Source organism: Tachyglossus aculeatus, chromosome 10 (assembly GCF_015852505.1).
Source record: "Tachyglossus aculeatus isolate mTacAcu1 chromosome 10, mTacAcu1.pri, whole genome shotgun sequence".
Taxonomy (NCBI): Eukaryota; Metazoa; Chordata; class Mammalia; order Monotremata; family Tachyglossidae; genus Tachyglossus; species Tachyglossus aculeatus.
Genome location: NC_052075.1, coordinates 43789374 through 43933552, shown reverse-complemented (window position 1 = coordinate 43933552; position 144179 = coordinate 43789374). Strand labels below are relative to the sequence as shown.

Genomic DNA, 144179 nt, shown 5'->3' with positions numbered 1-144179 from the left:
TGAGGGCAGTGATCTTATCTACTAATTCTATTGTACTCTCCCAAGTCATAGTACAGTGTTCTGCACACAGCAGGTGCTCCGTAAATATTCTTGATTGATTGATTTACTGATTGGGCAGAAAGGTGAAACCCCCAACCTGTAGGGAATCTGAAAGAAGAGAGCAAAAACCCGAGAGGAATTAAGGAGTAAGAGAGGGAGCATGGAGGATAGTAGAGTCTTCCCACCACTTCTTTACCCCTAATAATAATAATAAATATAATAATAGCATTTATTCAGTGTTTACTAGGTGCCAGGCACTGTGCTAAGCCCCGAGGTAGATACAAATGAATGAAGTCAGACGCAGGCCCTGTCCCATATGGGGAATCACAGCCCTGTGATTCCCTGGGGAGGCCAAAGAGAAACTCCAGAGAAGCTTTGAACATCTGGAGCCATCTGTGTGGGGTCCTTCTTCCCTGCCAGACACTCAAGAATACTCTTGAAGAGATTGACTGTAAGGAGGGCGACAACCACACTGTTTCTTGAAGGGTCCTTTGATGCCCTTGTTGGAGACAGAACACCGGGCTGGGCAGAGCACTACTTTTATTCATGGCCTCAGAAGCAGTGAGGTTGGCAGGGTGGACTATTAGAGAGCGGGGAAGGGAAAAATGGGAGATGGAGATAATAATGATGGCATTTATTAAGCGCTTACTATGTGCAAAGCACTGTTCTAAGCGCTGGGGAGGTTACAAAGTGATCAGGTTGCCCCTCGGGGGGGCTCACAGTCTTAATCCCCATTTTACAGATGAGGTAACTGAGGCACAGAGAAGTTAAGTGACTTGCCCAAAGTCACACAACTGACAATTGGCAGAGCTGGGATTTGAACCCAAAGGGAAAGAAAGTCAGACATAGGGATCTGGGGGTGGGGAAAGAGTAAATCAATCAGTGGCATTTGTTGAGCACTTTTATAAATCAATCAGTTGTATTTATTGAGCACTTACTACGTGCAGCACACTGTACTAAGCGCTTGGGAGAGTACAATATAAGAGAGTTAGCAGACACATTCCCTGCCTACAGTGAGCTTACAGTTTAGAGGGGGAGACAGACATTAATATGAGTAATTTGTAACATATGATTTAAACTTACAACTTACTGGGCGCAGAGCATTGTACTAAGCACTTGAGAGAGTACAGTACAATAGAGTTGGTTGACCCGATCCCTGCCCACTGAGACTTCACAAACTATGTGGGGAGGCAGGCAATAAAATAAGAGGCGGAGAAGGGAGGTATATTTAAGTTCTCTGGGGGTAGGGGTAGTTGAGAAACAAAGTAGTTAGAGGGTACTGTTGCAAGTGCAAGTAAATTTAGGGGTAAAAGTGAAAAGAAATGTAACATCTGTCTAAAGTTCAGAAGACTTGGCTCCTCTACTAAGGCAACAGGTGAGCTTCAGTCAATCGATGGTATTTACTGAGCGCTTACTGTGTGTGCTATTTGAACTGTGTGAACTAAGCACTTGGGAGAGTATAATAATAATAAAAATTGTGGTATTTGTCAAGTGCTTACTATGTACCGAGCACTGTACTAAGCACTTGGTTGGATACAAGCAAATCACGTTGGACACAGTCCTGTTCCCGCTCACAGTCTCAATCCCCATTTTACAGATGAGGCAACTGAGGACCAGAGAAGTGAAGTGACTTGCCCAAGGTCACACGGCAGACAAGTGGCAGAGGCAGGATTAGAACCCATGACCTGCTAACTCCCAGGCCCGGGCTCTATCCATTACACCATTTTACTCTATTTATTTATTTAATTTATTTGTACATATCTATTCTATTTTATTTTGTTAGTATGTTTGGTTTTGTTCTCTGTCTCCCCCTTTTAGACTGTGAGCCCACTGTTGGGTAGGGACTGTCTCTATATGTTGCCAATTTGTACTTCCCAAGCGCTTAGTACAGTGCTCTGCACATAGTAAGCGCTCAATAAATATGATTGATGATGATGATGATGATGCTACTTCTCGGTACTGAGCACTTGAGCGTAATCCAACAAGAGTTGCTAGACCTGTTCTCTACCCACAGTGAGTTTACAATCTGGAGGGGGAGACAGACATTAAAATAAATGACAGATATGTAAATATATGCTGTGAGGCTGAGGGGTTTTTTATGATATTTGTTAAGCGCTTACTCTGTCCGGGAACTGTACTAAGCATTGAGGTAGACACAAGTTAATCAGGTTGGATGCAGACCCTATCTCACATAGGGCTCACAATCTTAATCGCCATTTTCCGGATGAGATGACTGAGGCACAGAGAAGTTGGCCAAGGCCACGCAGCAGATTGTCTTGGTGAAAATCCCTGTCGGATGTCATTTGATTTGCCCACCCTGCTGCCAGGCCCTGTGGTTGAGCATTTTGGGATAACTGAGTTTCCCCGTGGTGGGGTTGTGATTAGAAAGCTGAATTGCCTGCCCTGTAGCCTGGGTCCCGATACCTTTTAAACTGTGAGCCCACCTTTTAGACTGTGAGCCCACTGTTGGGTAGGGACTGTTTCGGTGTGTTGCCAATTTGTACTTCCCAAGCGCTTAGTACAGTGCTCTGCACATAGTAAGCGCTCAATAAATACGATTGATTGATACCTGGCCCTGAGGCAGAGCAATACCCCTGGTGCCCCAAAACCTGCTGCCAAGTGAGGGCAAGGGGGAGGGACTCTCCAAGGCTTGGCAAGGACTCGCTGCCTCACCTTACAACCTGCCCTTTGGCCCTTTGACCCCGTGCCCGCCTCCCCGCTCCAACGTTTCCCCTTCCCGTGGATGTGGATGTTCCTGGGGCCAGGCCGTCCCGCCCAACCACGCCTTCGCCCAAAGCCGACATTTTAACAGCACGAAGGGAGCGGGAGTTGCACTTTCCCAGAGATGGCGTGAGCAGAGCTCCTGGGCTTCCTTGCCGTCCTGGGCCTATAGGAGCCTGACCACGGGATGGAGAGGACCCAAATCTCTCTCAGCTTTTGGTGAAGTGGAACATCATCCTACTGGACTGCCCAATCAGGACCACTGCAGTGACCTCTGTCAGCTGTTTGGGGGAGGGAGGGGAAGAGGGGGTGCAAGGGAAGTGAAAAGACGTCATCGTCAACAGGCGTAGAGCAAGATAGGATGCCTCAGCTTCACATCCAAGCAGGAGTGGGAGTGGAGAGAAGGGAAGAAAACATGAAAAGGTTGGGACACCTCCCTCCATCCTCTCTTTTCTCTTCTCCCAGGAAGCGAGGACTCGGCCTCCATTTAATTAATCTTCAGAGAAGATTTTTCAAACACGCCCAGTGATGGCAGACAGCCCAGGAGAACAGACAACAGAGCAATTCATGCTGGAAAAAGGGGTGCTGAAAGTGTCGCCCTCACAGGGACTCTTACCTTTGTGCTTGTCAAGGGAACATGGGATGAAGTAGCTGTTGTGGCCGCTGATGGTCCCTGGTTTGTGTGGTATAGACTGAGACCTTAATGTAGGGTGACCATTCACCCAGCTTTATACTCAACAGTTCATTTTTCAGCTGGCCTGGGCCCCAGTACAGATATGGCACTCATTGCCTTTATGTCCAGCCTCTCTCTGTCTTGGCTCCTGTCCCCAAGTCCTTCACAGGGAATAAATCCCCCCTACGTCCCTCCGTTCTGTCCCTTTCCTCTCTGGCTGGCTCTATGCTAGGAGCCCATAGCATTAGGTTTGAGCACAATCAACCAGGATTGAAAGCCCTATTTTCTCTTCACCTGCCACTTACACAGCATCATGTTGGTAGACCTCGCTCCTCACCCTATCTGGTGGGATTTCCTTCTTAAGAAGCAATGGCAATCTCAAGGCTCAAGGACACTTTTGTGGGGGATTTTCTGTCTTTTCGGGGCTTCTCATCATGAGGTGTCCCCTAAGAGAGGCGCAGCAAGATCGAAGACTCTCCAAATAATTTTTCCCCAAGAACCCACCCACTTTGTTCAGTGTAACCAGCTGCACTTTCAGCTGCTGAGAAGCAGCTGGCTTAGTTGAAATAGTAATAATATTTATTAAGTGCTTATTGTGTGCGGAGCATTGTATTAAGCACTGGGAAAGTGCAAAGGTGGGAGAGAACACTGGCTTGGGAGTTAGAGAGCTTGGGTTCTAATCATCATCATCAATCGTATTTATTGAGCGCTTACTGTGTGCAGAGCACTGTACTAAGCGCTTGGGAAGTACAAATTGGCAACATATAGAGACAGTCCCTACCCAACAGTGGGCTCACAGTCTAAAAGGGGGAGTTTAAAACGGGGGGGGGGGGGCGAGTAATCCTGACTCGGTCACCTGCCTGCCGTGTGACCTTGGCCAAGTCACTTAACTTCTCTTTGCCTCAGTTTCCTCATCAGTAAAATGGGGATTCTACACCCGCACTCCCTCCTAGTTGGACTCTGAGCCCCATGTGAGACAGCAACTGTCTGGCCTGACATCTTGCATCTACCCCAGCGCTTGGTCCATAAAAAGAGCTTAACAAATACCACAATTATTAACTGGTTAGATGGACAACGACAGAGGAGTTATTTATTTCCAGGCAAGAGGCATAGCAGATCCCTGACACAGGGTCTACGGCTTCTGAAGCTTCTCTAGCAGTGACCTAGCCAGGACTGGGGAAAATTTTCTTAGAGGGAGCCAGTCAGCTGCAGGAGTTTAGCAGGGCTTCTCCTCCCTGTTTAAGTGGAAGTCTGCCAAAAACACCACCTGTCAGCCAGCCCCCAACCTTCTTCAGGCTCTTAAAAGGGCAACACCTAGTTGAGAAAAACATATTTGCAGGCATGAGCTGACTCACTCTTTCTCACTCTCTTCCTCAAAGATTTGAATCGATTTAATGTGATCCGGTGATACGAATCTGTGTTGTTCACAGTTGGCGATAAAAAAAATAGTAATAATCGGGGTGTTGTTTAAAGCAGAAGCAGCGTGGCTCAGTGGAAAGAGCATGGGCTTTGGAGTCAGAGGTCATGGGTTCAAATCCCAGCTCCGCCAGTTGTCAGCTGTGTGACTTTGGGCAAGTCACTTCACTTCTCTGGGCCTCAGTTAACTCATCTGTAAAATGGGGATTAAGATTGTGAGCCCCACGTGGGACAACCTGATAACCTTGTATCCCCCTAGAGCTTAGAACAGTGCTTTGCCCATAGTAAGCGCTTAACAAATACCATCATTGTTATTATTATTATTCTCTGGGCCTCAGTTACCTCATCTGTAAAATGGGGATTAAGACTGTGAGCCCCCCATGGGACAACCTGATCACCTTGTAACCTCCCCAGTGCTTAGAACAGTGCTTTGCACATAGTAAGCGCTTAATAAATGCCATCATCATCACTCATTATGTGCCAAGTACTGTACTAGCTGCTGGGATAGATACAACAAGATAATCAGGTGGCACTATCCCACATGGGACTCAGAGTCTAAGTAGGAGAGGACCAGATATTTAATCCCCATTCTACAGATAAGGAAACTGAGGCCCAGAGAAGTTGTGAATTTTTTTTAATGGTATTTGTGCTTACTATATGTCAAGCACTGTTCTAAGCCCTAGGGTAGATATAAATTAATCAGATCGGACACAGTCCCTGTCCCTCTTGATGCTCACATTCTAAGTAGGAGGGAGAAAAGGAATTGAATCCCTATTCTGCAGTGGAGGCACGGAAAAGTTAACTGACTTGTCCAAGGTCCCTCAGCAGGCAAGTGATGGAGCCGGGATTCGAACCCAGGTCCTCTGATTCCTAGGCCCGTGCTTTATCTGCTAGGCCGCACTGCTTCCCTGTCTAAGCTTACCCAGCAGGTAAATGGTGGGGCTGGGATTAGAACCTAGGTTCTAAAAATCCGACTTTGGCTACATGCATAAGTAGCATACTGAAGGAAGTCATTTCAGGAGCTCAGAAGCAAGTTAGATGCCTGTTGTAGCCCTGGCTGTGGGCTAGACTCTGGTATCATCATCATCATCATTCGTATTTATTGAGCACTTACTATGTGCAGAGCACTGTGCTAAGCGCTTGGGAAGTACAAATTGTCAACATCTAGAGACAGTCCCTACCCAACAGTGGGCTCACAGTCTAAAAGGGGGAGACAGAGAACAAAACCAAACATACTAACAAAATAAAATAAATAGAATAGATATGTACAAGTAAAATAGAGTAATAAATATGTACAAACATATATACATATATACAGGTGCTGTGGGGAAGGGAAGGAGGTAAGATGGGGGGATGGAGAGGGGGACGAGGGGGAGAGGAAGGAAGGGGCTCAGTCTGGGAAGGCCTCCTGGAGGAGGTGAGCTCTCAGCAGGGCCTTGAAGGGAGGAAGAGAGCTAGCTTGGCGGATGGGCAGAGGGAGGGCATTCCAGGCCCGGTATCCATTCCAGTGGTATCCCACTGACTAATCACTGGCTCTGGCTCTCAACTCCCGTGATAAATCCAGGTCAAGGCCCCCCTCCCCACCTGCCGTCTCTTTTCATTTTCTCTCCCTGCTGCCATGGGAGAGGCTGCTCCATTGGTCAGAATGGCCTCTGCCCTGCCAGAGATAAACAGGCCCAGGAGTCCATATCCAGATTGCAACACTGGCGTGTCACACAAGGTCAGACAGCTGTTCACTCACTGGCACCACTTGCTTGCTCCTGATAAGGGGGAACATCACCAGCCACCAGGTCCAATCTGCCACGCTCAGTCACGCACTTGGGTACGTACACACACACAATCCCTCTCCCTCTCAATTCCCAACCCCGATGTTGTCTTAAGGTAAATTATTGACCTCTTGAACTACTGAAACAGGGGGAAACTGAAGTTAAAATAAACTCTGTGCTCCTATAATGAAATTGAATCCCGCTGTGCCAGCTTCTTTGGGCAGGGACAGGCGAAATGTGCCCAGTGTTGTCAGCAGGAATCTCACGGCCAAAGGCAATCGTTTTCCAGAGCCTATGGACCTTCTGCAGATGGGAAGGGGGAATGTTCACTGCCTCAGAGTCCAAAGTTGAATGAGTTATTAGATGGCCCAAGAAAATCCTTTCTCACAGGACGGAGAGATTTGTCCACCATGACCAGGCGGTCTCTAGTGCTTAGTACAGTGGCTGGCACATAGTAAGCATTTAACGAATACTTTCTTTTATTCATTCATTCAATCGTATTTATTGAGCACTTACTGTGTGCAGAGCACTGTACTAAGCGCTTGGGAAGTACAAGTTGGCAACATATAGAGACGGTCCCTACCCAACAGCAGGCTCACAGTCTAGAAGGGGGAGACAGAGAACAAAACAAAACATATTAACAAAATAAATAGAATAAATATGTATAAATAAAATAAATAGGGTAATAAATACGTACAAACATGTTTACATATATACAGAGAGCAAGAGAGAGGAGATTACGGTGGAGGGGTGGGCAGGTAAAGGGAAGAGGAGGGAGGGTACGGGAGGAGCCATGAATTGCAGCCTCGGCAATTTGCATGGTTTCCCTGAGTCTTTCTGCCCTCCACCATGGGGTCATCCATTCTTTTCCTTTGCTGAGCTGCGATTAAATGTGGAACTTAGGCGTTACTGCTCTCTTGGGTTGCGAGACTGTGTTCTCTTGTTCAGTTAGAAGATTCCACTGTCCATCCAACACCAGTGGTATTTATTAAGTGCTTACTTTGTGTAGAACACTGTATTAAGTGTTTAGGAGAGGACTTGAAGGAGCTTACCGTCTAGTCGGGGAGAGAGCTGTTAAAATGCATTACAATTAGGAGAAGCAGCAGCGGAGTGTAAGGATATGGACGTAAGTGCTTAGAGGTGGGGTATGAAGGGCTTATGGGGTACAGATTCCAAGTGCACTTCTTGCTCATACAGAGGCCTGAAATTGCTGATGAGAGCAATGACTTGAACCTCACCTTGGGAAAGCCTCTCCTTCCTTCCAACCACAGCCCCAACTCCTCATTGCCCGGTACCAGTGGAGAGGAAAGGGGAAAATTGACAATGCCCTTGCCAGTCTAATCTGTTTTCTCTGCATGCCAATGCCTTTTCAGCAGCAGCAGGATTGGAGCCTTTGGATTGCACCCCTGGAGAGGAATGCTCTAGACTGTAAACTCGTTGTGGGCAGGGAATGTGTCTGCTTGTTGTTAGTTTGCACTCTCCCAAATGCTTAGTACAGTGCTCTGCACAGTAAGCGCTCAATAAAGATGATTGAAATGTGATTGAATGAATACTCAAATGCCAGGCTTCCCACACCCTCAGCCCTGCTGTGTCCTTTTGGACCCAAACTCTGGGAGGGGGGCAACTGCCAGGGCATCCTCCATCTGGGGTCCCCCCAAATCCTTTTGCCGGGCAGTCAGACCTCAGAAGTTAAAGCGGTTCTGAAAGGAGGGACAGGACCACATCCACCAGGAAGATACCAAGATGCATTTCCCCTGGTTTCTTCCAAGGATTCCGTCCAATTCCAGCTGATCTTCCGGTCCATTCCTTCTGCAGCATCCTGGGGCCCAAGCATCAATTAATCAATCAATCGATCAGTGGTATTTACTCTATGCAAATCACTGTATTAAGCACTCTGGAGAGTACAGTACAACAGATACATTCCCTGCCCTTGAAAATTTTACAGTCCAGAGGGGGAGACAGACATTAATATAAATAATTCAAAATCTATAAAGATACTTACATAAGTGCTATGGGGTTGAGGGTTTAGTACAAGCATTTAGTACAGTGTTCTGCACACAGTAAATGTTCAATAAGTACAATTGAATGAATGAAAGAGGAATTTTAGCAGGGCTTTGAAGGTGGGGAGGACTAAGATCCGGTGGCTATGGGAGCAAGGGAGTTCTGATTCTGGGGACAACGTGAACAAGTGGCCAGGGACTAGCAAGAGGAAAGCAAGTAAAACTAGGAGGTGAACTTGAAAGGAGTGAAGAGTGAGGGTAGGGGATGAGGAGGGTGAGGAAAGCCAATAAATAAGGTGGAGATCATTGGTCAATCAATCAATCGTATTTATTGAGCGCTTACTGTGTGCAGAGCACTGTACAAAGCGCTTGGGAAGTACAAGTTATTGGTCGAGAGCCTTGAAGCCACTGGTTAGGAATCTTGATTTGTCATGGAGGTCAGCGAGTGACCAATGGAGGGTTTTGAGGGGAGGGGAGATGGGTGCTACGTAATGTTTCGGTCAGATGATCCGGACAGAAGTACGGAGAATGGACTGAAGGAGGAGAGGCTGGGGAAGGGAGACCAGTGAAGAGGCTGACCATAGGGGCTTAAATATTGTGGTGGACTGATTGCAATCTTCCCATCTGAAAGGAAATGGGGCAGAACCCTTGGGGTTGAGGAGCCCAGGGATGAACTGCAGGCACTTTGTGAAACTGGTGGAGAGTTTTAGCGGAACTTCAATACTCCCCCCCATCCCTTATGTAAATATCCTTATATGCTACTATTTCCCCTATTGATACCTCTAGACCGCTCGATCCTCCTGTAGATCAATCAATCAGTCAGGAAGAACTGCGTTCTAATCCTGGCTCTGCCACCTGTCTGCTGTGTGCCCTTGGGCATGTCGCTTCACTTCTCTGGGCCTCAGTTACCTCTTCTGAAAAATGAGGGTTAAGACTGCGAGATCCATGTGGGACAGGGACTATGTCCAACCTGATTAGCTCGTGGCTACCTCAGGGCTTAGAACAGTGTCTGGCACACAGTAAGCACTTAAAACATACCATTAAAAAAAAACAATCGTATTTATTGAGCACTTACTGTGTGCAGAACACTGTACTAAGTACTTGGGAGAGTACATCATTATTAATTGGTAGACATGTTCCTTGCACACAGTGAGCTGACAATCTAGAGGGGGAGATGGATACTAATATAAATAAGTAAATTACAGATATGTACATAAGTGCTGTGATGACTGCAAACTCCTTGTGGGCAGGGAAGCAACATGGCTCAGTGGAAAGAGCCCAGGCTTTGGAGTCAGAGGTCATGGGTTCAAATCCCGGCTCCGCCAATTGTCAGCTGTGTGACTTTGGGCAAGTCACTTCACTTCTCTGGGCCTCAGTTACCTCATCTGTCAAATGGGGATGAAGACTGTGAGCCCCCCATGGGACAACCTGATCACCCTGTAACCTCCCCAGCGCTTAGAACAGTGCATTGTACATAGTAAGTGCTTAATAAATGCCATCATTATTATTATTATTATTACCAACTCAGTTGTATTGAAGCAGTGTGGCTCAGTGGAAAGAGCACGGGCTTTGGAGTCAGAGGTCACGGGTTCAAATCCCTTCTCCGGCAATTGTCAGCTGTGTGGCTTTGGACAAGTCACTTAACTTCTCTGTGCCTCAGTTACCTCATCTGTAAAATGGGGATTAAGGCTGTGAGCCCCCCGAGGGACAACCTGATCACCTTGTAACCTCCCCAGCACTTAGAACAGTGCTTTGCACATAGTAAGTGCTTAATAAATGCCATTATTATTATTATTGTTACTCTCCCAAGTGCTTAGTACAGTGCCCTGCACCCTGGAGGCACTCAATAAGGCACTCATTGATTGACTATCCATAATTTATTTTAATATCATCAATTGTGTTTATTGAGCGCTTACTGTGTGCAGAGCACTGTACTAAGCGCTTGGGAAGTACAAATTTGGTAACATATAGAGACAGTCCCTACCCAACAGTGGGCTCACAGTCTAAAAGGCTCACAGTCTAAAAGACTATTTAATATAAAAGACTATTTAATATCTATAATACCTTGTGGACGGCAAGCTTCTTAAGGGCATGGATCGTGTCTTCCAATTCTGCTGAACTGTACTGTCCCAAGCATTTAATTCAGTGTTCCGCACACCAACAGTCAGTGCTCAATAAATACCCTCGATTGATTCAGGAGCTCTCCAGAGGGTAGAGATGGACGTTTTCAAGGACCGCTTTAAGGGAGAGAGTCAGTGCCACAACCCACGTTTCGTGATGACACTCAAAGTTGGCCCCTGGCCCCGGCAGGGGATGTTATTTTCCAAGTAGAAGGTAAAGGACTCAATCAATCAATCAATGGGAAAGCACAATCATCACAGGCCAGGATGGGTTTCTATGAAACCTGCCTATATTCTACATGCCCTTGGAGAGGGGACTAGATCATAGAATGATATTATCCCTGGATCTCCTCCTTCCCCACTCCATTTTCTTTTATTATGAGTGTTTCGAAAGCTTTCAAATTTCCCGTATTTAACACACCTGCCACCCAAGGAGGGCAGAGTCTTTTGTACAGATGACTTCACTCACCCGCTCCACCTCTGAAGGAGACCAGGAAGGGGTGGGGCTAGCCTCCCAATTTTTTAAAAATGAGGAAACTGAGTCACAGGGACAGAAAAGAAGACATGCGATGGTGGAGGCAGTGGTTATTTTTTTTACCTTTCCATGCAGGGGCCTAGCTGGTACATAATAATTATGGTATTTATTGAGCACTTACACTGGCCCAAGCACTGTAGTAAGCACTGGCGGAGATACAAGTAATCAGGTTGGGCACAGTCCCTGACCTATCTGAAGTTCATAGTCTTAAGGAGGAGGGAATACATCATGCCAGGGTTATGACTAAAGATTTTGTAACTCCGGTCTAACTCTGTTTCCCCATTCCCTGTCCTGCACTAAATTCAGTAAGTGGATTCTCAGCTGTGCAGTGGCAAATAATAATTACTATTAGTTGTGGTATTTCTTAAGGGTTTACTATGTGCCAAGCGCTGTTCTAAGCGCTGGGGTAGACACAAGGTAATCAGGTTGTCCCACGTGGGGCTCAGAGTTTCCTTTACTCCCTCTCCCATCTGTGTCACTTACGCATTTGCATCTTTATCCTTTAAGCACTTGATAGTCACCCCACTCTCAGCCCCACAGAACTTATGTACAGATCCATAATGTATATCTATTTATTTATATTAATGTTTGTCTCCCTTTCTAGACTGTATGCTCTGTTTGGGCCGGGAAAGTGTCTGCTAATTCTGTTGCATTATACTCTCTCGAACATTTAGTGCAGTGGTCTCCGCTCAGTAAATATGATTGATTGATTGATTGGGAACTTCCAATTAGGGTTTGGATTGGCAGCCACTCGGGACCTTCCACTTAGGGTGGGCTCCCGCTCCTCTCTAAGACGGCTGCTGCTTGACTTCTCTCACAGGTGGTTGTATCTCTACCCTTCCTAAGTACAGTGCTCTGCACACAGTAAGCGCTCAATAAATACGATTGATTGATTGATTGATGGCCGTGGGACAAAGGTGATTCTTTAGCTAGGAGTAAGTAGGGGTCTCAGAGGCGAGCTGGTTGGCATGTTCTATCTAGGGGAGGCCATAAAGCACAAATCTGCAAAATGTTGCCTTTGACATTATTAGCCTGTGCTGTGTCCACGCACAGCACACTTATCAAATACCATAATTATTATTATTATCATTATGCTGCTTCTCACAGCATGACGGGATAACTTGAAAGGGACCCTGGCTCTTTAGGCCCTGCCTCAGGGCAGCAAAATGTCTGAAACGGGCCCTGTACTAAGATTTTGAGTTTAGGGGGACCAACACTCCCTACGGTCATGAGTGCATTTCCAACATCTCAAAGGTGTACTCTGGAACAAGAATGGGTAGGATACACTTCCTTCCTTGTGTGCATTTCTTTATTCCCTGCCATTTCCCCTATCCGTACTTTAATAATAATAATAATAATAATGGCATTTATTAAGCGCGTACTATGTGCAAAGCACTGTTCTAAGCGCTGGGGAGTTAATGAGGTGATCAGGTTGTCCCACGTGGGGCTCACAGTCTTAATCCCCATTTTACAGAGGAGGTAACTGAGGCCCAGAGAAGTGAAGTGACTTGCCCATGAGTGCATTTCCAGCCACTCAAAGGTGTACTCTGGAACAAGAATGGGTAGGATACACTTCCTTCCTCGTGTGCATTTCTTTATTCCCTGCCATTTCCCCTATCCGTACTTTAATAATAATAATAATAATAATGGCATATATTAAGCGCGTACTATGTGCAAAGCACTGTTCTAAGCGCTGGGGAGTTAACGAGGTGATCAGGTTGTCCCACGTGGGGCTCACAGTCTTAATCCCCATTTTACAGAGGAGGTAACTGAGGCCCAGAGAAGTGAAGTGACTTGCCCAAAGTCACCCAGCTGACAAGTGGCGGAGCCGGGATTCGAACCCACGACCCCTGACTCCAAAGCCCAGGCTCTTTCCACTGAGCCACGCTGCTTCTCTTTAGTTTAATGTCTGTCTCCTCTTGTTCACTGGAAGAAAGCTCCGCATCGGCAGGGATCATGTCTATAAACTCTATTACATTATACTTCCCCAGATGTTTGGTACAGTGTTCTGCACACGGTAAGAGCTCAATAAATACTATTGACTGACTGATTGATTAATGGCATGGCAAGGTAAATTGCTGTTTCAGCCCTGGATTAAATCTTTCCACTCCAACCTAACATCCCTCTTGTCCAGCACATTGAGTAGCAGGGACTGAAACAATCATGTTTGAACCTGCTCAGGAGCTCTGGGCTGCTTTTGGGTCATGGAGAGAATCTCCAAGTCCATAGATTTTAGGGAGAAGAGTTGTTGTAGTAGTAGTAGTAGTAGTAGTAGTAGTAGTAGTAGTAGTAGTATATATGGTTGTACATATTTATTACTCTAAATATTTATTTACTTACTTGTACATATTTATTACTCTATTTATTTATTTATTTATTTATTTTACTTGTACATATCTATCCTATTTATTTTATTTGTTGGTATGTTTGGTTTTGTTCTCTGTCTCCCCCTTTTAGACTGTGAGCCCACTGTTGGGTAGGGACTGTCTCTCTGTGTTGCCAATTTGTACTTCCCAAGCGCTTAGTACAGTGCTCTGCACATAGTAAGCGCTCAATAAATACGATTGATGATGATGATGATGATAGTAGTAGTAGTAGTAGTAGTAGTAGTGGTACTCCCAAGCCTGTGCTCTATCCACTGTGCCACGCTGCTTATGAAAGTACTCCGTTTTTGTTGCGAATCTAGTTGATTTAGAGGACAGGAAGTTGAAAGCATTTTGGCTTAGGGAATAGAGAACAGGTCTCGGAGTCTGAAGGATCTGGGTTCTAATCCCGGCTGGGTGACCTTGGGCAAGACACTTAACTGCTCTGGGCCTCAGTTACCCCATCTGTAAAACGGGGGCTTGAGAGTCTGAGCCCCAAGTGGGACAGGGACTGTCTCCAACCTGATTAACTTGTATCTACCCCAGTGCTTAGAACAATGCTTGGCACATAGTAAGTACCTAACAAGTCCATTATTATTATTATTAATAAACCCTCTGTGGGCACTCCCCATTTCAGGTTGGCTATAGTTTTTGGAGATTTGTGTTTCTGGAGTTAGCTTTAAAAAAAAATGGCTTGGGCCCGGGAGTCAGAAGGTCATGGGTTCTAATCCTGTCTCTGCCACTTGTCTGTTGCGTGAGTTTGAGCAAGTCACTTCACTTCTCTGTGCCTCAGTTATGTCATCTGTAAAGTGGGGATTGAGACTGGGAGACCCACAAGGGACATCTTACCTCCTTCCCTTCCCCACAGCACCTGTATATATGTATATATGTTTGCACATATTTATTACTCTATTTATTTATTTCTTTATTTTACTTGTCCATATCTATTCTATTGATTTTATTTTGTTAGTATGTTTGGTTTTGTTCTCTGTCTCCCCCTTTTAGACTGTGAGCCCCCTGTTGGGTAGGGACTGTCTCTATATGTTGCCAATTTGTACTTCCCAAGCGCTTAGTCCAGTGCTCTGCACATAGTAAGCGCTCAATAAATACGATTGATGATGATGATGATAGACGGTGTCCAACCTGATGACCTTGTATCTTCCCCAGCACTTAGTACATCATCATCATCATCATCATCAATCGTATTTATTGAGCGCTTACTACGTGCAGAGCACTGGACTAAGCGCTTGGGAAGTACAAATTGGCAATATATAGAGACAGTCCCTACCCAACAGTGGGCTCAGTGCCTGGCACATAGTAAAAACTTATCAAATACCATAATTATCGTTATTATCATTATACTGCTTCTCAGGGCTACTCCCTCCACCTGTCTCTCTCTTCTCCACTCCAAACTTCGCTTTGCTGCCTGGATCATTTTTCCAAAATGCTGCTCTGCTCAAGTAGCCCCACTTCTCAGAAACTCCAGTACTTTGGCTGCGGGAACTCAAGCAGCTCCCTTCCTCCCACTAATCCACTCTCTTCTCCCCCACATGTCTGCTGTGCGACCTTGGGCAAGTCACTTCACTTCTCTGTGCCTGAGTTCCCTCATCTGTAAAATGGGGATTAATACTGTGAGCCCCACACGGGACAATCTCATCTCCTTGTGTTCCCCCCCCCCCCAGCGCTTAGAACAGTGCTTTGCACATAGTAAGCGCTTAACAAATACCAACATTGTTATTATTATTATTATTATTATTATTATTCTCCCACTACATCCCAGCTTGTATTATTTTGATCCTTTCAAACGAACCCATCCACTGTACCTCCTTCTCTCCTCTCCAGCTGCCAACCGCTTGTTCAAATCTTCTCCGCTGCCTTGAATTCCTTCCCCTTTTGTATCCAACAGTTCACCGGTCTCCTTATCTTCAGAGTCCTTTTGAAATCACATCTCTTCCAGGAAGTTTCCCCCGATTAATTTATAATCCCCCAGTCCCTTTGGCACTTTCACCTTACCTGAGCACTTAAAAAGTACTTTCAACCTCTCTTAGCACTATCTTAACCCATTACATAAGCATTAACGCATGCACCCCCATCCGCCCCCAAATTTTATTTCTCCTTAACTATAAATTATTTTGGTACTTACGTCCCTTGGTAGACTGTGAACTCCCTGAGGGCAGGGATCCTGAGCACTAATTCTATTGTTCTCTCCCCATCACTTGACACAGTGCTTTGGACGCAGTAAGTGCACAATATTGAGAAGCAGCGTGGCTTAGTGGCAAGAGACCGGGCTTGGGAGTCCGAGGTCATCATCATCATCATCATCATCATCAATCGTATTTATTGAGCGCTTACTGTGTGCAGAGCACTGTACTAAGCGCTTGGGAAGTACAAACTGGCAACATATAGAGACAGTCCCTACCCAACAGTGGGCTCACAGTCTAAAAGGGGGAGACAGAGAACAAGACCAAACATACTAACAAAATAAAATAAATAGAATAGATATGTACAGGTAAAATAAATAAATAGAGTAATAAATATGTACAAACATATATACATATATACAGGTGCTGTGGGGAAGGGAAGGAGGTAAGATGGGGGGGATGAAAGGGGAGGTCGTGAGTTCCAATCCTGACTCCGCCTCTTATCAGCTGTGTGACTTTGGGCCAGTCACTTCACTTCTCTGTGCCTCAGTTACCTCATCTATAAAGTGGGGATGAAGACCGTGAGCCCCACGTGGGACCACCTGATTAACTTGCATCTACCCCAGTGCTTGGCACATAGTAAGCGCTTAACAAATGCCATCATTATTATTATATAGATGATTGACTGGTGAAGAACAAATGAGAGCAGTAAGTGTGAAGTGCTCTGAGGATCCTAAATCACAGGCGTCTATTAGAGAAGCAGCCTGGCTCAGTGGAAAGAGCCCGGGCTTGGGAGTCAGAGGTCATGAGTTCCAATTCTGACTCCGCCACTTATTAGACTGTGAGCCCACTGTTGGGTAGGGACTGTCTCTATATGTTGCCAACTTGTACTTCCCAAGCGCTTAGTACAGTGCTCTGCACACAGTAAGTGCTCAATAAATACGATCGATGATGATGATGAGTTCTAATCCCAGCTCCACCACTTGTCAGCTGTGTGACCTTGAGCAAGTCACTTCACTTCCCTGTGCCTCAGTTACCTCATCTGTAAAATGGGCATTAAGACTGTGAGCCCCACGTAGACAATCCAATTACCTTGTATCCCCCCAGCACTTAGAACAGTGCTTTGCACGTAATAATAATAATAACAATAGCAATAATAATAATGGTATTTGTTAAGCACTTACTATGTGCCAAGCACTGTTCTAAGTGCTGGGAAAGATAGAAGGTTATCAGGTTGTCCTATGTGGGGCTTACAGTCTGCATCCCTATTATCCAATCAATCAATCAATCAATCAATCGTATTTATTGAACGCTTACTTTGTGCAGAGCACTGTACTAAGCGCTTGGGAAGTACAAGTTGGCAACATCCAGATGAGGTAACTGAGGTACAGAGAAGTGGAGCGACTTGCCCAAAGTCACACAGCTGACAGCCCGTTGTTGGGTAGGGACTGTCTCTATATGTTGCCAACTTGTACTTCCCAAGCGCTTAGTACAGTGCTCTGCACACAGTACGTGCTCAATAAATACAATTGAATGAATGAATGAATGACAAGTGGCAGAACTGGGATTTGAACTCATGACCTCGGACTTCCAAGCCCGTGCTCTTTCCACTAATCCCCCAGTACTTAGAGCAATGCTTTGCACATAATAATAATCATGATAACAGTAATAATAATGGTATTTGTTAAGCTCTCACAGTCTTAACCCCATTATCCAGATGAGGTAACTGAGGTCTAGAGAAGTGAAGTGACTTGCCCAAAGTCACACAGCTGACAAGTGGCAGAACTGGGATTGGAATCCATGACCTCTGACTCCCAATCCCCTGCTCTTTCCACTAATCCCCCAGCACTTAGAACAGTGCTTTGCACATAATAATAATAATAATAATAATAATAGTATTTGTTAAGCACTTACTGTGTGCAAAGCACTGTTCTAAGTGCTGGGGGGAATACAAGGTGATGAGGTTTTCCCACATGAGGCTCATAATCTTCATCCCCATTTTCCAGATGAGGGAACTGAGGCCCAGAGAAGTGAAGTATTTATTACTCTATTTATTTATTTATTTATTTATTTTATGTGTACACATTTATTCTATTTATTTTATTTTTTTAATATGTTTTGTTTTGTTGTCTGTCTCCCCCTTCTAGACTGGGAGCCCGCTGTTGGGTAGGGACCGTCCCTAGATGTTGCCAACTTGTACTTCCCAAGCGCTTAGTATGGTGCTCCGCACACAGTAAGCGCTCAATAAATACGATTGAATGAATGAATGAATCCCCATTTTCCAGATGAGGGAACTGAGGCCCGGAGAAGTGAAGTGACTTGCCCAAAGTCACCCAGCTGACAATTGGCGGAGCCGGGATTTGAACCCGTGACCTCTGACTCCAAAGCCCGGGCTCTTTCCACTGTCAGTTCATTTTTTATTTATTTATTTATTTTACTTGTATATACCTATTCTATTTATTTTATTTTGTTAGTATGTTTGGTTTTGTTCTCTGTCTCCCCCTTCTAGACTGTGAGCCCACTGTTGGGTAGGGACTGTCTCTATATGTTGCCAACTTGTACTTCCCAAGCGCTTAGTACAGTGCTCTGCACACAGTAAGCACTGAATAAATACAATTGATTGATCGATTGATTGATTCTCTGGGCCTCAGTTCCCTCATCTGTAAAATGGGCATGAAGACTGTGAGCCCCACGCGGGACAACCTCATCACCTTGTATCCCCCCAGCGCTTAGAACAGTGCTTTGCACATAATAATAATAATAATAATAATAATGGTATTTGTTAAGCGCTTACTATGTGCAAAGCACTGTTCTAAGCGCTGGGGGGGATGCAAGATGATCAGGTTGTCCCGCATGGGGCTCACAGTCTTCATCCCCACTTTACAGATGAGGGAACTGAGGCCCAGAGAAGTGAAGTGACTTGCCCAAAGTGGTGAAGCCGGGATTCGAATCCATGACCTCTGACCCCAAAGCCCGTGCTCTTTCCACTGAGCCATGCTAGTAAGCGCTCAATAAACACGATTGAATGAATGAATGAATGAATGAATGAATGAGGCGACTGTAGAGGTTGGGGGTGGGGGGGAGAACTACAACTCCCAGAAGGCTCTTCGGCCACCTTATGTCCCCGCCCCCGCGGTGACGTCACTGAGGGGTGACGTCACGGCGGCCAGAGCGAGGCTGAGGGAGAGAGGCGGACGGCAGAGCCGTCGGTTGAGCGGACTGTGAGCCCACTGTTGGGTGGGGACCGTCTCTATGTGTTGCCAACTTGTATTTCCCAAGCGCTTAGTACAGTGCTCTGCACACAGTAATAATAATAATAGCTTTATTAAGCGCTTACTATGTTTAAAGCACTGTTCTAAGCGCTGGGGGGATACAAGTTGATCAGGTTGTCCCACGGGGGGCTCACAGTCTTCATCCCCATTTTACAGATGAGGGAACTGAGGCCCAGAGAAGTGAATCCCACTGTTGGGTAGGGACCGTCTCTATATGTTGCCATCTTGTACTTCCCAAGCGCTTAGTACAGCGCTCTGCACACAGTAATCGCTCAATAAATACGATTGACTGAATGAATGAATGAATGAAGTGAGTTGCCCAAAGTCACACAGCCGCCAAGTGGTGGAGTCGGGATTCGAACCCATGACCTCTGACCCCAAAGCCCGTGCTCTTTCTACTGAGCCATGCTAGTAAGAGCTCAATAAATGCGATTGAATGAATGAGGCGACTGTGGGGGGGGGGGGGGAGAGAACTACAACTCCCAGAAGGCTCTTTGGCCGGCCTTCCGTCCCCGCCCCTGCGGTGACGTCACTGAGGGGTGTGTGACGTCACGGCGACCAGAGCGAGGCTGAGGGGATTGGGCGCCCACTGCTGCGTAGGGACCGTCTCTATATGTTGCCAACTTGTACTTCCTAAGCGCTTCGTACAGTGCTCTGCACACAGTAATAGCAATAATAAAAATAATCACAATAACAATGGCATTTATTAAGCATTTACTATGTGCAAAACACTGTTCTAAGCACAGGGGGGATACAAGATGATCAGCTTGTCCCACGGGGGGGACTCATAGTCTTCATCCCCATTTTATAGATGAGGGAACTGAGGCCCAGAGAAGTGACTTGCCCAAAGTGGCGGAGCCGGAATTCGAACCCCTGACCTCTGCCCCCAAAGCCCGTGCTCTTTCCACTGAGCCACGCTAGCAACCGCTCAATAAAGACGATTGAATGAATGAATGAATGAATGAATGAATGAATGAATGAATGAGGCGACCGTAGAGGTTGGGGGGTGTGTGTGTGTGTGTGTGTGGGGGGGGAACTACAACTCCCAGAAGGCTCCTCGGCCGGCCTTACGTCCCCGCCCCCGCGGTGACGTCACTGAGGGGTGATGTCACGGCGGCCAGAGCGAGGCTGAGGAAGAGAGGGGACTGTGAGCCCACTGCTGCGCAGGGACCGTCTCTATACGTTGCCAACTTGGACTTCCCAAGCGCTTAGTACAGTGCTCTGCACACAGTAATAATAATAATGGCATTTATTAAGCGCTTACTATGTGTAAAACACTGTTCTAAGCACGGGGGGTGGGGGGGTTACAAGGTGATCAGGTTGTCCCACGGGGGCCTCACGGTCTTCATCCCCATTTTACAGATGAGGGAACTGGGGCCCAGAGAAGTGAAGTGACTTGCCCAAAGTGGCGGAGGCGGGATTCAAACCCATGACCTCTAAGCCCGTGCTCTTTCCACCGAGCCACGCTAGCCAGCGCTCAAGAAATACGGTTGAATGGATGAATGAATAATGAATAAGCGCTTAGTACAGTGCTCTGCACATAGTAAGCGCTCAATAAATACGATTGATGATGATGACGATGAATGAATGAATGAATGAATGAGGCGACGGTAGAGGTTCTGTTCTCTGTCTCCCCCTTTTAGACTGTGAGCCCGCTGTTGGGTAGGGACTGTCTCTATATGTTGCCAATTTGTACTTCCCAAGCGCTTAGTACAGTGCTCTGCACACAGTAAGCGCTCAATAAATACGACTGATGATGATGATTGAATGAATGAATGAATGAATGAATGAATGAATGAATGAGGCGACGGTAGAGGTTGAGTGTGTGTGTGTGGGGGGGACTACACCTCCCAGAAGGCTCTTCGGCCGGCCTTACGTCCCCGCCCCCGCGGTGACGTCACTGAGGGGGGTGACGTCACGGCGGCCAGAGCGAGGCTGAGGAAGAGAGGGGACTGTGAGCCCACTGCTGCGTAGGGACCATCTCTATATGTTGCCAACTTGTACTTCCCAAGCGCTTAGTACAGTGCTCTGCACGCAGTAATAGTAATAATAAAAATTACATAATTACATCATAATTACAATGGCAATTATTAAGCGCTTACTATGTGCAAAATACTGTTCCAAGCACTGGGGGTATGCAAGGTGATCAGGTTGTCCCACGAGGGGGCTCACAGTCTTCATCCCCATTTTACAGATGAGGGAACTGAGGCCCAGAGAAGTGACTTGCCCAAAGTGGCAGAGCAGGGATTCGAACCCATGACCTCCAAGCCCGTGCTCTTTCCACCGAGCCACGCTAGCCAGCGCTCAAGAAATACGGTTGAATGGATGAATGAATAATGAATAAGCGCTTAGTCCAGTGCTCTGCACATAGTAAGCGCTCAATAAATACGATTGATGATGATGACGATGAATGAATGAGGCGACGGTAGAGGTTGGGGGTGTGTGTGGGGGGAACTACACCTCCCAGAAGGCTCTTCGGCCGGCCTTACGTCCCTGCCCCCGCGGTGACGTCACTGAGGGGTGACGTCACGGCGGCCAGAGCGAGGCTGAGGGGACTGTGAGCCCACTGTTGGGTGGGGACCGTCTCTATGTGTTGCCAGCTTGTATTTCCTAAGCGCTTAGTACAGTGCTCTGCACACAGTAATAGTAATAACAATAACAATAATAATAATAACAATAACAATGGCATTTATTAAGCGCTTACTATGTGCAAAACACTGTTCTGAGCACTGGCGGGGATACAAGGTGAGCAGGTTGTCCTGTGTGGGGCTCATGGTCTTCATCCCCATTTTACAGATGAGGGAACTGAGGCCCAGCGAAGTGAAGTGACTTGCCCAAAGTGGCGGAGGCAGGATTCGAACCCATGCCCTCTAAGCCCGTGCTCTTTCCACCGAGCCACGCTAGCCAGTGCTCAATAAAAACGATTGATGATGATGATGATGATTGAATGAATGAATGAATGAATAATGAATAAGCGCTTAGTACAGTGCTCTGCACACAGTAAGCGCTCAATAAATACGACTGATGATGATGATTGAATGAATGAATGAATGAATGAATGAATGAATGAGGCGACGGTAGAGGTTGGGGGTGCGTGTGGGGGGGAACTACACCTCCCAGAAGGCTCTTCGGCCGGCCTTACGTCCCCGCCCTCGCGGTGACGTCACTGAGGGGGGTGACGTCACGGCGGCCAGAGCGAGGCTGAGGAAGAGAGGGGACTGTGAGCCCACTGCTGCGTAGGGACCGTCTCTATATGTTGCCAACTTGGACTTCCCAAGCGCTCAGTACAGTGCTCTGCACGCAGTAATAGTAATAATAAAAATAATCATAGTAACAATGGCATTTATTAAGCACTTTTATTATTGTGCAAAACACTATTCTAAGCAAGGGGGGTGGGGGGGTTACAAGGTGATCAGGTTGTCCCGTGTGGGGCTCACAGTCTTCATCCCCATTTTACAGATGAGGGAACTGAGGCCCAGAGAAGTGAAGTGACTTGCCCAAAGTGGCGGAGCCGGAATTCGAACCCCTGACCTCTGCCCCCAAAGCCCGGGCTCTTTCCACCGAGCCACGCTAGCAACCGCTGAATAAAGACGATTGAATGAATGAATGAATGAATGATTGTTGCCAACTTGTACTTCCCAAGCGCTTAGTACAGTGCTCTGCACATAGCAAGCGCTCAATAAATACGATTGATGATGATGATGATGATTGAATGAATGAATGAATGAATGATTGTTGCCAATTTGTACTTCCCAAGCGCTTAGTACAGTGCTCTGCACATAGCAAGCGCTCAATAAATACGACTGATGATGATGATGATGATTGAATGAATGAATGAATGAATGATTGTTGCCAATTTGTACTTCCCAAGCGCTTAGTACAGTGCTCTGCACATAGTAAGCGCTCAATAAATACGACTGATGATGATGATGATGATTGAATGAATGAATGAATGAATGATTGTTGCCAATTTGTACTTCCCAAGCGCTTAGTACAGTGCTCTGCACATAGCAAGCGCTCAATAAATACGACTGATGATGATGATGATGATTGAATGAATGAATGAATGAATGATTGTTGCCAACTTGTACTTCCCAAGCGCTTAGTACAGTGCTCTGCACATAGCAAGCGCTCAATAAATACGATTGATAATGATGATGATTGAATGAATGAATGAATGATTGTTGCCAATTTGTACTTCCCAAGCGCTTAGTACAGTGCTCTGCACATAGCAAGCGCTCAATAAATACGACTGATGATGATGATGATGATTGAATGAATGAATGAATGAATGATTGTTGCCAACTTGTACTTCCCAAGCGCTTAGTACAGTGCTCTGCACATAGCAAGCGCTCAATAAATACGACTGATGATGATGATGATGATTGAATGAATGAATGAATGAATGATTGTTGCCAACTTGTACTTCCCAAGCGCTTAGTACAGTGCTCTGCACATAGCAAGCGCTCAATAAATACGATTGATGATGATGATGATGATTGAATGAATGAATGAATGAATGATTGTTGCCAATTTGTACTTCCCAAGCGCTTAGTACAGTGCTCTGCACATAGCAAGCGCTCAATAAATACGACTGATGATGATGATGATGATTGAATGAATGAATGAATGAATGATTGTTGCCAACTTGTACTTCCCAAGCGCTTAGTACAGTGCTCTGCACATAGCAAGCGCTCAATAAATACGACTGATGATGATGATGATGATTGAATGAATGAATGAATGAATGATTGTTGCCAACTTGTACTTCCCAAGCGCTTAGTACAGTGCTCTGCACATAGCAAGCGCTCAATAAATACGACTGATGATGATGATGATGATGATGATTGAATGAATGAATGAATGAATGAGGCGACCGTAGAGGTTGGGGTTGGGGGAGAACTACACCTCCCAGAAGGCTCTTCGGCCGCCCTTACGTCCCCGCCCCCGCGGTGACGTCACTGAGGGGTGACGTCACAGCGGCCAGAGCGAGGCTGAGGAAGAGAGGGGACTGTGAGCCCACTGCTGCGCAGGGACCGTCTCTATATGTTGCCAATTGGACTTCCCAAGCGCTTAGTACAGTGCTCTGCACACAGTAATAGTAATAATAATAATAATAACAATGGCATTTATTAAGCGCTTACTATGTGCAAAACACTATTCTAAGCACGGGGGGAGTGGGTTACAAGGTGATCAGGTTGTCCCGTGTCGGGCTCACAGTCTTCATCCCCATTTTACAGATGAGGGAACTGAGGCCCAGCGAAGTGAAGTGACTTGCCCAAAGTGGCGGAGCCGGGATTCGAACCCATGCCCTCTAAGCCCGTGCTCTTTCCACCGAGCCACGCTAGCCAGCGCTCAAGAAATACGATTGAATGAATAATGAATAAGCGCTTAGTCCAGTGCTCTGCACATAGTAAGCGCTCAATAAATACGATTGACGATGATGACGATGAATGAATGAATGAATGAATGAGGCGACGGTAGAGGTTGGGGGTGCGTGTGGGGGGGGAACTACACCTCCCAGAAGGCTCTTCGGCCGGCCTCACGTCCCCGCCCCCGCGGTGACGTCACTGAGGGGGGTGACGTCACGGCGGCCAGAGCGAGGCTGAGGGAGAGAGAGAGGCGGACGGGCGGTCGTCTGAGGGGGAGGGCGAGCGGAGGAGGAGAGGGGCCCGGGACCGAGCGGAGCGTCGGGCATCGCCGCCCCCCCCCCCCGTACCCCCTCCCCGCCGGACGGGGCCCGGGGCGGCCCCCGAAACCCCCGGGACCCCGGAGGACAAGGACAAGGAGAAGGAGGAGGAGAGAAGAGGAGGAGGAGGAGGCGGCGACGGGCCCCCGGGCTGCCGTCCCCCCTGAGGAGACGCCGGGGCCCGGGGCCCGTGACAGGCGGCGACGAGCAGCAGCAGCAGGCGACGGAGACACAGAGGCGGCGGCGACGACAGCAGCAGCACCATGTCATCCCCCAGCCCGGGCAAGAGGCGGATGGACACGGACGTGGTCAAGCTGTATCCTTCGCCGAGGGGACCCCCCCCGTCCGCCCCCGCCCCCCCCAGCGTCCGTTAATCCAGCCCCTCAGTTGCCAGCTTGGACTTCCCGGGCGCTTAGCGCGGTGCTCTGCGCGCAGGGAGCGCTCGGCGAACGCGATTGAATGAATGAATGGATTGCATTTGCCGAGCGCTTACTACGCGCGGAGCACTGCGCTGAGCGCTTGGGACGTACCAGTCGGCAACAGACCCCGCGTTCGAAGCCCTGCTGAGAACTCACCTCCTCCAGGAGGCCTTCCCAGACTGAGCTTCCTCCTCCCCCCCCCCCGGCCTCACCTCCTTCCCCTCCCCACAGCACCTGTGTGTGTGTGTATATATATATATGTGTGTGTGTGTGTATATATATATATGTGTATATATACTATATATATACATATATATATAGTACAGTGCTCTGCACACAGTAAGTGCCCAATAAATACGATTGAATGAATGAATGAGTTGTACTCCCTAAGATTCGGCCCTTTCCACAGATTACCCCCTTTTTGCTCCTGCCTTTTGTATGTGTGTGTGTTTGTACATATTTATTACTCTGTTTAGCGCTTGGGAAGTGCCAGTCGGCAACATACCCCACGTTCAAAACCCTACTGAGAGCTCACCTCCTCCAGGAGGCCTTCCCAGACTGAGCCCCCTCCTTCCTCCTTCCCCCCCGCCTTACCTCCTTCCCCTCCCCACAGTACCTGTGTGTATGTGTATATATATGTATATATATATATATATATGTATATGCTTGTACATATTTATTACTCTGTTTAGCGCTTGGGAAGTGCCAGTCGGCAACATACCCCACGTTCAAAACCCTACTGAGAGCCCACCTCCTCCAGGAGGCCTTCCCACACTGAGCCCCCTCCTTCCTCCTTCCCCCCCGCCTTACCTCCTTCCCCTCCCCACAGCACCTGTGTGTGTATATATATATATATATATATATATGCTTGTACATATTTATTACTCTAGCGCTTGGGAAGTACCAGTCGGCAACATACCCCACGTTCAAAGCCTTACTGAGAGCTCACCTCCTCCAGGAGGCCTTCCCACACTGAGCCCCCTCCTTCCCCTCCCCATCCCCCCCCCGCCTTACCTCCTTCCCCTCCCCACAGCACCTGTATGTATATATATGCAAATATGTTTGTACATATTTATTACTCTATTTTAGTTGTACATATTCTATTTATTTTATTGATATGTTTTGTTTTGTTGTCTGTCTCCCCCTTCTAGACTGTGAGCCCGCTGTTGGGTAGGGACCGTCACTATATGTTGCCAACTTGTACTTCCCAAGCGTCTAGTACAGTGCTGTGCACACAGTAAGCGCTCAATAAATACGATTGAATGAGTGAATGAATGAATGAATGAGTTGCACTGCCCAAGATTCGGCCCTTTCCACAGATTACCCCCTTTTTGCTCCTCCCTTTTATTCCCTCAGCCTCTCTCCAGGCTCCCCCTTTCTTTCTCTCCCAACTGTATTATCCTAGACTGTGAGCCCGTTGCTGGGTAGGGACCGTCTCTAGATGTTGCCGACCTGTACTTCCCAAGCGCTAAGCACAGTGCTGTGCACACAGTAAGCGCTCAATAACTACGATCGAATGAATGAATGTTATCCAGGCTTTTTTTCCCCCCTCTGGATACCTCTTCCCTCTCCATGAATTCAATCGTATTTATTGAGCGCTTACTGCGCGCGGAGCACTGTACTGAGCGCTTGGGAAGTACAACTGGGCAACAGATAGAGACGGTCCCTGCCCAACAACAGGCTAGGAAGCTGCTCCCCGTTTCCACCTGAATGTTTTTACACAGGGGTAACCATCCTTACCTCCCCTTTCTCGGGTCTTTCCTCTGCTGCCCTCCCACTCCTGCTCACCTACACAAAATCCCTTTCTGTTCTCCAGGCGAGCTTCCCTTCCCCCAGCCCTAAACTTCCCTCTCTCCCTGGAAATACCCCCCTAACATATCCCTCCCTTGTCCTGTCCACCAAACCACCCTCCTCTCCAGAAGGTGACAGCCAGAGGGGAGAGAGGGGTTAAAAAAAAAGGGGGAGCCCCAGGCCAAAACAGGCCTGCACCCCACCAGGTGAAAGACAGGAGTAATAATTGCCCCTGTCCTTCCAAGTGACACCCCTTCCCCTCCCTAAAATCCCCCACCTGATGGGAATCTTCACTCATTCCTTTCCCTAGGGATGTACACTTGGGCCCTTGGGATGGAGGGGACATTGGGGAAATAATAGGATTTAACAAGGGCCGTGCAGACACGGGCTTTTCTAGTAGTTATTATTTACTGAAGGGCTTCAGCCAGAGAAATTCGCGAAGGTTCCCATGGCAAAGCCAGGGAATTTTTTTGAGGGGTTATTTACCGGGAGATGGGGAAGGAAGATGAGCCAGATTCCCTCAATACCAAGTCTCGGGGCTAAAATGGGGGGGTGAACTGTAGTTGAAAAGCGCACTTTACCCCCATTTTCCTCCAACCTCCTGTTTCTCCCTAACATCCCCCCCCACTACCTTCCTTGTTGCAGAGTTTTGTTTATGTAACTCAACTGTTCAGCTGGATTTCTCCTGAAGGATTCAGTCTCATTATTTTTTTATTTTTACTATTTTTGACTGGGTACTTTTGTGGATTATGGAAAATACTTTTGCAAATTCAGTTATGGAACCAGTGCCCAAGTTTTCAGCAGTTTTGTATTTTGAGATTTGGAAGTGGGGGGATGGGGAAGGTGGTTGACAACCAGATTATGCTTCATGTTTTTTTAAGGCTCTCCGAGGTGTTTTTCATCTCACCTAGAATTTTTTTTAAGGATTAGGAGCTGGACTAAGTTGGGGGTTTGGGGGCATATGGAAGATCTCTTTTTTTAGGGGGTGGAGGTGATCAGGGAGGTGGGAATCCATGAACAACTCTGATTTTATTTCTAGAGAAAAAGGTAAACCAAGCCAATTTTTACGTGTTGCGGGAGGGAGGAGAAGGGGGAAAGAAATGTGTATGTGATGATAACCAGTAACGTTGGTGACATTTCATGAGGTCGTAGCAAAACTTGTAACTGAATGTGTATGTATGTTAAACAAAGCAGCTTCTGATTTTTAGTCGTGTTTAGAAAATAGGAAATGACACTGATCGTGGCAGAACCTGAGCTATTTTTATCTTGGACTTAGAGTTACAGCCAGACTCAATGCAAATTTTCAGCCAGTGTTTTAATAGGAGGTGGGGGTTGGGGGGCCCAACCCTGGCTGTTTTACTTGGTCAAAATTCTCAAAATGTAAACATATATAATATTAAAAGCCAGGAATAAGGACTGAGGCCCAGTTTGACCTGATGCCTTCCCTTATCATATGCCTTTTGTTCATTTAGTAGTTGTGACATCTAGAATGGTTACAGCATTTGGGTGTGTGTGTGGGGGGGGGGGTTATGTCTGGAAAAGGGGGATGGGGTGCAGACAAAGAAAAGCAGGGTATTTTTCTTCTTTTCCCTAAAGTGGATTCATTTGGTGGTTTATTTTCAGTAGTAAAGGCAAGCAAAGATGCCTTTCCGTACCGCCCCCCCCTTCACTCTTTCTGACAAAAGAAAGCAGAAGGGCTTTTAAACCATAGCCCTCTTATAGTGTGGTCATTATAACGTTGTGATGCCTTAAAAGCCAAGGATTGTTTTTGCTTTCCATTTGTGGGGTCTTTTTTTAAAATTTAGGACAGCGCATTTGGGAAGTTGTATTTATCAGGAGCCTGGTTCTCTTCCTCCTCGTCTTTTTGTGTGTGTCTGTGGGATTTGTCAGTGGCCTGCCCCTCTCTCGGATGAATTTAAATGAGTAGGCCCAAGCTGAGCCACTAATTTTTGAGTGTAAATGATCTGCTCTGTTTAGCTTCGGATGAAAACCGGCTCCTAAAATAAATGTAATTGTGGAAGATGGTGGTGAGGGGATCGAAGGGGCAGGTCTGATGGAATGTATTTGCTTCTTGCCCCTGGCTCTCCCTTGCTGGTTTCTGTGGTGGCTTCGCAAGGATTTTCGTTCAAATATTCCTTTCCAGGCCATTTTGGGATGCCTCCCTGTGCCTATTTCTTCCCGCTTGATTTACAGCCCGGCAGGAACCTATACAATGCTGGAGTGGCGGTAAGGGAGAGAAGAGAAACCAGAAACTACCGTGGCCGCTGCTTTCCCCCGCCCCGACAGGTTCACGGAGACAGTGCTACTGGCTGACTGGCTTGAGTTGGGGCTATTTTTCTTTTGTGCCCGGAGAGATACGGGTGGAGGGGGATGGAGGAGGGGAGCCGACTCCCAAGTTACGCGGGGAGCCAGTGTTTTGCACCGATGCACCGAATAATCGGCTCGGCGATTATGGCCTGAAACTCTGACTCATTCATTGTTTCCCTCCCCGAGTGTTGTGCAAACCTCCCCAAGTGCCTGCAAACGGCTTCGCCTCGCCTTCTGGCCTTGTCGGAATGCCCTCCGCACCAGCTGGCATTTCGAGGGGCACCGGCGTCCCCGTCCCGGGTCGGCTGGCAGTTTGTTGGCCAAGGCAGGTGGGTTTATGTTGGGTGGCTCCGGGCCTCCGGCCCCCACCCAGCTTGACTTCCTCCAAAACTGCCCGGGACACTTGTGACCTTAAAGGAAGATCTGCCCTCCAGGACCCGATTCCAGCGGGTTTCTTATGTTAGTATTTGTTAAGCGCTTACTATGTGCAAAGCACTGTTCTTGACAGGTGGAGGGGAGAAGGGGGGGGGCAGCCCCCACCCAGCTTGACTTCCTCCAAAACTGCCCGGGACACTTCAATCAATCAATCAATTGTATTTATTGAGCGCTTACTATGTGCAGAGCACTGTACTAAGCGCTTGGGAAGTACAAATTGGCATCACATAGGGACAGTCCCTACCCAACAGTGGGCTCACAGTCTAAAAGACTGTTCTTGACAGGTGGAGGGGAGAAGGGGGGGGGGGGTGTCTCCGGCTCTCACCCTGTTGCACAGCCCCAGATGATGATTTTTTTTTTAAATCTGTGAACCGGCGGCCCCTGCTTCAACGCTGGGGCTGCTTGTTTTGGAAAAGCGTTTGCAGGCAAAAGGCCGCAGGCTGCTGAGCTCCCTCCGTCCCTCCCTCCATCTCTCCCATCCATTGGCTGCTCTGTTACTACCCGGAAACGGGGAGGAGGCGGGGCCTCCCCCCCGAACAGCTGATAGACTATGTGACAACGCTCTGTTTATATACAGAGGACACGGGGGCTGGGGAGAGGCCCAGCCCCGCTCTGGAAAAACAAACACCGGTAGGGCCAAGGCCCGAGAAGGACGGCCTTTAAGGGCCATCCCCCCGGGTGGCCGGACGGAGGGCATGCCCAGAAGAGGGGCTCAGGAAAAGAGAGAACCCCTAGAATCACAATAATACCAATAATAATTACGGCATTTAGGCGCTTACTACAATAACGATGGCATTTGTCTCTATATGTTGCCAGTTTGTACTTCCCAAGCGCTTAGTACAGCGCTCTGCACCTAGTAAGCGCTCAATAAATGCGATTGATTTATTAAGCGCTTACTATGTGCAATCAATCAAGCAATCGTATTTATTGAGCGCTTACTGTGTGCAGAGCGCTGTACTAAGCGCTTGGGAAGGACAAGGCGGCAACACATAGAGACAGTCCCTACCCAACAGTGGGCTCACAGTCTAGAAGGGGGAGACAGGCAACAACACATATTAACAAAATAAAATACATAGAATAAATATGTACAAGTAAAATTAATAAGTAGCGTAATAAATACGTACATACATATATACAGGTATGTGCACTGTTCTAAGCGCTGGGGAGGTTACGAGGTGATCAGGTTGTCCCACGGGGGGCTCACAGCCTTAATCCCCATTTTACAGATGAGGTCACTGAGGCCCAGAGAAGTGAAGTTATTACTCTATTTATTTTACTTGTACATACCTGTTCTATTTATTTTATTTTGTTAATATGTTTTGTTCTCTGTCTCCCCCTTCTAGACTGTGAGCCCACTGTTGGGCAGGGACTGTCTCTATATGTTGCCAACTTGTACTTCCCAAGCGCTTAGTACAGTGCTCTGCACACAGTAAGCACTCAGTAAATACGATTGATTGATTGATTGCAGTGACTTGCCCAAAGTCACACAGCTGGCAATTGGCGGAGCCGGGGTTTGAACCCCTGACCTCTGTCTCCAAAGCCTGGGCTCTTTCCACCGAGCCACGCTGCTTTACTGTGTGCCAAGCTGTGTTCCAAGCGCAGGGGGAGATACAAGGTCATCAGGGTGTCCCACGTGGGGCTCACAGTCTCCATCCCCATTTGACAGATGAGGGAGCTGAGGCCCAGAGAAAGCGGATTTATTACTCTATTTAACTTGTACATATTTACTATTCTATTTATTTTGTTAATGATGTGCATATAGCTAGCATTCTGTTTATTCTGACAATTTTGACACCTGTCTACGTGTTTCGTTTTGTTGTCTGTCTCCCCCCTTCTAGACCGTGAGCCCGTGGTTGGGTAGGGACCGTCTCTAAATGTTGCCGACTTGTACTTCCCAAGCGCTTAGTACAATGCTGTGCACACAGTAAGCACTAGATAAATACGATTGAGTGAATGAAGTGACTTGCCCAAGGTCACACAGCAGACAAGGGGGGGAGCCGGGGTTAGAACCCAGGACTTCCGCAAAGCCACGCTGCTTCTTGTGGAAACCTAGAAACCCGGAGGGTGTCCGTGGCAGCACCGAGACAGGCAAATAAATAGGCGCACGGTGTTTTCAGGGGTCTCTGAATTGCTCGACTGTAATAATCTCCAAGGCCCATTCGTCAGTCGTGTTTATTGAGCGGTTATTGGGTGCAGAGGCCTTCCGTTTATTTATTTTGATGCTATTGATGCCTGTCTACTTGTTTTGTTGCCCGTCTCCCCTCTTCTACCCGTTGTTGGGTAGGGATTGTCTCTCTCTTGCCAAATTGTACTGTCCAAGTGCTTAGTACAGTGTTCTGCACACAGTAAGTGCTCAATACGATTGAGTGAATGAATGAAGACTAAGTGCTTTTATGGTATTTAAGTTCTCACTCTCTGACAGGCACTGTGGGGTGGATACAGGCCAATCGGGTTGGGCACAATCCCTTGGCCACAAAGGGCTCACAGTCTTTAATCCCCATTTTACGGGTGACGTAACTGAGGCCCAGAGAAGTGACGTGCTTGCCCAAGGTCACACAGCAGGCGTGTGGCAGAGCTGGGATTAGAACCCAGGACTTTCTGACTCTCAAGCCCCCGTGGCCTATCTACTAGGCCATGCTGCTTTAAGCGCTTGGGAGAGCACAGTATAATCGAGTTAGTTAGACACGTTCCCTTCCACAGTGAGCCTTGATTCTGGAGAGGGAGTCCTAGCATATTCTGCATGGATCAGAGGTGATTTTTTTTTTCTTTTTAAGATTCCAGCAGTTTTAGAGAGATGCCTACTCCTTTGTTCCAGAGGGAGTGCGGCGACTTGAGCAGAATTTTTCATAGGAAACATACTCTGTGTGAAGACACAAAAATCTCAACTTCCCTTGCCCGTCTAAGCTTCAGTGCTGGTGGCAGCAAGAGGCAGTGTTGCCTCATTACACCAAATGATTTAACAACCGCCACATTAGACTTTATCTTTCCCTTTGGCTTTAAAGTTTCCAAAATCTGCTATAGCAACACAGATTTTAAAATAGCCGAAACACTGTCTTTGCTGGGAAAACAGACATTACATTGTTCTGTTTTTGTAAGACCAGCACTTTTATTACCTTCCTCTTAAATCACTTTTATTACACTTTAATTTTACCCAGAGTGCCCTAAAGAAAATGTTTGAATGTTATAGTAACTATGGGCATCTGTATAAACATTTATTTTTGTTTTAACAATAGCTTGTGAAAGACAAAAAAGGGAGTTAAGAAACTTTCTTTAGAACTGGAGATATTTTTTGTTACTAATCAGTTGTGGTTTTTCTCCTGTCAAAATTTAACCTTGGAAGAGTGTCTCAGAGCTAACAAAAGATTGGACAGTTCTAAAATCTTCTAACCAGCCCGGGTCCTAGGCTTCTGCTTTTTATGGACTCTGTTCTAATTAGGTGATGGGATGGAAATTGAACATTTTGAAAGTGGAAGAATTTAGCTCTTCTAGCCAAAATAAACAATTTGGCAACTCAGTGTACTGAATTTGTCTTCCCAGCTTAGATTTTGGTGACAGAAATAACATGCATGTGGTTATCTTGGTTAAGCAGGCTTGCCTGTGCACAAGGTTTCACAACTCTAGAACGTCTTATTCCTACCGTCTAGTAAGACAGACTCGTGGGCAAAACTTAGTCGGTGAAAGCTATTTTTTTTTTCCTAAAAGCTACTGTGAATCAGAGAGAACCTCATAATATGGGGGTATGTTTTAACAGACTGGCGGTTTTGATATATTTTCTGTCTAGTGATTGTGTTTTGCCTAGAACATTGAAAACATTCTTTTTAATTATCCCAACGGCGAACTGAAAACGAGCAAGGTTTTTATTTGCTAGAAACTTTGAGCTTCGTTTTGCAAAGCATACCTGCAATACTGTTGCATTTAATTCAATAGCTTTTGAGCTGCAGTTTGCAGTTTAAGAGTGTGTGTGTTTGGGGTGGCGGGGGTGGGAGTGGTATCTTAGTTGATGGTATCTCAATATTGAGATGGAACCAGGCTGGTCATTCAGGGGATCAGAGTTGTAATTTTCCATCTGCTGCTAATTTGCGGGATGAAATCGGGGGAAGTCACTTTAATTCAGTCTTGGGCTGTAAGCCCTTGGTACATGGACACCGGCTATTTGTTTAATTTGTACAGAACACAGTGACGTGCATATTATGCTTAAAATATTTGCTTATCGATGAGTAGTATTTATTGAGCTACTCTGCGCAGAACACTGAACTAAATTCTTGGGAGCGCTAAGAAGACGTGACCCCCATCTTCAAGGAGTTGACAGTCTCGAGGGGAAACCGACACTTAAGAAAATGACAAATAGGGACAATGATAAAGTATGTAAGATACTTACATAAATACTAAGGGAGGTTGGGATTCTGTAAGTGCTTAGGTGTCACTGAAGGGCTGAAGTAGCAGTTGGAGAATACCAAGTAGGGAGGTTAGGGATTACTCTGGGAAGACCTCCTGGAGGATGGGTTTAGAAGATGGAGGAGAATTGTGGCTTCTCTGATAGGGAGTCCCAGACAGTGAGGAGGATGTGAGCAAGAGGTTGGGGCTCCGGGAGAATCAGTCAGTCATATTTATCGAGTGCTTACTGTGAGCAGACCACTGTACCAAGCGCTCAGGAGGTACAATATAACAGAGTTGGTGGACACATTCCCTGCCCACGACGAGACTGAGGCACGGTGAGCTGGTCAGTAGAATGCGAACTGCGGTACAGTGGAAGAAGAGAGTAAATGTGAATTTTCTGTAAATTGGAGACTTGAAATTGTGGTCACAATCATTAAACTCCTACAGTGTGCAGAGGCATTTGTCAAAGGCCCCACAATTCTTCCATAATGTATGTTTTTATTGTGTGTTGGGGTTAGAACCCTTTTGGGGAATTAGCTGTTCTGACAGCGCAGGTCTGTCTGTGTAGACTGAGGCGGCGTTGGAAGAAACCATCACGCACATGCCTGTAGCATCAGTCGGGGGGATGCAGGCCATAAGGCCTGCTTTCCTCTGCGCCAGGTTCCTCAAGAACATCTCCACCGGCTTATAAGAGCTGCATGGCCTAGGGGATAGAGCACGGTCTTGGGAGTCAGGAGGACCTGGGTTCTAATCCCAGCTCTGCCACTTGTCTGCTGTGTGATCTTGGGCAAGGCACTTCACTTTTCTGTGCCAGTTACCTCATCTGTAAAATGGAGATTGTCTGTGAGCCCCAGGTGGGACATTGGACTATGTCCAACCTGATTAGCTTGTATCTACCTCAGTGCTTAGTGCTCTGACATAGAGTAAGCACTTAACAAATACCATTATTACGTATTATTATTATGAGAGCCAAGTATACTGCTGGGTGGTTTAGATCACTCATTCTAAGGCTTAACAAATGTGCCCAAAGTTAAAGAAATGTCAGATTAATTTCAGCAGCTTGGATTCCATTCACACAAATGTAAGGATTTGGTATTGTACATTAATCAGTCAGTGTTATTTATCGAGAACTGTGTGCAGGCCTCTTGGGAGAGTACAGAGCAGTAGAGTTGGACTCAATCCCAGCCCACAAGGAGCCTACAGTCTAGTACACATATAGTCTGTATATTAACGATATACAAAAGTGAAGTTGGGCACACTGTGTACTCCTTTATAAACTGATCGAATCCTAGCAGACTAGTATCACTAAGATCAGCTTACTTAAAAACCCTGAAAATCTAGATTTTTATAGAGCTTCCCTTGACTTGCTTTTGTGAAATATGGATCTTTTCTGTGTTGGTATATCTTTGGGAGTAATTTGGTAGTTCTTCTAAGTGATTTCCTCATATGTGTATACTGTGTGTATATCTGTACCTCATTTATCCCTTGAGACACATCTAGTTTTTTGACTCTTACTATGGGAAAAATTTCAGAATGTGTGTCCTGTGGGATCAATGAGTTTGATCTGGCCAAAGGGTGGCCCCTCTTAATTCATCAACAGAGCCTCGTTTCCATACAGTCTTGAACTCCAGGTGATCCCATCTCAGGGTCAGAAATAATCCCCGATTGTGAAATGTACCCTGGTTTGTGTGTGTGTGTGTGTGCTGGGGGTAGGTGGAAACTGTGCTTCGTATTTAAATACCGTGTCTGCGAGTATATATGTGTGTGTGAATAATGACAGAGCTTAACAAAATCTAACCGTTTGTTGCTGTTGGCAACTTACTTGGCTAACAAGAGGGAAGTTATGTCAGGCCCTCGTTCATGAACACCTGGACCTGGTTTATGTTCCTTTCCGATTGGGAACCCAGTGCCGTTTGCTCCGCGTGGGTGAGCCGTGATCTCGGCTCCTGGATCGTGGCAGTGGCAAAACCGAGGGTGGCACATTTTTCTAAGACGTGAGCGGATTCCGTCAGAATCTATATCAGGAACATTATTTGCAGTGAGAAACTCCTGCATGTTTGGTAGGAATGTTTAACCAATGACTGTCAACCTTACTGCTTTTCTTAGGAGCAGTCAAAGAAAGCTGCTCCTGAGGAGTCCAGAGGCCAGGCATCCCTTGGTGGTGGTAGCAGTAGCAATAGTAGAAGTAATAATAGTGTTTAGTAAGCACTTAATATGTGAGAACACTGTATTAGTCCCTGGGGGGGGAAATGAGAAGCATCATGCCTAGTGGATAGAGCACGAGGAATCAGAAGGACCTGCGTTCTAATCTCGACTCTAATGTCTCCCCCTTTTAGACTGTGAGCCCAATGTTGGGTAGGGACTGTCTTTATATGTTGCCAATTTGTACTTCCCAAGCGCTTAGTACAGTGCTCTGCACATAGTAAGCGCTCAATAAATATGATTGATTGATTGATTGACTCTGCCACTTGTCTGATCTGTGATCATGAGCGAGTCACTTGACCGTTCTGTGCCCCAGTTACCTCATCTGTAAAATGGGATTAAGATTGTGAGCCCCATGTGGGATATGGACTGTGTCCAACCCGATTCCCTTGTATCCACCCTACTGCTTAGAACAGTGCCCGGCACATAGTAAGTACTAAACAAGCACCATAAAAAAATACGTGGGTGGGAATTAGGCATGATTCTTAGCTCTCAAAGGGCTCACAGTCTTAAGAGGGGTTTCTCTCCTCCCCTCAGCACCCACAGGTTGGCACTTTCCAAACTGGCTTTCTCCCACTGCTCTTGCTCCTTTCCTTCCATTTTTCCTTTTGTCCCCTCCCCCCCGCCCCAACAACAACACAAAAATCATTCCATAGACTCTCAGGCATGTATTTCTGTAGTCAAGGTAATGAGGTATATTGGCTGAGACGAACCCAGGCACCTAAATTGTAGGGGCCCAGGGAGCCGTGAAGGACGTTAGCATCTCTTCTAGGACGAGGTGGGAGAGTGCAGACCTCACTTCATTTCCCCCAGTCGTGATTGTCACAGCAGAGCCTGGAGTAAAACGGGTCGAGGGGCCCACTGCACACCACTCTTGCCCACCAGTTGGTGCCAAGAGAGAGGGCCATCTCAGGGACTTTATTCACCAGCGGCGCGGATGGGTTAGAAGTAAGCAAGCCCTCAAGTGGACCTTCCTCACAAGTCTTTTGGGAACCCAAACACTCGTAGCAATCAGGTGAACTTACCTCCGGTCCACCGTGGCACCTTTCATTAGTAAATGAATTTGGCGGGAGTGCTGTTAGCACATGATTGACAGCTGCCACGTGGTTAAGGAGAATGATTGAGTGGTGCTGTAAACCGTGCTGGATAATAAGTACGGTATTGCCCAACCCAACACTTTAATCTGTAAATAAATTGGGTGTCTTTGCTTGACAACAAATTATGAAGCTTGTAAAGTCAGATGCATTAGGGCCTTTTTTTGGGGGGTAGTAACAAATGGTCATCTGCAACCAGCTTTTTCTTACTTACTCTTCCTATCATTGGAAAGATCCCCGGCCTGCCTGTTTATACCCATGACCCTGGCAAGAAAATAACTGGCAAGGATTGGGGTAGTGTGAAGAATGGCAGCGTGCAAACCACTTCCACTATATTCCAGTCCTTCATTCAAGAAACTCCATCATGATCATCCTCCTTCTCCTCCTTTGGGTACGAACGTATAACAAGAAGCAGCAGCATGGCGAAGTGGAAGGAGCACAGGCCTGGGAGTAAGAGGACTTGGGTTCCAATCCCTGCTCTGCCACTTGCTTTCTGTGTGACCTTGGGCTCTGTGCCTCAGTTTACTCATCTGTAAAATGGGGATTCAAAACCTGTATTCCCTCCTACTTAGACTGTGAGCCCCATGTGAGACAGAGATGTGATTATCTTGAATGCATCCCAGGATGCTTGCTACACGGAAAGCACTTTAACAAATAGCACACCATCATCATTATTATTATTAAGAATAAAGGACGATCTAGTTAAATCAACTTCTGATTTCCTTCAGTAAGGTTAAAATATTATCAATCAATTGTATTTATTGAGCACTCGTTTCTTCTAAAATGTAAGGGTTGCATGCTCAACAAACCCTGCTTCAAGGAAAATTTGTGCCATCGCAGAGTGTTCATTGTAACGCGCATGTGCCTTTTGGCAGAAGTGGATACACTGCTTTAAAGGTTAGGGAGAGGGAGAATTCAGTTACAGTTGCCTTTTGAGAGCTATCACAGTGAGATGCTAGCATTTCTCTTCCTCTTATCACTGACTCTTTATAATGTTTGAAAACATCAAAATAAGAGCATATGTATTTGATTTTAGGTATTTAGATGGTTCACCTTTTCCTTTTGTTGAGGGAAAGGCATTCATTTCAGTATTACTATCCTAATCACTGGGACCCTATCGGCCTAAACTTTTAACAGAATACCTGTTGTTCATAACCCACAGCATACAGGTCAGAAGTGCAACGGGAGATCGGTTGTGTTGGAAATTCAACTGGTGCTAGCTAAAACTTGACTAGCGATTTTATCCAAATCACTCCAATGACCAGATCGTCCATTTTTTAAAATTAATGCCCATACCCGAAAGGAATGGAATTGGCCTCCCTTACCTGTGCTCTTGGAAACTAATCAATCAGTCATATTTATTGAGAGCAGCTTACTGTGTGCAGGGCACTGTACTACGCTTGGGAGAGAACACTATAACAATAAAATAGACATATTCGCTGCCCACAAGGAGCTTTCAGTGTAGACTCTGGCCTCATACAAGGTAAAGACCTCTCTTTAGAGTAGGAGGAAGGAGCAAAACTAGACCTTTCTTCAGTGTGTTCTTTAGCTGAATTGTCTGGATTAATGCCCCATTTCCTGGCACTGAAGAAAGGCAGCTGTTGAATGCCATATCTTTGAATATCAAATGAAGACATCCATTTGGGTATCTGTGTGTTTAGTGATTCATTGTTTACCCCATTTTCTTGTGAACACTCTGTTTTGTTTTCTTCTTTATTTTATCTTTGGTGCCCTTTCCAGATGCTTTTGGGATAGAAAGCAGTACGAGGGCAACTTTTCTTTCCTATATGATATAGAAATCAGAATGGTCATTCTCCCTGCTCATGGTTATTTATAAAATGTGAACCACTGTAAGGCTAATTGGTTCACATTTCAAGAAACATTTATACTGTGTTATTGCATCTGTCTTTGACCACCTAATGTTTTCCCCCACAAAATGCATTTGTTGGCGATTAGTTGGAGTTGGGTGTAGAACTCAGGTCCTCTGACACCCAGGCTCTGTTTGAATCAAAACAAGAAGTGCAGAACAGAGAACTGCCACTGGAAGAAGAGTGGTATTAAGCTGATAGAAATTGCCGGGGAGATTAGGATCTCCAGGCCGGTTTGAGTCAATAATATTTATCTTAGATACTTTATTAAATATTGCAGTGGTTTTTCACAATTAGAATAATTCAAAGGAGCATCAAACAAATTTTTTTTTCTAGAAACAGTTTAAAAATCAAAACCCACTCTGTTTTCTGACTGCAGTTTTTTTCCCCACTTTATTCTGGGGTTGCAGTCTGAGAAAAGGCAGTAGGAAGACTGTAAGCTCCTTGTGTGCAGGCAGTGTGTCTACTAGCTCTGGTTTATTGTACCCAAGTGGTTAGTTCAGGGCTCTGCATCATCATCATCAATCGTATTTATTGAGCGCTTACTATGTGCAGAGCACTGTACTAAGCGCTTGGGAAGTACAAGTTGGCAATATAACTTACTGCACACAGTAAGTGCTCAATAAATGATTGATTGATTGACCTTGACATTATCCTTGATTGGTCACTCTCGTTCGATACAACCAATTTGTTGCTAAATCTGATTGGTTTTTCCTTCAAAACATTTCCTGGGATCTCCCCTGCCGTCCCCCCCCCCCCCCCCCCCCCCCAAATGGCTTCCTCGCTGGCCATATATCTCATATCGCAGCTTCCCTACTGTTCAGCTCCTCACCGCTGTCTCTGCCTCCAGTTTCTCCTTCACTCTGCTGCTCGGGTCACGATTCCGCCTGCGTCTCTACTGCTCCAAAGTCTCCAACCTTTGCATCAGTCAGAAGCTTGTGACCACTGCGCCTCAGGCACCCCACCAAAACGTGCCCACTTTCCAATCCAGTTTTTTCCTCCTACATCCCACCTTGCACTCTCCATTCCTCCTAAACTCACATCCCTGTCCTCCTTTCTTGACTCTCCCACCTTGGCTTCGTGGTTCATGCTCTCTGGAGTGTAAGTTCATTCTGGGCAGGGAATGTGTCTGTTTATTGTTATACTCTCCCAAGGGCTTAATGCTGTGCTTTGCATACAGTAAAAGCTCAATAAATATGATTGAATGATTGCATCAATTCATTCTTCCTGCCTGGAGCCCCCCCACCTTCAAATATGCCAGATCATTGCTCTCCCCATCTTCAAAACCCTTCTGGAATCCCAGCTCCTTGAGGAAGCTTTCCCGGATTGATATTTCTTCTCTTCAGGTCACATCTTCCCCTGATTCTTAGCAACTCTTCCACCCCCTGTTGCACTTATGAACTTGTGTCTGTCCCTCCCTCTTCATATTCATTGGAAGATCCCTCTGCCCACCTTCAGTCTTATTAAAAGCGCATCTTCTCCAAGAGGCCGTCCCAACTAAGCCCTCATTTCCTCTTCTCCCACTCCCTTCTGTGTCACCCTTTACTCATCCTTCCCTCAGCCCCACAGCACTTCTGTACAAATCCATCATTTATTTATTAATGTCTGTCTTCTCCTTTTGACAGCTCCCAGTGTAAGCAGGGAACGTGTCTACCAACTTGGTTTTATGGTACTCTTCCAAGTGCTCGGTACAGTGTTCTGCCCACAGGCTCTCAGCAATACAATTGATTGATTATCTTCAGCATGTGTGTATGCATATAGTTTGTGTATATATATATATATGCATATATTTTAGATTTAACGTTTCTATATCTGTCTCCCCAGTTGGAGTGTGAGCTCTTTTAGGGCAGGGAATCTGTCTTGTGTTTTTTGCAGTACCTCCCTAGTGCTTGTTACAGTATACTGCATTCAGTAGGTGTTCAGCTACAATTACTACTAAAATAATCTCAGGGCTTTTTATCATCTTAGTACTTCTGCCCTACCAGCTTTTTACCATGCTTTTGGACATGTTGATTTACATATGCTACTATATGCCTCCCCTGTTAGCGTAAGCTTCACTGGGACAGGATAACATCTCCTACCTCTACTTATTCATTCATTCAATCATATTTATTGAGTGCTTAGTGTGTGCAAAGCACTGTACTGTTTGGGAGAGTACAATGTACCAAGAAATAGACACATTGCTGTCCACAATGAGCTCACAGTCTAGAGGGGGAGACAGACATTAATGTAAATAAATAGATAAATACTGTACTCCTGTATTCCGCCATCTGCACAGCGTGGCTCAGCGGAAAAGATAACGGGCTTTGGACTCAGAGGTCATGGATTCAAATCCCGGCTCCGCCAATTGTCAGCCGTGTGACTTCGGGCAGGTCACTTAACTTCCCTGGGCCTCAGTTACCTCTTCTGTAAAATGGGGATTAAGACTGTGACCCCCCGTGGGACAACCTGATCACTTTGTAACCTCCCCAGTCAATCAATCAATCATATTTATTGAGCGCTTACTATGTGCAGAGCACTGTACTAAGCGCTTGGGAAGTACAAATTGGCAACATATAGAGACAGTCCCTACCCAACATTGGGCTCACAGTCTAAAAGGGGGAGACAGAGAACAAAACCAAGCATACTAACAAAATAAAATAAATAGAATAGACATGTACAAGTAAAATAAATAAATAAATAAATACAGTAATAAATATGTACAAACGTATATACATATATACAGGTCATGTATATACACATATATACAAACATATATACATGTACAAACATGTATAAACATATATACATACATATGTATGTATACATATATATGTATACATATATGTATGCATATATACATATATACATATATGTTTGTACATGTACAAACATATATACATATATGCAGGTCATATATACAGGTCCCCAGCACTTAGAACAGTGCTTTGCACATAGTAAGCGCTTAATACATGCCATCATCATCATTACAGAGCTCGACACCAAATGGCACCTATTTGGTGCTCAATAAATACTAATTTTTTTAATGCTATCCGTGAAGTGCTTACTATGCACTAGGCACCATTCTAAGCACTGGAGTAGATACAAACTAATCAGTTTGGTCACGGTCCATACCCGCATAGGGTTCACAGTCTTAATACCCATTTTACAGAGAAGGTAACTGAGGCACAGAGAAGTGAACTGACTTGCCCAAGGTCACATAGCGGACAAGTGGTGGAGCCAGGATTAGAACGCAGATCCTTCTGACTCTTGGGTCCTCTTTTGGTCATTCGATTCTGTGTAAAGCGGAGTTCTTTGAACTGCCCTTCCCCTGGTGTGGGGCTCAGGAGCAGAGAGAGGGGAATCTATATAGTGTGATTTGAAGGCTGGGTCCAACTGCAAATCCTGGCAGCAGGGTCAGACATTCAATCAATCATGTTTATTGAGCGCTTACTAAGCACTTGGGAGAGTACAATATAAAAGACACATTCCCTGCCCGCAGTGTGCTTACAGTCTAGAAGGGGAGACAGACATTAATATAAATGCATTCAGGAGCTTTCAGTGTGGGGCAGCCTGGAAATCAGATTAGGGAAACAAAGAAGGTGGGGAGAGAAAGAGCTTCTTTTATCCAAGCAGGTAACAATAAAACATGCATCAGAGCAACATCATCATCATCAATCGTATTTATTGAGCGCTTACTGTGTGCAGAGCACTGTACTAAGCGCTTGGGAAGTACAAGTTGGCAACATCGATGTGGAACCAAAGTCCAGAATATTACCTGTATCACTGGCAGTGGATTTTGTTTTTAAAGAAGTCCTAGAACTGACACGGAGTCTGGACAGTTTTTCATTTAAAAAACCAGACAAACCTGTCTTAACCCAAACTGGGCAGAAATTAGCACGAATAATGGTTCTAAAATTTATGAAGAGATTTCTAAAGTATTTTGTTGGATATGATACATAAAAAATGAGACTGGCAATGTGGAAGCTTGGCCTGAGATTTACGCAGATGTCATGGCCTAGTGGCAAGAGCACGGGCTTGGGAGTCAGGGGACGTGAGTTCTAATTCTGGCTCCGCAACCTGTTTGCTGTGTGACCTGGGGCAAGTCACTTACCATCTCTGGGGTCGCAGTTACCTCATCCGTAAAATGGGGATTAAGATGGTGAACCCCATATGGGACAGGGACTGTGTCCAATCTGATTAGCTTGTAAAAGTAATAATGATAATGATGGCATTTGTTAAGCGCTTACTATGTGCAAAGCACTGTATCTACCTCGGTGTTTAGAACAGGGTTTGGCGTGTAGTTAGCGCTTAACAAATCCCATAATAATTATTATTATGTCTGAGACACTCTACTCTGGTGGTCATTTGTCTGTTTTTAAGCTGCTTCATTCTCCACCTCCTCCCCCACATCCCACACCTTTTATTGACATGGCACTGGATGCGTGGATTTTTAAATGGCCCCCCCTCCCTCAGCCTTAGCCCCTGTGATTGACTCTACAGGAACCTGGGAGAGAGCGCAGAGACCCTGGGTCAATGGAGTGGGGCCAACCAGCAATCTACTCAACAACTCTCTAGGGCCTGTGAACTTGTGCAAAGGTCCTTGAGGAGCAGCATGGCCTAGTGGAAAGAGCACCGGCTTGAGAGTCAAGAGAACCTGGGTGCCTGCTGTGTGACCTTGGGAAAGTCACTTGAACTCTCTGGGCCTCATCTGTCAAATGGGGATTAAGAGTGGGAGCTCCACATGGGACAGAGATGGCGTTCAACGTGATTAGCTTGTACCTTCCCCAGTGTTTGGCACGTAGTTACCTCAACTGTAAAATGGGGATTCAGTCCCCGTTCTCCCTCCTACTGAGATTGTGAGCCTTGTGTGGGACAGAGACTGTCCGACTTGATTATCTTGTGGGCTCCCCCATACTTAGAGCAGTGCCTGACACATAGTAAGCGCTTATCAAATACGTATATACAGGGAAAGCAGCATGACCTAGTGGAGAGAGCATGAGCCTGGGAATCTGCTGTGTGACCCTGGGCAAGTCACTTCTCTGGGCCTTATCTGGAAAATGGGGGTTAAGGCTGTGAGCACCATGTGGGACAGGGTGTCCAAACAGATTAGCTTGTATCTACCGCTTAGAACAGTGCTTGACACATAGTAAGCCCTTAACAAAGACCATCATCATCATTACACCTGTCTGTATGTCCATATGCCACCCTCACTAACGTAACTCTGTGTTCTGCTTGTACAAAGATGAGAGTCTGGAATCCCTTACTGCCAACACTGAGCTGCTGAATTTGGGGCTTTTTTATCCTTGCCAAAAATCTAAGCATGCATTATTGATTGACCCTGGGTCTTCTCAGGTCTGAAGTAGCTGGAGCTTTTGAATTCATTGTCTCTGTTCTGTTTAGAAGCACTCAGTACAGAGCTCTGCACACAGTAAGCGCTCAGTAAATATGATTGAATGAAGGAATATTTAGGGTTGCTGGGAAGGGGTTCTGGACTCTTGGCTGTGCTTTTTTTAAATTATCCCAGTAACAGTACCTTCATACTGAAACTTCTTTCTAGCCCTTGTTATTCATCACCATCAAAAAGAAGTTTTTCAAGTGTTCCTTTTGCACTTGGTGTTGTCTGAAATGCTCTACAAAGCAAGTTAAGCAGGACAAACTCTTGGTTTCAGAGGCTTACTCTCTTGAGTTGTCAAGTTCTCGGCCTTGTTGCCTTGATTGCAAAATGACTTATGGCCTATACAGAAACTACACTTTGTTATGTAGTGTGCTGTGTCACTCATTTCTGATGGTTTTTTTCAGTGGTATTTGTTAAGCTTACTATGTTCCAGGCACTGTAGTAAGCACTGGGTTAGATACAAGCTAATCAGGTTGGACACAGCCCATGCCTCACATGGGGCTCATGGTCTTAATCCTCATTTTACAGATGAGGTAGCTGAGGCCCAGAGAAGTTAAATGACGTGCCCAAGATCACAAAGCAGGTATGTGGCCGGGATGTGATTGGAACTCAGGTGGTCCTGATTCCCAGGCCTGTGTTCTATCTACTAGGCTACTCTCCTTTCCCTCTGGATGTGTTCCCTTTCAGAGCGTTTGAATTGGAATATCTGTATTGGCAGTGTGGGTCTGTTGAAAGATACCCATGATATACTAATGTCTTTCTAAAGACAAAATCTGAAGTTGAAGAGATACTTTCTAAGAGTTCTCATTAATATAAGGGGAGTTTTGAACTAGTAGTCAGTAATGCCTGATCATACTCTTCATATTAAAGCGCTTAGTACAGTGCTATGCACGCAGCAAGCACTCAATAAATACAATTGAGTGAATATTAAAGCGTATTTCTTATTTGAACTAATTACATTATTTAGTCTCTGAAGCCAGAACTGAATTGACGGTTTCATTTAGAAAAATGTCTTCCTTGCCTTTTTAAGTGGAGAAGCAGCGTGGCTCAGTGGAAAGAGCCCAGGCTTTGGAGTCAGAGGTCATGGGTTCAAATCCTGGCTCCACCACTTATCAGCTGTGTGACTTTGGGCAAGTCACTTAACTTCTCTGGGCCTCAGTTACCTCATCTGTAAAATGGGGATGAAGACTGTGAGCCCCCCGTGGGACAACCTGATCACCTTGTTAACCTCCCCAGTGCTTAGAACAGTGCTTTGCATATAGTAAGTGCTTAATAAATGCCATCATTAATTAAGTGACATTACTTTGGAAGTGTTTTGTCCACTCCAGGGAAGTTTTAAAGCAAGAAACTGACCTTTTGCTACAATTTAGCAATCTTCTTGAATATCAGCTGGTGCTATCTGTTTGCCTGGCCTTTAACACTCCATTTATACAGTGTGGAAAAACCTGGAATGCAAATAACATGCACAAAGCAGGAGTGGATTCCTGAATTGGAGGGGGGTCTGTCTAAGCAAAAGCTGATATAGTTTTTTTCCCCCTGACTAAATTAAATGACCGTTTGTAATTGCTAAAATGGGTTAATTCTTGGCTGTGGAGTTTCAGAACGGAAGATCGAACCCCCTAACGTTAGTGTTTCCACGTGAGTCTGTTTTTTTGACAGAAAAAATAAACATGCCTTTGGAAAATTTGTGGAGTTAAAGTGATTTTTCAGTCCAGCATGACCTTGATTAGCTTCATGTGCTAAAGACGTGTAAAGGCAAAATCGGAATAATTTGTCAGCTATTAATGTAGATGTCCTCGCATCTCTTGTCTCATCTAGCCAGAGGTTGTCAGGGCAGTATACACACCCCACAAAAAAATAGGTTGTTCCAGAAATCGCCAAGTGTGTGCATTGGCCTACTGACCCCCGTTGCATTGGTGATGAATCGAGAAAATGTGTTTGTTTTCAAAATGCCTTATATTCTTTTAATCTTTATCACCCTATCCATGTAGGTTGGCCTTGCTTTACAAATACTCAGGAGACTCTGGTAAAAAAAAAAGCCCCAGAAGTAATAATAATGGCATTTGTTAAGTGCGTACTGTTGTGCCAGACACTATACTAAGCAGTGAGCCTTGTCAGATCTTGAAATAGGACTTGGCTCTTGTGCATTTTTCATTCAGTTGTATTAATTGAGTGCTTACTATGTGCAGAACACTCTACTAAGCGCTTGGAGTACAACATTTGCAATTAGCCGGCAAGATCTGTCCATTTTTGAACAAGATTTCAAGTGATTTTTTGGGAAAAAAGTCCGCTATCATTGCCGGAGTATTGGTTCTAATTTTAAAAATGTGGATGGCTGTAGTGGATAAGCTTGAAATGTTTAATTTTAGTGATTAATCTGAAATTTTCTGCATTTTTATGACTCTGATACATTATTCTTTAATAACAATCCGTTTCTAGAACTAGAAGAGTGCTCTGAGGAGAATCTTTTGGGGTGAGCTGGCTCTTTGGTATTTATTTTTAGAAGTGGTGTTGGAGAAACCTAAACTCCCCACTTTGTATTGATTACATGTAACAGTAATGTGCTAAAATCTTAGTCACCAGCCAGCTTCCGTGCTGAAGTAACATCCCACTTGAATGGTGTACAGGCTGGAGGTGTCTAGGAATATTCCACTTCAGAAGATTGTTTCTATAGTTAGCAAGTTGTGTGAAAAAATGTATTTGCCACATATGCCTGGACTAGAATCTAGATGTACTGTGTCTCGGGGGAGGGAAGAGTTCTTCATTCTGTACCGTGGTCTTTAGCAAAAAATCACCTGGGGATGGTGAACAGCATAAGGAATGACCAAAGAAGTAAGAATTACTGTGGTGTTCAAGCGCTGACTGTGTGCCAAGCACTGTACTAAGCAGTGGGGTAAATACAAGATAACTAAGTTGGACACGGTCCCTGTCTCAAATGGACCACCCACTCTAAGAGGGAGGGAGAACCGGTATTGAATCCCCATTTTACAGAGGAGGAAACTGTGGCATAGAGAAGTTAAGTGACTTGCCCAAGATCACACAGCGGTCAGGTGGTGGAGCTGGGATTAGAATCTGGGTTTTTTGATTCCCAGGCCCGTGCTCTTTACAAGTAATTAATGGTAATCAATAATCTTTACTGAGGACAAAAAAATACCCTAGGTAGTGGTGCTTTCTGTGTAGCTCTTTGGAGATTTTTGGTTTCCTAGACAAAGGAAACACATGTCTTCCCACCAAGTGCATTGGGTAGCTTTGAATTCTTTATTCTGGCTTCAAAGTATTGCAGTGTTTCCCAGAATTATGCATTTGTATTTCTCATCAGCCATTTAGTGTATCCTATCTTTATATTAAAAAAAACCCTGCTCTGAAAATGACTGTTCTTCCATGGCAGCTCCATTTATGTAAGTTGATTTGCTGCTATTTTGAAATTCCATCAAGGAACACTCCAGAATTGCTTCAGGTTTTTTTTTTTTTTTTTGTCTGAAAATGTGAATCACTTTGGATTTTAAAGGTAGGTTTCATTGACTAGTGGGGAAGAAAGCTTGGAAAGAGGAGATATTGTTATGTGTTAGCAGAACCATTTCGTGAACAGATAGGTGAGAGAATAATACAACAGAATTAGACACATTTCTTTAACTGAAGATTGTAGGCCTTTAAGATTTTAACACTCTGGGTTTCAAGATATAGCACCAGTCTTTGTGGTGGGTGAATTTGCATTGTGATAAATATAAGGAAGTAATGTAGAGGCCTGAGAAGTGCTTTAGGCCTTTTGAGGACCCTAGGAGCTACACATGTATTCTAATAATAATAAAAATTATAGTTGTGGTATTTAAGTGCTTCCTATGTACCACACATTGTATTAAGTCCTGGTGTAGATAAAAGGTAAGCAGGTCCCACATGGGGCTCACAATCTGAGTAGGAGGGAGAACAGGTATTGAATCCCCATTTTGCAGAAGTTAAATGACTTACCTGAGGTCACCCAGCAGGTAAGTGGCAAAGCCAGGCCCATACTCTATCTACTAGGGCACACTGCTCTTTTGGGAATGGAAGAGGAGCTGTGGTTTAGTCGGCCAGCCACAAGACATTCATTGATTCATTCAATCGTATTTATTGAGCACTTGCTGTGTGCAGAGCACTGTACTAAGCGCTTGGGAAGTACAAGTTGGCAACATATAGAGACGGTCCCTACCCAACAGCGGTCTCATAGTCTAGAAGGTGGAAGACAGACAACAAAACAGAACATATTAACAAAGTAAAATAAATAGAATAGTAAATATGTACAAGTAAAATAAATAGAGTAATAAATCTGTACAAACATATATACAAGTGCTGTGGGGAGGGGAAGGAGGTAGGGCGGGGGGATGGAGAGGGGGAGAGGAAGGAGGGGGCTCAGTCTGGGAAGGCCTCCTGGAGGAAGTGAGCTGTCAGTAGGGCTTTGAAGGGAGGAAGAGAGCTAGCTTGGCGGATGGGCAGAGGGAGGGCATTGCAGGCCCGGGGGAGGACGTGGGCCGGGGGTCGATGGCGGGACAGGCGAGAACGAGGCACGGTGAGGAGAGTAGCGGCAGAGTGGAGGGTGCGGGCTGGGCTGTAGAAGGAGAGAAGGGAGGTGAGGTAGGAGGGGGCGAGGTGATGGACAGCCTTGAAGCCCAGAGTGAGGAGTTTTTGCCTGATGCGTAGGTTGATTGGTAGCCACTGGAGATTTTTGAGGAGGGGAGTAACATGCCCAGAGCGTTTCTGCACAAAGATGATCCGGGCAGCAGCGTGAAGTATGGATTGAAGTGGGGAGAGACAGGAGGATGGGAGATCAGTGAGGAGGCTGATGAAACTCAGGAGACATGAAACTCAGGTGCTCTGCTCTTAACTCACTGAAGGATTTCAGGTAGTTGCTTAACTATTCTAGACCTCCATTTTCCCTCCAACAAACAGGAAGAATAATGGTATTCCAACTCTCGGGATTTATCTTGAAGTTTGTTTACCACTAGCTCCTGTATAAGCTGCATTTAGGCCCAGCTAGCCTTGGGACAAGGTCGAATATAGCCTTTTCCCACTGTTAAAGCCCTTCCTAGGGTTGGCTCCAGAAGGCAGTTCTGCCATTTATTTATTTTAACGTGATTCCAACTGGTGAGTAAAAGGACAATTCCTTTAGCCAGAAGCCGTGGGTAAGGATGCTTTGTTTAATAAATACTAATAGATGGCATTTCTACTTGTAATCATATATGGCTTTCTCTCCCTTATTTAGACTAAGGGGCAAGTCTTGGCATCAGTTAATCAGAGTCCCAGATAATCACCAGGCTATCCAAAGTAGGCACGAAATCATTAAATTCATTAAAATTGTAATTTGGCTGGTAAATTGTAGACATTTGGAATTGTGGAAATGTTTTAATTTTAAAAGAACTAAAGCACAATAGGGACCGTTGCAGTTTATGTGCGTTGGAAACTTGATTAGCCCACCAAAGGGGATTCTGCCCAACCAATCCAGAGAAGTATCAGAAACGTTTCGGGGTGGATTTGCATTTCTCCTCTTCTCCTTTTCCCGGCCTGCCATCTAAGAGTGGGGCATAATGGGTTGTGAAATTGGCCTAGGTCAGACAAGTGGGCAAAGGGAAATGTAAAGGACTTGGATCATTCATTAACTGGGTAATCCCTCCGTAAAGATTCTTGCCTTTCATAGTCCCTTTCAGAAAAAAACCCCCAAAATCACACTTGCATCTGCTTAACTCTTCTTTTCCTGCTGTGGCTCACCACTGCCTGACTTTCTACCACAGGTTAACACTGCTTTTCTACCATTTGCCAGTTAATCTGGGCTCCATTAGACTGTGAGGAGGTCCAACTCCCAGCCCAGCTGTTCTGGTCCAGGTGTGTAATCAGGACTATCCACACTTTATTATCCGTTCCTCCTTTCTTCTTGAATTTCCAGCCGCCCTCCAATTACCCAGAGTAAGTGATCTCCTTTTAGAGTTGTCCTTTGTCTTCAGGTCCGGCCTCCCTAGAGAACTCTGTGTGACTTTGGGCAAGTCGCTTCTCTGTGCCTCGGTTACCTGATCTGTAAAATGGAGATTAAGACTGGGAGCCCTATGTGGGGCAGGGACAGTGTCTAACTATTATTTTGTATCTTCCCCAGCACTTAGTACAGTGCCTAGAACATAGTAAGTGCTTAGCAAATACCAACCCCCCCACAAAAACCTTGCTGTAACCATGAACTAATCACTGTTCTCAACTCTTTCACCAATACTATCTATATATTTGCCTATCCCAGCTTTTCCCCCATGTCGATTCCTGTGCCCTGTTGATAGGCCATGGCTGTTCGCTAAAGAGATTTATTCCAGCTCTTTCCTAAATTAAGAGAAAAATCCTTTCCCTGTTTCCCCATAGGGAAGCAGTGTGACCTAGTGAATAGAGCACAGGCCTGGATGTCAGAAGGACCTGGGTTCTAATCCTGACTCCCCCACTTGCCTGCTGTGTGACTTTGGGCAAGTCACTTCTCTGTGCCTCAGTTACCGCCTCTTTAAAATGGGGATTAAGACTGTGAGCCCTCTGCGGGACTGGGATTGTGTCCAACCTGATTAGCTTGTATATTCCCTATTGCTTAGTACAGTGCCTGCCACATAGTAAGCACTTAACAAATACCACAATTATGATTATTTTCATTGTCATTTTTGCTCTCCAGTAGTGTTATACCCTGATGATAATAATAATAATAATGGCATTTGTTAAGCACTTACTATGTGCGAAGCACTGTTCTAAGCGCTGGGGAGGATACAAGGTGATCAGGTTGTCCCACGTGGGACTCACAGTCTTCATCCCCATTTTACAGATGAGGGAACTGAGGCACAGAGAAGTGAAGTGACTTGCCCAAAGTCACCCAGCTGATTAGTGGCAGAGTCGGGATGATGATGGGGGAGCTTCCTGAGCCATCACACAGGGAGCAGTGAATTAAAATAATATTAGAGTTTGTGGACTCTAGAGTATTTATTTATTTATTTATTTTACTTGTACATTTCTATCCTACTTATTTTATTTTGTTGGTATGTTTGGTTCTGTTCCCTGTCTCCCCCTTTTAGACTGTGAGCCCACTGTTGGGTAGGGACTGTCTCTATGTGATGCCAATTTGTACTTCCCAAGCGCTTAGTACAGTGCTCTGCACATAGTAAGCGCTCAATAAATACGATTGATTGATTGATTGATTGGACAAATGATTTGCGGTGGGTATACCTGCAAACTTAGGATAGGGTTTTTGGAATCGTGCTTAGTAGTTCAGACGTGAAGGTGGGTATACCTGCAAACTTAGGATAGGGTTTTTGGAATTGTGCTTAGTAGTTCAGACGTGAAGTTGCCAGGAAAGATTTCTTTGAGCACAAAATGAGAGAGTTAATAAAAAATGGTTTAACACATTTTTTTTAAGGAAATGAACTGATTATCATTGGCTTTGTGGTCCACTTTTTTGGCTGGGGCTAGGGAGAGGGAACAGCTGGCTAGCAGTTTGTTCTCTCTTGCTACAATATATGCTGCTTTAAAAGTTCTTATCGGGCACAGGCCTTGACTTGGCCTGTTGACAATAATTCCATTGTTGGAATATTCCATTCATAAATGAGCTGTCGCCACTTATCTGGACTCCTAAATCGTTGAATACAGCTTTCTGAATGGGAACTCAGAAGTTGATATTTTGTTTTTTCATATCTGCAATGTGTGGTTTTTCTAACTAGCTTACGAATGGATTCATTGTAAGCGCTTAACAAATGCCATCATTATTATTCATAAATTTAAATGTGAGTTATGCCGCTTTACCATGAACATAGACCCAGGTGGAAAACTATTCGTGAACAGTAACTTAAGAAGTTGACCAAATTGTGTAGCTTTTCAGAATTATTTAATGTATTTTTAAATCCCAGAAACATTTCCGATTTAATTTTGACTTCAGTTAATTGGGGACAGTAAGAGATTAATGTGGGTAAGTATTTTAGGGTAAAAGTGATGGAGTAGAAGCAGCATGGCCCACTGGATAGAGCAGTGGGTTGGAAATCAGAAGGACTTGGGTTCTAATCCCAGCTCTGCCTCTTAGCTGCATTGTGATTTTTGGGCAGGTCACTTAACTTCTCTGTGCCTCAGTTACCTCACCTGTAAAATAGGGATTGAGACTACGAGCCCCATGTGGGACAAGAGATTGTGTCCAACCTGATTAGCTTGTATCTGCCCCAATCCTTAGAACAGTGCTTGACACATAGTAAGCGCTTAAAAAATAACATCATTGCTATTATTGTGGTCAGCTGTGCCTGATCTGATGTGAATCCTCAGAAGAATGTAAAGAGGGATAGGATGGCGTTGAACATGTGCAAATGGTGGAATTTTATTCCTGGTAGACTTGGGAGCAGAAAGGGTAGGAGAGATAGATGTTTATGTGACTTCACTACTTAGTCTGTTACTGTTCCAGTTGCTTGGTTTAGGCCTCTGGCTGAGGTTGACTCCTTTCACTTAAGCTATCAGACAAGTGGCAGATAGAATTGACCTGAATTTAATCGAGAGTTAGAGATTCTGGACTTCGGATGCTATATCTTTGAGTCACTAGTTAATCCGCACATCTATTCTCATGCAGAGTGTCGGGATGTTTCAATCTCATTAGTTGGTAGTTTGGGTACTGGCATGTCCCCAAACTCTTGGTGTGTTCAATAATTAAAATGGCTTTTTCTACAAAATGCAGCAAGAAGCATGTCAGGTGTGAAAGAATAGAAGGCAACTATACAAACAGTGTTACCACAATATGTTTCAGTAAGAACAGAAGGCAACCTTAACACTACCACAATAAGTTTATCAGCTGTAGGGTTTTTGGGTTTGTTTGTTTTTTAACCATCCTACTTTTCCTGAGAGAGAGGAAAAGTGAGAGAGGAGAGCATAAATCCTAACTCAAAGACAAATGGCTATTGTCTGAGCCAACAGTGGCTAAGACAACTCAGCCTCTGAGTTGCTGACTTGAATCTTACGTATCCTTACTGAGAGAATTGCTAGCAATCCATATGAAATTAATTTGTCTAGTTTATTGGACAGGGTTCTTGCCTGGCCCAATTGCTGATGGATCGTTGATTACACTTTTGTTTTCAGAAGGGTTTGCTCAGGTTTGAATTGAAGTGTGATAATCACAGTGATGGATATATATTTTTAATTTAACTCGTTTGAGAGCTCCAAACCTTCAGACAAATGATCTCAGTCATCACTTTGGTAGAGTGGTGGTGATGTGAGGGGGTGAAAGCTACTTTTATTGCCACTTTACAGGGTATGAAACTGGGGAGGGGAGTCTTTGAGTGATCACTGAACTAATGAGATGTAGAGACTAGATTATAATCTAGTTTGTGACTTCCGGGATAGTGCATTTATTCAGTTTATGATCATAGTGTGAAGGCTTTTTGGTTTTTTACCCATGCTGAGAAGCAGTTTGGCCTAGTGACAAGAACATAGGGCTGAGAATCAGGAGACCTGGGTTCTAAACCCATCGCCGCCATTTGCCTGCTTTATAATAATAATTATGGTACTTGTTCAGCCCTTAGAACAATGCTTGGCACATAGCAAGTGCTTAAGTCATGACCTTGAACAAGTTACTTAACTTCTTAATGCCACAAATGCCTCATTTGTATCATCTGATTAAATAGGTGGTTCTCCCTTTTATCCCCCCTTTGTCCTGTGGGCCCCAGGGGAATGGGGACTGTGTCTAATCTGATTGAATTGTATCCACCCCAGGCTTAATACAGTGTTTGGCACACAGTATGCACTTGATAATAATTATTAATAATAATTGTGGTACTTGTTAAGTGCTTACTGTGTGCTAAGCACTGTTCCAGGTGCTAGAATAGATACAAGTTAAACAGGTTGGACAGAATCCCTGTCCCCCATGGGGCCACACTCTTATCCCCATTTTGCAGATGAGGTATCTAAGGCACGGAGAGTGAAGTGACTTGCCCAAGGTCACACAGCAGACATGTGGCAGAGCCGGAATTAGAATCCAGGTCCTTCTGACTCCTACACCCGTGCTCTAGCCACTGATCCATATTGCCATTATTTTCATCATTGTTATTATTCCCCAGGGTCTTGTTTTGGGATTTTATTTTCCTGTAGAGGCATCAGAGGGAAGTCACCCTCTAGAGTGTGAGCCCATTGTGGGCAGGGGTTGTCTCTTTTTATTGCTGTATTGTATTTTCCAAGCACTTAGCGAAGTGCTCTGCACATAGTGGTCAATAAATACGATTGAATGAATGCAAGTCCAGAGTTTAGAGTTGGCAGCTTTGGGTTCCCAGGCCTGGGCAAACCCCAGAGTGTGGGCCAGAGCTTGTTAGGTAGCCACCCGGGCAGAAGCTGCAGCCCCGGCCTTGTGGGAAATGGCCCATACTGGTCGGTGTGTTTTTGCACTGGGGCTGCTGGGCAGAAGTGGCGTGAGGAGCAGGTGGCTACTTCTCCTTGACCTACAGTCTCTTGCCCCCCCCTTCCCTCCATCCCTCTTTCCTTTTCCCCCTCTTCATTCCTTTTGGTCCACCACCTCATTTTCCTCTAGCCCTTAAACCTCCCTTCCCTTGTGCATTTTCTCCTACCCTGTTCTCCCCCTTTGGTCACTTGAAGCTGACGACACATCACCTCTCTCACAGGAATGTCGCGAAGATGAGATGGTTTCCTCAGGAAGCATTTTGAAAGTACCGTATTTAAAACCAGGGTAATGGGGAAAAAAATCTCCAATATTCCTGAGCTTTTAAAAAATGTTTTTGGTTCCCACTTTTCCTTTTCCTTTCATCATCATCAATCGTATTTATTGAGCGCTTACTATGTGCAGAGCACTGTACTAAGTGCTTGGGAAGTACAAATTGGCAACATATAGAGACAGTCCCTACCCAACAGTGGGCTCACAGTCTAAAAGGGGGAATGATTTCTAGATGTCTATGATTTCTAGATAAGTTTGGTGAAGCAAAGAGGTAGAATTATTCCTTAACATCTGTTTCCTAAATGTTTTGGATATTTGAAAACTCAGCTTCTTAGATACTTCCTGCATGACGCTAAGGGTATTGTTGTAATGGACTCCTCTGTTTAAATTTAACTTAATGTAAATTTTTTATAGTTAAAGATCATCCATAGGCTAGTGATGTTTTGGCTTAGGTTATTACAAGTTTTGACATCAACTACTAACTGTAATAGCTGTAATGTACTACCGAAGCTGTGGGAAATTATTCTTACTGTAGTTTGCACAGTTTATAATTTCTTTTGGCTTAAATTCAGAAAATAATCTTTTATTTTCCAGCATTGTAGATTTTGGACATTTAGCTTTGTGCCTTTTGGAAAGTAAACACACATACGAACATTTAAACGAGATCGTCTGTATTGAAAGATGGAAGACGAGGCAAAGAGTAAAAGTCACTTTGAGGAAGAGAATTCTGTTTTTGGAGGTTCAGCTGATTATTGCAGAGAAAAGTATGAAGCAGCATAGTTTAGTGGTAAAAGCATGGGCCTGGTAACCAGAGGACCTTTGTTTTAATCCCGGCTCTGACACTTGCCTGCTTTTGACCTTGGGCAAGTCACTTGTCCAAAAATCACAGATTGAAGTTATTTGATATTCGCCCCAACCCCACAGCAGTTATGTACATATCATTAAATTATGTATTATCAATTATTTAGTTACATTCTGCCTCTAGACTGCTCGTTATAGCAGGAAACGTGTCTGCTTATTCTTTTATTTTACTCTCTCAAGTGCTTAGTACAGTGTTCTGCACATAATAAGCGCTCAGTAAATACGATTGATTATCTTCTCTGTGCCTCAATTTTCTCAACTGGAAAATGGAGATTCAGTATCTGTCCTCCCTCCTATTTAGATTGGGATCTTCATGTAGGACAGGGACTGCATCTGGCCTGGTTAACTTATATCTAAGCGCTTAGTACAGTGCTCTGCACACAGTAAGCACTCAATAAATAAGATTGATGATGATCTACCACAGTGCTTGACGTAGAGTAAGCACTCAACAAATACCATATTTTAAAAAAAATAATGGACCCTCCAGATGGTAAAATCGTTTTACACTGAAGTTGGAATTGGTATATTTCTTCGAAGGGCAAATGTTACTGTTAATAAGCTTCCTTTCTTGGTCATACTTAATGCCTGGCCATTTCGCACCTCCATTTTTGTTTGGGCGCATTTGAAATACAGCCTCGAACATTGACTTGTGGCAGGTTTTCAGACACAGGTGGCAATATTTGAGTTTATTTGCAATTTTAGAACTTGCCCAGATCTTTGCCTATTTAGTGTTTACTTCAAGTAGCAGAAATAAGTGTCCAGTTTTTACTTTGTATGGACTTAGCAGTGGACTTCAGTTGCTCTTAGAAACTCTTGTTTCTATACTTCCTTCCTGTCTTTGTGAGATAGGCCAAAACAAATAGCTCCGTTTCAGCTGATAGGGAAACTGAGACCCTGGGGTTTAACTTGTCATCTAAACAAGCAGCCCCAAAATAATGATGGTATTTATTAAGATCTGACCATGTGTTAAGCACTGGGGTTGATTCCTAGTAACCTGATCTGATATGGTCTCAGATTGGGGCTCACCATCCGAGGGAGGGAGAAGAGGCATTCTATCCCCATTTTACAGATGAGGTCCAGAGACTTTCCAAAGTCCCTTGCCTAAGGTCACTCAGGAGGCAATGGTAGAGTTTAAATTAGGACTCCAGTCGCCTGGCTTTCAGCCCCTTGTTGCACTTTCTGCTAGTTTCTCCTGCCTCCCAGGAGAAAGATCGCCCAGCTCCATTGTTTTGGAAAGAATAGCAGATTTTAAAGAAGTGGGTTATGCAATCTCTTTAATTATAACCTTTCTTCAGAGGTTATTTCTTTTCCCATTCTTATAGGAGCAGGCCCAATGTGTATGAGTAGTCTGGTATTCCATGAATTTGTCTCTTGCTGCCACCTGTCTCTTTGGGGAAGGTTTCTCTCGCTTTCACAGTGGCCCTCTATTTGTCCCCCACCATTCTAGAGAATAAGATCCGAGTGTGAAGGACTCCTTTTGGAAACATTCAATATGTCTCGTTAATCAGTCGGAGAGGTCGATTTTGAATGATGTAAGTTGATCTCCTCCGGGTTCATCGCCGCTTCTAGCTTTCCCAAGCCGCCGGTGTTTTTTTAATGGGAGCTTTTGTCTTGGTCTGAGGCTCTGAAGTCGAGGGCTGACTGCCCCTAATTTGTAGAAGCCCTTTTTAGAGAACAGCATTGTCAAGAGCATTTGCGAGAACATTATTTTTTCAATTGTGGAGGCATATGTTTGGTATTGGCGCTTGGTGATCTGCCTCTTAAATCAGCCTGTTTTAGAGTAATAAGGTATCCATAATTCATAATCCATAAGGATTCCATAATTCCACTATGCGTTCATGGCAGAACTCAACCTCTGTATAGGACAATGCTGTGAACCCTGAGACTTGAATTGATGTTATTATTGACTTAACAAAAATCCCGTTAGATAAACTTGTGTAAACCACATAGTTCAAAGTGTTGTTTAGCTGGCTTCTCTAGCAACTTGATCATTTTACACATACTTCTCCCCTTCGCTCCCTTCCCTCTTCCCATACTCTCCCGATCATCTCCCTAAAATAAAGGCCTTTTATTAGGCCAGGAACTTAATCCAGGCATGTTCGTCTTGAGATAACCACACTTTGGGGTTAAAAGAATTAGAAGGAAGCTTGTGTTGCTTAACATCTCTGCCAATGACCTTTCCTGTCTGAAGTCTTGATAAAATCACTCCCCCCCACCCCGCTTTTTCACCAAAAATGCCAACATTTGGGGATGGCGAAGACAGGAATGGGTGAGGAGGTCAGAGGTCGGGAGACAAAGATTGTACTTTTTGACAAATGTAATGCTTATTAAAGCCTTCTGGCAGGAGTCAGGCCACACCAGTCAGAGGCAAGGGTTCTGCTTTCAAATAAATAGAATCAAACACAAACATCATCTTAACACTGTAGGAACCAGTCAAAGCTAAGCAAATGGAAGGTTTCTTTACAGAAAGCTTGGGGGAACATGCTGGGTAATAATAATAATAATAATCATGATAGCATTTGTTAAAGTGCTTGCTATGCGCAAAGCACTGTTGTAAGCGCTGGGGAGGTTACAAGGTGATCAGGTTGTCCCACGTGGGTCTCACAGTCTTAATCCCCATTTTACAGATGAGGTAACTGAGGCCCAGAGAAGTTAAGTGACTTGCCCAAAGTCACACAGCTGACAAGTGGCGGAGCCGGGATTCGAACCCATGACCTCTGACTCCCAAGCCCGGGCTCTTTCCACTGAGCCACGCTGCTTCTCTGGTATGTGTTTAGGCCAGTGGACAGGATTCCTGTCCCTGTGTATTCTGAGGATCCTCGAAACCTTGCATCTATTTCTGTTTAGCCCTAGGTGAAATTTTAAAAGAGGGAAGCCCACTGCCCTTCCCCTCAGCTTTCATAACAATGGTCAAGCTGATAAATCTGAACTACCAGAATCTTGTTGTAGGCAGGGAACATGACTACCAACTCTGTTATATTGTCCTCTCCCAAGCGCTTAGTACAGTGCTCTGAACACAGTTCGCACTCAATTAATACAATTGATTGATTGTTGCAAGAGCCTCTGTGAGATTGTCTTGAGCTGGTTTTGTATGTTGATGTGGAGAGAAGCAGCATGGCTCAGGGGAAAGAGCACGGGCTTTGGAGTCAGAGGTCATGGGTTCAAATCCAGGCTCTGCCAACTGTCAGCTGTGTGACTTTGGGCAAGTCACTTCACTTCTCTGTGCCTCAGTTACCTCATCTGTAAAATGGGGATTAAGACTGTGAGCCCCCCGTGGGACAAACTTGTACCCCCCCAGTGCTTAGAACAGTGCTTTGCACATAATAAGCACTTAACAAATACAATCATCATCATTATTATTATTATTGGTTTTTAAATTGAATTTTGAGGATGGGATGGGAAGGAAGGGGCAGTAGAGGAGGGGAAAACAAGATAAGGAACAACATCTCTAAACATCTATTGAAAATGGTTGAGGCTTGAGAAAGGAAGTCTCAGATATTGTGTGGACTGTGTGTGTGAGTGATTGTGTGTGAGAGAGAGAGAGTGCAAATTATCCTTGGTTTTAGGATATAGATGGTAAACTCACTGGGTTCAGGGAATCATCATCAATCGTATTTATTGAGCGCTTACTGTGTGCAGAGCACTGTACTAAGCGCTTGGGAAGTACAAGTTGGCAACATATAGAGACAGTCCCTACCCAACAGTGGGCTCACAGTCTAAAAGGGGGAGACAGAGAACAAAACCAAACATACTAACAAAATAAAATAAATAGAATAGATATGTGCCTACCAACTCTGTAATTGGTAATTGTACTCTTTCAAGCACTTACTACAGTGCTCTGCACACAGTGAGCGCTCAATAAATATGATTCATTATTGCTGACTTACATTCTTTCAGTTTTCTCAGGCTTGTGATGAATAGACCATGAGCAGGAAATTTAGTTAGTACACTGGGCTTATTATGTAAGCAAGTTGCCAATTTCCTATTTGCCATTTGTATCTTTCTGGAGGTGTGTGGTTTCAGTTCTTATTGACCTAAAGCCATGAACCAGCTGTGTTAATGTACATATTACTGGCGAGAGCTCAAGTAATAAAACATTGAAAGACTTTACACTGAAATGGCATGAGAAAAATTGAACATAGCAGGTGCTTGCAGGGAATATGATCTGTTTGGATGAACATATGTATTGCTTTCAGCAGATTTTATGCATTTCTTCAGATTTTCGTTAACAAGTGCGCCCAGGGTGAAAAGAGAATTTTAACTCAGGAGCAGTGGACTACTGAAGACCAAGTTTTGAGTTGTGGTTTTTTTTTTTTTTGGTTTGTTCGTTACGGTCATATATTTAAACTTTATCATTTAATTGGCCTGCTTCTGCAGCCTAAAATCATGCTAAAAAAATTTGTGGGGCCCATATACATTTTTATGGCTCTGAGATTTTAGGGGCCTAATGGGTCTTGGTTATTAAGAGAGTATTTTGTGGCAGCAAGCAAGCAGGGAGATCTCACATCTTGAGCCCTCTTAGTTTAGCCATTTTGCTGCTTTGTTTCTGGGTTTGCCACAGGTGCAGACTGGCTGTTTTATATGCTCCCGAACAGATGTCGTTCTGTTTCAAGATTTCCTCCTGGTGCCCTGCAAATGAAATCTGGGAAAATAGCAATGTCCTGCTTAAAAATTCAGGGCGTTGCCTGCCACAGAGCATCTGTAAGTAGAGTTTAGTCTTTATTTTCAAGTTTGTCAGTCCAGCAGAGCTGAGGAGAACTTCCTCCTATTAAGCATCAGTCTCTGTTGCCGGCAGTATTTCTGAAATAAATGTCTGGTGTTTTTCTAAATGAACAAAAGTTGATTGAGAGGCATGCTTTCAGAAATCTTTGACCAAACGTTTGAAATCTCAAGACATCCGTTCTGGGACAAAGACAAATTTGGCTAAAATGTCTTCATAGCTTGTTTAGTCCAAAGTATCCTTTAGTGCTTAGACAATATTTGTGCAGTGTATTATAAATGAAAAGCAGCAGTATATTCCATTAATTGAAGCAGAATGGCCCAGTGGAAAGAGCATGGGCCAGAAATTCAGAGGACCTGTGTTCTCACCTCGACTCTGCCACTTCCCTGCTGTCTGGCCTTGGACAGGTCACTGAGCCTTTCTCGGCCTCAGTTTTCTCATCTATAAAATGGGGATTCAATACATGTTCTTGCTCCATCTTAGACTGTGAGCCACATGTTGGGACAGGGACTGTGTCTGACCTGATTATCTTATATCTACTCCAGTGCTTAGTACAGCGTTGGAATTACTCTGACCATTGCTTCTTCCTGGCAGGAGCCAACCTGGGCTCAGGAATGGATGGAGGTTGAAGAGGGGAGGGTAGGTGTGTTGGTTCTTGTCTATCACAGCTGAAAACCCGGTAGGGGTCACAACAGCCTAAAAGAGCCTCATCTCCCTCTGCCTGGCTGTGATTTATGACCCAAAAAGTCTCATAAAACTTTGCAGCCCTCATGAGCCTCTGTCCCAGGCCTTTATCTGTTCCCTTGTCCTGCCCCTCCTCACGTTTCTTATTAGGTTTTTGATATTTTAAAATTTCAGTATTATTTTATAAAGCTCAAATAATTTGTGTTCTCCTGATGCCACTTAAAGCCAGTATACAGTGTTTATAAACCTGGAATTATAAAAATTTTCCTAAAATTGTTCAGATCATGCAAGGCGGCCTTTAAACTTTGCAGTGCAGGAACTATTGGTATAGAATAACTACAGTATCTAAAATAAGAACAGCCACATGACATTGTGAATGGCTAGTACTATAGTCTGCAATATTTTTAGATCCCCATGCTCTTTGACATATATATCATATATATCAGTGGTATTTATTGGGCACTTACTACGGGCAGAGTGCTGTCTATCTCAGTATGGGTAACAAGCAGCAACTATAGTGTGGTGCATCTTCTCACTTAATTCCATGGCTTTTGTGGGCATTATCCAGCATCCAAGGATGATAAATTGGGGAAACCAGATCTGAGTGAAAGGATTAAGATCTTTGATTTCCGAACTACTTGGAAATGTCGAAAGATCTCTTCCGGTGTGGGATTGTAAGCATGCCATTTGTGAGCTGAATGGTGTGGTTGGGTTTTCCTAGATTTTGCTCTCATGCCTATAACTTGGCCTTCCCCTTGAAAACAGACTCATTCAAATGGGGTTGTTCTCACAAAGAGGTGTTAAGGTTGGATATCATGTCAGAGAGCATGGGCTTTAAGCGGAACTCATGTGTGCTTTGGTTGAGCAGTTTATTTAGCTTTTGGACACTGATAACTATCTGTCCACCTCGGGTAACAGTATATGACTTGGGCCCCACCCCACGTTGTTGCTTCTTTTTTAAATCTCAACACTGCCTCGACTAAATTCATTCCACTAGGTGATGCAGATATACCTCTTATCTCAGTCTCTCAGATTGCCTTGGGGAATTTTGCTTGTTTTCCCCCAAACTTAGTGACAGGTAGTAAAGGGAAATTCAGCTCATGAAAATGATTAAGGATACCCTTTTGTATCTGTGGTATTTTCCCCAGGGTGCTGTTAGATGTTTGCCTGATAAGCAGAGCCAGGAAAAGGGTCCTGCCAGCAAGGGCATTGTTTTCCATGGATGCCACGTTCATCAAGGCTTGGGGTACTGCCCATATTCCCTGCCCTCCAGGCTGTTCTTCCAGGTTGACCCTGAGGAGAACTCTGATGGGACCTGTATATATGTATATATGTTTGTACATATTTATTACTCTATTTATTTTATTTGTACATATCTATTCTATTTATTTTATTTTGTTAGTATGTTTGGTTTTGTTCTCTGTCTCCCCCTTTTAGACTGTGAGCCCACTGTTGGGTAGGGACTGTCTCTATATGTTGCCAATTTGTACTTCCCAAGCGCTTAGTACAGTGCTCTGCACATAGTAAGCGCTCAATAAATACGATTGATGATGATGATGATGATGATGGGAGTGGTCGCTGGAATTTCTCCTGGCAGCATCCTTCCTGGGCTGGGGGAGTGAAAGGAGCCCAGCTGGATGGAGAGTAGGTGTATTAGGTCTTGCCCATCACAGCCAGGAAACCAGTAAGGGTCGGTGGGATTTACGACCCAAAAAGTCTCATAAAACTTTTCAGCGTTGTACCCCTTTATCTGTCTCCCTGGCATGCCCCTCTTCCCATTCCTTAGGCTTTTGATATTTCTGAATTTCAGTATCCCATGCACGTGACTGAGGGGTTCGCATTATCTGCCTCCATCGCCAGAATGATCTGCTGCTGTTCTGGGCAACCAAAATAGCCCGTCCCAGCCCTGATGACATATATGACACATATTCTAGTCTGTGTAGCTGAAAAACAAACTTGCTTTGGCCTCATTTTAAACCAGGACCTTGTGAAACAAGGTAGAAAATTACAAAGTTCAGGAGCTCTTGGAACATTTATGTTTCCTAGTATTTTTAATTTAATTCATCGTTATGTATTAGTATTTAATATTTACCTAATGAAGTTCCAGTTCACTCCCATTTAAACAATCACACAATTGAATGTTTCATTTTTAAGAAGATTCTACAAACATATTGTATGGGTTCCTAAACTAAACTGAGCCAGTTTGAGCTCAGTTTTTAGGGATTTTCAGATTAACAAATGCAAATCTAAAGTCTTCTGAGGTTCCTTAAATGAGTTTACTGTACTACATCTAGTGCATGCAGAGTGAGTGGGTTAATGTTGCTGTAATAATGATAACTTATCTTCCATCTTGAAGCTCTAATTTTGGTTATTTTGCATTTACATTTCCTTTGTTCCTTTCATATTCAGATAAAGAAACTGAGGCAGGGAAAGAGGGAGGACTTTGGGGAAGGAAAAAAGCAAGTCATTGGCCAAGATAAAAGAAAAACTGTATTTAATGGGCCATGACTTCTTTTAAGGAGGACAAATAGCCACCAGAGTCTTCTCCTGGCAGCAAAATCAGGTTTCCAAACCCTTTGTGGGCAGCCTTAGAAATTGGGGCCTGGTTTGGAGTTTGAGGCTAGGCATATAGGGGCTGCTTTTAAATCTGTTAACACGTTACTCTGGAGGTGATGGCTCGATGGTCTGCATGATGACTGAACAGTTTTGCTCCAAAGCACTAAAATAGGAGTCACAAATAGACATGTGTGGAACTCCATACCAAAGTTAAGCCGAGTTCATCTTTTCACAGTAGAGTTTCTACAGAAAACCACTTGGACCTATAGAAATTCAGTGCTTAGTTGCTAGCCTGTTGTAGGGAAGCGGGTTCCAATTGCAGACACTTGGAAATAGTCCTTCACTACAATGGAGTGACTGCTGAAACTCTTCTTGAGCTTTATCATTATGAATGGGTGTTAATCCAAGGCTAACAGGTTAAAAGCTGAAAAACCGATTGAGGGAGGAAAATTAGTAGGCCGTTACTGTCCTCTCTCGTAGGTGCACCCAGGGCAGAAGATGATAGAATTTCACAGAATCGTGGGTTTTATATCTTTTGATAGGTGCTGGGAAATGTGTCTTCTGCTAGGGTGGGCGGTGGGGAGGGATTCGTATTTTTAGATGGTCGTCTTATCCAGGCTTTCCTTCCTGGGTTCTCCTCTGGTTTTCAGATACTTGGGAACCTATTGTGAACAGGGTTTTCCTGTCACTACTGCTATTTGATCTTAAGAGAAGCAGCGTGGCTCAGTGGAAAGAGCACGGGCTTTGGAGTCAGAGGTCATGGGTTCAAATGCCGGCCCTGCCAATTGTCAGCTGTGTGACTTTGGGCAAGTCACTTAACTCTCCGTGCCTCAGTTACCTCATCTGTAAAATGGGGATTAAGATTGTGAGCCCCACGTGGGACAACCTGGTCGCCTTGTATCCCCCCAGCGCTTAGAAAATTGCTTTGCACATAGTAAGTGCTTAACAAATACCATCACTACTATTATTATTATTAAGGGAAAACAAGTTTGAATCTCTTCCGGACTTTAAGATAGTCTTCTGTTCCATTCTGTCCTTCTGATACCATTTTTCCAATCAGTTTTATGCTGTAGATCCCCACCTTGTACAAAATCTGCCCAGAGTAGAGAAGGAGCATGGCCTAGTGGATAGAGTACGGGCCCAGGAGTCAGAAGGGCCTTGGTCCTAGTACTGATTCCGTCACTTGTCTGCTGTGTAACTTGAGGCAAGTTATTTAACTTCTCTGTGCCTGGTACCTTACCTCTTAAATGGGGATTAATTCTGTGAGCCCCATGTGGGACGTGGACTGTGTCTGATTAGCTTGCATCTACCCCACTATTTTGTACAGTGCCTGGCAAAATGGTAAGCGTATAACAAGTACCGTAAAAAACAGTAAGCGCTCAATAAATAAAATTAAAAGATGAAAAAGTGGGTGGATATGTGTGGGGGCTTTTGGGGAGGGTGAAAATGTAGGGGCAAAGGGGGGATTCACTTTAATGTTCCCTCTAATCTTGGCAAGATTGATCATCGCTTCACCTCTTAAAGCATTTTCCATTAGAAGATATATATCTCCATCTTTCCCATGCTGCAGAGATAACACTGAACCTATCCCAGGTGCTTAGTACAATGCTCTGCACATAGTAAGCACTCAATAAATAGTATTGATTGCTACCTCTGTAGATTTCAGTTGGAGTTTGGAAATAGTGCTTTGCTCCTGGCCTTGGATTAAGACCAAATTGTGAAATTATCTCTGACTTCTCCAGACTGTCCTGAGCAAATACAGTGCTCTGCCCCCAGTTCATGCTCAATAAATACCACTGATTGATTGCGACCTCTCCAGATTTTAATCGGAGTTCGAAAATAATGCTTTGGCTCTGGCCCTCAATTGGGTTAGGACTGAATTGCAGATTTACCTTTGAAATCTCTAGACTTTCCTGGTTTAAAGTCTGCCATCCTTAAAGTGTGTGTCTTGACCAACAGGAGTCTGCCCAGGCTATCTGGAATGTCTCATGTCTTACATGTTCTTCATATCTTCTCACCCCCTGTTCTCAGATGAGGAAGTGCTGAAGAGAGTCCTTGTCTTGTTCTCTGGACTTGCAACACTAGAAAGGATATAGTTTGGATGGATAAATAATTATGGCATTTATTAAGTGCTTACTCTTTACCAGGCACAGTAAGCTCTGGCACTGAATGGGAGCCCTCCTCAGGTCTTTTTTTAATGGTATTTAAGCACTTACTGTATGGTGGGCTCTGTACTAAGTGCTGGGGTAGAGACAAGCTAATCAGATTGGACACAGTCCCTATCCCACGTGGAATCCCCATTTTACAGTTGAGGTAACTGAGACCCAGAGAAGTGAAGTGACTTGCCCAAGAACACACAGGAGACAAGTGACGGAGCCAGGATTAGAACCAAGGTCCTCTGAGTCCCAGGCCCAGACTCTAACCACAAGGTCATGCTGCTTCTCTCTTTCTATGTGATTTGTAAGGCATAGCTAAGGTACATTCCTTAGGGAAAATAAAATATATATATATTATATATATATATAAATATATATGTATATATGTATATACACTTTTTTCCCCCCCAAAGGAGAGTAGTAGCAGCAGCATGGCCTGATGGAAAGAGTCCAGATCTAGGAGTCAGAGGGCCTCGGTTCTAATCCCATCTCTGCCTATTACTTGCTGTGCGACTTTGGGCAAGTCACTTAACTTCTCTGTGCCTCGGTTTCCTTAATTGCAAAATGGGGACTCAAAATCTGTTCTTCTAATTAGACTGTGAGCCCCATGCAGGACAGAGACTGTGTCCAATTTGATTAATTGTATCTACCCCAGCACTTAGAAAATGCATGACATACAGTAACTATTTAACAGATACCTTAAAGAAAGTACATCCCTGATAATCCCTTTGGTATCTCCTCCTGGGTGCCCTCAGGGCCCACCTCTTTAAAGGTCATGGGGCAGCCTGCTTTTGAAAGTGCTTTTAAAAACGTCTTTACCCCTGAGGACTGAACCGGTGATCACATTTGGAGCCCAAAGAAATTCCTCTCCCCTTCTTCTAGTCAAGGTTTTTTTTTTGTGTTTTGTTTTGCTTTGTTTTTTTTTTTCATTTTTAACGATTGATCAATACCTCACTGCTGATTTCCAGCCTAGGGAGCTGCATTTAGGGTCTCAGAGACCCCTGCCTTCTATTCGTGTTTTGAAATTATTTCAGTATGATTGCTCTAGGTGTTTATTTTCCTCTCAGACTTTGCAGATTTACTGGGAGAGAGCTAGTTTTCAGTGAAACACTTAACAAAATACCTACATGCAGCTGAATCTTGTGCTCTTTGACATGACAAATATCAACTTTTTAATATTTATTGGGCAGATTCTAAATGGAACAAATATGGCATTTATGCAGCCTGTTTATTCAACATGTGTGCCACGTGTCCTTGTGTGCTTTGGGAAGTCTCCTAACACCCTCGATTCTGTTGGGGAGCCTTGAATTTTTGTGTTTAAGAATTCTTGAAATAATTTCTGCACGAAGTAGGGGAAGCAGGAAACTCTAGAATCACTGCACAGCTTTCTGGACGTTAGCTTGCCATGCTCTCTAAACTTCCTTGCAAATTTCCTTATGTCTGGATTCCAGAATCAGAGAGCTGCTATTGTCACACCGTTGTGCAGTCCCTCCCTCACTTATTTGATTACTGTTCATTAATTCTCTGTGCACTGGGCTCAGACGAAGACTTGGTAGTGATTAATCATATATTGAAAGTGACCCCTATGCAACCAATACAGTTCACTCCAAGTTACTTTTAATGGCATCTTGGCCCCAACTGTTATCTGCTGCTTCTTGTAGTTGCTGGTCTGCTCCCCTCCTTGCTGCAAATACAATATTCTCATAATGTTATATTCAGTCAGTTGTATTTATTGAGCGATTTACTGAGTGCAGAGCACTGTGCTAAGCGCTGGGGAGAGTACAATGCAACAATAAACAGACACATTCCCTGTCCACAACGAGCTTTCAATCTAGAGTACTATATCATAATATATTTTACTATCCCAAGTGCTTAGTGCAGGGCTCTGCACACAGGAAGCACTCAATAAGTACAATTGTGGCTCCCTCCAGAATGGTGCTTATTAGGTGACCCTAAATGTATGAACCTTCCGTAATGGCAGGAAAACCTTTGAAAACTGAGGAAAAGGCAGGCAGAAACCAGAGCCCAGGTTTCTCTAGCATTCAATACTTTAATTCAGCTATTTTGAGGAGTGTAATTTAGTTGTAAGTGTTTAGTAATTCCGTAGACAGTACCAGTAAATGGCCTGTAAGGTGTCTTGTAAAACTGAAGCTGCCTCATTAATTTGATTCTCTCTCTCTCCAGAGTTATATAAAATTTCTTCCAAGAAGTAGAATCCCACTGCCCAGTGTGAGATTGGATTTGAGGACTGGTGAAGGGAGAATTCTGAGTTTGCTAGAGTAAATTTCTACATCTGCATTTGCTTTAGTACCCCTGTGATAGTCACCTCTCCTCCCAGAGCACTTAGGAATATATCCTTTTACTCTGTTGTTTCCCCTATCAATCAATCAGTGGTATTTACTGAGAGCTTACTGTTTGCAGAGCACAGTACTAAATACTTGAGAGGGTACAGTATGATACAGCTGGTAGGAACATCCCACCAGGAACTTGCAGTCTGTCTCTAATTTATTTTTTTGACTCCTCCACTAGAGCATAAACTCTTGGCCAGGGATCCTGTCTACCAATGGTATTGTACTTTCCCAAACGCTTAGAACAGTGCTTTGCACACAGGAAGTGCACACATATCATGAGTTGACTGGTAGTTTAGTAGGAGCTTGGTTTTACTATAGAATCAAAGAGCTATATGCCGTTTAAACCTCACATCACTCTTTAAAGAGAGCAACAGAGTTGGAATCCCCGCATTGCAAATGAGAAATTGAGGTACAAAAGCTAATTGATTTATTAAATCAGAGGGTGCTGGTGTTGCAACTGAGGTTAGGCCCTGCTATTTCAAGGAAACAGGAACTTTCCCTTCTTGGCAAAGAATCCAGTAATTCAGAAAAGGGGCAGTGTGGGGAAGCATAAAAACCAACTTACTTTGTGGAGCTGAATTCAAGCTTGGGAGTTTTTTGCTCTGCCCTTCCATTTATTTGAGACAAGTCATTTAAACCTTCTCAGCATTGGAGTTTCATTGTCACTCACATCATTCAAGGCCAAGCTATTGCTCATGAAGGCCCCAAGGAAGGATTAGAACTTGGAAAAGAAAAATTGGGGCGCGGCAGTCAACTTTTTACTTGTCTTGAGACTAAAAATATTAAAAACTGCCAAATTAAGCACTTATTTTGTGTCACACACTGCGATAAGCACTAGGGCAAATAAAGGATAATCACATGGGACACAGTCCCTGTCCCATTTGGGGCTCAAATTTAATCTCCATATTACAGGTGAGGAAACTGAGACACAGATATTCAGTCAATGGTATATTTTCAGCACTTACTGTATGCAGAGCACTGTTCTAAGTGGTTGGGAGAGTACAATAGAGTTGGTTAATAATAATTGTAGTAAACACAATAATAAGCACTGGAGGTAGATACAAGAAAATCAGTCTGGATAATAATTATGGTATTCGTTAAGCCAGACACTAAGCGCTGGGATGGATACAAACAAATTGAGTTGGACCCAGTCCCTGTCCCACATGAAACTCACAGTTTTAATTCCCGTTTTACAGATGAGGTAACTGAGACACAGTGAAGTGAAGTGACTTTCCGAAGGTCACACAGCAAATAAGTGCCAGAGATGGGATTAGAACTCAGGTCCTTCTGACTCTCAGGCCCTCGCTCAATCCACTAGGCCTCGCTGCTTCTGTACTCGACGACAACCGAATGACAGTCGTCATTTCTTAGCTATTTGGTATTGAATTAGAAGAGGTTCAGCTAAGTTAGCAAATCAGCAGGCTTTGTACCCCAACCATTTTGGGGGGTTGTTAAGTGGGAAAGCGCAGATGCCACAAGTACATAAGAGTAAGGGAGAAATTACACATCCTTTGATTAAACCGCCATCTAGCTTCTGTTGTCCGGCTCTAATGTTGTAGATAGAAATGACACCGAGAGCTTTCACATCAGTTAAATTAGAGCCATTAAATGAATGACAGTCTTGATTAAAGTTTAGAATAGCAATGAAAAACTGAGTGATGAAGATGTTCTCATCAGAACCTCTAATTAGAAAGACCACATTACTTTATATTTCAGGAACTTGAAAAAAAGTCATCATTAACAACCTAATAGGAAGCTTTCAACTCAATGACACGAGGCAGAATTAAGCTGAAAGTAGCTTCTGGGCCACGTTTCTGGGAGCGTGTCTACCAACTCTGTTGTATAGTTGTCTCCCAAGTGCTTAGCACAGCTCTCTGCACACAAAGCGCTCAATAAATATCACTGATGGTGATATTGTGGCACCCTTGCTAGTTGACTTTATGACTGTGAGCCCACTGTTGGGTAGGGACTGTCTCTGTATGTTGCCAACTTGTACTTCCCAAGCGCTTAGTACAGTGCTCTGCACACAGTAAGTGCTCAATAAATACGATTGATTGATTGGAGGATGGGCTAGGAAGTTAATGGCATTGCATCATTAATTCAATGAAATTTGGGGGCACATTTCCCCATTTTATGGAGCTGAATTCTCCATCCTGACACAGTATGCGTGAGCACAGTGCCAGATGCCTGTAGGTTTCTCCCATATTGTAGAAATTTGGTTCATGATTTTGGAGTATGACATCAACCCCCACTCCCTTTTTGGATACCCCAGGCAAGTGGGTTTTGAGGAGAGAATTTCTCAGTAAATTTTCTTTTTTAAAAGACCAGCACAGTTCTCCATGAATCAGTTTAAAGTCTTAACGCTGGCAGTAGCTGCAGCAAACATTAATGGAGCCCACCCTAAGAATCCCGATATCACCTTTGTCAGCCCAAATCACAGGCCCTTCTGGCTCTCCTCACCTCCATCCCTTCTCTCTGCTCCCGGCTTATGGTTGGGCTCATGGTTGGCATGGCTTTGGGGCAGGTTCCAGACACCCAGTGGGGGGTAGGAGCTGGGGCAGATCCATGCCCCTGAGCCTCAGCTGTTACCATATGCCTAAGAAAGCATCCCACTGCACAGCTGCTTTATCTCTATTAGCCTAACTTGCAACAGAATTACCAAGGTCCCTTTCATTTGGTTGCAAATGAGACCCGTACTATTTGCACCATTAACATTGCTTCTTTCCCCCCCTCCTTGCCCCAAATTACTGTAGTCTGCTTTGTGTCAACACATCCTCTGTCAGTATGACTCCCTCTAGATTGTGAGCCCATTGTTGGATAGGGACTGTCTCTATATGTTGCTGATTGTACTTCCCAAGCACTTAGTACAGTATTCTGCTCAATAAATGCGAATGAATGAATGAGTAATGAAGGTTGCCCTGATACAAAGAGCCCCCCGAACGATTATTTGTTGTTAAATCTTGAAAGAAAAGCCATCGACATAGCTACCCCAGAAACGCTTGTGGGATGAAAATGTGAAAATTAAAGATTCCTGTTCATTGTATTAAGCAGTCAGGGTTGGTCTATTCAGGGTTTAATTTAATTGAATTGGGTAACTGAGTTGGATAGTTCATACGTCTTTTCAGATTAAGTAAAATACAGTGCTGGCTTTTCAGCCAGGATATTTAATACTATTGCCACCGCTGACTTTTATTAATATTTGGAATGCTGCATTTTTCTTTGCAAATGAGGCAGTTCCTTTGGCATGGATCCATGGTACACTGGCTTGGGTGTTCATTGCTGTAACGTAGTCATAGTTCCTAAAGCATTCTTCGTTTCCTTGTTTTGGAATTAAATTTGATGGCTGTCAGGCAGAAGACCTTCAAAGATTGGAGAGGAAAGGCGACATTAATAATAATGCCCATGACTGAAGGCGTGGTATGGGCAGGGAAGTGTCTCCTAATTCAGTTGTATTGTACTCTCCCAAGCACTTAATGTAGTGCTGATGCTCATAGTAAGTGATCAATAAATACCATTGATTGATTGATCCAAGTTCTAATGAGTGCACGTTGGTTTGGGGCTCCAGGATGTTGCATGTTTTTACTGGAGAGGCAGGAAAGTGGCTATATATAAATTTGATCCTTCCACTTCATTTAATAAGTACTTTTTTGCATTTTTTTTTGAACTTCACTTAAGAACTTTTGCTGGGAATAGTCTTTTCATGCTCCAGTGATCATTGCTTCACAAAGGAACTAAAGCTCTCCAATTGGAGAAGAGATGCAACCCCACTACCGCTTCCTCCCGGATGTTGTGGTATAATTGTCTAATCGAGAGGTGGAAGGAACTGAGCAGGTCAAGTTCCCTTCCGACTGTTCTTCACCTCATCTTGAGAAGGTGTGTTTTCATACATCCCACTGATGGAATTTCTGTCGCTTCTCGCTCTGTATCAAAGAGTAATTCCAACCTTTTCTGGTCCTGAACCAGAGATTTTTTTAAATTTGCCGTCTTTAATTTGCCTCATTACTTGCACCAGGCTAATTAATTCCTCTCCTTTATTTGTGCCGACACTGTTCACGTTTTTATAGACTTCTGTCTCTACTTCCCCCTGAATTAGGGTTTGGCCTAAATGAGCACATGTATAATTGTACCTGAAAACACATTCCTTTTCATTTCTTAATCATTGTCATCGCTCCTTTCTGGGCTCCCGCCAGGTTGTCTCTACCTTTCTGGTTGAGACCTGCCCCTCATGACTTTGTGGAAAGAGACTTTTTTCCTCCCCATCTGTAATATTTTTATTTGTGTGGAAGCAGCAGGCATTCTTTTGGACATATGCCATTGCCCACTTAGATTTGGAGGCCGCTGGAGAAAGCAAGGCCTGATGGAAAGAGCACGGGACTGAAAGTCAGGTGACCTGGTTCTAGCTGCAGCTCTGCCACTGGCCTGCTGTGTGACCTTGGGCAAGTCACTTCATATCTCTGGGCCTCAGTTTCAAGATCATCTGTAAAATGGCTATACAATTCCTTCTTGCTCTTCCTTTGTCAGCCCTCTGTGGGGCAGGGGCTTTGTCTGATCCGATGATTGTCCTTCTGCCCCCATGCTTTGCCGAGTGCTTGTGTTATAATAAGCTCTCAATACCCTAACTAATATTTAAATATATACTCGTGTGTGGCTGTATACCTAGTTATCATCCTGTTGGGTTTTGAAGGTGACACTGCTGATGGGGAGATTTTATCCATATGTGCCTGGTAAAATTGGTAAAACTGATGCGTGACCAATTCTGCCTTCCAAAAAATGTGAATGTAGAGAATGACCCTTGCTATGCTGTAATTTTTTTGCTGCACGCAGTAACTGAGAAGCAGCGTGGAATAGTGGATAGAGCGCACAGGCCTAGAAGTCAGAAGAACCTGGGTTCTAATCCTGGCTCTGCCACTTGTCTGCTGGGTGACCTTGGGTAAGTCACTTAACTTCTCTGTCTGTTACCTCATCTGTAAAAGGAGGGTTAAGACTCCAAGCCCCATGTGAGACATAATTCACTTGTATCTACCCCTGCAGTTAGTGCAGAGCCTAGCATGTAGTAAGCGCTTAGCAGATTCTATAAAAAAAATCTATAAATATAAATTCTATAAAAAAACTAACATTATTTCTGTTTCTGCCTCTTGGTGTCACAGTCTTTTCAAAGACTCTGCTGTCCATTCTCATGTCAGCGCTCTCTCTCTCTCTCTCTCTCTCTCTCTCTCTCTGTCTCTCTCTCTCTCTCTCTGTCTCTCTCTCTCCATTGCTGCTTTCCCTGGTTGGTGAACAAAATTTGGGATTATTTTCCCCCCAAAAGTCATGTTATCATGTGTCGGGGGGAACCCCTATGGTTTTTTGTTTTTTTTTTTTTTAATTAAACCCATTTTATTTTGTTTGCCCTCATTGATTTTGGCAGTCTCTTGCCTGTTAACTCCCCACTATGGTTTTCATCATTGCTTCCGCTTCCTCCCAGCATTCATGAGGATTGTTTTTTAATGGTATTTGTTAAGCGCTTCTCATGTGCTACGCACTGTACTAAATGCTGGGATAGGTACAACTAAGCAGGTTAGACACAGTCCCTGTCCCGCATAGGGCTCACGGTCTTAATCCCCATTTTACAGATGAGGTAACTGAGGTACAGAGTTGTTAAGTGACTCACCCAAGGTCACACAGCAGACAAGTGGCAGAGCCAAACTAGAACCTATGACCTCAGATTCCCAGGCCCAAGCTTTTTCCACTAGGCTGTGCTGCTTCTGAATTTTTTAATTGATTTTTATGGAAACAGAGTACAGTGGCTTCTGTGGCACCCAACCAGACTGGATAGTTTTGCTTCTTATTGCCTTTTATCTGTGGCCTTTAAGATGGGCTCCAGTCAAGATGATGGTGATTACTATCTGAATCGATTTAAATAAATTTTGCAAGTTGAGTTCTTTAGTGTTACAAGCCAAACTCTCCTTGTTACCATGGCTACCAGGGATTGGGAAAGACGAATGGTGGGTAGCAGGAAGACCCCGTTGGCCAGAAGCCAGAAAACTGGAAAATTGCGTAGATGCTAAAACCAGGCCATTGCTTAAGAGCTCAAGACCCACCCAGAGAATTCAGATGAACCTGGTCTCCTCCAAACCCTGATGTTGGACCTGTCTTTGGTGGGGAAAAGGGGAAGGCCTAAACCCAGCTGCTTTACCTCAGAGTGCCCAGGAACCTGTAGTTTCTCCCTTCTGTGGGCTGTTTGGAATCTGCAATTTATTCAGTTGTCAGACTGACACATTTGGTGCTTTTGTTAACTAACCTCAGAGACTGCTACCAGTATATGCAAGTTTGACATCTTGGACTTGCCAGTACTTCCTGCTTCAGATTAATGTCTGCTCAACTAGAGCCCTTTTTCCCCTTCCCTCTTGCCTTGTCTGGCCAAACTCCATCCAAACCTTTCCAGTCTTTCTTTCCTTTTGAGCTCAGATAGCTGGGTAGAGGTGCCGTCTTTCCCTTGAAATTTCACTATCATTTTCCAGGCCCCAGCAGTAGCTCCACTAATATCAGAGAATTATGTTCCTTAAGCTCTTTTGCAACTCTTTGATTATTCTTTGGCTTTAATATTGCTTTCTGCTGTTCCCGATGGCTTTTCCTTGCATTGACGGCACAAATTGTAATTTTATTTGGAGTTTCTACGGCCTCCGCAGTTAGCCAAAACTCTTGCCTTTCTGACTCTGAGACTGGGCATAGCCCTTGCAATTTTCCCCTTGGAGATGGGAGAGGGACAAAGGGATGGGGAGAAGCCTCCAACTTTTGATCTGCTTTCATTCAACCAGCGGGATTTATTGAGTGCTTAATATGTACAGAGCACTGTACTCAGTGCTTGGGAGAGTAGAATACAACAGAACTTGCAGACACGTTCTCTGCCCATAACACGCTTACATTCTAGATCGGCTTTGTCCCATATCTCTGCTTTTTTGGTGCCTAACTGAAAATAGACTCTCAAGTTGGTGGTCCCATCACAATTCTAATCAAGCCACAGATGAACTATTATTAGGGTCCTCTAATACATGACACCTATTACAGGAAATGAACCTGGAGAGAACATTGTCTTCCCCAGTAACTGGAATAGCAAGTTTTATTTATCCATTTCCCACTGGAAAAAGTTTCCTGGCAGCTAGAATAAAGAAGCATAGCTTAGTATACTGAGCTCAGTGTGTAGAGAGTAAAAAAACCCTCTGGATTCAACTTCTGCTTCATTGGTTGAATTGCTGGGTAGCCATGCGGTGATTACTCAAGCCTCTGGTCCTCTCCTCTGTAAAATGGGTACAGTGCCTACTTAAGAATGACCCATATTAATTAACTCATTAAACTCTGCAGTATAATGTACTCTGTCAGCGTTAAGCATATAAAACCAGAATATTTCCTCTTTAAAAGTCTCTTCTTATTGTGCATGATTCACATCTACTCAACAAGGATATCTGTGTGTAGGGGTTTATTAAATGCTTAGGGAATGTGATTGTTTCTTCTTTGAATGGAAACTCAGGGGTCAAGTGCTGGGGTGAAAATTGTGTTTTATTGTTCTTAAAAAGTTTAAAGGGTACATTTGGATACATGGGGGGAAAACTGATCCTGAAATGAGGAAAGCATATAAAGAATGTGAACACCAAATAGAACTTCGGATTCCAAAAGTATTTCCACATAGGGGGAAAAGTGATCTTGAAATGAGGAAAGCATATAAAGAAAGTGAACAACAAATAGAACTTCAAATTCCAAAAACATTTTCACTTGTTTCTCTCACATGAGACTATTTGGTCTCTGTCCTTTGACTGCCTGAGCTACGATTTTCCTCTCCAGATAGATTGTGAGTGCTCCCACCCCACTTTCCCCCTCAGGTATGGGAACCATGTCTAATTCCCACTTAGGTATATTTTTCCCGGAACTTGGTACAGTGCTCTACAGTAAGCATTTAATGAATGCTATTACTCTTACTGTAGGAACGTTCTGAAAGATCTTTCATCTCAAAAATATTCCCCATCTGGGTCAGATGTTTAAATATCATAATGACAAGGATAAAATTGGGAAGGAAAGCCCGAAAAGGAATAAGTGTAAGAAATTTGAGGAATGCCAGATGTTGGATTAAGAGCTATCTAGGGCTGGAAGACAGTGCTATCTAAACTAAGACCCAGGGTTGTTAGTGTCCCAACAGGGGTTTCTGGTGGTCCTCGCAGGTGAGAACAAACAGAGAAGAGGGAACTGAAAAGACAATTTGAAAGAGGTTATTACTAACATAAAACTTTGAAAATCAGCTCATTGGTCATTTCTGTGGACGAGGGGATGTGGTTTCTCCTGGCACCGGATTATAGGCCTCCGAATTTCGTGTGGTGGATTAATTATGAAGAGTTGAGTTAGCTGCCTGATTAAAGGTGTTGATTCTACTTCACGTAAAACTCTTGAACTGCTTCAAGTACTTCACCTCACACATACTAACGTCTTAATTCTCAGCACTTCTGTTTTAATTTTGTGCTTTGAGAAATGGAGCTTGGAGGCTTGCCCGAGGCCACCCGTGAGTCAGAGATGGAAAAACACCCAGGTTTCTCATCATCCAGTTGCAACCTTCTGCAAAACCAATATGGTGGCCATTCAGATAACCTCCTTGAGGTGTTTAACCACATCAAAAAATGCCCTGTCCAGAAGCAAGATATGTGCATAAAGAATATGTCCATTTTCCACCGCAATTTATTCTCTGGACAGTTTCAGCAGTCTTCTTGTCTTCTTTAACTTGTATCTGTCCCAAGCACTTTAAACAGTACTTGACACACAGTAAATGCTTAACAAATACTACTACTACTACTACTACTAATAGCCTTGGTAAATAGCAATAAAGGTGATGAATTTTGAGGTAGGTGAATATAGATACTCTCCCCAGTGCTTACTATAGTGCTCTGCCCATGGTAAGTGTTCAATAAATACTGATGATGATGATAGAACCCACAGGGGACACAAAAAATCCAACTCAGAGGTTAAGGAACCTGAAAACTGTTGCACCCAATTCAGTAGAAGAATTTCTTAATATAACTTTTCCTTGTTTTAATGATCTTGAACTCCTAAATTATATGTGGCATTATCTAACTGGCTTTTGCAGTAGTTTAAAACTTTGATTCCCTGAGAGGGAGTTTATGGGGGGCACCAGAAAATTTTCTTTTGGGAAGGAAATCTTTTCTCATCTGCCTATTCCAAAATGTTTCCCTGTGCAAACTTTCTTAATTAGCACTTGATTTCAAGGTCATTTCTCCTGGCATTAAGAGTTTTTGTCCTCTCCTGATTTCTTCAGCTTCATTTTCCTCTCAAGTTCAAGTATTTGAATAGGCTTGGAATTGTACACGCTTTAGTTGTTTGTTCAGTGCCATGTTTCCATACAAAGTATAATGTTATCAAATCCATACTGTTCCTTCCCAGAAAGAATGCTGATATCAGGATGGGCCTCAAAGCCACTGGAAACACAAGGGATCCTGGTGGTTTATTTTGAGATCCTATAAATTTAACTTCTGAATAGAGAAGCTAATAGTGAAGTACCAAATGGGGCAGAAAATCAGAATGAGTTTTAAATGAAGCTTTACTATCACCAGTAGTTTGAAAAGTTCATGCTTTCATACTTGGTTTAGGTGTTCCACATCCCTTGTTTGCATATATGATGTAAACTTTTTTTTTTAACTTGAGGGTTTGGGGAACCTTCTCACTCCTGCCATAAAGCAGCAAATTACTAGATTTTGTTTTCCTCTTCGACCTGGAGCTTGATTCTGATTAGTGAGGCTTCAGTCAATCAAACAATGGTATTTATTGAACACTTTGTGCAGAGTACTGTACTGAGCACCTGGGAGAGTACAGTGCATATCAAAGAGCATAAAGCACACACATGTACATAGGTCTAGGCAATTCAGGCAGGAGGACAGGTAGGGGAAGTTAGGGCTTAATCAGGGAAGACCCCATAGAGGATATATGATGTTAGGACTTTGAAAGTGGGGAGAGTGGTGGTCTTGTGACTATTAAGCGGGAGGGAGTTCCAGGCCAGAAGAAGGACATGGACAGGGGGTCGGCAGCAAGATAGACTAGATCGAGGTACAGTGAGGTAGGTTGGCGTTAGAGGACAAATGTAAGCGGGTTGGGTTGTAGTAGAAGATCAGCAAAGTAAAATAGATTGGGGAGAGCTGATTGCCTTAAAGCTGACTCTTTCAAGTTTCTGTGTGATGCAGAGATGGAGGTTCTCGAGGAGAGAGGAATCATGGACTGAGTATTTTTTTAGAAAAACAATCCAGGCAACAGAGTGAAGTATGGACTGACTCAGCTATATTGTACTCTCCCAAATGCTTAGTTCAGTGCTCTGCACTCCCTAAGTGCTCAATAAATTCATTTCATCAAATGTGTAGAGAGAGGAGGCAGGGAGGTCAGCAAGAAATTTGATGCAGTAGTCAAGGAGGGATATGATAAGTGTTTGAATCAGGACGGTAGCAAGTGCGATGAAGAGGACGGAGTGAATTCTAGAGATACCGTAAAGGTAGAATCAATAGGATTTGGTGACAGCCGGAATATGAGGATTGAATCAGAGCGAGTCGAAGATAATGCCAAGGTTATTGACTTGTGAGACAGGAAGATAGTTGTGTTGTCTGCGGTGATGGGAGAGTATGGGGGACTACACGGTTTGTGGGGGAAGATGAGGAGTTCTGTTTTGGACATGTTGAATTTGAGGTATCAGCGGACTGTCCAAATAGAGTTGTCCTGAAGAGGAGAGAATTAGATTTGGGACTCATCAGCATTGAAATGGTAGTTGAAGCCAAGGGAGCCAGTGAGTTCTCCGAGGGGGTAGATGGAGATGGGGAACAGAAAGAGACCCAGAACTGAGCCCTGAGGGACTCCCACAGTTAATGGGTAGGAGGCAGCGAAGGAGCCAAGGAGGCGACGGGGTCAATGAACCAAAGTTTGGATAACGTTTCCAGGAGAAGGAGGGGATGGTCCACAGCGTCAAAGGCAGCCGAGGGATCCAGGAGGATTAGGATGGAGTAGAGACCATTGCATTAGGTGACAAGGAAGTCATTGGCAACCTTAGGGCAGTTTCCTTGGAGTGAAGGGAGTAGAAGTCGGATTGCAGGGAGAGGAGCCTGTAGGGGTGGGGAGGGTGTCAACTCTTATCACTCTCATTTTTCCCCATCTTTGTAAAATCCTGACCCAAGCATTGTTTTTTTCTTTGTTGTATTTTTTAAAAAATAATTAAGGCTTTGTACATATCTTCAGGCAAAAAAAGGGCCTTATTTCGTTGATTACTGAGTGGAATGTGCATCAGTTTCAGTTTAGAATTTGAACTTGTCTGTTAAACTAAGCTGTTGTACTGACTGGAAATAAAACTCTGAGGATGGAACTTAGGAGTGAAGAATGGTTTGTGTGGTCCAGTGAGCTGTACAAGAGAGGTATTTACCTTCAGCACAGGTCTTTTTTTGCTGTGAGATAAAAAGAATGATATTTTAAATCAAGTAAACCTAAGTAAATATAAAACGTGGGGCAGGGGAATAGAGGGAATTTGAGGCTCTGTAAGGAAAATTTCCAGACCAAAGTACCAAACTGTTCCATTTCACTTATGAACTTGCCTCTTTCATTAATTTTTTCAAGGTTCAAGGCAGTAATTTGTTTATTCCTGGTCAAAAATAAGTAATCTTCCATTCAACCATTAAATTATGGAATTGCAAAGGATATTCTTTTCCTGAACCACAAGCAGGATTCTCTTGGACAGTAGCTCCTTTTCTTCCCACTGGTCTTTTTGTAATCCCTGAACCTGCTGGGTGGATGCTTAGATTTCCTTAGGCTCTTTGGGTGACTGTCTGTTTGCCTGATGTTTCACCCCTCTTATTTCCTGATGGGTAAGGGAATCAGAGTAAATACTTTTGAGCATGGGGATTAACCGTTCAAGAGTGACAACACTAGAGAAAACAGTGAACCGTAAAAGCAAGAACCTCTCCTCCTTTTCCAGTGGGTTGGTTGAGAGGTATGTTGTTCATAATCTGGTAACACGTGGCATCCTGTAGAGCCACAGTCCCTGCAAAAGGAGAGATAATAATAATAATAATAATGATGGCATTTGTTAAGTGCTTACTATGTGCAAAGCACTGTTCTAAGCACTGGGGGGATACAAGGTGATCACGTTGTCCCACGTGGGGCTCACAGTCTTAATCCCCATTTTACAGATGAGGTAACTGAGGCTCAGAGAAGTTAAGTGACTTGCCCAAGGTCACACAGCAGACACGTGGGGGAGCTGGGATTAGAACCCATGACCTCTGACTCCCAAGCCCGTGCTCTTTCCACTGAGCCACGCTGCTTCTCTAGATGAATCCGTGACTTGTGGCATTCATCTGTATTTGCTCAAATGATCAGTGGTATTTATCGAGAGGTCATTGTGCTTACTGAGCATCATATTCAGTGTTTAGGAGAGTACTATACAGTAGAATTGCTAGACAGGTGTCGTGGGGGCCAGGACACCTAGTTCATTTTGTTGGAGAAGCAGCGTGGCTCAGTGGAAAGAGCACGGGCTTGGGAGTCAGAGGTCATGGGTTCGAATCCCAGCTCCGCCACTTATCGGCTGGGTGACTTTGGGCACGTCACTTAACTTCTCTGTGCCTCAGTTACCTCATCTGTAAAATGGGGATTAAGATTGTGAGCCCCCCGTGGGACAACCTGATCACCTTGTATCCCCCCCAGAGCTTAGAACAATGCTTTGCACATAGTAAGCGCTTAATAAATGCCATTATTATTATTATTATTATTTTGTTCATCTGACTAGAGGGCCGCCAGTAATGACACTCAAAAAACCCAGACCTCAAAATACATGTGATGTCCCCTCTAGACCGTAAGCTCGCTCCGGGCAAGGGATGTGTCTACCAGCTTTGTTATATCTTACACTCCCAAGCGTTTAGGACAGAGCTCTGCTCACAGTAAGCAATCAATAAATACAATTGATTGATGTTTATCTGATGTGGCCCAAACTGTCCAGAAACTAGATTGTTTCTGGAGGGGAACCTGTCGCCCTTTTTCCTAAGCCTCCCCCCATTTTCATCAGAGCTTTTGCGTTCTCCCTGCTCTGTGTGAACTCAGACCTTGTGTCCGAGGTACAGAATTTGGCATTAGGAGGCCTGGTGGAGGGAGACTGGGAGCTGATAGTCAGCATAACACCTAACCAGAATAAAAAAATTCACGGGAAGCAGTGTGGCCTAGTGGAAAGATAACGGCCTGGGCATGGGTTTTAATCCCAGATCCCCCAGTTGTCTGCTATTTGACATTAGACAAATCACTTACCTTCTCTGTGCCTGTTACCTCATCTGTAAAATGGGGATTTAATCTTCTTCCCTCAGACTTATACGCTGAATCCCATGTGGGACATGGACTGTCCTACCTGATTATCTTGCCTCTGCCCCAGCTCTTTGTAATAATAATGATAATAATAATAATGATGGTATTTGTTAAGCGCTTGCTGTGTGCAAAGCACTGTTTTAAGCGCTGGGGAGGTTATAAGGTGATCAGGTTGTCCCACGGGGGGCTCACAGTTTTAATCCCTCCCCACATCAACTGTATATATGTTTGTACAGATTTATTACTCTATTTTACTTGTACATATTTACTTTTCTATTTATTTTGTTAGTGATGTGCATATAGCTTTAATTCTATTTATTCTGACGACTTGACACCTGTCCACATGTTTTGTTTTGTTGTCTGTCTCCCCCTTCTAGACTGTTAGCCCATTGCTGGGTAGGGACCGTCTCTGTATGTCACCAACTTGTACTGCCCAAGCGCTTAGTACAGTGCTCTGCACACAGTAAACACTCAATAAATACGATTGAATGAATGAATCCCCATTTTACAGATGAGGTAACAGCCACACAGAAGTTAAGTGACTTGCCCAAAGTCACACAGCTGACAGTTGGCGGAGTTGGGATTTGAACCCATGACCTCTGACTCCAAAGCCCGTGCTCTTTCCACTGAGCCACGCTGCTTCTCAATGCTTGGCACATAGTAAGTGCTTAACAAATACCATTAAAAAAAAGAAAATTCATAGATTGATTTCCTCTATATGAGTGGCTATTGGGTTGATCAATTTTGAGCACAGCCCCACCGTACTGGGGAGCTCACAATCTAACGGGAGCCTCATCTCAAACTGAAAGCAAATTTCAATTGTGCTTGAAAACTTAAGCAATTGGAAAAAGAGCTGAGAACACTGTGTTCAGATAGCTCACAACAGCCGATCTCTGGTTGAAATGAATGCCTTCCTGCTCTTTTGTGGTTTTCTAAAAACATCACATTGAGTTCCCTGTGGCTCAGTCTTGAAAGAAGATCCATTAAAGTTAGGTAGAGGGGGTACTTGTGGGTTTCTGTAGCTGTTGGAAGCTGCTTAAGCCTAGAAGATGTATGAGAAATTTATGTACACTTTTTCTGGGTAGATTCAGTTTCAAGGTCATTGGTGCCCCGTGCCTTGCCTTTTTGGTTTAAATGAATGAAAGTAAAACCCTGTTCCTTTTTCATGGAAGATAACCCGACAGAGATGAAGCTTTCTTTTCTGCCCCTTAAGATCTGAACATACTTCACTTCCCCTCACCCTCTCCTTTCCCACCACATTCTTTTATTCTAGCAGGGCCCCTGAGATTTCTTTTTTGCATAAAAGAACATTTTTTGCCCGCCAATATCAAAAGGCACCAGGGACTTTACTACCATGAAAAATCCTCTTTTCTGGGGCCCTTCATCTTATCTGAGTCCCAGCTGAGGCAAGGTTGTCAAATTGATCTCCTTTAGTACTTGAAGATAGATTCTTACTATGGTAACTAAGGGAACTGTCTTGGTTTTTTGTCCTATTTTAAACCAGCTTCTCCCATCTCTCAAATGCAGCCCCTTAATTCCACCTCTTGGATATTCAGTTTCCTTTTTATGGAAGCCTGTTTCTCTCTCCCTGTCATTATTAAAGAAAAAAAAAAGAGGTATTTCCTGTCTCTCTCTTAGAACAGGTGGTCATCTTCAACTGATGGCCATAGAGTTAAGAGGGGGAAATGATGCCTCCTCTCATTGTTCGAAGAGCTTGGAAACACAAGTAACAGCAAACACTTTCCTTCAACAGCTACACCTTGAATAAATACTGAAGTTTTTGAGAATAACTTACAATGACATGTCAGTTCTTACTCATTAACTGACAGCACACCTTTTAAAAAAAAAATGTACTGGCATATTTTGCCTGTTACCTTTTGATATTTTGTCATGAGTCATTTCAAATATCAGATGTGCATAATTTTATGCATAATGTGCATAAAAGCCAGCCAGGGAAAATATGGTATTGAGTTGATGGACATTGTAAAATTAAAAAGATAGGCAACTGAGAGTGTTGAATAGGATTGTCTAGTGATATATATTTTCCCCTCAAAACTAAATTGGTAAAAGGAATATTTGGGGAATTTGGGCTATACCAGGAATTAATTTATATATTATATCTAGCCCTAGAAAAGATGTTCTCTAAACCACAAGAACAGTCCCCCACCAAAGCTGCCATGAACTGCAGTTGATTCCACTTTTTGAGTGACCTCAAAACTGAAAAAATCATCCAGTAGCCCTCTAGGTCAAATACCCATCTATCCCTGTTAAGCTGTCATCTTTAGTATTCTGCAAGCGGCCCCCAAGATCAAATTTCTGTTTCATCATTTGATGTGAGAGTGTAAGAAATGCCATTACTGGACCACAGTGCCTAGTGTTTAGCATCTGACAGTAGTGACAAGTTCCTTAGAAGAATTCGATTGAATGCTGTCCTTAACATCCCTCTGAATGATTAGGAATGTAGTACCTAACATCTGCTACCTTCCCTCTTGCAACCCATTATGGACTTCTCGTCCATAAATATATCCAAATCCTATTGAAACTATTTGATGCTGTTAGCCCACACCACTTCTTGTGGGGAAAAAAAAAATTTCATTTGCTTACCACCCTAGTATTATGCCAAATTCGCCTCTTTAGGGCTTTGGCAGAAGAAAGTAAGAAAGTGAGTATGGGCAGTTTTGTGAGGATTGCTGCAAATGAATGTTCTACAGGAATTTTAGCCCTTCATTCAGTAGTGGTGGTACATTTGACTACGGAGATGGTCTCTTTTGGTTTCAGACAATTTGGAAACCCCAAAAACCTGTAGATTTGTGTATCTCATTTGGTGTGGCCCCTCTGCTATTCCAAGCAACATGCTTCAGTACAGTTTCCTCACCAGAGTAGTGTATGGATTAGTTTCATTTACCAAAGCAAGCCTTTTGAGCTCCTCAGAGTGAAGATACTATATAAATACTTCAGTGCAATCATGTGCAATCATCTTTCTTTATAATAGAATCCCTAACGTAGTGCAACCTTGGGCAAACTGTGTGTGTACAACCAGCCTGCAACTTATGAACAGCGGTAAGGGTAATGAAGAAAAGGATTGAATGTCCTAATCATGTTTTAACTTATTACTAGAGTGTTTCTGGAAGCAACAGAATGTGATCGCCTAAGCATTGAAAATACCTCAGAGCAATAGCAGGAAAAAAACTTCCTGAAACCGATACTGGCTGGCTCAACCCTTGCATGCGAAGGGGAGCTAAACCCTTCCAAGACTGACCTTAAGCTATTCATAGATAAGTAATAATTTAGAATGATTGATTAAAAGTAAGTGCTATTGGGTAATATCATTGTCACAATTCATTAACTCTGATTTATAGTGTAGTGCTGCTTCCTTAGCTTTCTAGGCTGCAATGTCAGGCTCAATTAATTGTTTTAAGATTTCTTTTGTTACTGAACTCATTTAATCTTTCCCCATATTCTTCCTTCTCTGGCTTTGCATGGTTTCTTAGATTGGGAACCTCTATTTAATGATTGTGATACCTTTAGCCACACTGTCATGTTCGGTTAACTCCTTTTGAGTCTCCCTTGTCACGGAGGGTGAAATTGGGTCGAAATGTGATGTGACCTCTTAAAAAAAAAAAGTCCACCTGAAGGTGCTGCAGAAAATGCTATTGAGGATTGGGATAATTAGAGAAGCAGCGTGGCATAATGGAAAGAGCACAGGCTTGGGAGTCAGAGTACAGTGCCCAGCACGTACAAAGCACTTAACAAATGCCATTTAAAAAAAAAAATTAAGTCTGCAATTTACCAGGGATGAGTGTTGGCAGTTACCATATTACAGCTATCCCTTCTGCCCCAACCATAGCATAGAACAGTGTTGTTTAGTGGAAAGAGCACAGGCTTGGGAGTCAAAGAAAGTGGGTTCTAATCCCAGCTCTGCCACTTGTCTGCTGTGTGACTTTGGGCAAGCCACTTAACTTCTCAATGCTTGTTACCTCATCTGTAAAATAGGGACTAAGACTGTGAGCCCCACATGGGACAACCTGATTACCTTGTATCTACCCCAGTGCTTAGAACAGTGGTTGGCACGTAGCACTTAACAAATGCCATAATTATTATCATCATTATTTTGGGGAAAGAAATAAGACAGCAAATGATGCTACTGCAGGATCCCATGCTTTCCCTGGTTCTCCCCATGCCATTACCTCAGTGCTTTTTGACTTATATACAGTTGGGTTGGACACAGTCCATGTCCCTCATGGAGCTCACAGTCTTAATCCCCATTTTACGTATGAAGGAAACAGGTCTAGAAAAATGAAGTTACTTGCCCAAGGTCACACAGCAGACAATTAGCAGAGCTGGGGTTATAACTCAGGTCATTCTGATTCACAGGCCCATGCTGTTTCTCCTGTAGTAATAATAATAATGATGATGGCATTTATTAAGTGCTTACTAAGTGCAAAGCACTGATCTAAGTGCTGGGGTGGTTACAAGGTGATCAGGTTGGCTCACAGTCTTAATCCCCATTTTACAGATGAGGGAACTGTGGCACAGAGAAATGAAATGACCTGCCCAAAGTCACACAGCTGACAATCGGTAGAGGCGGGATTTGAACCCATGACCTCTGACTCCAAAGCCCATGCTCTTTCCACTGAGCCACACTGCTTCTACTGTACTTCCTGTTCAACTTTAATAGGATAAGGTATTTCTCCCATCCAGTCTAAAGTTGTGCTACTCCATCCAGTTATGTGGTCCATTTCAGTGACTGAAGTTATCTCTTTGTTGCATGATGTATTTTATTAATGGAAAATGAAGACTGGAAAACACCACAGAATAACCTTTCTGAACCTTAGCTCTTTTTACATCCCTTTGAGCTGTTACTGGACTTGGGACTCCCTGAAGCCAACCTTTTTGGGATTTTTTTTTTTTTTAAGAACATTAGGTCATGGAGTGGAAAAACCAGCAGATTCCTTTTTTCCTGCATGGCAGCCCCCTTTTTGCAATTGAGGATGACTGGATCTAAAGCTCCTTTTCTTCCCTTCTTTCTAAGTCACCTAGGGTCTTGCACTCTAAAATCAGCATAGTAGGCCAGTGTGCTTTGAAGACTTACTCCAGGGAATGAGGAGAGGCTCTGAGAAGAGGCTATTTAAAATCACCACCCTGAGCCCATTCTTACTACTACTACTACTAATAATAATAATAATGGTATTTGTTAAGTGCTTACTTTGTGCCAAGCACTGTTCTAAGCACTGATCAATCTTCTAGTGTCGTTCAAGCCTTTACGACTGAGCCAGGTCCCCTTGAATAGGATGCAACTTGTTATTATTATTACTTTTGTTACATTTAGGCACTTACTATGTGTCAAACACTGTTCTGAGCCCTGAGGTAGATATAAGATAATCAGGTCAGACAAAGTCCCTTTCTCACATGGGGCTAAGTTGATGATATGCCTGCTTTAAAATCTTAACCTTCAATGTTCCTGTCTCACGTGGGGCTGAGTTGGTGATGTGCCTGCTTTAAAATCTTAACTTTCTTTCCTAGTTAATGATTTTGCTTGTTCTCCTCTTGAGGCCACTGGTTAGGCTGGCCTGGCCAGTCAAATTAATATTTAATTGGAATAGTTTGCACGATATCAGTGGGAGGCCACTTGGAAGTACTGAAGGCAGCCAAGTAGAACTTCTGTATCAGAACCAAGTGAGGCTGGTTCCTTTGGATGTTGTGGTAAATGATTTTAGTGCAAAGAAAGGACACAAACAAATTTAACTTAGAGAAGAAGTAACTGCATTGGCTAGGATCAAATTTCCCTCTCATATTTTGTGGCTACTGCACAAGGCACCTGAAAAAGAATTATACTGGGGTTTGAGGTATTGTTTTATTTCAATCTGGCCTCATTCTGGTGGAGGAAGGAAGAAGGGGAAGAGAAAGGAAAGACGCTCCAAGGAATTTAGTGAAGAAATGGCTTGGATCATTTCCATTCTTAGATCTTCCACTCTTCCTCCTCCGTCCTCTTCCTTCTTCCTGCCTCTGGCGTGGAACACCGTCCCTCTTGATAGCAGATGACAGATGACCACTCTCCCTTCCTTCAAAACCTTATTAAACGTACATCTCCTCCAAGAGGTCCCCCCCGACTAGGCCCTCATTTCCTCTTCTCTCACTCCCTTCTTTGTCGCCCTTGCACTTGGATTTGCACCCTTTATTCACCCCTCCCTCAGTCCATGCTCTGCACACAGTAAAGCGCTCAATAAATCTGGCTTGATTGATTGTCAGACTGACATTTGGGGTTTTGTTTTTTTAACCCCGCCACTCCCTTGAATTCCCTGAAATGAACATGGCTAGTCATCTTCAAGAAACTCCTGGACTCAGACAAGATGATACAGTGCGAGGACCCAGGCCAACTTTGAAACTTGGTGTTTGGTGTGCCTAACTATTATAAGTACTAAAGATGTCATCACTTAGACTTTCACAAGTACTGAAATGAAAGCGAGTGGGTGATAGAGACTTGTCTGGGAGCTACCCCAACCCCTGTGACTTCAGTGCATCATTCAACCTCTTGTCTGCTCTGGGGATTCTTGAAATGGGACGTTTTTTTCTATTCGGAGAAGAGTTAAGAGAAATACAGCTCAAAGCATTTCAAGTGGTAGTTTTTTGAGGCTAAAATTATGGAAAGTTTTTAGGGCCCAATTTTTATAAACTTTTATGTTCTGGAAAAATACAGGAAGCTCTCTTTCACTGCTAATTATGATTCTGGCTTATTTCTAGTTTATCAACTGACTTCATATTATGTGAATTTTGATACTTCAGAGCTCTCTTTCCCCTAAACCATTGCCATTCTTCATCAGCAAGGATTTATTCAGCAAGCAAAGGGGGCATAACCCTGACCTTCCTCTTTCTTGGATGAAATCAATTAATTAGGAAAAAAACCTGTGTAAGTCACTGCTTCATTTAAATGTGGGTTTCTGTATGTGAAGCAAGAAAATTCTGTAACTGAAGAAAATGCCATTACTTGCATTTGGAAAAGAAGACTGCCTGGTTAGGATTTGGAGTTCATAGCAATGGATGGTCCCCTTTTTGAGCTGAGATTTATATTTCAGAACACCTTCAGTTTACCCCTCTGTCCTTTCACCAAAAAGTGTGTTTTATGGGAAAGTGACTTTATTCTGTTAACATTGGAACTTGAAGAGGAAATCCCCCTCAAGGACTTGGATTTGTAACTTGGATTCAGATGTTGGCTAAATACTGGCCTCATTCCAGTGTATTTCCAAGAGTCTTAGATCCCCGGCACCTTAAAACTTCCTATTAAGATGGCATTATGGTTAGCCTCATTTGTTTGCCAAATTTCTCATAAGCCTCCCTGGCGTCTTTGGTCACAAATAATTTGAGTAATTTTGCTACTAGAGAACTTCAACTTTCCTTTACCTGCTACATTAGCATCGAGAGTAAGCACGAAGTCACAATCCTAGGAGGGCTCAATGAATTTGTAGTGAAGTTTTATGGACCACAAGGAAGTAAGTATCTGTGCTTGTGCCTCTGTTTGTTTCTCTAGGGCAATCACTCGTCTTCACACTTGATGCCTCCTTTTAGAACAAACAAAAGCAATGGGCAGAGAATCAAAGACAGATGGCTGCTGCCTTTGTAAAAATCAGAAGCTCGTAACCAGTTTCAAGGAGGCTCCGGAGTGGAACCATGACTAAAAGTTCTTTTATTCATTCATACAATCGTATTTATTGAGCACTTACTGTGTGCAGAGCACTCTACTAAGCGCTTGGGAAGTACAAATCGGTAACATATAGAGACGGTCCCTAGTAATAATAATAATAATGGTATTAAGTGCTTATTATGTGCAAAGCACTGTTCTAAGCACTAGTTAGGTTACAATAATAATGATGGTATTTAAGTGCTTACTGTGTGCAAAGCACTGTTCTAAGCACTGGACAAGGTGAACAGGTTGTCCCACGGAGGGCTCACAGTCTTAATCCCCATTTTCACAGATGAGGTAACTGAGGCACAGAGAAGTTAAGTGACTTGCCCATAGTCACACAGCTGACAATTGGCAGAGCCAGGATTTGAACCCATGACCTCTGACTCCAAAGCCCGTGCTCTTTCCACTGAGCCAGGCTGCTTCTCTAACAATGGGCTCACATAGTTGCTGGGTAATAATATTAAGTTTGTTATTGATGTATGAATTTCTTGGTTCATTACGGATGGTCACATTCCCTAGAGAAAACCATCTTCAAATTGATATCAGCAGTTATAATAAAGCATTTGACTAGAGTATTTGAATGTCTTTGTGGGATAAATATTTTGGTGGAACACAATGAAATCTTGCTATCTACTGCTAATGTGTCATATGTTTCCTTCAAATCTACCTTTTGAGGAAAAGTAAATGAGTCCCCAAATAAATGCATTGCTATTAGTTTCTCACTCTTAAGGGAATGAGTCTGCCCACCTTTAAAGGCGGTAAAGGTTTCACCTTCACCCTAAGGCTTATTTTAATACCCTCTTTAATAGCTCAAGAGTTTGATTTCTGTTCAGACTTCCTTAATATTTGTACTTTTCTCTCCTTTGCAGCACCATATGAAGGTGGAGTGTGGAAAGTTAGAGTGGATCTTCCTGATAAATATCCTTTCAAATCTCCATCTATAGGTATGGATTATTCAATTTTTCTCCTGCAGACCTGATTGCAGTCACGTAGAAATACAAACATTTAAAAAGAGATTACGTGATTAAACTTGGCGCCTCGTCCTTAATTTTGTGCTGGTTCACAAGTCAGTGATTATAGATTTCTTGGTGAGTAGGAGAAAGCAGGATGCTTAAGGCTCCTCTGTTTTTCCAGAATAATTTTTAGGCATGACCATTGTGATAATAGTAATAATGATGGTATTGTTAAGCGCTTACTAGGTTCCAAGTAGTGTTCTAAATGCTGGCGTAGATACAATAATAATAATGATAATAATAATAATGGCATTTATTAAGAGCTTACTATGTGCAAAGCACTGTTCTAAGCGCTGGGGAGGTTACAAGGTGATCAGGTTGTTCCACGGGGGGCTCACAGGCTTAATCACCATTTTACAGATGAGGTAACTGAGGCACAGAGAAGGAAAATGACTTGCCCAGAGTCACACAGCTGACAGTTGGCGGAGCTGGAATTTGAACCCATGACCTCTGACTCCAAAGCCCGTGCTCTTTCCCCTGAGCCATGCTGCAATTAGGTTGTCCCACATGGGGCTCACAGTCTTAATCCCCATTTTACAGGTGAGGTAACGGAGGCACAGAGAAGTTAAGCGGCTTGCCCGAGGTCACACAGTAGAAAAGTGGCAGAGCCGGGATTAGAACCCACGAACTCTGACTCCCAAGCCTGTGCTGTTTCCACTTCCTACTCTTTCCGCTGCTTGGAAATTTGCTCCTCTCTAAATCCTTAGTCCTTTGATTAACTCAAGCACTTAATGAGGGGGTGGCCTGGGCTTCCTTCAGACATTTGGCCATTGTGCCTGAGTGGATGAAAATGATGGCCCCTCCTGTTTCATTTGATATTATCACGTTATGCTGCATGCATATTATCGGGCATGCGGCTTACCATAATGACACCTGCCCAACCCCTCCAACCTCCGGTGTTTCTCCCGGGGCGGGCTTTGACCCCCGGTTTGCTCCATACCCTCTGGCTTCCCTTCCCAGGTCCCCATCCACACAGATGCTGCTTCTAGCTAAGGCACAGGGAGGCTGAGCACTTTTACCATTTTTTAATTGCCGCTATGGCCTCCCAGGGGGTTCGCTCTGAGACAGCTGCCTCACTTGGTTACTGAATAAAGGCAGCCCTGGAAAGTGGCATTATCAATCCAAGCCCCTTTATTTGGTTCCCTGCCCGCCCCTCCCCCCCAACCTCCCTTTTATGCCCACCCAGCAGAAGGAAATGGGCTAAAATTGAAACACAAACTCTCTTCCCCCTCATTTCTAGGGGCAAATGCTTTGCCTCCCATGTACTGATGTGGGATTTTTTTTTGCTTTGGTTTTTTTTTTTTTTTGAATGGCATTTGTTGGTGTTATTATTATTATTACTACGAATAATACTATTTTTAAACACTTACTATGTGCCAGGCACTGTACTAAACACTGGGGTGGATACAAGTGAATCAAGTTGGATACAGTCCCCGTCCCTTGTGGGGCTCACGGTCTCAATCTGCATTTTCCAGGTGAGGTAACTAAGGCCCAGAGAATTGAATTTTTTAGACTGTGAGCCCACTGTTGGGTAGGGACTGTCTCTATATGTTGCCAAATTGTACTTCCCAAGCGCTTAGTACAGTGCTCTGCACACAGTAAGCACTCAATAAATACGATTGATGATGATGAAGTGATTGGGTCACATAGCAGATGAGTGGTGGAGTCGGAATTAGAACCCATGACCTTATGTCTCCCAGTCCTGTGCTCTATCCACTACACCATGCTGCTTCTCTTGTTAAGCACTTACTATGTGCCAGGCACTGTACTAAGCGCTGGGGAAGATACAAGCTAATCAGGTCGGACACAGTCCCTGTCCCACATGGGGCTCACAGTCTTAATCCCCATTTTTCAGATGAGGTAACTGAGGCACAGAGAAGTTAAAAGGACTTGCCCAATATTTACATTACAGCACCATATGAAGGTGGGAGTGTGGAAAGTTAGAGTGGATCTTCCTGATAAATATCCTTTCAAATCTCCCTCCATAGGTATGGATTACTCAATTTTTCTCCTGCAAACCTGATTACACTCAACGTAGAAATACAAACATTTAAAAAGAGATTATGTGTCACCAGCAGACAAGTGGCAGAGCCGGGGTCAGAACTCGGGTCCCTCTGATTCCCAGGCCCATTAGGCAGCACTTGTTGATGTTTGATGTTAATCCAACTGCCTCTTAAAGGCACTTAAATACTAACATTATCATCATCATCATCAATAAATGTGGTCAAATAACCAAGTCCTGGAGATACATTTGAATGAAGGATGTCCCCTTAAATGATGCTTCAGGTTGACAGAAGAGGGGTCATTTAGCTGTAGCCCTTTGACTTTAAGCAGGTCTTCACCTCTTCCAGAAGATGTTAGCTTTGATTTAAAAAAAGGCTGACAAGTATTCTATAGAGGGCTTATTGAAGCAAGTGTAACTGCTTTTAGGTTGGGCAGTCTTATTGCTAATGCAAACAGTGACTTGGCAATTTCCACTGAGGCAGTCTTGAATCTTCTAAAATCTTTTAAGGAAATAAACTGGGGTGGAGGGGCAGGCGGCCGCAGAACGGTGGAAAGTAGAGCTGGATGGCTCCCTTCCAGCGCCCGGGTCTTTGATTTGAAATTGTTTGCTAAACACTGCACTTCAAATGACCTCTTTTCACGATCCCTAGAAGAAGATTGACAATAACCACAGCCTACTTTTATATAAAGCTATTTTACCATCATGTTTATTACCTTACACTCATTTTGAGGACCTCGGTTAAAATGCCATGTCCCAGATCACAGGCTAGATAAAGTGCTTGCCCTACTTTGGTCTGGAGCCTAAAATGTCAGGAGGCCAGGAGATTTTTCATCCTCAAGCCCTCATGCAGGCAGAGGTCCATCTCTTTCCATGGCTCTTGGCCCTTCATTGGTCAGCGTGGTTGCAAGATCAGAACTGCACTACTCCTGGGGATGCAGACTTCGGCCAGCTGCACGGGAAGAGGTGGAAGTGACATGAAAATAACAGAGGTGCCTGGAAGAGTTTGAGTCCCAGAGAGGGGAAGCAGTATTGTAACTCAAAGGAACATTCAATTCTCAGTTGTTTTCCAAGAACTGCTTCCAAATAGTTTCCCTAATGAGGGGTGGTAGTTTTCAGTTTTGACACAGTCTTTGCAGTAACGGACAAGCCAATGGAATAAATCATAAGAACTCTCTATGCGAGTTAAACTCTCCAAAAGCCCACAAACTGTTCTTGTTGTTGTTTTTAGGATATGTTCTGCATCTAACTCTTGAGTTGCCATTTAGCCTATTGGTGCCCCAGATTCTAGCCTGAGAAAGTTTTTACAGCTTGCTGATTCTTTCTTGACTGTAAACCTATGCAGATGAGGTGACAAATATAAACTGGAGTGAGATTCCTCTCTGATATGGCCCCCATTATTTTATTAATCAGCATATTTCAGCTTGGTAACTGCTTCTTTTGGTCTTAAGGCACAATAGGAAATTGGTCAGGATGAGTACTTGTTTAGAACAGTGTTTTCTGGGTACATTTTTTTTTCCAAAATTGGTAGTTCTTAAAATGTACAGTATTCTATTAGGGAAATGAATCTTGTTATAATATTCATCCTTGTTTTCTCTGGGAACAAGAGGTTCTTTGTTTCAAATAGTCAAATTATGGTTAAAAGAGGCCCATCCTAAAAGGATTACTTTGTTTTTAGAAAAAGCATTTGAGCTAGCCAAGGAAGTTGTAGGGTCTCCTTTATGGTTGAGCTTGAAGAATAGAAGATGGGATGTGATTGTGGTTGGGAGCAGGGTTATACATTAGTGACCCCAATAGGGTTCTTCTTGTAATGTAATTTTAGGCATGGCAAGGGTCATAATGCACTTTGGCCTGACGCAAATTGTAGCCAGATCTTTTGCAAGTGTAGCATTTAAGCCACATAGCTTGTCTTGGAGTAATCTTTGTACTTTTCCTATTTTGGATATTAATATTCATTAGTTTTAGGAATACTGTTGCTTAACTCGCTAGTCAGAGCTTGTTTAGGGTGTCACATGACATGCTTTTGATTTTTTTTTTCTTGTACTATTCATACCAAGAGTTTGTTGATTGCACTAACAATTGATGGTGAATATTATCTTTACCAGGTGTTGGCACTGCACTAGGGCATTACAAACCATAAACAATATGGTCCTTCACAGGGAGCCGGCAGAATGGTGGAATCAGTTGAATTTATGGAGCACCTAATTTGGGTCCCTCTAGCCTGTAAGCTTCTTGTCCACAAAGACCATCTCTACCTCTCCTTTTGTGCTCTACTCTCCCAAGTGTTTAATAAAGTGCTCTCCATAGAAGAAACGCTCAGTACATACTGCATTAAGCACTTGAAATTGTAATAAAATCGTTAAGGACTTAGTTCAGTGCTCTGCACGCAGTAAATAACATCGATGATGAGTCAGTATGATCCCTCCAGACTGTCAGCTCATTGTAGGGAGGGAATGTATCTGTTTATTATTGTTGTATTGTACTCTCCCAAGCACTTAGTACAGTGCTCTGCAGACATTAAGCACTCAAGAATGAATGAATGAATCCCTGTCTTCATGGATTATGCACTCTAGTAGGGAAGACTCGCACTAAAATAAGCTATATAGGCAGAAGTAATAGAATATAAGGATGTGTACATATATGCAGTAGAGCTATAGAAATAATAATAATAGTAATTCTGGTATTTGTTAAGCACTTAGTATGTGCCGGATAGGGGTGGATACAAGTAAATTGGGTTGGACACAGTCCCTGTCCCACAAGAGGCTCACGGTCTTAATCCCCATTTTACAGATGGGGGAACTGAGGCATAGAGAAATTAAGTGACTTGCTGAAGGTCACACAGCAGACAAGGGGCTGAGCTGGGATTAGAACCCATGGCCTTCAGAGTCCCCGGCCTGAGACTCCCCGGCGCAAACTTTTTTGGAAGGAAAGCCTTCTAATTGGGCGTGGTGGAGGGAACAGACGAGGACCTCATTTGATTTAGTTACCTCATTGCTTTTTGTATGGTATTCGTTAAGCGCTTCTTTTTCTTTTGTGGTATTTGTTAAGCTCTTACTAAGCGCTGAAGCTGATACAAGCTAAACAGATTAGACACAGTCTCTGTCCCACAGAGGGCGCGGCAGTCTTAACCCCCATTTTCCAGATGAGGTTACTGAGGCCTAGAGAAGTGAAATGACTTGCCCGTGGTCACAGCAAACAAGTGGCTGAGCGGTGATTAGAACCCAGGTCCTCCTGACTCCGAGGCCCATGCTTCTTAAAAGAAATGCCATTTGGGCAATCGGACCAGTTTGTTCCACAAACAGGGACACCGATATATGCCCAGTGCAAGAGTGTGCTAGTTTTCCTTCTTGACATCCCTCTGAGTCCCTCCACAAATTGTTCTAAGCAGAGGTGGTAGATGTCTGATCTGTTCTTTGAAGAAGAGGAGGCATTTACTTTGATCACTTGAAAGAAGAGGGTCAGTCATTCATATTTGAGTGCCTCCTGCATGCAGAGCACGGTCCCAAGTGCTTAGGAGAGTAAAACAACAGTTAGTGTGTGGAAAAAAAAATATGCTGTGGTAGAATTTGAAAGACGTGGGAGCAACGTGTGAATGGACTTGATGAGTATAATAATGCTATTTAAGTGCTTATTATGTACTGAGCACTGGGATAGGTACAAGATAGGTTAGACAGAGGCCTTTGTCCACATACAGCTCACAGTGTGAGTAGCAGGGAGAACAGATATTGAATCCCCATTTTACAGACGAGGAAACTGATGTTAAATGACTTGCCCAGATCACACAGCAGGTAAGTGATGGAGCTGGGATAAGTCCTCTGGCTTCCAGGTCTGGGCTCTTTCCACCAAGACACTCTGCTTCTTAACAGACATGATGTACCAACTGTTAGGTGTGATAAGTGTACAAGTGCGGTTGAACAGATAATGCATGACTTCCACATTGTGCCACACTTAAGCGCTGCCTTTTGTTTTGCTGGCGTATTTTTGGATTTCCATGCCTGGTGGGTTTTTTGCTCTGATCTACCTGTCTGTGACACCTGTCAACAATCTTCAGCACTGCTGTATTTTCTTTGCTAATTGCCTCTCTCACTTCATTTCACAGCATAATGCTTTCATGTGACACCTCCCAACAATCTTCAGCACTACCGTATTTACCTTGCTTATAGCCTTTCTCATGTCATCACACTGTATAATAGTTTTTGAATATTCTGCTGTCATTTCTTCTCCTTACATAATTTATATTAATGTCTATCAGTCACTCTCTCTAGACTGTAAACTCGTTGTGGGCTGGGAGTATGTCTGTTTATTGTGTATTGTACTCTCCCAAGCACTTAGTAAGTACAGTGCTCTGCACATAATAAGCACTCAATAAATATGATTGACTACTTCAAACTGATCTTTGCGTCAATGGCATATTCATTCATTCAGTCACATTTATTGAGCGCTCACTATGCACTGACTGTGTTCCAGACCATCCCTTTTTTTAATTGTTTTGCTTTTTAATGTTGTGTCTGGGCCATAGGTGACACGGGTCCTTTTGTGTTATGACTTGGATGATGATCTGGGCATTAGTCCATCTCTAAAGGCAAACAGGCATTTTTAAGCCACTAGTCATAATGAATCCCAGCAAAGGGGTCGTTTGCAGATCAACTTTTGTACCGTAGAGTCTAAATGAAAACCTGGAATTTCCAAAATATTCCATTATGTTTGTCATCCTGGCCAGAGATTACACAAATGATATTTTTGGAATAGATTTTTGTAGCGTGCCCTGACACTGTCCAGCTGTAAAATTGATATCACTTTCCTTGGGATTCACTGGATAAGTCCGCTTAGAAAAATCTCCAGTTCCTTTCCCAGTAACTAGCAAGAATGATTTGGGAAATGACCCATAGGCTGTCATAAGCCCTGCTCCATTGTAATAGGGAACAGGATCCTGTCTTCCAACTCTGTTATATTGTCCTCTCCCAAGCACTTAGTATAGAGCTCAATAAATACAATTGACTATTATAATTGATTGATTGATTCTGAGAGACTTTGGTGAGGCCATGAAATGGAAAGTCATGGTGAACCTGGGCCGTAGACACTCCACCTCACTTTCTTAAAGGCCAAGTGGTTAGGCTTGACATCTGTGCCCATTTCCAATATGAGTCATTTTCTTCTACTTTGCTGAAAAGAGTCCCAATTTTAGTTAATTCCCTGCCCTAAGCTGTCGTGGATGTCTTTTAGAGGTGTATGAATTGGGGTATATATTTAGTGAAATACCACACTCACTATAGGATATTCTCATGTAGAAGCTACAATAGAACCTAAGGTTATTGATGGTGTTGGTATTATTAAAAAATCAGTCACTTGGAATTTGGAGGCTAGTGAAGTGTTTTTTTGCTTAAAATTTACCTAGTCCCTCAAAGTTTTAGTAGCTGGGACTCAACTATGTTAGCTAACAAATGGGCAGCTTATACCAAGCTCATTGTGGACAGGGAATGTGTCTGTTATATTTCTATATTGTACTCTCCCAAGCGCTTAGTACAGTGCTCTGCGCACAGTAAGTGCTCAATAAATACAATTGACTGACTGAATCTGAATCTTGGTAGGTTAATGGTATTTTTAAGGGAGCACCTTCAAATAATCACTTGTCTGGATGTGTTCACTTATGTCAAGCAACCCATAGCCAAATTTAATCATCTTAGGAACTTTTAGTGCCTTTCACTAGGTGGAAGAATGGGATAAAGTGGTCTTAAATTCAATCAGATTTGTTTTCAAACTGACCATTATAGAGTCCATTCTTAAAATGAATAAATCCAACACCTCCTCACCTGTTTGCCAGAGGATTGCCCATTTCGTTTTTAAACTGAGTTTGTTCCTTTTTCACTCAGCTTTTGATAGTTGCTTACATAACTTCATCACTTGTATAAAAATTCAGTCCAGTTTGTGTGTAGTAATAGTCCAACTTTGACTGTTCTTTAGTTAGAAGCTTTGTGCTTCTAACAGTGTCTGGCTTCAGTCCATATCTCTCCCATCGGAATTTGGTATCAATGAGAACATGTACTCTTAGCTTCCCCTCTTCTTTCAGGAGAACTAAATTTTTTTCTAAAACATCTACAGAAGATTTATATGCTAACTCACTGGAAAAATACAGTCTGTATTCGTGTGTACAGTGCTCTTGTATTTACTTCTATTTTTTTTTGGCCCTTGGAGTTACACATTTTGAGGTTTTCACAATGTCCACTTCTGCAGAAACTGAGATCTGAGGGCATAAGTTCAGAACTTGGTAAATAAATGTCTTTTTTTTTCCCCCAAATGATCAGGCCAGTTTTCACCTTGCCTGCAAAGTAGCCTAGTTCAGAATTGCCCTCTGCTCTGTCTCTTGACTATTCCAGAGGCTCTCTATTTCAAGAGGCTTCAGATGCAGGACACTGGGACTTCTGAGTTATGTATCAGTATTTACTTGCTCCGAGATCTTTTCTGCTCTTTCTAGGCCCATTTTTTCTATAATTGAATTGTTTCACCCACAGTTGGCTCATCCAACCCCGATCTGGGACCAGCTTTCTTCTGTAGTACAACTTGTACTTATATGCTTTTGGCTGTCTGCCTCCTTACCTCAGGTCTGGCTATTTTAAATTTTAACCAAGCACTTGTACCCCTGGATCATTCTAAATGAAGCTGCAGGGTTCTACTATAGGCCCTCTAGTTTTTGACATATTTGGCCATTCGAAAATACCCTCTTCAGCTTGTTTGAATTCAAAATGAAGCAAACAAAAAGCACGGGGCAGAGACTTAGGGGTAATTCATTCATTCTTTCTTTCTCTCCCCATCTCTCTCCCTCTTTCCTCCCCTCTCTACCCCTCTCTCTCCCTTTCCCCCTCTCTGTCCCTCCCTCCTTCTCTTTCCCCTTCCCTCTCCCCCCACCACCGCCACCCCCACTCCCCGGCTCCCGGTCTGGATATTAACTCAGTCTCAGGGGTATTTGGCGTGCACGATTTTATTCAGCCCCCCTTCCTGGGTCAAGCGTGAGAACAGCTGAAAAACAGAATCTGTTTTCAGCATGACTTGACGTGCTTTCGCTTACCTCCTGTGCCAGTGTGCTGGAGCCTCAGGGCGAGTAAGTGATTGTCTCCCCACGTGTTAGTATGAATCAAATTCTATTGGAATGGCCCGAACCAAAGTTTGGCAACTCATCTCAGTTTGAGATCGGTCCTTTAATTTTCCCCAAACGTGATTTTTGCCATGCTTTAATACAGATTGTTTTAGGGCTCATCACAAGCCGGTGCAATCCTTAAGCAAAACAAATAGGTTAGAGATGGATATTAAGGTAGCCTCTTCCCAAAGCCCTTTTGCTTTTTTATAGGCGTTGGGTCTGCCCCACAGGATCCAGAAGACTCCCTGGAGGGATTTTGCTGGATTTGGGGCAGATCAGTAGAACACATCATTAGAAAATGCCCAACAGGGAAGAAAGTATAGCACCACGTAGTCCAAAGAGAGACAGTACAATTTCCACCTACCCCATCTATGTAAAAATTACTTTTTCTCAGGGACCGCAGCAGCTTTGTCTTCTAAGTAGTTCCGAGTTAAAGGGGAATAAATTAGTGTTGGGAAAAGCCACTTGTTTCAGACTTGGGTAATTGGTTAGGTAGGTGATATCATGGCCAAGAGGGAAAGAAACCCGCCAAAGGAAACATGTTCAGTCCTGAGAATGTTCCTTCTCTGAATTCCTGTCCTGCTTTCTCCTCCCTTCTCTCTCCTCACCCTCACCCGCAGCCTCCTCTTGTCCAGAAGTTTTACTGCTGGCATCATTATCTGGAACATCAATGCCAGATACATTACCCAGAGCTTGCCTGAGTTCACAGTCAGAGGAGAAATACCCGTTTCAGTTCATTTAGTTTGGATATTTTCTATTAAGTTTGGTGCAGAAAGACCATCCCTTTAAACGAGTTGCTTCCAGTTGACTTTGTTCTTTACAGCCAATGTTAGTTTTAGCTCCCCGGTTTGTCACGAGTACATGTAATAACATAGGTAAGCTCCAATTTTTTATTTTTGACATCTCATGTAGGTAGCCAGGTCCTTTGACTAACAGTCCCTTGCTGTTACCACTAGGCCATGAGAGTAAGAATGACAATAATAATAATAATGGCATTTATTAAGCACACTTACTGTGTGTGAAGCACTGTTCTAAGCGCAGGGGAGGTTACAAGGTGATCAGCTTGTCCCACGTGGGGCTCACAGTCTTAATCCCCATTTTACAGATGAGGTAACAGGCATAGAGAAGTGAAGTGACTTGCCCAAAGTCACACAGCTGACAAGTGGCGGAGCCGGGATATGAACCCATGACCTCTGACTCCAAAGCCCGTGCTCTTTCCACTGAGCCACGCTGCTATACCAATAGGAGTAGAGCTTGAAGAAGCCTACATCACAGTAGCCATCCTTTCATATTCCATGTTGGTCCGGCCTTCATTATAGCACTGTTCAAGTTGAATGCCCACAACAGGTGCACAATATCAAGAACTTGAGGATGGTCCCACGAGAGCTGCAATTCATTTTTGAAGGTTTCAGGAAATCGGCCCCGTGAGAAATACGCTCAAGTAGTTGAGTTTATTCAGCCTAGAGGAGGGCAGGGGAGAGTTCACAATACAGTCTTAAGTGATAAGAAATGTCAGCAGCTGTTCTCTGTTTCCTCAAGGAAATAGCAAGAGCAAGGCTGAAATTTCAACAGAGAGGACTTCAGGAAGACATTAGGTAGAACTTCTTGCCCACCTTCCTCAATCAGTCAAGGACCTGGGTTCTAATCCCAGCTCTGCTGCTTTTCTGCTGTGTGCCCTTGGGCAAGTCACTTCTGTGCCTCATCTGTACAATGGGGATTAAGACTATGAGTCCCATGTGGGACAGGGACTGTTTCCAACCCAATTATCTTGTATCTGCCCCACTGTTGAGTAAAGTTCCTGGCACATAGTAAGCCCTAAACAAATACCAGAGAAAAAGGTATGTATTAAGCTCTACTGAGGGCAAAAAACTGTGCTTAGCATTTGGGACACTACATCCGAAGCCAAACCATTCCCTGCCCTCAAGGAGTTTACAGTCAAATGGGGAAGCTATTCGTCCGGGAGGTTGCTTCTTTCTCTGAGGATTCAGATGAAGCTTTCTATGGAAATTGGAATGCAGTCCTTCCCAGAGCCCCCTGTCTCCTTGAGGGCCTAAAATTAAAGTTCTCTTCCAGCCCTCTTGATTTTGCTAGAATTGAGAAATGAGGGATGCCAGGCAACTCAGCGTACTAGATAAGAGATCAACAGAATCCCTTACTTATGCTTGGTGCTGAGTGGTGATTTAATATAACTTTGATACCAGTCACAGAAAAACTACTTAGGATGAAAGGGGGTGGAGGGGGGAAATGCATCACTCCAGTTGATTGTTTTGTGGTTGAAGATGGTCTCCTTTTACACCCTAGAATAGCTGGCCCTCTTGCTGATTCTTCACAGAAAGTACATTTAAACAGTGTTAAACACTGTCTAAGCGATCCCAAGGCTTTGTGCTTCACAGACTGGGAGTAAGGAGGTGTTGTCAACTATGGATGGGAAAGTTACGTGGTGGAATGCATTTAGGAGGAAAGGTGAAGAGTTCAGTTTTTAGATCTGTTACATTTAAGGTGCCGGCCTGATGTCCATGTGGAGCTGTCCTAGAGGCAAGATGAAATGCAAGGTAACAGAGGAGATAAGAGGTCTGGTATGGTGAGATGCGTTTGTGAGTCATCTGCAAAGATCAATTCCCTTCCCTTGTTAATACTACATTTTAAAGAGGATAAAGAGGTTTTGTTTGGTGGTTTTTCATTCATCAGGAGTCATCAGTTTCTGTATAGATCACTCATCATTCCTGTGATTCACTTACAACACAAATTAACACCCAAGAAATTGTCGAGGTGCGCAATGTGCTGATAAACTACATTTCTTTATGTTTAAAAAAAGTCTCCAACTCAGGCCACCTTATAATTGGGAGAATACCCTCAGTAGACAGAAAATTGTGTTGCTTACGCAAATCCCCAATTACTTGTACTCCATAGCTTCAGTTAAGTATCCCTTATATTAGTGTGTCTTTTGAAAATGTCTTTTGCATCAAACCACCTAGTGAGTAAAGTTGAACACTGACATTTCCCAAGCACCCATTGCAAGATTCCTTGGAGGAAGGTCTGTTGAGAACTGACTTCATCTAGAAGTCATCTTGAGGTCCTTGGACATCACACTCTGCTAGAGTTGTGTGGATTAAGGGGAGCCTGTCCAAAAGAGGAACTTTTCAGCTTAATGGAAAGCCTGCAGTTACTATTTCTCAGGTAATTGCAAGCATTAGCTATTTAACCCTCCAAAGAAATAGAAACATTACACTATTCCCGGAGGGCAGCAGTATCCTCTTCCTGGGGTGATCAGAAGTTAAGAGCAGCATGACTTAGTGGAAAGAGCACGGGCTTGGGAGTCAGAGGCTGTGTGTTCTAATCCCGGCACCGCCACGTACCAGCTGTGTGACTTAGGGCAACTCACTTAACTTCTCTGTGCCTTAGTTACCTTGTCTATAAAATGGGGATTAAGACCGTGAGCCCCACGTGGGACAACCTGATTACCTTGCATCTACCCCAGCACTTAGAACAGTGCTTGGCACATAATAAGTGCTTAATAAATACCATCATCATCATTATTATTATTATTTAAGGTTACTTAGGGTCCTACTGGTGCTAATGGGCCTTCCACTGGAATACAAGTCTCTAGATGCATAAACATAGTACAACTAGAGAAACTCCAGTTCACTGACCCACCTAAGGTCAGACAGTGACTTACTGGCCGAGGAGGAGAGATCCAAGCTTCCTATGGCTGGCTTCGAGTGGCATTTTGAAAGTGGTCAGATGGTCTGATCTTTGTTTTACAAAGACTTTGGGATTATTTGTCTTTCTCCTGCAATCATACATGCAAACCTCAAGGGTTTACAGTAAACATTACCTTTTCTATTTACACCAGAGCAGAATCTCTTTCTTTGTCCCTGTTTAAGGGTCAGGTCGGCAACCCGCCCACATACCCCTGTTGAAATGATTTGGTTTTGTTTTGGCCGAAGAGGAGAGCAGAACCGGTCTATTTGCAGAACTGAGAAGCTAATTATGGGCTAGGGAGGCTGAAGGTTACTGACCTGAGAGGGGGGGTTTTGCAAGAGGCTGACTTGAGAGAACAGAATTAGGCTGTTTTACCCAAGGTAACACAACAGGCAAGTGATGGAACTGAGATTTCGAACTGAGACCTATTGACTCTAAACCCTTTGTCCCGGCCACTTAGGTCTTGCAGCTCACTCCCAATGTTGCCTTGGAGTATGAAGGGCAACTATTCATATTCGTGTGGGCGTAAATCCTAAATTACATTCAAGGTGAGCCCTATCTAAAAGGATACGCTTAGGTAGAAAAGGCCCGTGATTAGCCAACTTTAGAACAGGGAGACTATTTATTTCATTTAAAATATAGTTTTTAAAGGGAAATCTTTCCAGTTTCTCACAGAGCAAATTACAGCGTATCAGATGATAGTTGGACATGCAGTAATCGGGCTGAGTCTGCTGTCCAGCAGTTTAACTGCAGTTTAATGGTATTTATTCCCAGACGACCGGTTGCCCATCTTGTTACTACTCTAGAGAGGGAAGGAAAAAGCTGTTGGATGCTGGGAGGAAAATAAAATCCATAGGAAATGGCACCTAGAACTAATAGCTGGATTGAGAGTAAGGATTTCTGAATTTTCTTTCCAGCTCTCCCACCTGGAGGGAATAGCCTCCCATCTCTGAGGACAGAAAAATCCACCTTGCATCTTCCCTGCATGGGTTGGTTTAATGAAAAGGAGCCAGGATTTCCTCCTGCCTTTTTTCTGTCCACTTCATCTCTCCCTCCTCCACTTCCCTGCTCTTTCTTTAGACTCTCTCCTACCTATAACTTCAATCAGAGAAGGCACACAGCAGAGGAAGCAGGGGGAAAAAAATCAGTCAATAGTACTTTTAAGTGTCCTTTGTGTTTAACAGTCCAATTCAGCTTTGTGGGGAATTACCAAGAAAGTAAAAAGGCACAATCCTGGATAACAAGGAGTATTCAGTCTAGGGGAGAAAAAAGGGAGGAATATAAGTGCAGAAACTAATAGGATATGATCTTATCAAATTCAGGGACTTGGTACAGTGCTCTGCATGCAGTAGGTGCTCAATAAATACCATCGATTGGGATATTTCAGCCAAACTGAGCTAAATTCAAGGTGAGGGGAATAATAACAAGGCATAACAGGGAGCCAAATGGGGCTTTTTTGGAAAGGCTGCCAGAAGGTGAGTTTTGAGTTCAGTTTTGGAGGGGAGATAAAAGATTTGGTAAAGAAGGCTTCCTGGAGAGGAGGAATTACTTGATAATGGCTAGAGAGCAAAAATGAACTTCGGCCTTTGTGGATGTAGCAAGGGTGATGGGCCAGGAGAGGTAGAAATTTGAGCAGGGTCTGTTGGATGGAGGAGACTGAGTCCCTGATTTGGTTTCAACTTCCAGCAGTGGTGCAGTTGGAGCAGTAGCCACCGCTGCTAACCTAACTAGCCTCCCTAAGCCAGGGCCCTGGGTGGGGGGGCCATATGGATTTGCCAGGCCGGAGCAGAACATGTAAACGTGAGGGTGACCTGAAGAAAGCAAAGAGGGCCACACTTAAGAATTTTAATTTGATGTGAGAAGCGATTGGAGCCCACTTCTGAGTTCAGAGAGGAAGGATGACAAGGTCAAAAGTGGTCCAAAGATACCATGTGTGAAATTATTATTATTACTTGTAATATTTCAATATCTACTGTGTGCAGGGAGCTTTGTTAAGCTCTGGGATAAACACAGGAAGGTCCAATTAAGAGATAAGCTCTGCCCCACAAGAGGCTCCAATCTAAGTGGGAGAAGACAACCCAGAGGACAGAAGAAAACACGTAAACACAGTGAAAATAAGATACATGCACAATAACAGCAGGAAATAAATATAGCAGCCAAGCATTCTGAGAGGATGTAATTTATGGGTACTTCACTACTCTAAGCTAATCAGCCCTTGCTTCCCAACATTGAAAACTTTGGAAGAACTGGCATCACTCCTTCTCCCCATCTAGACTGTACACTTCTTGTGGGCAGGGAATGTGTCCTTTATATTGTGTTATTCTATTCTCCCAAGCAATTAGTACCATGCTCTGCACACAGTAAGCGCTCATTAAATCTGATTGACTGGTTGACGGGAGCTTGGCGGGACTTGGGGGTTGCTCTGGACAAGGGGGGGCTTCTAGCGGCCCCCAGAGCCCTTCTGGGGCAGAAGCTTCAACCTCATGGCGTTTCTGGCCTCCCTCTGTCCCTGAGGGGAAGAGGGGCTTCACTCCTGCAGCAGTCAGCAGGTGGGGAGAGGCTGGGCTGAGCAGTGGGTGACTCCTGGCAACCAACTCTATGCCAGGAATTAATTCTCCTCTCAGCTAGATAGGGATGGCAAGAAACTGGAGAGAGGCAGGAAGGCTACGACAGTAATCCCGTCACGTCTTCACTGGGGCTGTGGTCATGGTCACCTCTTCCCTATGATAGTAATTGTAGTACTGGTTAAGTGCTTACTACATGCCAAGCATTGTAATAATAATAATAATGTTGGTATGTGTTCAGCGCTTACTATGTGCCAGGCACTGTTCTAAGCGCTGGGGTAGATATAAGGTCATCAGGTTGTCCCACGTGGGGCTCACAGTCTTCATTCTCATTTTACAGATGAAGTCATTGAGGCACAGAGAAGTTAAGTGACTCGCCCAAGGTCACACAGCTGGCAAGTGGCAGAGTCGGGATACGAACCCATGACCTCTGACTCCCAAGCCCGGGCTCTCTCCACTAATCCACGCTGTTTGTACTAGGCACTGGGATGGATACAAAGGTTAGGGGCCAGGGTTCAGAGATTTCCACCTGTCGTGGAGCTCTGGGGTTCATACGGCTTCTTGCATAGCCATCTGGGGATCCCTAGGCACTACAGCCTTCCCACAGCTTCTTCTTACGTAACTTATTGCAATTTATTTATTTAATCTGTTCGTATTAGTGTCTGCCTCCCCCTCTAGACTGTGAGCTCGTTGTGGGCAGGGATATGTCTGTTTTATATTGTGCTCCCGCAAGCGCTTAGTATAGCGCTCAATAAATATGATTGAATGAATGAATGGCACCCCATCAGAAATGTCAGGGAATCATAGAAGAGACCGTTCAACTGCCCTCCCGGAGGCCCCAGCCCTCACTATGCCCTCCCTGTAAATCAGCATAACTGCCGCTTTGGGTTGCCACTAACTAGTCAAAACCAACACTTTCAGGTTTCTGGATGAAAAGACAGAGGCAACACAAACTTATTTTGATAACTCAGTGAAAAGACGCTCAGAGCGCTGTGGTTCCTTTGAGTTGTCAACCCAATAGAGACCAGTATAAAGAGAAGAGGAAGAAGGAACCTCTTTGGCCCCAAAAGCCCTATTGGAAGAATCTGCAAAGAAATCAATCATTGGTATTTATTGAGCACTCGCTTTGTGCAGAACACTGTAGTAGGCGTTGGAAAAGGAAATGGTTTTTAAGGGAAGGACTTGAAAATGAACGGGAGTCTGTCCAAGGTGTCACAAAAGAAGGTCCGAATCCAAGAATAGGAAACGAATGCAAAAGAAACTAAGGTGATGAAAGGGCCCCACGGGTGGTAATAAGAAGCAAAAAATGTAGAGAAGTCAGAGATGATTAGTGATGGTTTGTGCGTGGGTGAGCAGCTTGAATGTATTTAAAGTTCAGAAGGGAAGCAGGGTGGCCTAGTGGATAGAGCAAGGGCTTGGGAGTCAGAGGGTCCTGGATTCTAATTCCGCCTCCGCCACTTGTCTGCTCTGTGATCTTGAGTACGTCACTTCACTCTCTGTGCCTCAGTTACCTCATCTCTAAAATAGGTATTCAGATTGTGAGTCCTGTGTGGGAAATGGACTGTGTCCATCCAGATAATCTTGTATCTACCCCAGCTCTTACTACAGTACCTGGGACATGGTAAGCACTTAAATACCCTAAAACAATTTTTAAAAGGAGGGTTGTCATAAAGAGATTGTATGATGAGATCTCTCCCCTTTTTTGTTCTCATCTGAATAGAACACTAAACCAGAGGTTTGCTTTAAAACCTTGTCCTTTAAAACCTTTGAAATTGAAAAAGTTGGCCAAGCAATTAGAATCTTGGTTTGAACTCAGTGAACAGTATCTGTTATTATTATTATTATTATTATTATTATTATTATTATTATTATATTTAAGCACTTACTATGTGCCAGGCACTGTACTCTTCTTGGACTTCAAAAGTCAGTGCTTTTAGGTTTAAGTGATGCTGTGGGAGGTGAACTATAAATATAATTACCCAAATAGAGATATTTTTAAAATATGTTTTCCTCCTTGCTTCATTCCAGCTTTAATCAAAAGTAGACTTACTGGAATGGACAGAATTAAGATGGCAGAAAGCATCTTGGTCACTGTCCTTGTGAAATACATTTAGTGATTGTAGTTTGGGGCTGAACTACTATAAGGGGTTGACAACTTGATTAATGTCATGTATTTGGATAATATTTGTAAGTGGTCTTCAAAACAAGAAGCTAAAGTACAAAACTTCCAAATTTTGGGACTGAACACTTGAGGCTTTGTCAGTGAGGTCTTTCAAAGGTTTTGTCCCACTGCCAGTGTGAAGCATCGTGGTGTTTGGCATATTTTTCTTCAAAGACCCCTGTAACTCTGAAAACCATTTTGTTTTACAGCACCGTAGCCCATAGGTGGTTATTTTGTGTCTGTGGTTGTTTTTTGGGTTTTTTCTTAATCCATACTTAAGACCTTTAGAACCTTAGGATGTGTTTGCTTAGATTGCTTTTTGGTTTTTTTAAATGGTATCTGTTAAGTGCTTACTATGTGCCAGGCACTACACTGGCACATAGTATAGTTGGAGCCTTCTGAAGAACTAGGAAAGTGAAACAGTGAAGGATTTGGTCATTTACATTCACTGCTTATTTGGAAATGGGTTGAAATTGTTTGCAATCTTGCTGTTTGGCTGTTTTTTGCTATTAATTGATGCCTCTCTTTTCAGGATTCATGAATAAAATTTTCCATCCCAACATTGACGAAGCGTAAGTAAACTGTTTAAATCATTAGAATGGACCCCCTCTCCCCTGCGATTAGGGATCACTTCTCCTAGCTGGGCTTTGCTTTTATAAGTAACCCAAAGCTGTCTTTCAGAGCATTCAAAAAGGAGGGCCTGCCAGCAAGCGTGGCTAAAGCAGAGATTTAATCTGCAGCACTCAAGGAGTTTTGATACTCTGAGCAGATGGGTTGTTATAAAAGTACTTGTAGGTAATTTTCTGAAATTAAGGATGTAGCCGTGACAACAGAAAGTCTAACATTATAGCTTTATACCTCTTGTAACATCAGAGTGCCCTATGGAAAGCCAAAATCCTGGGGTTCCTATTTTCAAAATCCAGATTTACTTCGTCTTCTAGCCCTATTTTTTGTATTTTTTTAACAAAATGTCAGTTGTCTTCTGTAACGGTAATTGCCTGGTTGCATATAAGGATAACCTCTTAGTAAATCTTAAGTAGACAATTTTCCTTTCAACATAGCCATTTTACTAGTGATATTTTAAAACCCAAATCATTGAGTTCTGCGTACCAGTATTATCAGAGAATGGGTGATGTTCAGGACCTTAGTTTTTTTAAGACGGCAGGACAGAAATGTGCCGAGTCAGGGTGGTTATCCTGAGTAAATTGTTTAGTCAGTTACCACAGAATAATCATTCAACCTTGATAAGAAGCAAACATAGATGTTAAAAGCTTGAAGCTAACCTTCAGACTTAAAAAAAAAAATACATTCTTTCCTTCTGTTGCAGGTCAGGAACTGTGTGTCTAGATGTAATTAATCAAACTTGGACAGCTCTCTATGGTGAGTTTGGCAATGGGATGTTTTTTCAGTAGGTGGTGAGATAATTCCTGAAGAATTAAGCTAGTTCCTTCACTATGTTTTAACACATTTTGAGGAATGGGAGAGAGGTTTTTAAGTCTCTGATAGGCAACGTTTGTTCCTCAATCAAAAATTCATACTAAGGTTAGCTTTGAACATGTGTAAATGTGAATGTGTATGGGGGTGGTTTTGATTACTTATATTCTGATTGATCATATTTTGTTTACTTATATTCTGTACTAGTGTGTGTGTGTGTGTGTGAACATGTATTCTGGAGAACACTCATTTCAGAATGTGGTCCCTTTACTCTCGGGATATGGGCTAAGGAGAAGCAACTTTTCCGTAGCTATTTTCATGATATATCAGGAAGCTATCTGACATCTTTGGAACACTGAATTCCCCTCTTTACGAGTCCATAGAGGTGATACTGAAAGTAGGCAGTTTTCTGAAGAGAAATGGAGCCCCAAACCTGTGGATGACCTTTCCTAAAAAAAAATGATTGGGGTGGTTTCAGTAAAGTGCTGATGGTTAGTTAGATCCTTCATCTCTTCCAAGCTGGCTCCAGCTGGTCAGGACAAGAATCCAGAAAAAGAAAAGCGTTCCAACTGCCATCTCACTCTTTTACCTTTTAGGCAAACAAGGCTGGGGTTCTAGGGGCCCCCGCTCTGATCAACCAGCAGTTTTATTCATGCTCCTTTCATTCATTCATTCATATTTATTGAGCGCTTACTGTGTGTAGAGCACTGGAGTAAGTGCTTGGGAAGTACAAGTCGGTAACACATAGAGACGGTCCCTACCCAACAACAGGCTCACAGTCTAGAAGGGGGAGACAGACAACAAAACAAAACATGGAGACAGGTGTCAAAATCGTCTGAACAAATAGAATTAAAGCTATCCTCTCTCCATGACCACCAAAAAGCGTTCTGATTATGCCGGGGCGAGAAGGTGCGTCATGTATTGCAAGGTGGGCAGGTGGAACGGAGCTAAGGGGAATGCAAATTTTAATCCGGATTTTCCAGAGGCTTAAAACCTGCCTTCTCAAGTGCTCAGGCACCAGCACGTCTTTCTACATCACCTTGTTTTGGGGGTTTTTTTTAGCCCTCCCATCATTCATTCAATCGTATTTATTGAACGATTACTGTGTGCAGAGCACTGTACTAAGTGCTGGGGAAGTACAAGTCAGCACCATATAGAGACGGTCCCTACCCAACAACAAGCTCACAGAACTGACCAAGCTTAATAGTGTTTGCTTGAGTACTCGGAGGCCGTGGCCCGTTGGAGACCACACTGAGGAAAAGAACATTCTCAAGATCTGATTGAACAGATTCCTCTAAAAAAGGGGTTTCAGTGTAATGTCTTGGATGGCAGGCTGCCGGGAACATCTGATGTAATGGTGTTCTAAACTACATTCACAGTGTGGAAATGTACATATCAAATACTGCAAGCTGGTTTTTATTATCATGAGATGGAGTCATCTTTGAAGTTTGTAGATTTTTTTTTTTTTTCCTTTGGTTACCTTTGACCAGAAAAGCTTTCCGGAAGAGATCTGCCAATTTTTCAGACTTCCCACTTCTCAGCACAGATTTCACAGCAGAAGGCTAGAGTGACTAAGATTTCGTCACTTTTACAAAATACATTGCCGTGTATTTTTTTTTAGTACTCTCTGAAGAATCGTAGAACTAAAGAGTTATCAAAGCAAATCTGGTACAAACTTCCGTAGTTTTCTTTTTTGCTGGGTTTCCAAACTCAGGAATAGGTGCTTGGAGGGATTCTTTATTAACAAGAATCTGGAGTTTTCAACGGTAGGTAGCAAGGGAAATCCTGAATCATGGGATGGCCTACAGGTGAACCCTCTCCTGGCTCTTTCCTAGACACTGAGCTAGTCAGAATGGTCATGGGGGATTTGCTTTTCTAGTTTTAGTGCTTCTGAACTACAACACGGGTTTGGCACAGAGACCTTAAATTCCTTTCTAGCCTTATCACCTTTGTTCCGTGGATTTGGATTTGATTTAATTCGTGGTGTAGGTCTTTTCCCAGTGTGGGTTACAGCAGTACGTAAGTGTTAAGATTACAGTCTCCCTCTCTCCAACTTACCTTGAAGACAGTTTTGGTTATGGGAGGAAAGAAAATAATTTATTTGAAAACTGAAGAACAAGTTTTTTTTTTTTTAAATGACATTTATTAAGCGCTTGCTATGTGCAAAGCACTGTTCTAAGCGCTGGGGAGGTTACAAGGTGATCAGGTTGTCCCACAGGGGACTCACAATCCTAATCCCCATTTTACAGATGAGGGAACTGAGGCACAGAGAAGTTAAGTGACTTGCCCAAAGTCACACAGCTGACAATTGGCAGAGCCGGGATTCGAACCCGTGACCTCCGACTCCAAAGCCCGGGCTCCTTCCACTGAGCCACACTAAATTGACTTGGTGACAGAATCAGCTGGAAAAGACAATATGTAGCCTATTGGAAAATTGGTTGTTTCTGCTCTGCGTCTTTCATGTTTGTGTCTGTAAAATTGCGTATGACAAACTTCCTGTCCCATGACAAACCTCATCATGAGTGCACAGCCCTGAATGGTGCCCAAAGCATTTCCCAGTGAAAATTCCAGGTGAATGTTTTCTGGACATGGTTTTTTTTCATAATTGCAATTTTTTTGTTGTGAGCAGTGGGACTTGGCTCCACTTACGTGCTAATATTTTTATTAGTGTTTGTTTATTAGTTCTGTCTTGAAAATTCAACCCCTAAGAGTGGACCAAAGTCTTTATGGCACCAACTCTTCATATGGTAACTTGTAAAATCAGGATGTCAAAAGAAGTGCTTGCTGGCAACCCATTTGACTTCTCAATCCCATGTTCCTTTGCCTCCTTCACATGTACCTTGTTGATCAAAGTAAAATCTGAAACATAATTATAATTTTAGCCTAGCCATAACTCCATAGATTTACATTCTTTAATTTTGCTCTACAGCTTCTGGTGAATAGTGTAGCCCAGGGGAAAAGTTGAAGGGGTTTTCTAAAAGTAACGGAATTTGTCTTCCTAAATGAGAGTAATTTTTCTCCTCTCCCCCTCCCCGCCCCCTCCCTAGCCAGCAACACATATGAAATCAGGAAAGCTTATGGTATGTAGCAGCACAGAATCACTGCTCAGATGACAGTGGGGATCTGGGACCCAGATGCTAGAGCATTCTGTAGTTTGCTTAAATGGAAGAACTGAAAAATTGAGTGAAGCCACAAAGACTAGCTGCTCCAGCTCCCTTGTCTAACCTGTCAGTCCTTCTCTCTGTTTCAAAATGTCTCTGACCCAAATGTTTTCCCCACCCCTCGTTGTGTTGATGGGAGCTTGGAAATTTTCAGGACTTGGGAATGGGCATTTCCAGCTGTGGGTCTGGGTTCCAGTTAGGTGGCTGTTCCCCGGCATCCCCTCTTTCCCCCTTCTGAGACCATCACCCTCAGTGGTATTCAGTGAGTATTCAGTGTGTAGAGCACTGTACTAAGTGCTGTACTAGGACCGTAAACAGAGCTTTCCCTAGGTGAGGTGGGATCTGGCCTAATTGGCTTGTGGGGGACCTTTTGTACCCAGACTTGCTGGGAGAGGAAATCGAGGATGAGAACTGTTTACCGGTGCTAGAGGTCCATTCCTTAAGCTCACCCTCTGGACTGAGGCTATAAGCTATTTCTTATGGTATTTGTACAGTGTTTACTATGTGCCAGGCACTGTATTAAGCTCTGGGGTAAATACGAAATAATCTCCATTTTACAGATGAGGTCACTGAGACACAGAGAAGTTAGGTGATTTGCCCAAAGTCACACAGCAGGTTTATGGTGGAGCCAGAATTTGAACCCAGGTCCTCTGCCCCCCAGACCTGTGCTCTTTCCAGTAGACCATGCCATTTTCTCAGAGGCCATTGCTTCTGGGGAATGATTTGGTCCCTTACCGGCCATTTCTCCCAGACCACATGGTTTGTCTCTTGGAGTGGGGATTGGTGGAGGCCCTCCTAAATGTAAAGACTGTAGGCAGTTGCCCCAGCAATCAATCAATCAATCAATCGTATTTATTGAGCGCTTACTGTGTGCAGAGCACTGTACTAAGCGCTTGGGAAGTACAAGTTGGCAACATACAGAGACAGTCCCTACCCAACAGTGGGCTCACAGTCCACCCTCGTTGGGAGCAACCTGACTCATAGACTTGACCAAACCATACAGTGCTCTGCACACAGTAAGCGCTCAATAAATACGATTGAATGAATGAATGAACAATTCCTTCCACAAGTTACATGTTAGTTTCCCAGCTGCCACTTGGCCAGGCCTAATTCAGTTTCCTGGAGGGCTTAATTCACCTCCAGAGCGGTTAACTTACTTTTCCTGACCAGTCGAATCAAGCTTATTTTAACCATCACTGCAGCAACACAAAATATGTGAGCAACTGGTCTTTTATCTCCCATTTTGCTGATTGGGAAAACCTACGTAGAGGAGAGCTGAAATATCCCAGTCACCTAGGGAATCAATGACAGAACAAGGTGTTACCCACCACCTGATAGAATAAGAACTTGGGGGCCTTGAGTTCAGTGGAAGGCAGAGGGGTTTTGCCAGCAGACTTTAATTTAAATTACTGGGATTAAGAGAGTTTATACAGCTGAGCATGGCTCCACTCTGTAGATCAGAACTCATTTCCCAGGTCCCTTTTTCTGTAACGCAGAAAGGAAAACATAAACAGTCCTTCAGATTTCAGCTAAAGTACATTTGTTTCTAACTGCTGTGGTTATGGGTTTTGTTAAGAGTCTAACGGCTCTAACAAATGTATGAAAATTGAGCAGGTGACTGATTAGCCAACAGCTACTGTTTAAACAGAGTTGGGAACTCTGTATCAATTCCCACGCCGGAGTCACAAGCATCATCCTAAATCATCCCAACCCACTTACCTTTTTGGAATAACTGGATTTAATAACAAAATCCTTAGTGTTAACACAGAGGGGGAATAACAGTTATGTTTAGAGACTGTTCCCTCTAGACTATAAGCTCATTGTGGGCAGGGGATGTGTCTTGAGTCGTACTCTCCCAAACGCTTAGTACAGTGCCCCGCACACAGTAAGTGCTAAGTAAATGTGATCGATTGATTCAGAGGAACCTTGCCCACCAGCCACGTTAACTGTTCATTTTTCCAATGTTTGTCTCCCTACCTTTTGTCCAGAGACTCTTTGTTTCCCAGTTCCTACTACAGTAATCTTCCAAAATGTGGACTTGTACTTCCCAAGCGCTTAGTACAGTGCTCTGCACACAGTAAGCGCTCAATAAATACGATTGAATGAATGAATGGATTTGGGCTAGAATGCTATTAGGGAATTCCAGACTGTTATTCCAGCAGCTCTCACCAGTCAGGATAGACCACAACATGATGTCAGAGGAAGCAGTCGCAAGTCTTCCTTCACCAGGGATGTGTCAGAAAGGTAACCCCTACATTAAAGGAGAACTGTTTGTTTAATGTTTTTGAGTAAACCCTACATTAGAGGAGAACTGTTTCTTTAGTGTATTTGAGTAAACCCTAGTGTTGTTGGAATTTTCTGGAGATATGCCCCCTTCCTTATGGAAAGATGAGGGAGCCCCAGGAAAATCCAGGAAGTCACACTAATCCTGCCAGTGTCGCCGAAGAGTGTCGTGAATTGTGCCCAGAGGAGTGGCTCTCCAGGGTCCCCAAAGCATACCTGCTGTCTCCCAAGGTCTCCAAGCACTTATCCCAGGACTCCCCTTTGCTGGTGCAGTGCTCCACACCCTATCACCACCCAGGAAATAAGCCCAAAGAAGTTCTGGGGAAGTCATTTTACCACTCAGATACTCCGTGCCCTACCTCACTCCCGCCAACAGTCTGGGTAACGGATAGTGGGAGAAGTCGCATGGGGCTTCAGAGTGCCGAGGGCACCTCTTCCACCTTCCTTCCTCCCCTTTCTAGACTGTGAGCCCACTGTTGGGTAGGGACTGTCTCTATATGTTGCCAACTTGTACTTCCCAAGCACTTAGTACAGTGCTCTGCACACAGTAAGCACTCAATAAATACGATTGATTGATTGATTCCTTCCTGGTGAGCAGTTTTTAATCAGAGTCCCGGGAAGATTAGCTCCAGGCAGTGACAGTAGCCTGCTGTCTCCCACCTTGGCCCCTGCCATGTACAGAAGGGCAAGGGAGATTTGTTTGGTGGGGAGGAAGCAGCGTAAGGGCTGACTGGGTAACATTGTAGCTTTCATGGAACTGCAGATCCTCCCCATCCATTTTTCTCCTTCTCCACTCCCCCCTCTTCCTTTCCTCATGCTCTCTTTTTGCCATTATCTTCCCCCCACCATTTTTCTGCCCTTTTGAACCTACGTAAGTTAACCCCCCATTTGTGGTCATTTGACTTTCTATTCTTTCTTTTCTCTATTTCCCCCCCCCCACACACACCCTTATTTCTCCTTTCTCCCTCTGTGTTTTTTAATGGTACTTGTTAAGTGTTTTCTATGTGTCAAACACTGTTCTAAACACTGGGGCAGATACAAGTCAGTTGGGTCAGACACAGTCATTAATGAAGCTTCTATTCTAAGTAGGAAGAGGTACAGTTGAGGAAACCGAGGCACAGAGAAGTGAAGTGATTTGCCCAAGATCACACAGTAAGCAGTTGGCAGAGCCAGGATTAGAACCCAGGTGCTCCAGCTCCCAGGCCTGTGTTCTTTCTACTAGGTCATGATGCTTCTCTATATTTTTAATTCTTTTTTTTTTAATTTCCATCTCCTTAAGTCTCTATATTTTCATCCATTCTGTGTCTCTTCATTTCTGCCTTTCCTGCCTTTTCATCCCCATTTCCTATCCCTCTTTGAGCTCCCAAACTCTGACCACCTCAAGCCTAATAAATAATGAACCAAAAAATATGTTAAACAGGGGAGCCTCATGATACATCCTTAGACATTTGGATGGGGATTTAAGTGGTGATCTTCCTCAGTGACATCGGCTTGTGACCAAGAAAGAATCAGATACCCCCAGACTGATGGGTTCTTTCAAACTGAACAACTTCAGGTGGCATCTCTGTCACCACAGCCCCAGGTGATCTGGATTAAACTTCAGGTGGCATCTCTGTCAGCGGAGTTCCAGGTGATCTGGATTAAATTCCAGCACATCCTGCTGCGGGGAGGTTGGTTAGGGGCAGAAATGGGCTCATTTTAATTGGTGGTTTCCGTTCATCATAAAGCATTCTGTAGTGACTTGAGTCTCCGGAATTAACTTAATTGTTATAAATCATGTGCCAAAGATGCGTGTAAAAGGCAATTCAGCTCATCGCTGTGGTGGGAATTTCAGATGCCTTTAGAGACTTAGCGATAGTTCATCTAGGTAGTGACTGAGGTCCTGTGCTCTGTGGAGTTCTTCTGGGCCTCCCTACTCCATCAGTGGACTTTGCAACCTGGTTTACTGACTATTCAAATGACTGACCTCCAGCCTGGTTGGGTGGTGATCTTGCCACAGATGGGGGAAACTCATCTTGTAATAGGCATGAGGCTAGTTATTGAAGCTCTTCTTGGTCATTCAGGGACTAAATCAAATTACCATTCAGGAATTAAAACCTTAATGTTGGTTTGAGGGAGCTGTATGAGTGCCAGAAGAGCCAGTTATATATTAACTGCCCTCTTTTCTAGAAGGTTAATAACAAATCCTATAGCCACATCTCTCTGCCAAGAAGGGTCAAACAGGGTTTGCATTTGGATGAGTGACCTCAAAGGAACTCTAAGCCTGTTAAGACTGTTAGTGATTCTTGTCCTTCCAAGAGGCTGAAGCCTTGTTAAGAGTGATTATGAGCAGCCATGTAGCTTTTGATGAAGAGTAATTTCCTCAAAAATCCATTTTGGGCCATTTCATTCACCTCTCTCTTTCCACCCTCCCCTGCCCAAGACTGTAAGCTCACTGTGGGCAGGGAACATATCTACCAACTCTGTATTGTACTCTCCCAAGCACTTAGTTCAGTTCTCTGCACACAGTCAGAGCTCATTAAATACCATTGATTAATTGATTGATCTTCCTCAACAAGCACTTCTTGGTGACAAGAATCTTCAGGCCAGTGTATCGTAAAATGATTTTAGAATTATGGGGAACCTCCTTTAAATGGGGTCACCTTCTCTGCATTTTAGGGTATCGGTCCTAAACTGGCCTTTATCCCAGTGAGCTAGGGGACCCAGGATATCACTGATCTGTAAAATTTTGGTATCTGGCCCCTCATTTCAGGGAGGTGCCTGGTTTTATTACCATCACTAAACAATATGATCAGTCATCCAAATTCTTTCCATGATTGATTCATGAAGTCAACCTCTTAAATCCCACAAACTAGGTTTGGGGGCTGTTTTTTTGCTTTTGGATTTATCCTCTATTAATTTTTAAAAATTGCATGAAATCCTTTGATTTTGCCCACTGTTGGGTAGGGACTGTCTCTATATGTTGCCAACTTGTACTTCCCAAGCGCTTAGTACAGTGCTGTGCACACAGTAAGCGCTCAATAAATACGATTGATTGATTGATCCTCTGTTGTTAGCAGGGGCAGGGAAGGGAAGGAGTAGTTGGTGGGGGGTGAAGGGGAGAGAGAGTATGCGTTTGCTGCTTAACTGAGCACATCTGGTATAAATCCAGAGCTCAGAGCAAAGTTGCAAAGTAGAAGAGGGGATGGGAAAGCAGAGAAGCAGGGGGCTCCCAAGGGACCAAGGCAGGTCAGTAGCTGGAGGGAAAATGCTAAGCAGAGACAAGAAGGGCAGGTGTTGGACTAGAGAAAGGAAGAGAGAGCCAGGTAATTTTAATTCCCACAAATTCTTTGTGGGTTTCAGCCTGTAATCTTTAAAATACCCCTCTTCCTCACTAAATTGCTGATTAAGAAGCCCATTCTCTCCTTTTTGTGTTATGTAAGCTGGAGTCAATCTTTGTCTGAACTGGCCACCATATTGTGCCCATTCCGATACTCCTAGGGGATTGTGGTATTTCCTCCAATAGCAACACATTACTAAGGAGAGCTCCTATTTCACCGTAGACACCCAATAAATATTTATAAGCAATAGCAAGCTCTGCCGATAGCCAGTTTCCAGTGAATCTTACCACAAGAGGTTTACAAGGCAGCCAAACTAAGTTCCCTGTGAGCATTCTCCATTCATAACTGTGGAGACATAGCATCCTTCATTGAAATTGGATTCAGTTCTCCTATTGGGCAGAAAACTTTTTTAACTCATCTTGGTTCTGTTTTTTAGACCGCCTGCCTTAATTCCGCCATGTGATTTTTTCTGTTGTCCTTTACTGTAGACTTCCTCCTAGAGAGAGTGTTCTTCTTGAGAGCTTTCTGTTTTCTAAGATTTTTTTTCCCTCGACCACCCTCTCTTGGCTACTCGGCATCTGACTAGAATAGGACTGGGAGAAGTTGTGATAATACCTTTTATTTTAGGGAGCAGATATCCAGGATTATCCAATGGACTGTGCCCAATATCTGCTGCACACTGTGGATAACATGGGAGGGGCCTACCAGCTTGGAAAAGTTAGTTGTTTCCAGTCTTATTTCGTTTCTTTCTAAGTCCATCACTTTCAGTCATATTTATTGAGCACTTACTGGGTGCAGAGCACTGCACTAAGCACTTGGGAGAGTACAGTCGAACAGACTTGGTAGACCCAGTCCCTTCCCACAGTGAGCTTCCAGTCTAGAGAGGGAGGCATTATAAATTATGAATATGTACTTAAGTGGTGGTGCTGAGTGAGGGGTGAATAAAGGAAACAAATTCAAGTGCAAGGGCGATGCAGAAGGGAGTGGAAGAAGGGGAAATGAGGTCTTAGGAAAGGCCCCTTGGTGGAGATAGATGTGCCTTCAGTACGGCTTTGAAGGTGGAGAGAATTCATTCATTCAATCATATTTATTGAGCGCTTACTGTGTGTAGATTGTCATATAGAGAATGATGGTCATACATGAAGAGGAAGGGCATTCCAGGCCAGAGGTGGGTGAGAGGTCGACAGCAAAATAGATGAGATTGAGGTACTGTGAGTAGGTTGGAATTAGAGGAGCAGTACTATCCTGATTTAACTCAAGAGCCTGTCAGATCTTGGGCTTAAGTCAGGGTTTCACTTTCTGCCTCAGCACCATGGTCCTTGGTTAGGGACAATCATGTTCACCCAGCTGTCTGGTAAAGTGGGGGCTTCATTCTTGCAAAATCCCCTGTTAAGGAAAACTTGTGATGTTGTACCAACTGTATCCGACACCATGTGTGTGTCCAAATGTTTTCTCCAATATCGCGTCGTGCTATATCTCCATAGGTCCATATTGGCAGAAGAACGTTCCCTAATTCCTTAACAGCTTTTAGCCAAAACACGGAGTGAGAACATGTGTTATGGCATACCTGAGTGAACCCTAGTTGAGCCCACTCGTCCCAAATATCCTCATTTCTCCTAACTTCAGTGGACCTCTAGCACCATGGCTCCAGGTAGAAAATAGGTTGAAAGCCAATGCAGTCCTGTTTCCTGTCACTGGATGCCACAAGTGAGGTGTGTTCTTCACCTGGTTGTGCTTGCTAGAGTGTGTATATGCAGACATGTGCGTGTATGTACACTGAGTGCTTGTGTGTGTGTGTGTTTGAATAATAATAATGACATTTGTTAAGCGCTTACTATGTGCCAGGCACTGTACTAAGCGTTGGGGTGGGTACAAGCAAATTGGGTTGGACACAGTCCCTGTCCCATCTGGGGCTCGCAGTATGAGAGTGGAGGAGAAGAAATGCCCTATAAAATGATGAGGAGCAGTGTGGCCTAGTGTGGCTTGCTTCCTCATCTGTAAAATGTGGTTTCAATATATGTTCTCCCTCCCTCTTAGACTGTGAGCCCCATATGGGGCCGGGACTCGGTCTGACCGAATTAACTCGTATGCACCCCAGTGCTCAGAACTGTATTTGGCTCATTATAAGTGCCTAACAAATACCGTAATCATTATAATAATGAGTCAGGAGGATGCAAGGGGACGCCCTTTGTGTTTTTCTGCCGAAACTGTGTGAAATCTCCCCACCAGGGCATCGCTTTCAAACACAAAGGGCTGCACCCACTTTGTGCCGGACACTGCTCCAGTAGCTGGGGAAATTCCAAGGGAATCATCAGAAGAGGGCCCCCGCCTTCAAAGTATATATTCAATAGCAAGGGTTAGACAAACACAGGAAAAACTTCCCAAATTTCCAATTCAAAGTTTCACGCCGCCATAGTGAGAAACTAAGACTGAAAACAAGAAATGGAGGTCCCAGCTGGAAACAGTGGAGCAAGAACAATCAATCAATCAATCAATCGTATTTATTGAGCGCTTACTATGTGCAGAGCACTGTACTAAGTGCTTGGGAAGTACAAATTGGCAACATACAGAGACAGTCCCTACCCAACAGTGGGCTCACAGTCTAAAAGGGGGAGACAGAGAACAAAACCAAACGTACTAACAAAATAAAATAAATAGAATAGATATGTACAAGTAAAATAAGAACAGAGCTGCCACACCACCTCCCATGCCCAGGGGCTTTGGAATATAAATTATTATTTTTTTCCTCATCACACCTAAGCGTCCTTATGGTACGAAGATATACTTCTGCCCGTTTTCCAAGCCAACAGAGGAATGGGACCTTCCCACTCGGAAGTTGAATTTGCAAGTGGGAAAGTGTGCTCAGGATTGCAGACCAATCTCCCTCTCCCCACTCCCCCGACCCCCACGGCTTTAGGCTTTCTCGGTGGGTGGATTGAACACCGATCATAACTCCCAGTAGTGGTTGACCTGCTAAGTTCCACAGGCCTTTCATCCAAAGACCCTAGAGTGTTTTATAAACAAGTAGGTTCTCCCAGCCCCCCAGGAGTAAAATGGAAGCTGGAAGCATGGTAATGCCACATCCTTTGGTCACAAGTCATGAAGTGCCAAGAATAGCACTTGAAAGCCCTGACTCATTCCCACTCTGGGCTTTAGCCATCAAACCATGTTCCCATCCTCTTGTGAGTCACTTTTAGTAGAGTAGCTTTGAGTTCAGAGTAGCTAGCTTTCCTAAAACACTGACTCATATCAGTGAAGGCACATAGTTTAAGGGACATTTCTATGGACTACAGGTAGGTGCTTCTGCACAGTGTAGGATTGTCTCAGGATTTTTATCTTCCGCTTGAGCTAGCACTTTGGTACAGCTTACGAGGCTCTGTATTCATTTTTATTAATGCTTTGTTGGATGGGGGGAGGGTGGCAATAGTAATCATGTTTTACAGATGAGGAAATTAAGATTGAGAAGAGTTTTGGCCTAGGGTCACCCTAGGAGTCTGGAGCCACCCTGGGATTGAGAAACATTTGTTTTTCTTGAATTTTTAGTCTCCTGTGCTTGAGAGTAGTAGCAATAATAGTATTTATTAAAGGCCTACTGGGTGCAGAGGACTAAGTATAAGAATATGCAGATGGGAATTAGGTGTGGTCCCTGTTTATAAGCTTTTCCTCCTTTTGAGGGGGAGAAACCAGTTTTGGTTACCATCTGGGCTTTTGCACGTGTGCGTGCTTGCTCGTGGGTGTTTTGTGTGTTGGGGTGCTCTGTGTCTCCTTTCCTGAAGGTGACCCCACTGATGGGAACAATGGGTACAAGTGTGACTGAAAATGCTGACGTTGGACGGGCAATCCTGAGTCCCCAGTTGTGAACACATATTGTCCCTTGGGTCGATGTTTTCTTAGGCCACTGGAAAGCTCACAAGCGTTCCACCCTCTTCTAGGATCAGTTAGTTGTGTTTATTGAGTGTTTACTGTGTGCAGAGCACTGTACTAAGTGCTTGAGAGAGTACTATATGACAGTATAACAGACACATTCCTTGCCCATGACGAGCTTACAGTCTAGATCCCTCACCGCCAGAGCTGAGAGATGGCATCCCCAGGCTAAAGTAGAAGTGCCAGGAATGGAAATGGGAGTTCAGTTGCATGAGCTGACTGTGAGCCCACTGTTGGGTAGGGACCGTCTCTGTATGTTGCCAACTTGTACTTCCCAAGCGCTTAGTACAGTGCTCTGCACACAGTAAGCGCTCAATAAATACGATTGATTGATTGATGAGCTGGGGTAATGGAGCCATTTGTGCCTCAGTGGCATGGGAGAAGCATCATAGCATAGTGGAAGGGGCATGGCCCTGGGCGTCAAATGACCTAGGTTCTAATCCTGGCTCTGCCAATTGTCTGCTGTGTGACCTTGGGCAAGCCACTTCACTTAAAGAAGCAGCGTGGCTCAGTGGAAAGAGCACGGGCTTGGGAGCCGGAGGTCATGGGTTCTAATCCCAGCTCCGCCACATTCTAGTGCCTAGCGTGGCTCAGTGGAAAGAGCCTGGGCTTTGGAGTCAGACATCATGGGTTCAAATCCCGGCTCCACCGATTGTCAGCTGGGTGACTTTGGGCAAGTCACTTAACTTCTCTGTGCCTCAGTTCCCTCATATGTAAAATGGGAATTAAGACTGTGAGCCCCACGTGGGACAACCTGATCACCTTGTATCCCCCCCAGCGCTTAGAATAGTGCTTTGCCAATAGTAAGCGCTTAACAAATACCATCATTATCAGCACTTAGAACAATGCTTTGCACGTAGTAAGCGCTTAATAAATGCCATTATTATTATTATGTCTGTTGTGTGACCTTGGGCAAGTCACTTAACTTCTGAGCCTGCTACTTCATCTGTAAAATGAGGGTTAAAACTGTGAGCCCCACGTGGGACAACATGATCACCTTGTATCCCCCCCAGCGCTTCGAACAGTGCTTTGCACATAGTAAGTGCTTAACATATGCCATCATTATTATTCATGTTGCCTGTTACCTCATCTGTAAAATAGGAATTAAGACTGTGAGCCCCTCCCGGGACATGGATTGTGTCCAACCTGATTAGCCTAGAACTACCCTGGGAGCTTGGTACAGTTCCTGGAACATGGTAAATGCTTAATATAATTTTTTAAATTATATTATATTTATATTTTTAAATGTGGGGAAATGTTTTTTTGGTGTGCAGTGGGCAAAAGAATTTCTGCAAGGCCCAAGTAAAATTGTGTGATTAGTGGACAAGCCAGCTGATTGAACACATGACCATGACCCCACCGCATCCTTTGTCTCTTGTCTGTCTCAGACCCTCCAGGGTCCTAGTTCTCCTTATTCTGCCTTTCAAAGAGCTGCCCAAAACTGAGTGAGTGTAGGGGCAATGCTCCTAGGTGTCTAGGCAAAAAAAAAAACGGTCTGAGGAGCAAGGAGTAATCTTTTAAATACATTTTTATTTCTTAAATACCAGGGTGCATAAAGTAATGAAAGAGGAAGAATTTCTGACAGCACGAGTGGTCCCCAGAATCCAGCCCAGAATTGGAAATGGAACCCAGGGGTCCTGTAACCCCAAACATTGGGTCACATATGAACTAAAACAGCTCAACAATTCGGCTTCCTTCTCCCCTCCCCACTGCTTTTGGCATTCCAGGCTGCAGGAAAGCTAGGGTTCGAATGGGTCTGTTTTTCTGGCCACGAGGCTAGGGCCTTCCAAAAGATTCCCCCGAGAAGACGTGCCTCGATTTGAAAAAATATTTACGGCAAAGTTTTCCCTCCCAAGCTGAGTATCAGGGTGCTTTTGTTTTGCGTTTATGTGGTATTTGGATCATTATGGTGGGGGTAGGGTAAGTTTTGGGAAAGTTTTGGATTTCATTCTGTAGTTATGCTGCCTCCACTGAACCAGAGCTCTCTGGATTTCTTGAAGATTGCAAATGGAGAGGCGATGATGTTCTCTGTTTCTATCAGGAGACTTCTCTTCCCTCTTTATCTTCTGCCTGTCTTAAAAAAGGGAGCAACTGCTTTCCAGAAAACTATATTGGCATTCAGAGACTGAGCTCTCCTTGCATCTGGACTCCAGAACTTCCCTTTTCTGCTCTGTAGAGTTCACGGTGTACAGATGTGACTCAGGGCATCAGTGAAATGGAGCCATGCAGGGTATGTGGACGCAGGAAGGAAGACCTAGTAGCTGAGGTTTCTTTTGCTTGGAGGAACAATTGCCTGTCCAAAGCCCCACATTGGTAACTTAAGAAACCTTCCTGAACATTGAGTGACGGCAGAGGGTGGATTCTCTTCCTGGGACACGGGCAGCATCTCATTATGAAATATGTCATCGTTAAGGTATTTCTCTAGCTCCCAAACAACTGTAAGTGTTTGTTTAAAGACAGTCTCTCTCCTTTGAACCAATTTTCTTTTTCAAAAGAAATTTGGAGCAATTAAAGAACAATAACAGATCAGCTTGCGGATCCCAAATGATTCTGCAGCGTGAAAACACCCAGTTGAAGCAGCAGGTTGAGCAGCGGGTCGGAGAACTTTTCTGTGTCATTTCCTGCTGCAGAGCCACTTGAAGACATGAAAATCAACTCTCTGAACTACACAAACAGCACAGCCCCACAGCAGCCCAAAAACTCCCAGTTTAAAAATAATTCTGCCTCCCCATGCACTTTTAAGAGAGCGAAACACTTTTGGCCCGTGCCAGCCATTCTATATCTGGAGCCCGAGGTATGGAAGAGCAACTCCACTAATGGGTATCTGCCAGGCTCTGGTCCCAAATTAACTCAAACCACTCCACCAACCTGATTATCTTGTATCAACCCCAGTGTTTAGAGCAGTGCCTGGCACATACTACGGGCTTAACAAATACCATTAAAAAAAAAGAACCTAATTGTTTAATCGTTGGCTTTTCAGTGGGCGGATTATCCATTCCTTTTGCTCTTCCTTCTGTGCCCCGCTTCTAGGCATTTTTCTTCTGCTGGCACCCTATACCTGGAGAGAGGAATCGTCAAGATTCAAATTTGTGAATTTCAGATTTTGATTTATAAGCCTTGCACCCTCACTGTTTGGACTTTTCTGGACCAATTCTGTATATATGTATATATCTGTATATATGTATATATGTTTATACATATTTATTACTCTATTTTACTTGTACATATCTATTCTATTTATTTTATTTTGTTAGGATGTTTGGTTTTGTTCTCTGTCTCCCCCTTTTAGACTGTGAGCCCACTGTTGGGTAGGGACTGTCTCTATATGTTGCCAATTTGTACTTCCCAAGCGCTTAGTACAGTGCTCTGCACATAGTAAGCGCTCAATAAATACAATTGATGATGATGATGACCAATTAGTTCCCCAAGAAAAATCCCTTAGATTTGCCCAATAGTTGTGTTTCAAGTCTTGTGTGGTTGCAGTGCCACCCATTGTGCTGTGAAACAAACAGATTTTCGTTTGGGCTTCTGGTATGCACAAGAAACTGGAAAAGACATCTCCGGATCTTACTAAGCCACTCTGAGAGTCTTGACAGTGAATTACACTTGGGTGAGGACACCAAGGATTCTGTTATTGTTGAGGTCTCAGAGATGTTCCCTCTAGACTGTAAGCTCTGTGTGGGCAGGGAATATGCCTATTTTACTCTTAGATTAACTCTCCCAAGTGCTTAGTACAGTGTTCTGCACACAATAAGCTCGTAATAAATATTATGAATTGATTCTGTTACATGACCACAGCCTACATCCATTAGCCCCGCCAATGTCTCCCGCAGTGCCTGCCATTGGGCACGGGGAACCGAGCAAGAGAGTGTGGATGGTTCGGTGCAGATCATCCCCACTACTGCAAAAGCAACTCATGTTTCTGTCCTGCTGGTGGTAGGATATACTTTTTCCTTCTTAACCATCGGATGTTATAAGCAATGCTTTCCCTGAAGGTCAGAGGCCCGGAGAAGGTGCATTGTGCCTTCAGGGAGATATAAAGAGCAAGAGGTTCTCTCAGCGACTCTCATGCTCATGAAGGCAGTCTCACGGCAAACTGAAGAATAATTTGTATTATTCTGTAAGCGCCTTGAGGGCAGGGATCATGTTTACCAACTCTAATGTATTGTACTCAGTACAGTGCGTGGCACACAGTGTGTGCTTAGTAAATACCATTGACTGATGCGGGTGTCCTCTTTTAGGCTGCTTAAATATGGTGTCATATCATTTGCAGGGTAAGGAGGTTCATTCCAGGAGTCTTCCCCATTACCTTGAATAATTGAAAGATGGTTGTATCTAGTAAACCTCAATCGGAAGCTGCAAGGGGTTGGGGTTCAGATGGCATGAGTTTCCGAATCTACGTAATATTGAATCTCGGCCTGAGAGTGCGTTGAGGGGATATCATTTATCATTTATCATTTATGTTGCCAATTTGTACTTCCCAAGCACTTAGTACAGTGCTCTGCACATAGTAAACACTCAATAAATACGATTGATGATATCATTAAGGGAGAGGCCTAAACACGTGCAAAATGTAGCTCCTCCACATCCAGCCTCAGAAATGTGAAATGCTGGTAAATGGTTGGGAAGCAAATGCCAAAACCCAGAAAATTATGCATACAATCTCTAATCTCTGCTCAAAATTTATGGAGTTAATTGGGGGGTGGGGGGGGGGGCGGAACCATGAAAATGGAGCAGCTGATATAGAAAGAGGTCATAAAGTTTTTTAAACTGTTCATTATAATAAATACTCTACCCAGTGATCCCATGGAATGGACTAGTTGGAGCTCAGGAATTGAGTTTCAGCTAGAGATTGTCCCCAAAAGAGGGGAACCCCTAGAAGCCTTGTGTTGTTTTTACACCACAACTTCCTTCCCCACTCTGCCCCTCCCCTCCCCTTAGGACATTTTTCTTCCTGGTAATAGAATCATTCGGTTCTTTGTTAGTCAACTGGAGCCCAGAGAGAGAAGTGCAGTTGTAAACAAAACAGCTCTGACTGTAATGATGCTTTTTTCCTTACCTGTGGCATTAAACACCCTGGAGGATGGCAGGGGTTTGGGTTGTTTTTTTTTTCCTATGTAAACTCTACTGGTTTTTATCAAGGATTCACTTGTGTCTTAAAACTTCTGATTTTTGACTTTTAAAAAAAATAGTGAAGGCATAATAGTACAAATCTATTGTATTGTACTCTCCCAAGTGCTTAGTACCGTGCCCTGCATGTAGTTAAGTGTTCAGTAAATACCTTTGATTATGTTGGTTACGGTGGAGGTACAACGCCTGCCCTCCATTCGCTGATTGCAGGCGATGCAACTTTTAATGGTAAGCTAAGTAATTGGAAAACCTTGATCCAAAACAAATTTAAGGTTGCTAGTAAGGCTGGTCAGCAGCTGGAACCAAACTTCCTCAATTCAGACCGTCTCTCTCTGGTTCCTGCTCAGGACACTCTTGAACTTTGTTCCTGTTCTGAGTCCTGAACCTCTGCGTGTTCATCACCTTCGGTGGCTTCTGCAGATCTCACCAATATTTATTTTGAGTCGTCCCTTCGACAATCTGTGATCCCTGTGCCAGACACTTGTGAATGTTGTTCCCCTCTGGGAGCTACGGACCTCTGTGTTGTTAATCGCCTTTGTTTGTTTCGGCAGATCTCACCAATATATTTGAGTCGTTCCTGCCTCAGTTGCTGGCCTATCCTAACCCTATAGATCCTCTAAATGGCGATGCTGCAGCAATGTATCTCCACCGACCAGAAGAATACAAACAGAAAATTAAAGGTACGCAAGAAAATGTATTAAGTCAGAGGCAGATCCCGTTGGTGCTTTCATATCCGCTCACCTCCTGTCAGAGAGGCAGTGAAGCACCAAACTGAGAGCCTGTGTCTAAGTGCTGATTCCAGTTCCACTCTAGTCCAGCATTTACTTAAGTACCAAAGCACTAGCTACTTCCCAGTAGCTGTCACTTAAAAAAAAAACCTGGGTGGCCCCATAATGGTGACTTTCAAGAAAAATACAATCTCAGGAGTTTCAAGTAGGGGAAATTTTGACAGGAAAGTGCATTAAAGCCTTAACATGGGTGACATTTAAGAACACTGTCACTCAGCTTCCGTTTTTGCAACCCACAGATAGATCAGTGGGTAGGATTGGTCTCTAGGACGCCTGCCTTCAGAGTACCTCCCAGTTTTGACAAGAATCTGTCTTCTAACCCTTCCTTGATCTTTCCACGTTGTTCCTTCTTTCTCATTTCCACCTGCCTTTGTAAGGTAGGTTCTTCAGTCATCCAGTTGGTATTTATGGAGTGCTTCTTGCGTGCGGACCGCTGTCCTGGTTCACCTCACAGCACTGCTTTCCATTCCTTCCTGCGTGAGGGCATTAATTCTGCCTCTTCCCTGTTCTTTCTTTCCTTTGCGGTCTCCTTTCTCTGTACGTCTTCTCCTTTCTCTCTGGCCTTCAACTGCCAGTCTGGTTTCTTCCTTCAGTATTCTTCTTCCACACCAACTCTCTTTTCTCTTTTTACCAAATCTGCTTTTAGTTTTGAACATCAGATAGTGATCTCTGTCGGATTTCATCCCTAGTCTTTATGTTCCTTGCCTCTTCTAGTTTTTCTAATTGCCTACCTGGGCTTTCCTCACTTCTACTGTTGTTGGGTTTTGGGGGAGTTCGTTTGTTTTTTGGTTTTTTTCTTCAGCTTATTTCAGGATTTTCACATATGAATGTCCATGACTTCAAAAAGCTCCATCTCCTCTGGCCACCAAACAAATTCAGCAGGCCACAACTTGCCTCTTTCCTCACCCTGCCTCTTTGTTCAACCCCAAAATCAGACCAGTGGGGCCTGGTCTGTCACCAGCAGAAATGCAAGCCTTGGATTTAAGTTCTCAGTAGGATCCACTTCCATTTCATGCTGAACCAGGCTAAAACTGTTTCTACTCCCTTCTGGTCTAGGTACTTGTCCCACCTAGGGAGGTTGCTCTTTGGAGTAGCAAGAAAGAGAGAATAATGGTTTCTGCAGGAGTATTTACTGATTCTAAAAATTAGCTCTATCACGTATTATAAAGCCAGAAGTGGTGAAGCTCCTCAGGCCCTATTTAAGTGTTGCTTTCACCATCCCAAAATGACTAGTTTAAAAGGGCAGTTTCTCATCTGCCCAAAGTATTCCCTAGTTTTTAAAATAGGCAGCTCGGAGGCAACACCTTGAAATTCTCTGGCAGTAAGTATGAAAATCAGTCAGTCGATCAGTTGTATTTATTGAGTGCTTACTGTGTGCAGAGCACTGTACCAAGTGCTTGGGAGAGTACAGTATAACAGAGTTGGTAGACACGTTCCCTGCCCGTAACGAGCTTCCAGTCTAGACATGGGGAGGAGTCCAGATCCTTGAATTAGTCACCTTAAGTAGGAGCTTGGGTAGCTGACCAGAGGGTGGTCCCTTCCCGGAGGTTTGAAAGAAGCGGAGAATTGACCTAGCCACTGGAATGATTGAAATACAGTATCTACCCTCAGTGACTGAAGTTTTGTCTGTCACTTGGAGGTTGCGGGGGCAGGGGGGAGAGAGAGAATGTGTGAGTGTGCCCACGTGCTTCCTCCTTTGATACATCCAGGCCCTGCAGAGCCCATAGCAGGAAGAGCTCAGCCTGAAAATCAGCAGGCTCTTTTCTCCTGTCTGTATTCTTTTATTCATGGAGCCACCAGAAAGGACTGGGGCCGACGATTCTGAGGGTCGGAATCCCTTCACGTTGGGTGAAGGCTATTTATTTGAAAACATCGAATTCTTAGGGTTCACAAGAACTTTTTTTGATGGTTTGTTCAGCAGCTCTGGTAATTTTCCACCCAACGGATTTTAACGCAGGCACATTCAGAGCTGTAAGGCGCCACTTACATGTCTGTATAAGAGCTGTCTTGGGCTGCTGTAGAAAGCCCCTTTTAGCTGGTTAGCCCAAGGGCCTGGCAGGCAGCATCTGTGACGTTCAGTGACACTTCAGTGTCTGTTCTTGTAGCGAGCCTGTGAGACTTCAGCTGGGAATCCAAGAACTTTCCTGACCACATAAACACCAAATGACCACAGCCAAGTAACCGTGCCTGGTCATGAGCTCTTTGAGGTAAATAGTTGTCTCAAAATAGATGCCCACACCCTGGGAGAGGGAGGGGCGTGGGGCCAACATGGGACCCAGCTGGTCCCATCCGGGCTTGTCTCTACGCCCAGAGGCTCGCCCCGTGGTTAGCTCTGGATTGAGAGAGGAAAACGTGGACCAATTAACACTTCAGTATCAGCGAGCTCAGCGAGCTCATGACTTTGTGCACCTGATGTCGACAGGATGAGTGGCACCCCATTGGAGAGGACAGCTGAGGAAACCAGCAGCTCCACCAAGCCCTGGAAGGAGTTGGAATTACTTGCCTTCTGGTCCCTGACTTAGCATAAGCAGCAGCTGAACAGAAAATGGAATAGAGTGAGGGGTGGGGGTTTTTTGGGTTTTTTTAAGTGGTATTTGTTAAACCAAGCAGTAGGGTAGATACATGATAATCAGGTTGAACACAGTCCCTGTCCCACATGGGGCTCACAGTCGTAATCCCCATTTTACGGATGAGGGCACAGAAGCATAGAGACGTTTTTAAGTGACTTGCCCAAGGTCACACAGCAGACAAGTGTCAGAGCCTGAATTCGAACCCAGGTCCACTAACTCCCAGACCCGTGCTCTTTCCTCTGGGCCACACTGCTTCTCCTGAAGAAGTTGTCCTGAGGGGAGGTAAAATAACCTTCCAAGGAGTGCAGATGGAGAAAACCTCCCTTTGTGCTTCCCTCTGATAAGGTGTTGGGCTATGAGGAATGAAAGCCATGGAAGCCAGTTTCTCCTAAGGAAAGGTGTGAGACACTTCAAGTGGGAGGCTTAGAGGAAACTTGACATATAAACATCAGGTCATTCTGCCTTCTTCCCTCCCCTCATTCCCTCTGAAACTGGGGGCAGTGGGAACCAGCCATCAGGCTGTCTTCTGCCACTGTGTGTTTGGGAACCTTCCTTCTGTTCCACGGTGGCAAAGTTCACTAAAATGAGTGGAGCCTCTTTTGGCCCTTTTTTTCTTTCCCGGAACTCCCTTTCTCCCCTTCCCACCCTCTTATTTCCATCCCTGGGGCCACCACATATTTCAGAGGTTCAGCTCTGAGAATCCACATTGTGGCCAAACAGTTTCCAACAGATGAAACCAAAGCCCCAGCGTCATGGCCAACGGCATGTCCCCCTCTCCACTTGGTCCTTCAACTTTGGCATCCGTTGTCTTTCTGCCATCCTTTCCCCCCTCCCTCCTTCCTGTCGCTGTCCTCCTTTCTTCCTACCTTCTCTGGCTTTCCCCTCTTCCTCCATCACCTTTGGGTTTCACACAGAGCTCAGGCTTCCCTGAGTGTCCTTCATCTGCAAGTTCTCTGGGCCCTTTTTGTGTGGAACGCCTTGGGAGAACCACTGTGGAGGGGCCCAGAGCCCCAAGGAATCCTTGGTTACGATGTGTCAAGCTTGCTCATCCCCAGAAATGAGGAACCCTAGTTTTTCTCCTTTTTTCTACCTACCGCCCAGAGTTGTGGGAAGGGCAAAAATGAGAGAGTGATTTGAAAATGAAAGTGCTCAGGAAGACCAAAGGTAATGTTATGATGAATTGTACAGCTTTTATGTCCCTCAGCTGTGTGCGTGAACACACCTACTGACTGCCCTGTCTCTCCCTCTCTCTCTTTCTCTCATCCCATTCTGCAGAATATATTCAGAAATATGCAACAGAAGAAGCCCTGAAAGAACAGGAAGAGGGCACCGGTGACAGCTCGTCGGAGAGTTCAATGTCTGACTTTTCGGAAGATGAGGCACAGGATATGGAGTTGTAGTAGAAAAAGCCACCTGCTTTTCAGAAAGACTATTATTTCCTAACCATGAGAAGCAGACTATAATATTCATATTTAAACGAAAGCAATTTTTTTTATTACTAAACAAGGTTTTTATGAATAATAGCATTGATATATATATATTATATATCACCCTTTAGATTTTGATTTCTTGGTCATTTCTCAACCAGAGGTGCATAGCATATCCCCCCACATTCCATTTGGGCAGCAATACGCAGCCCGAATGCATGCGTTCATAAGACCATCTTGGCCAAGCCAACTTGTGTGCTACTGAAACGGCCGCCAGACAGCAGCTCTGATAGGTAGACCAGAGTATAAAAAAAAAAAAAAAGAAAAAAGAAAAAAAAAATGATGCCGCTTCCTTTATTGGTGGTTCCAAAGAGAAACAAACAAACCGACCCTTGGATGCTACGTCGGAGCAGTGCTTTCTCAAAAGTGAAAAGAAATCGGGGGGAGGGGGAGACCGTTGTAAGAGCACTTAGAGCAAAGGGTACAATTCAAAGTACTACTCCTTCCCGTTAATCTGGTGACCCCGTGCTATAAGGAGCACCTGTAACCGTGCAGGGAGCTATTTCGGAGCATCGAAACTTAAAACTAACCAAATTTAATTTTTTTTTTTTTTTTTTTTTTTTTTACACTTGGATTTTAAGTACATTTTTTATATGTGGATTCCTGCCCTTCAAGCTACTGGGCCCTGTAACTGCGGGTGTATTTGCTTTTGGGACCGTTGAAAGCCTTTTTCTGGACTCATTTTCCCAGTCTGGATTATGAGCTCCGACAACCGCCCCCCCCAGCCCCCACCCTTTTCTTTGTTGGGAGAAAGGAAGGGATATGACGTGGATAGTGCTTTAGTTGACTCAGAGCACACTGCAAGGTCGAACTCCACTTCTTTGCCAGTTCGAGACTGCTGCCCTTGACCGAGAGCTGTAAGCTTGCTTGCTGGTGCTTGAACTGTGGTTAGGCACACGTTGCAGATCGAAGCTTTTTCTACCGGAGAGGGTCTCATCATCAAAGGAGAGTCATTATGCTGAGCGCGCTAGCTACATCCAGGAGGGACTGGTCCATGGGCCATGAGTACTTCAGCAATCTCATTTCTTTGTTTCGGATTTTTTTTCCTTCTGCCATCTCTGGCAGCCGTTTTATCACCATCTGCTTGTGGGAGGGGGAGTAGATATTACAGACCCAACACACACACTCTCACACACTCACACACGATTTAAGAAGAAAATTAACTAGGGAAGATAAAGATATTTGGCCACTTCAGTGTGGGGAGAGGTGGAGAGGACTATTCCGAAGCAGGGAGGGGGAGGACTGCCAGTCTTTTAACAAAGTAGAACAAGTTTTGAAGGGGAATTTCTTCCCCTTCCTCCACCCCCCTTAATATTGAGGGAATCAGACCCCTCAGATGCCCACCAGTCAGACTTGGATTCAGCTAACCACATGTCCAGAGGCAGCGTGCAGAGACCCTTCCAGGCCCAAATGTTGCCTATTGTAGATTTGGGGATTTCGTGAGGGTTTTAGATAGCCAGATATATTTTTATTCCAATGTTGGTGCAACCAATAGGACATCAATGGGGTTAACCAACTCTGAGACACTTTACCATTTTTTTTTCCAATGCCCCCCTGTGCTCATTCAGTGGGCATTTTTTTTTCAAGTTTTCCAAAATGCACATTTAGCTTAGGAGTACTATATGCCACAAGGTTTGAGTCATTGAGGTTGGAAGATATCCTATCTTTTTTGAATTCAAAAAGCACAATCAGTCTCTTTTCCTTTGAAAGTCTCTATAAAATTCAATTTGCTTTAGCATGATTATTTTCCTAAATACAGAGACATACAAAGAATTTACTTATTTTATGTTAATTACGGGCATGAAGCAAAAGGTTTTCTTTCTTTTTTTTTTTAATAAAAAAGTGCAGTTATGTAGGGCTGTGGTTAGTTACCGTGCTGAAGTTATCTATCTAGCATTTGTGGCTTGTTGGAAGGGTAGTGTTAACTATTTAACATGTAATGGTGTACTTTAACTCTTATCTAGCACGTTGTATTCTCATTACTTTAGGGGAGGGAGGGTATCTGGCTAGCACTGTCTAACTTGCTTACCTGCAGAATTAGCAGTTTGCTTGTGCTATAACCTTTACTGTAGGTGCTATATTAGGGGTAGGCTTAAAGTGCTGGGTGGTGATTTCAGTTAAAACAATAAAAAATTGTATTTTTTCAATATTGTATAAACAATAGTGTTCTAATTACCTTCTTTACTTTTTCCAGGTAACCTTTATGTTTTTAATCTCTTGTCCCAAACCAGGTTTCTAGTCCTTAGCCAGGTTTACTGGGCATCAAACGATTAATTGCTCCCTTCTTTCGCCCTCCCTAAAAAAGCCCTTGATTCCCCATTTTTTTAAAAAAAAACAACTCTTCCCTCCATTCTAAAGATTCAGCCTCAAAGGGATTTGCCCATTCGCTCCTAAGCAAGGTGCATGTGAAGAAAAGAGGCAGACCTGAGTGCTGTGTGTGTGTGTGTGTGAGAGAGAGAGAGAGAATTAGGTTTTGCTATTTGCTTTCAATGCCTCTTGCTTATTGCTCTGCAGCTCATACAGTGTCCACTCTGCACAACCTGACCTCCCATAGTTTCCCTTGGGGTTGGTCTTTGCCCCTTTTCTGATGCTCAGTGGAAGAAGCAGAGGGAAACTAGGCCAGCAGGAAACTGAGAATTCTAGAGGAATCCAAATGCCTCCAAAAAGTCGTCATTAGCGAGTGGCTATTCTGCTCCAAAAATGGGCCCATTGTCACTGCCTAATACCTTGTCCTTCCCCCTCACCATCATGCTCACCGTGGCAGCCCCGGGTCCCTCACCAGGCAGGAATCACCTGAAAAATACCACTGGCAGCGAGTCCAAACTGCTGCGGGCTAGTTGTAATTTTTGGTTTTTTCCCCCCCCTTTTCCATTCAGTCAATTCGAGAATCCTCATTAGTTCTCTCGAGGTTTCCCAGCAGTCCCATATTTTCTACCCCTCTTGGATTGACTGAACAAAAAGTTCTGGCCAAGCACCAACAAGCAAGATACTCTCCATCCAACGAACAGCATTTGATCCGCTGTCTCTTTGCTCTTCATGGATCCCCCGACACCAAAGTCTTGTTAGAGCGGCGCGGTAGCAGTCTGCGGGAGTGGGAAGGGGAACTGGCTCGTTTGTCAAGAGTTCATCACCCTTGTCCCGGAGTTTACCTTGCAAGTTTTTACCAGTGAGAGAATTATCTGAAGTTGCCATACCTCCACAGTACCTAACGTTCTTCTTTCCACTTCAGAGAAGCTGTAGAAATTGCCAACCGGGTTCATCTAAACTCTGTGAAGTGCTTCACCTCTCAAAGAAGTTTACGTCTCAAAAGACTCCCTGAAGCTCCCAAATGTATTCTCTCGGGCCCTGGTGTCTGGGTTTTTTTTTTCAGGCCTCCCGTTGTCCCAAACGAAAAAATCGTGAAAGAGGAGACACTCTGCTGGGCCCAGCAGATGAGATTTCCAGCCCGGTCCAAGGGTGGAACAACCGGGCGTCGAATTTGACTGAAATTGTGTGTGTGAAACTAAAGCCTCATCAGTTCTCCTAGGGAAACCAAAGGCCAGGCGGAGAGAAAAGTTACCTACCGTTTTGGCCTGTAAATCCTACCCTTCCCTTACCCCTCTCCTCCGGCCAAGATGGACAGACAGAGAGGAGTTGATTGACAGTTTGCCATCATGCGTGCTCACCCAGGAGTCTAGCTGTGAATGGGGGCCGTGTGTGGGAGGTGGGGAGGGGAGGGTGAGAAATGCAAGGGGAGGGGATGCCAAGGAATCACTTGTATGACTGTCCCACTCTCCCCGTCGTCGTGTTCTCCGGCTTTGGGAAGAATAAGGCCAGTCAGGGTTCCTAGCTTCCTTTGGACTCTTCTGAGCTGAGCTGGCACATCGGCAGGGTTGTGGGCAGCGGGGGAAATGGCCATTGTTTACTGACCTGTATTGGTACATAATTGTGTGATACTTGAAGAGATGAAAGGGGCTCTGATGCCCTTCATTGGAGTCTAAGCTTTTTATTGGTTTTTTTTTCCTTTTTTCTTTAACTTTCCCTCAACCCCTTTTTCTTGCATTGTGATAATGTAGTGGGCACATCGGTCAACAGGACACATGCCTCTTCTCTAAGATTATAACCTCTCAAATAGTTGTGTATAATGAAAGAACTGTAAACTTTTTTAAAATAAAATATGTATATACCTTGACTTCTGGCCGGACCTTGATCAGTCTGGTGTCTCAACAGCGGCCCTGAGTGGGAGATATCTCGCCCAGGGTCTCGGAACAGTTGGCATCCACTGAACGGAGAGGGAGGAGCCAGAGAGGCAAGAAGAGGAAGGATTCTGGGAGGGTATAAGGGAAGCGTTTCCCCATGTGAATCTAGCGCTTAGTACAGTGCTTTACACATAGTAAGCGCTTAATAAATGCCATTAGTAGTAGTAGTAGTAGTAGACAGAATCTGTGACCTTTGGCTCTGCTAACTCACAGTTTCCAGTGCTGCAGTCTGGATGTCCCTGCTCTGGGGTAATAGCCCTTATGGGAGTAAATATAGAACTGCTGCTCATTTAGGAGCTCTCTTGAAAACACCCAGACTGACTCTTTTATTAATAATAATAATAATGGAATTTATTAAGCACTTACTAGGTGCAGAGCACTGTTTTAAGCTGCTGGGGAGGTTACAAGGTGATCAGGTTGTCCCACGTGGGGCTCACAGTCTTAATCCCCGTTTTCCAGATGAGGGAACTGAGGCACAGGGTCGTTAAGTGACTTGCGCAAAGTCACACAGCCGACAATTGGCAGAGCTGGGATTTGAACCCACGACCTCTGACTCCAAAGCTCATGCTCTTTCCACTGAGCCACGCTGCTTCTCCTTTGCCACCTAAGTAGAAGCAACCGCTTTGGAAAGTCTTAACTTTTCCCAGCCTGGCTTAGAATGCGAATCCTCTGGGTTGTCTAATCCAGCAACCTAACGCTTCAATCTGCAAAGATGAGGCCGGTGGCTCATAATAATAACACTAATAATATAAATCATGATTTTGGTAGATACAAGATAAATGGATCAGACCCAATCCCTGCCCTACATGGGGCTTACAGACTGAGGGGGGGAGGACAAATATTTTACCCCCATTTTACAGGTGAGGGAATGGAGTTTTCTGCACAGGGTCACCCAGCAGGGAAGGGGTGGAATTGGGATTAAAACTCGGGTCTTCTTCCTCCCTCTATCTCTCCCTGAAGTGAGGTTGAGATGATTGCTTCGTGCTCTGGCCCCGGCCAACAGTTCAGTAACGTTTCCTTCCCTAGAGCCAAGCCAAGGAGGCCTCCCCCATTCCCGGGTTCAGGCCACTCGACCCTGGGGAGGCAAACTGACCCTGACAAAGCGCTTAATCGGAACGTCACGCTCCAGAGGGAGCTGGGCCTGCTCTTCAAAGGCGGCTCAGGCTCGGCTGATCCCTGATGGGGGACGGTGAAGTTGAGTCCAGAGCTCAGTGGAAAGGGCCCGGGCTTTGGAGTCAGAGGTCGTGGGTTCAAATCCCGGCTCTGCCACGTGTCAGCTGTGTGACTTTGGCCAAGTCACTTCACTTCTCTGGGCCTCAGTTATCTCATCTGTAAAATGGGGATGAAGACTGTGAGCCCCCCCGTGGGACAACCTGATCACCTTGTAACCTTCCCAGCGCTTAGAACAGTGCTTTGCACACAGTAAGTGCTTAATAAATGCCATCATCATTATTATTATATTATTATTATTATATATAATTATATTATTATAGCTCTCTTCCTGCCTTCAAGGCCCTACTGAGAGCTCACCTCCTCCAGGAGACCTTCCCAGACTGAGCCCATTCCTTCCTCTCCCCCCCATCCCCCTCTCCATCCCCCTCATCTTACCTCCTTCCCTTCCCCACAGCACCTGTATATATGTTTGTACATATGTATTACTCCATTTATTTATTTATTTTACTTGTACATATCTATTCTATTTATTTTATTTTGTTAGTATGTTTGGTTTTGTTCTCTGTCTCCCCCTTTTAGACTGTGAGCCCACTGTCGGGTAGGGACTGTCCCTATAAGTTGCCAACCTGTACTGCCCAAGCGCTTAGTACAGTGCTCTGCACACAGTAAGCGCTCAATAAATACGATTGACTGATTGATTCTCTGGGCCTCAGTTATCTGTAAAATGGGGGTGAAGACTGTGAGCCCCCCGTGGGGCAACCTGATCACCTTGTAACCTTCCCAGCGCTTAGAACAGTGCTTTGCACATAGTAAACGCTTAATAAACGACATTATTATTATTGTTATTATTGTTATTGTTGTTGTTATTGTTATTATTATTATTATTATTATTATTATTATTATTATTATTTGGTTCGCAGCCTATTTCCACCGGAGAGCTCCCGGCACTTGCAACTTTTTAACGCTAGGTGGCGCCATTGGCTCCATTTAGCCAACCGTCTCGAAGCCTCTTGGAGCTTTACAATAATTGTATTCATTCATTCAATCGTATTTATTGAGCGCTTACTGTGTGCACAGCACTGTACTAAGCGCTTGGGAAGTGCAAATGGGCACCATATAGAGACGGTCCCTACCCAACAGCAGGCTCACAGTCTAGAAGAAATTGTGGCTTTTTAAGCGCTTCCCATGTGCCAGGCACTGTACTAAGCGCTGGGGTGGATACAGCTAAATCGGGCTGGACACGGTCTTACTGTATGCAGAGCACTGGACTAAGCGCTTGGGAAGTACATTCCGAGAAGCAGCGTGGCTCAGTGGAAAGAGCCCGGGCTTTGGAGTCAGAGGTCAGGGGTTCGAATCCTGGCTCCACCACATGTCTGCTGTGTGACCTTGGGCAAGTCACATAACTTCTCTGAGCCTCAGTTACCTCGTCTGGAAAATGGGGGTTAAGACTGTGAGCCCCAACGTGGGACAACTTGATCACCGTGTATCCCCCCCTTAGCGCTTAGAACAGTGCTCTGCACATAGTAAGCGCTTAATAAATGCCATCATTATTATTATTATTTGGAGTCAGAGGTCAGGGGTTCAAATCCCGGCTCCGCCACTTGTCAGCTGGGTGACTTTGGGCAAGTCGCTTTGCTTCTCTGAGCCTCAGTTACCTCATCTGGAAAATGGGAATGAAGACTGTGAGCCCCACGTGGGGCAACCTGATTACCTTGTAACCTCCCCCGCGCTTAGAACAGTGCTTTGCACTTAGGAAGGGCTTAATAAATGCTATTATTATTATTATTATTATTATTATTATTATTACAGGTTGGCAACATCTAGAGACGGTCCCTACCCAACAGCGGGCTCACAGTCTAGAAGGGGGAGACAGACAACAAAACAAAACATGTTAACAAAATAAAATAAATAGAATAAATATGTACAAGTAAAATAGAGTAATAAATATGTACAAACATATATGCATATATATGTATATATATATGTGTGTGTATATATGTATATATGTTTGTACATATTATTTATTATGTTGGGTAGGGACCGTCTCTAGTTGTTGCCAACTTGTACTTCCCAAGTGCTTAGTATAAATATAAGCACTTATACATATAAGTATACTTATACTATATACTTATACTATAAGTATATATATATAAGTATATATATATGTGTGTGTATGTGTATATATATATATATATATATATATATATATATACAGGTGCTGTGGGGAGGGGAAGGAGGTAAAGTGGTGGGGAAAGGAGGAAGGAAGGGGCTCAGTGTGGGAAGGCCTCCTGGAGGAGGTGAGCTCTCAGTAGGGCTTTGAACGTGGGGTATGTTGCCGACTGGTACTTCCCAAGCGCTTAGTACAGTACTCTGCACGTAGTAAGCACTCAATAAATACAATTGAATGAAATGAGTGATCGGGGCTGTTTAAGGGGCTGGATTAACAGACACGGGCTGGGCGGGTATTGGGGATTGCTCAGAGGGGGTGAAGGTCCCGGGGGGTGGTTAGAGAGGATGGGGGGTCCACAGCCCCGTCCTGGAGTCGGAGGGGGTCCCCAGCCCGCCCCCCATGTCCCCTTGGCAAAGAATACTTAATAAGAAGAAGAACAACAACAATAAATAATTGTATTTGTTAAGCGCCTACTGTGTGCCAAGCACCATTCTAAGCGCAAGGGGAGATTCAAGGTAATCAGGTTGTCCCACGCGGGGCTCACAGTCTTCACCCCCACTTGACAGATGAGGTCCCTGAAGCCCAGAGAAGTTATGGGGCTTACCCAAGGTCACACAGCAGACAATAATGAGAGTAATAATAATGATGGTATTTGTTAAGCGCTTACTATGTGCCAAGCACTGTTCTAAGCGCTGAGGTAGATAATAATAATAATGATGATGGCATTTATTAAGCACTTACTCTGTGTCAAGCACTGTTCTAAGTGCTGGGGACATTACAAGGTGATCAGGTTGTCCCACGGGGGGCCCGCAGTCTTAATCCCCATTTTACAGATGAGGTAACTGAGGCTCAGAGAAGTTAAGTGACTTGCCCAAAGTCACACAACTGACAATGGGCAGAGCTGGAATTTGAACCCATGACCTCTGCCTCCAAAGCTCGTGCTCTTTTCCACTGAGCCATGCTGCTTCTCTTCTCTGGAAGCCTCTTGGATCTTTACAATAATAGTAGTAATAATAATAATAATAAATAATGGTATTTGTTAAGCACTTACTATGTGCCAAGCACCGTTCTAAGCGCTGGGGGAGATTCAAGGTAATCAGGTTGTCCCGCGTGGGGCTCACAGTCTTCATCCCCACTTGACAGATGAGGTCCCTGAAGCCCAGAGAAGTTATGGGGCTTGCCCAAGGTCACACAGCAGACAATAATGAGAGTAATAATAATGATGGTATTTGTTAAGCGCTTACTATGTGCCAAGCACCGTTCTAAGCGCTGGGGGAGATAATGGCGGAGCCGGGATTAAAATCCACGTCCTCTGACTCCCAAATCCTGGCTTTTGCCACTAAACCGGCCTCCCCTCTCTGGTCCCAATCAAGCAATTGTATTTATTGAGCGTTAGCTGTGTGCAGAGCACTGTACTAAGCGCTGGCTTAGTGGAAAGAGCCGGAGCTTGGGACTCAGCGGTCGTGGCTTCTAATCCCGGCTCCGCCATTTAGCAGCTGTGTGACTGTGGGCAAGTCACTTAACTTCTCTGGGCCTCAGCTGCCTCATCTGTAAAATGGAAATTAGGACTGTGAGCCCCACGTGGGACAACCCGATTACCTTGTCTCTTCTCCAGTGCTTAAAACAGTGGTTGGCACAAGTGCTCAACAAATACCATCATTATTATTATTTATTATTATTACAGTATAATAGACACGTTCTCTGCCCACAACAAGCATTCCTCTTCCCACCCCCGGCTCCGATTAAATTTCCCTTTTTCCCTCCTGAAACTATTTTCCCTCCCTTCCCTCCAAATGTGATGTTTCCGTCCTCTTCAGCCACCAGAAAGCAACTGTTGGACCCTCCTGGGAACAAATCAGAAGCAGCGTGGCTCAATGGAAAGAGCCCGGGCTTTGGAGTCAGAGGTCATGGGTTCGAATTCCGGCTCTGCCACATGTCTGCTGTTTGACCTTGGGCAAGTCATTTAACTTCTCTGTGCCTCAGTTCCCTCATCTGTAAAATGAGCATTAAGACTGTGAGCCCCACGTGGGACAACCTGATCACCTTGTAGCCCCCCCAGCGCTTAGAACAGTGCTTTGCACATAGGAAGCGCTTAACAAATGCCATCATTATTTATTATTATTATTGTGGTCATTATTATTATCAAGTCAACCAATTAATAGTATCGACTGCTTTCTCTGCCCAGCACTACACTGTTCAGACTACAGTAGTTAGGAGGTAGGATTCGCGACCCTAAGGAGTTTACACTCTACCAATCAATCAATCGTATTTATTGAGCGCTTACTGTGTGCAGAGCACTGTACTAAGCGCTTGGGAAGTACAAGTTGGCAACATCTAGAGACAGTCCCTACCCAACAGCGGGCTCACAGTCTAGAAGGGGGAGACAGAACAAAACCAAACACACTAACAAAATAAAATAAATAGAATAGATATGTACCAGTAAAATAAATAGAGTAATAAATACGTACAAACATATATCCATATATACAGGTGCTGTGGGGAAGGGAAGGAGGTAAGATGGGGGGATGGAGAGGGGGGCGAGGGGGATCATATTTATTGAGCACTTACTGTGTGCAGAGCACTGTACTAAGCGCTTGGGAAGTACAAGTTGGCAACATATAGAGACGGTCCCTACCCAACAGTGGGCTCACAGCCCAGCGCTTAGAACAGTGCTTTGCACATAGTAAGCGCTTAACAAATACCATTATTATTATTATTATTATTAGAAGGGGGAGACAGAGAACCAAACCAAACATATTAACAAAATAAAATAAATAGAATAGATATGTACAAGAATAGATATGTACAAGACGGTGCATTAAGATTAAGACTGTGAGTCCCATGTGAGACATGGACTGTGTCCAACCTGATTTGCTTGTATCCACCCCAGCGCTTAGTACAGTGCCTGGCACATTGTAAGCGCTTACACTGCCTCTGTGGCGGAGCTAAAGAGAAGCGGCATGGCTCAGTGGAAAGAGCCCGGGCTTGGGAGTCAGATGGCATGTGTTCGAATCCCGCCTCCACCACTTATCAACTTTGGGCAAGTCACTTCACTCCTCCGGGCCTCCGTGACCTCATCTGGAAAATGGGGATGAAGGCTGGGAGCCCCATGTGGGACAACCTGATCACCTTGTATCTCCCTCAGTGCTTAGAACAGTGCTTGGCACATAGTAAGCGCTTAACAAATACCAAAATTATTATTATTATTAACAAATACCAATCAATCAATCATATTTATTGAGGACTGGACCAAGTGCTTGGGAAGTACTAGCTGGCAACATATAGAGACAGTCCCTACCCAACAGTGGGCTCACAGTCTAAAAGGGGGAGACAGACAACAAAACCAAACCTACTAACAAAATCTATTATTATAATTATTATTAAAGTGATAATCCCTGCCCACAACGAGCTCACAGTTGAGCCCACTGTTGGGTAGGGACCGTCTCTATATGTTGCCAATTTGTACTTCCCAAGCGCTTAGTCCAGTGCTCTGCACACAGTAAGCGCTCAATAAATACGATTGATGATGACATACACATATATGTTGCGTGTCTGTGTATTTATGTGTAAATACAAGTCTGGGGAAAGAGGAGCATCAGTTCCTGTAAGGTTTTTTGTGTTTTTTTGATGGCATTTGTTAAGCGCTTACTATGTGCAAAGCACTGTTCTAAGCGCTGAGGAAGGGAAGGTGGAAGTCGCCCCCAGCCCCTGCAGCCCGGGGCGGGACCCTCACTCCCCCCACTCCCCTCCCGCTGCTCTTCCCCCCTTCAAAGCCCTACTGAAGGCACACTTCCTCCAAGAAGCCTTCCCAGACTAAGCCCCCTTTTTCTTCCGCTCCCCCTCCCTTACACGTCACCTTGACTTTGCTCTCCCCCCCCCCGCCCCACCACTTATATACATATGTATATATCTACAATTCTATTTATTTATATTGATGCCTGGCTACTTGCTTTGATGTTTAGAGAAGCAGCGTGGCTCAGTGGAAAGAGCACGGGCTTTGGAGTCAGAGGTCATGGGTTCAAATCTCGGCTCCACCAATTAATAGTAAAAATAATGGCATTTATTAAGCGCTTACTATGTGCAAAGCACTGTTCTAATAATAATAATAATAATAATGTTGGCATTTGTTAAGCGCTTACTATGTGCAAAGCACTGTTCTAAGTGCTGGGGGGATACCAAGTGATCAGGTTGTCCCATGTGGGGTTCACAGTCTTAATCCCCATTTTGCAGATGAGGTAACTGAGGCTCAGAGAAGTTAAGTGACTTGCCCAAGGTCACACAGCAGACA

General features: G+C 44.1%; 1 protein-coding gene across 2 annotated transcripts; it reads left to right on the top strand.

Moving 5' to 3' along the window:
- The first annotated feature begins 24817 nt into the window (after positions 1-24817).
- Positions 24818-136481, top strand: UBE2H (ubiquitin conjugating enzyme E2 H). 2 transcript variants are annotated; one of them, XM_038752153.1, is made up of 7 exons: positions 24818-25051; positions 89369-89445; positions 90509-90583; positions 108746-108785; positions 109541-109593; positions 128017-128145; positions 132099-136481. In XM_038752153.1, exons 1-7 carry the CDS (start codon positions 24999-25001, stop codon positions 132221-132223), a joined length of 552 nt encoding a protein of 183 aa, XP_038608081.1. In that variant the 5' UTR covers positions 24818-24998; the 3' UTR covers positions 132224-136481. The 2 variants fall into 2 exon arrangements, with proteins under 2 accessions (XP_038608081.1, XP_038608082.1); XM_038752154.1 differs by lacking the exons at positions 24818-25051; positions 89369-89445 and adding an exon at positions 88755-88865.
- The last annotated feature ends 7698 nt before the right edge of the window (positions 136482-144179 follow it).

Coding starts and splice junctions, on each gene's coding strand:
- UBE2H (XM_038752153.1), top strand. CDS start 24,999: ATGTCATCCCCCAGCCCGGGCAAGAGGCGGATGGACACGGACGTGGTC. Junction 90,584..108,745: donor TTTCAAATCTCCATCTATAG/GTATGGATTATT, acceptor CTCTCTTTTCAG/GATTCATGAATAAAATTTTC. Junction 128,146..132,098: donor ATACAAACAGAAAATTAAAG/GTACGCAAGAAA, acceptor CCCATTCTGCAG/AATATATTCAGAAATATGCA.